The 143,015-nt window shown below is 38.9% G+C and overlaps 12 protein-coding genes, 1 non-coding gene and 2 pseudogenes across 17 annotated transcripts; 5 read left to right on the plus strand and 10 right to left on the minus strand.

Annotated features, from left to right (window-relative positions):
• The first annotated feature begins 8,839 nt into the window (after window positions 1-8,839).
• On the plus strand, window positions 8,840-9,400 carry LOC131299899 (late embryogenesis abundant protein At1g64065-like). Its single transcript, XM_058325473.1, has one exon. It carries the CDS (start codon window positions 8,840-8,842, stop codon window positions 9,398-9,400), a length of 561 nt encoding a protein of 186 aa, XP_058181456.1.
• Window positions 9,401-11,734: 2,334 nt separating this feature from the next.
• On the plus strand, window positions 11,735-12,298 carry LOC131299900 (late embryogenesis abundant protein At1g64065-like). Its single transcript, XM_058325474.1, has one exon. The coding sequence runs from the start codon at window positions 11,735-11,737 to the stop codon at window positions 12,296-12,298; it is 564 nt and encodes a 187-aa protein (XP_058181457.1).
• A 5,045-nt stretch (window positions 12,299-17,343) lies between these two features.
• On the minus strand, window positions 17,344-56,877 carry LOC131301704 (uncharacterized). 4 transcript variants are annotated; one of them, XM_058328089.1, is made up of 17 exons: window positions 56,733-56,877; window positions 56,324-56,563; window positions 54,836-54,957; window positions 54,562-54,650; window positions 54,441-54,476; window positions 54,121-54,214; window positions 53,301-53,343; window positions 53,106-53,206; window positions 52,776-52,840; window positions 52,143-52,639; window positions 51,958-52,045; window positions 51,704-51,844; window positions 50,358-50,926; window positions 49,861-49,996; window positions 49,706-49,774; window positions 49,453-49,584; window positions 48,629-49,249 (listed from the first exon to the last, which is right to left on the minus strand). In XM_058328089.1, the coding sequence occupies exons 2-17, from the start codon at window positions 56,518-56,520 to the stop codon at window positions 49,136-49,138; spliced, it is 2,493 nt and encodes an 830-aa protein (XP_058184072.1). In that variant the 5' UTR covers window positions 56,521-56,563; window positions 56,733-56,877; the 3' UTR covers window positions 48,629-49,135. The 4 variants fall into 4 exon arrangements, with proteins under 4 accessions (XP_058184074.1, XP_058184072.1, XP_058184071.1 ...); XM_058328088.1 differs by having other exon boundaries at window positions 56,324-56,537; window positions 56,733-56,872; XM_058328091.1 differs by lacking the exons at window positions 48,629-49,249; window positions 49,453-49,584 and adding an exon at window positions 17,344-18,230 and having other exon boundaries at window positions 56,324-56,537; window positions 56,733-56,874.
• LOC131301708 (uncharacterized) lies at window positions 17,371-18,230 on the plus strand. The gene has a single exon (XM_058328095.1). It carries the CDS (start codon window positions 17,371-17,373, stop codon window positions 17,992-17,994), a length of 624 nt encoding a protein of 207 aa, XP_058184078.1. The 3' UTR covers window positions 17,995-18,230.
• On the minus strand, window positions 21,181-22,658 carry LOC131301706 (membrane-associated kinase regulator 5-like). Its single transcript, XM_058328094.1, has 2 exons — window positions 21,770-22,658; window positions 21,181-21,661 (listed from the first exon to the last, which is right to left on the minus strand). The coding sequence occupies exons 1-2, from the start codon at window positions 22,509-22,511 to the stop codon at window positions 21,543-21,545; spliced, it is 861 nt and encodes a 286-aa protein (XP_058184077.1). The 5' UTR covers window positions 22,512-22,658; the 3' UTR covers window positions 21,181-21,542.
• Window positions 28,195-28,301, minus strand: LOC131302210 (small nucleolar RNA R71). Its single transcript, XR_009191672.1, has one exon. It is a non-coding gene; the product is annotated as a small nucleolar RNA R71 (small nucleolar RNA).
• Window positions 35,966-40,126, minus strand: LOC131301558 (cytochrome c-type biogenesis CcmH-like mitochondrial protein; annotated as a pseudogene).
• LOC131301705 (reticulon-like protein B5) lies at window positions 40,865-47,899 on the plus strand. Of its 2 annotated transcripts, none has more exons than XM_058328093.1 (7): window positions 40,865-40,966; window positions 44,146-44,648; window positions 46,460-46,640; window positions 46,820-46,961; window positions 47,199-47,268; window positions 47,378-47,538; window positions 47,617-47,899. In XM_058328093.1, the coding sequence occupies exons 2-7, from the start codon at window positions 44,156-44,158 to the stop codon at window positions 47,623-47,625; spliced, it is 1,056 nt and encodes a 351-aa protein (XP_058184076.1). In that variant the 5' UTR covers window positions 40,865-40,966; window positions 44,146-44,155; the 3' UTR covers window positions 47,626-47,899. The 2 variants fall into 2 exon arrangements, with proteins under 2 accessions (XP_058184076.1, XP_058184075.1); XM_058328092.1 differs by having other exon boundaries at window positions 47,378-47,496; window positions 47,575-47,899.
• Window positions 56,878-72,012: 15,135 nt separating the features above from the next.
• Window positions 72,013-73,245, minus strand: LOC131301542 (probable membrane-associated kinase regulator 6). Its single transcript, XM_058327900.1, has 2 exons — window positions 72,440-73,245; window positions 72,013-72,348 (listed from the first exon to the last, which is right to left on the minus strand). The coding sequence occupies exons 1-2, from the start codon at window positions 73,038-73,040 to the stop codon at window positions 72,341-72,343; spliced, it is 609 nt and encodes a 202-aa protein (XP_058183883.1). The 5' UTR covers window positions 73,041-73,245; the 3' UTR covers window positions 72,013-72,340.
• Window positions 73,246-80,184: 6,939 nt separating this feature from the next.
• Window positions 80,185-87,644, plus strand: LOC131300998 (plastidial pyruvate kinase 2-like). Its single transcript, XM_058327088.1, has 12 exons — window positions 80,185-80,672; window positions 81,993-82,274; window positions 82,659-82,824; window positions 83,535-83,669; window positions 83,818-83,928; window positions 84,039-84,127; window positions 84,498-84,560; window positions 84,661-84,836; window positions 85,240-85,342; window positions 86,288-86,436; window positions 86,662-86,770; window positions 87,112-87,644. The coding sequence occupies exons 1-12, from the start codon at window positions 80,439-80,441 to the stop codon at window positions 87,217-87,219; spliced, it is 1,725 nt and encodes a 574-aa protein (XP_058183071.1). The 5' UTR covers window positions 80,185-80,438; the 3' UTR covers window positions 87,220-87,644.
• Window positions 87,645-87,701: 57 nt separating this feature from the next.
• On the minus strand, window positions 87,702-89,728 carry LOC131301000 (hevamine-A-like). Its single transcript, XM_058327089.1, has 2 exons — window positions 89,276-89,728; window positions 87,702-88,448 (listed from the first exon to the last, which is right to left on the minus strand). Exons 1-2 carry the CDS (start codon window positions 89,563-89,565, stop codon window positions 87,821-87,823), a joined length of 918 nt encoding a protein of 305 aa, XP_058183072.1. The 5' UTR covers window positions 89,566-89,728; the 3' UTR covers window positions 87,702-87,820.
• Window positions 89,729-96,462: 6,734 nt separating this feature from the next.
• LOC131301409 (hevamine-A-like) lies at window positions 96,463-97,862 on the minus strand. The gene is made up of 2 exons (XM_058327705.1): window positions 97,556-97,862; window positions 96,463-97,288 (listed from the first exon to the last, which is right to left on the minus strand). The coding sequence occupies exons 1-2, from the start codon at window positions 97,831-97,833 to the stop codon at window positions 96,625-96,627; spliced, it is 942 nt and encodes a 313-aa protein (XP_058183688.1). The 5' UTR covers window positions 97,834-97,862; the 3' UTR covers window positions 96,463-96,624.
• An 8,966-nt stretch (window positions 97,863-106,828) lies between these two features.
• LOC131301302 (hevamine-A-like) lies at window positions 106,829-108,170 on the minus strand. The gene is made up of 2 exons (XM_058327502.1): window positions 107,794-108,170; window positions 106,829-107,573 (listed from the first exon to the last, which is right to left on the minus strand). The coding sequence occupies exons 1-2, from the start codon at window positions 108,165-108,167 to the stop codon at window positions 106,925-106,927; spliced, it is 1,023 nt and encodes a 340-aa protein (XP_058183485.1). The 5' UTR covers window positions 108,168-108,170; the 3' UTR covers window positions 106,829-106,924.
• Window positions 108,171-109,900: 1,730 nt separating this feature from the next.
• On the minus strand, window positions 109,901-111,863 carry LOC131301390 (hevamine-A-like; annotated as a pseudogene).
• Window positions 111,864-114,846: 2,983 nt separating this feature from the next.
• Window positions 114,847-137,767, minus strand: LOC131299901 (uncharacterized). The gene is made up of 29 exons (XM_058325475.1): window positions 137,563-137,767; window positions 134,258-136,336; window positions 133,726-134,046; window positions 133,553-133,639; window positions 131,463-132,050; window positions 131,215-131,379; window positions 130,127-130,421; window positions 128,479-128,693; window positions 128,046-128,351; window positions 127,879-127,942; window positions 127,393-127,632; window positions 126,709-126,815; window positions 126,516-126,575; window positions 126,314-126,381; window positions 124,807-124,916; window positions 124,609-124,689; window positions 123,939-124,011; window positions 123,793-123,843; window positions 121,134-123,207; window positions 120,595-120,915; window positions 120,417-120,503; window positions 119,313-119,900; window positions 119,066-119,230; window positions 118,363-118,657; window positions 117,621-117,835; window positions 117,188-117,493; window positions 117,033-117,096; window positions 116,497-116,736; window positions 114,847-115,430 (listed from the first exon to the last, which is right to left on the minus strand). Exons 2-29 carry the CDS (start codon window positions 136,298-136,300, stop codon window positions 115,315-115,317), a joined length of 9,345 nt encoding a protein of 3,114 aa, XP_058181458.1. The 5' UTR covers window positions 136,301-136,336; window positions 137,563-137,767; the 3' UTR covers window positions 114,847-115,314.
• Window positions 137,768-143,015: the final 5,248 nt, after the last annotated feature.

A 143,015-nucleotide genomic window follows, 5' to 3' on the forward strand; every position in this document is an offset into this window, starting at 1 on the left:
GAACACGTAGCCGGGGGCGATTCCCGCCCCATTAGCATTTTTTATCCGACATAAGGGATTATTCCGTTAGGTCCTTTTGATCCGAAGTCAGCCGGTAATAGACCTACTTACCTTGCTTGTAGACCAGCTGTAGTGCTAACCCTTGTTCTATTGTTTGGTGGTTGCTACCAAGACGATTTTTTTATGCCCATCAAAGGACAGAGGAGGGAGAGAAAGAGAGAAAAGGAATATCAATGATAAAGAATTCCAGTATGTAAGGTATATGAGTCATCTCATAAAAGGCAATGTAATAAAGTATCAATATTGGGTTATTTACACAAAGCAATGAAAAAAATTGCAGAAAATCAAATAATTACACAATATTTGCCTTATGTAACACGTTGGGATTATTTAGGTACTATGTTTTCAAAAGCCATAAACCAGACGGTATCAGACTCTATACATAGTGTTACCCGGGGGTAGCGACTGTTTAGTCCTTAGGCATTTCATTTCTAGATTTGACATCAAGAAATGCATTAAAATTTATATATTTTGAACATACAATTTGAATTTTCTTTAATATTGTCTGCACTGAATCATTTGTACGCAGTCAAAGTATGAAAATTCACTTAAATTTATGAATAAGTAATATCGCTCAACAAAATGAAATAAATCAATCCCAATAAAGAAATATCTTATTATTTTAAGGTTTTGCAAAGAAAAAATTTCTAAATATTTCTCGTCGCTGAATCAAAATCCTGGATCCACCCTTGGCTTTGAGATAGACAAATAAACTTTCAAAATAAATTATGTAGTATATTCTAATAATGTAGTTATTGATGTCTGGTTGACGTGATATTTTTAGGAAAACAAAAATATAGCTGTTGACACTTAATTTACTTACTGGTGTAGGGCTATCGATCATGAATTCGTAAACAAATAAACCATAATTTCCTTAAATAATTCATGAAATACATAAATCAACCATGATCTCGTGCATCTTCCGCCACCATCCTCCAACACCAATCCAGTCGGTAGTCAGACTCATCCTCCTCCGCCGCTGCTGCTGGCGGCTACCTCATGTACACCCCCCTGGATTCGTTAGTTTGAAGAAAAACCAATAGAGAAAGTCATGAAGCAAGTTTGAAAACTAAAACTGATAAAAGAAAGGAACAAGCATATATATGAGCCGAAACCCCCAGAGCTTACCTGCGAAGCATATATAAGAAGTGAGAGGCAAAATCAAACTGCCTAGTACTATTCATACTCAAGAGAAAGAGACCTCTCAGATCGATCGCACATATTCACAGTCAGAAACTCGAGATCTCTCTCCTTTTCACGCTGTTCAGATGTCGATTTATCTCCTCCATTTGGTCATATTGATCACGATCGAGACAAATGAAAATTTTGCATTGATATTTTTTTTCAATTTTCTATGTGTTGAAAGGGCACAATGCGAGTAGAGAAAAGGATAGTGATAATACCAAAATTCCAGTACATAAAAGTCCTGTACGCTACACACGGTACCAGCCTTTTGTGCACTAGAGTTTTGGCACCAACGAAAATAGAAGGAAAGATTCAAACGCTGTAAGAGAAATTGGAATGTGAACTCGTGATGGATAGTGGGAAGTTATTTTTCTCTTTTTAGATTGAAATCAGGAACAGGAAAATAGGAGAAAACAAAGTGAGTTGAGCCGCAGAGGATTGCCACATAGGTAGAGAAACCAAAATTTTGAGGAGGTGTTAAACTATCTCGTTTGGACAGGATTTTTGCATCGTACTAGGAGATCAAGAGTTAAAATCTTCTTACATGTGCGTATAAGTGTTATTCCCTTAGAGGAACTTTACATTTATTTATTTCGTGTGACATTACCTTGTGGACTCTCACCATTGACCATTAATGTTGATGTATTGTCCCGGGTTTGCACCTAATCTATTCTATCGATCGGGAAAAAAAAAATTATCGAGACTTTGGAGGCTTTATAGAGCTATTACATTTGTTTATGGTATAGAGAGGCTTGCGGCGAAGCTCCAAAAGATTGGAGTTTCAGATACCAAACCCATTTCTTCTGTACGGAAAATTTCTTTACTTCTAGAGGCAACTCTAGTGGAATCAGAATGTGTCATAATCCTTTCGGCATTCACCTTGGTCCCGTACTAATGTGTAGGACTAGTTGACCAGACTAGGACGAAGGTCACATGGACAAATTTGAAAATGCTTAAGAGTTGCAGAAGAAACCTAACTGAGTAAGAAGGCAATTCACTTTGGGAAAAGCTATATTGATTAGCATTACATGCTATGATGCACCGACACGGATACGGACACGGACACGGACACCGAAACCGACACCGGGACACGGAAATTCTAAAAAAATGGGGACACGGACACGGCGGGGGACACGCCACGTGTATATTTATTTATTTATTTATATATATAAATAAATAAATAATTATAGTTTAGCACCCAGAAATTTAAAAAAAATAAAATTTGGCCCCAAATTTTTTTTTTAAAAAATTACAGTTTGACCCCCAAAATTTTCAAAAATTACAGTTTGGCCCCCAAAATTTAAAAAAATTACAGTTTGACCCCTGCCGTGTCCCCATCGGTGTCCCCGCCGTGTCCCCAGCGGTGTCCCGCCGTGTCCCCCTCAAAATTTAATATTAAAATATGGGACACGCCACGTGGCGTGTCCCGTACGTATCTCCGAGGTGTCCCGCGGTGTCCCCGTGTCCCCGTGTCCTGACACTGCGATACTTCGACCTTTAGAGGTGTCGGTGCTTCATAGATTACATGGTATCTGGATAAGGGCGAAGCTCCGAATACATAGGGACCATCGGAGAGGCATTCCAGCCAAACGCCAACCGGATGCCTCGATGGTATTTTAGTCTCGTAGGAGCACTCCCCGAATCCTCCCCAACAGGATTTTGGGAAAACTTCTTTTCTTATGTGCAACTCCAACAATTTATTTTTCTTGAGTCAGAACTAATTTCAACTTTTGGCTAAGTTTCTCAAATGGTGTCGCAACTATTTTTCAAAAATTATCTTTCCTACACAATCACAACTATTGAATCATCTCAAGTAATCGCATTCCTAGGCTGATCTTCAAAGAATCAAAGCCTTTGAATTGATCACAATATTTGGTTTGTCTTGGAAAGCTTCATGATAACATGGTCTCTTCTCATCGCTCTCGCATTTTCCCACAAATGTAATTTGGGATATTGTCTAGGATAAAATTCTGATTTGGTAGTTGAAATTAGAGAGACAAACGGCCACAGTTATTTTCTCAGCCGAATTTGGCCACGGAAAAAAGTTGCCTGTTGAACAACTTGCCCACGAAAAAAGGTTGACTGCTAAAACAACTTGCCTAAGGGTTTTGAGGATTAAAAAAAAAAAAAAAACTTGCTTAGGGGTTTTAAGAGCATCCCCAATGGGGATGTATTTTAGAAGGGGATGGATAGTTATTTTAGATGTAAAAAGTGGTTAAAAGTTAGTTGGATGTAAAATAGAACACATCCCTCTCCAATGGTGAGATGTAAAAAAGGGATGGATAATTAACTAACTTTCCCTTCTTGTTAATTTTCCCCAACTTTCTTAACCCTAATTCAAGTACTACTTCCGTTGAAAAATAATTTCGGTATCCGGTAATTGAGGACTTAAAAAAAATTATTTCGAAAAAAAAAAACTTCCGTCCCAATGTTTTTTTATCTTTATTGGAGTTGAACGATTTTCCTCTCGCACTACGACTTCCCTCTACCATAATTGATATACTATTTTTTTTGAGTGTGTTTGCAGAGAAGGGAGAAATTTTTTGTAGCGTAAAATCATGTAAAAAAACACCCATTTATAAGCAGGGAAAAAAAAAAGCCGTTGTTGATTAATTTGATCCGTTGATCAAAAGGGCTGTTGGCCAATGGTCGGATAAAGACCTATTGCCAACCCAAAATCCCAACTTTACTCTTTCTCTCTCTCAGTTTTACAGATCACTCTGTCTCTCTCTCTAGTTCTACGAACAGAACCAGCCCTCTCTCTCTCTCTCTCTCTCCGAACCAGTCCCCCCCCTCTCTTTCTCTCTACGAATCGAAGGTAACTCTAGACATCTGAAAATCTTGGAAGGGGCTGGAACCGAAGGGAAATCTGTTGGAAATCTTGAGAATCAATTGGGTGATGTCATCAAGAATCAGGGTCGGAGATGGTGAGCTTCCGACATGTTCTTGCAGATTCCGGTGGTTCTTGCAATTTCCGACGACTTTCCAGCGAAACCAGGTAACCTCCGGCTGTCCAAAATTCTGGTAGAATCAGTTGGTGATGATCTGTCAATTTATAGCTGCAGCCAAAAGGGGATGCAAATATACATCTCCCTTTCCATTTGTGTTATTTTCCATCTTCGAAATTGCTATTTTATATCCCCATTGGAGCAATTTTTTTTACATCTGAATTGTATTATAACTATAGCACCTGATTTTACATCCCCATTGGGGATGCTCTAAGACCCAAAACGACAGGGCCTAACTCACTCCCCCCATATTCCTTCCCCTTCTATACTTGCTTGTAGTATTTCATAATTTTACTGGACTTCCTCAGAAGCCCAAGCCCACCCTGTTTTATCATATATGATTCTTATTGGGCCTTTGAAGCCCACCCCATATATGATTCTTACTTGACACTGTTGGCAGTGAGAGATGGTAATGTTTTGGCCATGGTATATGCCGTATTTTTTGCCCACCATATGCGGAAGGAATATGACTGATTATTTTTTAGTAACGTACAATCTGAAATTAGTTGAGAATGTTAAGAGTCCCCTTGCTTATGAATGTGTTTTGTCATTTCTCCAAGATGAGTTTCTAGGTCTACAAATTTTTTCGAAGTTTGATCGTTTGGGCAATTCAAATGAAGAATCACCCTAATGCTATGGTTGAATCTTGGTTTTGTAAATGAAAAAGAAAACCATAAACTATTTGGCTTATACCAGAGATGACCACATGGTGAAACAAGCCATGTTTTTATTTTTTATTTTTTTTGCCAAAGTTTAGGATAGATTTTATTAATCTCAGGGAAATAAAATCAAATACATCAAGAAGGGCTCTCATCCTCACATGATGGATGAAAAAAGCCAAGGGGGGGATAGAATTCCCACGAACGAATCCCACTCCCTCTCACAGCATCTTTGGCCACAACATACGCCGCCGAATTGCCAATCCTTCGAATAAAACTCACTCTTGTATCTTCAAACTCTTGCCTTAGCCAGGTCACATCCGCAATTAGAACCCCAACTGCTGTGTTGACATCTTGCTGCTTTTGAATCATGCCAATCACCAATTGGGAATCTCCTTCAATATGCACCTTCTGCAACCCAAGTTCTTTCGCAAAGACCAAACTTTCTCGTGCCGCCATCGACTCCAACACTACTGGGCTCATCAAAAAACCGAAGTGAAAAGCTCTAGCCGCTCTAAAATGACCACGCGAGTCTCTGATCACAATGCCTAGCCCGCTTGACTTCCGGTGATTGCCCAGTCCCCCATCGAATGGCCAAGGGATGGGAAATTGTTGTTGATGTTGAGTTAGCTCTGAGGGGCCGTTTGATAAGGCTCTTATATATTGGGATTGGATAACCAATCCTATAGGATTATAAAGCCTTTGTTTGTTAACCAAAAATAGTTCGGACTACTAGTCCGATCCGATGGGATGAATAATCCGAGTAATAAGGGGTATTGCTAATACCCCGTGGGACTTAGGATTAATAGTCCTATCACAACTCTTTCACATTACCAATCTCTTCTCATTATCAATTTCTTCTATCAATCCAATCTCATCACATACTCATTATCAATCCATTTTCATTAACAATCTCTTTTCATTACCAATCTCAATCCTAATCTTATCTCCTCTCCTTACGAATCACATCCATCTATCACTATTATCAAACGGGCAGTTTAACTCTCTCTCTCTCTCTCTCTCTCTCTCTCTCTCTCTCTCTCTCCCCGCTTCATTTGTAGCAGCTGTCTGCCATGCTCCAATAAGCATCACTTTTGTGATCTTGTGTGTAAATCACACCCGTGGCTTTGTAGTGGATTTTGTCTCCAGACCACGTGCCTAATGCCTTTAATGGATGTACATAAATTGCTACAGACTTGTGCTCTTCGTAAAGATAAGTTTCGGTGCTCATTGAATTCTTTGTGGGTATTTGCTCCTTATGAATTCTTTGTGGTATTTGCTTCTACTTTCTACTTTAGGAATTGCTGATCCATCTTTTCATTTTTTGGACATCTTATTCTTTTTCGAAAAGTCATTACGTATGAAACTTTTAGCTTTTCTAAGCCCTCTTGGTAACGGTTACAACGTATTTGAAAGTGAGAATGAAACATGCAGTGTGGGAATTTTGTCTCTTAATATGAATTTAAATGCCATAATTTCATATCTCCTAAAAAGTAGGAACTCTAAGAAGGAACTAAAATGATGAGATAAGAGAGTGGTTGTTTCTGTTGAATCCCACATTTACATAATTACCAGATCAATTGATTTCGCGGACTAAGATAACGAGACAAGAGAGTGGTTGTCTCTGTTGAATCTCACATCTACATAATCACCAGAATTGATTTTGCAATTTTGTCTGAATCAAAAGAATGATATTGTTTCTCGAATGTAAAATTACAGTCTAATTCTTCAATCCCTTCTCTTGCACATTGAAATCTGATCATGTGACAATAGGTAAAGAATAACCACGGGACCTGGCTCAAAAGCCATTTGTTGGACTTCTTAATTAAACTGGAGAGTTTTTTAGCCACGGTTAGGAAATCCTTCAGTGCTAGCTAGTTGCCTCACGAAACACAATCGAATCTGATTTCTCTGACACCATACGTTCCAGAGGTGGTGGCAAGCACTGGGTTTGCTGGGTACACCGGACACCGACCCAAAATCCGATTTTTTCACGGATTACAAACCGCAACCGTCCAATCTACTGGGTTGAAGCCGTCCAAACCCCTTCGGGTCGGGTCGGGTCGGGTGGGCCCGCAGACCCGCGGGTTATTTGCTCACCTCTAGTTCACATGCATGTAGGTAGGTCTGTAAATGAACCTAGCAGCTCGCAAACTCGGCTCGGCTCGTTTACTAAGCGAGTCAAACACGAGCTCAAGTTTAAGCTCCTCATTCGACAAAAGCTCTGCTCGTTAAGAGAGACTTGACTCGATTAAAGAGATTCGTTTAATAAATGATTAAACTCGATTCGTTAAAGCTTGAGCTCAACTCAAACTTAAATTTTCGACTCATTTAGTAAACAAGCCGAACTCGAGACAAAACTTGACTCGGCTGGTTTGCAGCCCTATGTGCAAGGTTCGCATTGACATATACTACTTAAAATACAACAAGTACACTAAAATAATAGATCAAACTAAAGTTGGGTCGTTAATCATATCCTTTTCTATATTCAGGGTGCAGTAAGAATTTTGACTTGGTGTGGTCACAATTTTAACTAAAAAAGTTAAATAAACTTAAATATTTTGTTAATAGGATACGAATTTTGACTTATAACCCAAAGGGGATTTTTTATTTTTTATTTTTTTCCGAAGAAAACGATGCCTATGCATTGGAATCATATTTAAACATGGTTTTTGGTCAATTTATACACACGAGTACTATTAAAAATGTCATTAAAGAATTAAAGTTTTGCAATTTTGAGGGTAAAGATAGTGAAGTTTTTCCAATCAGAGGAGTTTGGGACAATTCCATATTTTTTATAGGATGCTTGGACAATATTAAATTTTGTGTAAGCCAATAAATAGGACTCCCTCGTCTAATTAGTCTAATGGAGTATCAACAATCTCATAACAATTCATTAAATTGAAAGATCGCCCTCCTCTTGACTTTTTAATTTTTATTATTGTTATTTTGAATAAATTAAGTAATTACTATCAAAGAATGACTTATTTTCCTTGATTGATGGAGTACTATCTTTTTCCAGATCTTCGTAAAACATATTTGACTATTCCAATTCGTTTTGAGGTTAAGAATAAAATAAGACAAAAAAAACGAATCAGAAAAGCAACAAAAATCTGATACAAAACTAGCAGAAGTTAAAAAAAAAAAAAAAAAAACAAAAGCAAAAGATTTTAGTCCCAACTAGCCTTTAGATTATTCATTTTTCGTGGTATAAAAACAATTAAAAAAAATGCATGTCACAGTACATACAATTCTACATGGCGGGCGAGGTTTTTTTTTTTTTAGTTGATGATTCCAGTGTTCGTGTCTGCTTACGTGCATCTTGACTAATACTAAAAAACAAATCACACAGCCCACTTGCATGCCCAATTAAAATCAGAGCGAAGTTCTGTATGGAATAGTCCAAAGAAATTGATATCACCCGAAAGATTTCGATCCGTAGACTTAGGAAAAAGCAAACTCCCGAATCTGAGGCCTCGAATCCCTTCAAGTTCATGGCGGGCGAGGTTACTTTGGGGATAATTCACGTTTGAGGATGTGGACAAATAGAAGCTTCTAATCCATCCAATTGTATTGGAAAAAATATATAAAGAAAGAAAATATCCTCCGCCCACTAGGGGCATCGATCGAGCCACCTTGTACACGACTGTTGAAAACCAAAAAACGTCGTCACGCGTTGGAAAGGAAACATCCGACGTCGGAAAAGTCATCTCCTTCCCCTTCCTAGTCCCCGTCCACCATCCAACTTTTCAAACTTGGCGTCCTAATATCGTTTTCAACGTTTAACCCCTTCATCTTATCTCCTTATAAATTAACATCATTTCCCATCCTAAAAATCATCACCACCACCAGAATCAAATATCTCTCTCTCTCTCTCTCTCTCTCTCTCTCTCTCTCTCTCAAATTCATAACAATTCGCCCGTCAGTATGTATGACAAGGAGCTTCGCCGCCAAAAGCACAAGAAATGGTTGTTGTACGCTGTGGCCTTCATCATTTTTCAATCCGCAATCATAGCCCTCTTCACCCTCACAATCATGAAAGTCCGGAATCCCAAGTTCCGGGTCAGGTCCGCTTCCTTCGACACCATTGAAATTCCAACGGCGAACACTTCCTTCAACTTCAATTCCAACGTCCAGCTTGGGATCAAGAACACCAATTTCGGACCCTACAAATATGACAACAGCACAATTACCTTTTACTACGGCGATACGGAGGTTGGAAGTGCTACTATCTCCAAATCGAAAGCCCAATTCCGAAGGACCAAGAAGTTTAACGTTGCAGTGAGCCTTGCTTCGACCAATCTAGCAGCGAATTCGCAACTGGCGACTGATATAGGCTCTGGGATCGTGCCGCTGAGCAGCCAATCGAAACTGACCGGAAAGGTTGAACTGATGCTTATTTTCAAGAAGAAGAAGTCCGTCAACATGAATTGCACTATGGAAATAAATATCAGCGCACGATCACTCCAGAATATCGTGTGCAAGTAGCCCTGTTTCGTATTATGTGTTTGGATTTCGATTGTTGAAAACGTGTGCTCTGTTTTTCTCCCTGTGGTAGATTGGAGATTACTTCTTGTCTTTGTTTGATAGTTGCTGTTATGATATATAGGAGGAGTATTCTTTTTATTTATTGGATACTTTAGATTTTTAACTCTTTTTGAATATCAGTCATTTATCAGATTTTTCTGTTTTTTCATGTGTGTGTACGTGCGCCTGTCTGAAAATGCAGAGTTAAATAAATAATTCCATTACCATGGATCGATCCAGTGAGCAAAATCACCGTCTATATGGTGGAATGTTTTCCTGAAAAAAACACTGATGTTTTGACGCTAATTAAGTCATATAATTCGTGTGTTGTTGCCCGAGGGTGAAAGCGTCATTGTAATACATCCCGGATTACTAAGATCCGCGAGGATTGAGAACGTAAGCGTGAACGCATAATATTTTGAAGGCTTATGTGACCAAGGTTTGACGAATACAATTGACCAATTCAGATTTTGTGGATTTTGTTTAGTACTACGTCATCAACAGTCCATTTGGTTGTTATTTTTACATCTGAATTGGCCGACTTATGAGAAACTTATTTAAATTATTATACCTGCAAAGTTGACAATTTAATCAAAATTGCCAAAACTTCTAACGTAATCAAAACATTGAGGACCATCTTGTTATGCATCGCGAAAACTTTTTTGCCGATTAAGAAAAAAATATACGTCTACCAAATAGGTTCTCTCACTACTTCCCTTTTTTTTTTTTGGCTCGTGTTTCTATTTTGTGTTGTCTTAAAATGTAAAAATAACCACCAAAACAGGGCAAAACTTTTGATTTTACCCTTCAAAATTTGAATTCATAATAAATACCTGAAGTTTTATGGCGGGGTAATTGTGAAGATATGAACTTTTAACTTTGACTCCTTGAAAAATTGAATTTCTTATAACAAGCAAACAAACTTGGAAAGGGGGTGTATTGTATTGCGTCATTTTTAGTTTTGAACTCTAATTGTGGACACATTTAATTGAGTGGCATCAAAAGATGGATAGGATCGAATTTCTCCTAAAAGCAAAAAGTTCGGCGAATCGATTGATGAAATACTAGAACCATTTTCAGAATTCGTAAAACTCCTACAGATGCTGAAAAACTTCTTACAAATATCGAATTGAGTTAATTTTTAACAAGAACCTATAGAAAAATATTTTAAAAATAAATTGTTGTTTGAATTTTTTTTTTTTTTTACTTGAAACAGACCCCGCAAAATCATCAAACATGGTGTGTGATGTGAAAGACTAGCCAAACAAGTAATAAAGACATGAGATGGTGTCCTTCATTTTGTACTTGAAACGGTGATGGATAGGCGCATCTGGTTGCTGCTGTCCCTTACAAGGGCCAACAGCCCCTGCGTCCCCTCTTGTCCGGTAGTAAACTACGGAGTACTGGAAAATGCATTAAAAGAGCGGTCTTGCTATTGTCAGCTCATTGGATTGACAATGAGCACACTAAAAAATAAGGAAAACACGTATTTTGTGAGCCTTTTACACCCTTTAATACACATTCACTTACTTACTATTGTCAGCCCATTAGGCTGATTTTAGAATTTTTCTTAAAAGAAAGGTTTTAATGTTTGAATCAGATATTTTACTTAAATTTTCTAAGTCAAAACAGGTGCCTACAAAAAATATTAGAAAATACACAAAAAAAAAATAATAATTCAACTTGAAAATAGCCCTGAGATAATTATTTTTCGGTGATACAGTAACACAAGTCACAATTCATTACTAAAAAATGTAGAGAATAACTTATTCATGGAAGAGTCGTAAATAAGTTTTTCGGAGCTCAATTTTTGGGCGATCCGGATTAAAAACAAACTATAACCGGTTAGAGGTATTTATTATCGGTCAAAATTTTAAAATCATATCTCAACTATTAATTGTCGAGAGGGACAAATGAGATGGCACGCTTCTGTGAATAACTTATTCATGGCTCCTCCGTGAATACCCGAACACTAGGGGAGTGACCTCGACCACGAAATTACAATTGTTAAAAACCCCGTCACGCGTTGGGAAACGTCCGACGACGCTATAACGACGGAAAAGTCCTCCTACCCCTTTCTATATTCCCCGTCCAAGATCAAACTTGGCATTCTATTTTTTGCAACATTTAAGCCAACCTTCATCTTATCCTATCCTTATAAATAACATCATTTACCATCCTAAAATCACCACCACCACCACCTCCTCCTCCTCTTCCTTCCCATAGTCAAGAATCGAATCTCTGTCCACTCTCTATATCTCTTTGTCCTACATTCATAACAATTCGCTCGTCAAGATGCATGACAAGGAGCTTCGTCGTGAAAAGCGCAAGAAATGGTTGTTGTACAGTTTGGCCTTTATCATTTTTCAATCCGCAATCATAGCCCTCTTCACCCTCACAGTAATGAAGGTCCGGAGTCCCAAGTTCCTGGTCAGGTCCGCCACGTTTGACACCTTCGATATCCAATCGACAACGAACCCTTTGTTCAGTTTGAGGACCAACATTGTACTTGCTATCAAGAACGCCAATTTCGGACCCTACAAGTACGACAACAGCACCGTTTACTTCTACTACGGCAACACAGAGGTTGGAAGTGCTATTATCCCCAAATCGAAAGCCCAATTCCGCAGAACCAAGAAGTTTACTGTTGGACTGGACCTTGCTTCAACCAATCTAGCCGGGAATTCGCAATTGGCGACTGATATAAGCTCTGGGATCGTGCCTTTGAGCAGCCGATCGACATTGACCGGGAAGGTGGAATTGATGCTCATTTTCAAAAAGAAGAAGTCCGTTAACATGAATTGCACTATGGAAATAAATACAAACACACAAATGCTCCAGAATGTCGTGTGCAAGTGATATAGCCATGTTTCTTTTTTCTTGGTTCGACGGTGAGAGATGTCCAAGCTAGTTTATACGCACCTCGACTATAACCCTGTTTCTTATTATTTGTTTGGATCGATATTGATTGTTGAAGACGTGATCTTTTTTCCTTTTGTAAAGTGGAGATTACTTCTTGTCTTGTTTGATACTACCCTGTTACTGTTATGATTTACTAGTATTCTTTTTGTTTACTTCTATTAGATACTTTAATTCGAAAATCAGTTTTTTCTTTTTTTGTATGCGCGTCTGAAAATGAAATTAGGCCTAGTTTCCAAAAAAGAAACTTATCCTTTTGTTTTGTCTTTATTCATATTTTTTTGGCATTTGCTAGATTTGTGTCAAGCTTTTGTGGATTATTGGTTCGTTTCGATAAAGAGAATCGAAAATGCGAACAATTATGATTTTTACCAAAAAAATTTAGAAGTATTCAAGAGAAAGTACAATTGGTTGACTTAATGCCTAACATGCTATGTGCATGCAAATTAACCGAAGGAATTGGCTTGGTGATTAAATTCTAGAACTTAGGAGGTTGTTCTCTCCCAAGTCTTTTTCTTTGAAACCTTCCGATTGCTAGGGGTGTAATCTGTTCAGGTTCGGTCGGTTCTGGGCAAAACTTTCAAAGATTGATTCAATTCGGGGTAAATACTTTCAGGACCGACCCCGATCGTAGTTAAGAAGGGACCGGTATCGGATGGGGTTTGTCTGGTCGGGGAATTCAGTCTGCCCGAAATGGGCCTAGTTGGGCCAAATTTAGAAACTTGATTATGGGTCGCCAAACCCACCAATTTAAGAATTTTGCGGTTCTTCCAAGCCGGCCCCGTTTTGTCTTTCTGTTCCCGTCCAGCCCCACCTAATGTCAAACCCTATCCATGTAAGCCCTGTTCTAAGTAAGGTACCCAAAATACCCCCAATTTCCTCGCCTCTCCCATGAACACAATGCGCCGGAACGCTTCCAAGCATGACGATCTTCCACTCGAACAGATTAACGGAGGCGGGAGTCCTGATTTGAGACGCGAGGCTCGCCGGCAACTTCCAATCGACACCGTGGCTCCACCAAGCCGGCGATCGAGGATGCGCTTCGAACAAGCTGTCGGCAAGGATGCGCTTGTTCCTTTTTCTGGTGAACTCTACTCTGGTGACGAGTTTCGGTACAAGCGAGACCAAGTCGGAGCGGCGGTGGTTCGTGGATGCCTTGAACTCCATTCAGATCCAGCCTCTGGATGATTCTTCTTCGCCGCCGCTAGTGGATGCGGGGACGAATCTGGACTTCCTGTTCGGTTCGGATAAAAAACACGCGTCGTCCGTCATCGCACATCGTTCAATGGTACAGAGCCACGCCAGAAAAGTAAGAAATTTAAAACAAAATTACTTTCCTACAATTGACTTAAAGAATGGAGTAAATTGTGCAGATGGTTGGTTTTTTTTTTTTTCCTGCGTATCTTAGACAAAGATGAATCTTAGACAAAGATGAAGAGGTGAGAGCTTAGCCAAGTTCTATTGACCTCTGAAAGCAAAGAGAATTTAGGAGTGAATTTTGTGTGTGAATTCTTAATTTGGGGATGTGAAAAGTGTGGATGGACTTCGATCATATCCTGTTCTTTGAGCACACTCATAAAATCGCCGAAGCCGAATATGAGAAGAACCCCCTCGATGCCGAGGTTCGTTTGTAGTTCTAAATATTTTTTCTGATGATCTGCGGGAATCTGACAAGGTGGAGAGCCGTACAAGTGTGGGGATCAAGCGGTGGAAGTACAATTTTCGCATGGGAGTGAATTTTTTTTTTTTCAAAGCTTTCAATTCTTAGGGATGTGAATTTTTCATTTCGGTCTGAATTTTGTATTTTTCAAACGTGTGAATCCTTCAATTAGGTGTGAATTCTGGAGGGCGTGAATTCTATATTATGCGTGAATTCTACAAATATGTGTGAATTTTGTAAAGATCGCATCCTCTTTCAATAATATATGGGTATGTATTTGTGTATGGAAAGGGAGAGAGATATTTGGGAATTTTTTTTATTTGAGATGGTGTGAATTATGTCTTTTTGAATTGTGAATTCTTAATTTGGAGATGTGAGTTTTGTAGACGGGGTGTGAATTGTGTAATTAGGTGGGTGTGAATTGTACAGATGAGTTGCGAATTCTGCATTTAGGGGTGAATTCCGGAAAATGAGTGTGAATTCTTGAAAGCGATGTGAATTCTGGGGGTATGAATAGTACAGGTGGGGCGTGAATTCTACAAAAAAAATATGGGGGTGTAAATTCTGCAAAGGTGTGAATTTTACAAAGTGGTGTGAATTCTGAGAGGTGAGAATTTTTGGAGGTGTGAATTCTGGGAGGTGTGAATTCTTGGGGTGTGAATTCTCGAGGGTGTGAATTCTTGGGGGTGTGAATTCTAAGAGGTGAATTCTTGGGGTATGAAAAGTGATAGGGACAAAATAGTAAAAGTATCTTTAAAAAGGGTCTAGATGGGATAGCACTTTAAAAAATGATTTGCATGGAACCCATGTAAAATTTGGGACCGGCCAGGAATTTCTTGAAGAATTTTTGACCCACATTCGGACATTCCACTTGTTTTTTCAAAAACTAACCCAACATTGTGAACAACAAATTTTTAAAAGAACCATTGCCAGGAAGGTGAAAAAAAACCCAATAGCAGGTGCAAGCCTGCAACAAGTTTTTGCCCAACATAAACCGGATTTGGAGATGTTGTAGTGCGCTGTGTGTAGTGCAGCATTACAGTCGTCTAAAAGTCTTTTCAACGGTTCAGATTAAAAATAAACTATTCCTCTTCCCTGAAAGAGTTTGTTTTTAATCTGAACCGTTAGTTGATGAGATCAATGACTGTCGGTCCCCCTACAAGCGCCCTACACGGGGGTGCACTACAGCACCATAAACCAATACATGTACATCACCAGATTGGTCCTAGGGTGAAAATTTTAAGAAAAAAAGGTGTAAGACCCCTCGGTTTATTCGTTTTTTAATGTCGGTTTGGTCCGGCTAAATTTTCAAGCACCTGAGACTGAACCGAAAAATTTTATTTTTTCATCTTTCAGGACCGAAACCAACCGGGGTCCAGTGCAGACTGACAAAAAACTGAAAATTCCGGTAGGTTTTTCCGATTGGTTCGGGTTTGTCAATTATATTTTCGCTTGTACCAACTGCTATTAAACTCTTATGGGGCCATGTCTTGCCTAACCCGGTGACAAATACAAGCCGGTCCCACGATTCTAAACGAGAGAGATGCCCGTCCGTTGCCGATTGTATCACCAAGTTTATATAGGGTTTTGCTTGATCCGGCATTTGATTGGGGCCCTTGCTAATTGGAGTTGGGGATCCTTTAGCGTAGAGATGCAGTACTGGTCCCTTAAAATTAATCAAAGTGCAAGAGTCTAAGTAAGTTAGTCAGGACACTTGAGTTATAAAAAAAAGAAAAAGAAAAGATGTGCATTTAAATTTAGCAAAAGGACTGAAAAGGTCAAGCGTCATTGACAAGTCATAGTAACGGAATCAATTCTAGTTTCTACAGCATTGGTCAAGTCATCCGTTTTACCGGTAGTTTAATTTGCTTAAACCATTCATACTTGGTTTAAATTAAACAAACAAAAACTAATATCACAGTGTGGCAGTTGCAACAACTTTTCACTCCTCTCTTCTTTTTTTTCCTCTATTGGTACCTTCGTAATAAATTTTTGATTGAACAATTAAGATCACTCGTGCGGAATCCAGAGTGGGCTCCCATAACCGTCGATACCTCCGGTCGGTTTCTAACTTTCTATATTATTTTCGCAACACAAAAGGTCTATAATGTGTGGATGCATTTTTACGAAATACTGTCTCTGGATGAAAATTTTGGCCCCACACTGCACTGCACCCCGGCAAGAAATATTGGGAGCACCCGGTAGGTAATATTCATGATTGAATCTCGAACTGCAAGCAATTTCCATGTGGGCGAGGTCTATATATTTGGTTGAGGGAAAAGAAAAGGAAATGATAGATATAATCCATATTTGACCACTCAAAGTCATCTTTTCAAATAGAAGCATCTAATACTGTTCAAAAATAATTCATACAGATATCTAACTACTTGGACCACCAAAACCAACTTGGGCATACCTAGGGTGGGTATTGTTTACCCCGTCACACAAGTCCTGTTGTGCACCTAAAAAGAATTCATCACAAATCCATGCATGTGATCGAAATCGTACAACTCGCAGGACTAGACGAGAAGATCGATCATTCTTCGTTTAAAATCAAATTAATCAGACATTGTTAACAATATGATCAAGGTTATACGTATCTCCATAAAATGGAAAACAAATTTCAATTTGAGATTAGTACGTCCATAATTTTAATATTATGCGATTATATTGTTCTCGATGTTTGATCACCTTAAATGTTTGCATAGACATGATTTTCTTGGAAAGCTATACAAGATGAACGACTTCAATTATAATAGCATGCCCAAGTCTGTCCATTTTAGGGAGAAACCAGGGCCTGGCGTAGAAGATACGTACCCGGCCACAACCCCAATGAATTGACAAAATTGGCATGATAAAACAATAAGTGATTGACCACGATGTCGCATGTTCGAATCTTACGGAGGCCAACTATCTCAAATATTGAAGTCATAGGGGTTATGCTCGTTCATTAACTTAGAGCCCTAAAATTAATTGAAGTGCGAACAATCTGATCCGGACATCATGTTGTTAAAATAAAATATCCAGCCAGACCCAAGTCCCCAGTAGCGAACGTCACAAAAGTCAAGAAATGAACCCGGGTCGTCACGCGTTCGGAACCATCTGATGACGGAAAAGTCCTCCTCCTTCATAAATTCCAGTCCTTGTCCAATCAAAACTTTCAAACTAGGCGTTCCAATTTTCTGGATGTTGGAGCCTCCAATTCCCACATTATAAATATATCTCAATTCCACACCCTCAATTCACCACCACCACCAGTACCAATACTTTCTTCAATCCCTAGCTCCCAAGTAAAGAACCAAACACACATCTCTCTCTCTCTCTCTCTCTCTCTCTCTCTAAATTTGGCAAGATGGCAACTAAGGACCAGCAGGCCTACCACCCACCAACAACCAACGGCTACAACCGGAGCGACGAAGAAGCCACGGCCACACAAGCCAAAGAACTCCGCCGCCAAAAGTACAAGAAGTGGATCATCTACGGTATAGCCTTCATCATTTTTCAGTCAGCAGTCATAGCTCTTTTCTCCATGACAGTTATGAAGGTCCGAAATCCCAAATTCCGGGTCAGATCCTCCAGCACCTTTGAAATTCCGACGGCGGACGCTTCCTTTAACTTGAATGGCAACGTTACGTTTGGGATCAAGAACACCAATTTCGGACCCTACAAATATGACAACAGCACAACTGTTACCTTTTACTACGGTGATAGTGAGGTTGGGAGAGCTGCGATTCCAAAATCAAAAGCCCAATTCCGTAGAACCAAGAAGTTCACCGTTGCAGTGGCTGGAAATTCAAACACAAAGGTGGCAAGTGATCATATTAGTTCTGGGATGGTGCCTCTGACAAGCCAAGCGAAGTTGACCGGAAAGGTGGAGCTGATGCTGATTTTCAAGAAGAAGAAGGCTGTGAACATGAATTGCACTATGGATCTTAACACCACCACAAAAATGCTCGAGAACATCAAGTGCAAATGATCGATCCTTGTATGCTTAATTCTGTTTTATATCATGTGTTTGGAATTTAGTTTTCCAGAGAGAGATATTATGTGTATTTTTATTTTTTTTTGGGAGGGGGGTGGGGAGTGGTTTCAGATGGTGGCCGGCAGTATATGTTTGTACTGTAGAACTTCGTATGCCTATTCTTTGTTATGAATTGCTTGTTTGGTTTGCTTCTGTTAGTTAAGAGTGATCCAAACCAGTTGCTTCTTTTTTCGTTTTGATGTTCGATCTACTTGTTTTAATTTGTTTGATGTAAAATACATACCAGTTAATTCAATTTGGATTTCAGTTTCCCTCCACTGATAACTTGAGATGTTGGATTGGTTTTTGGGTTGGATGGACAATTTCTTGGCATCATATTAGGGATTTCCCCTTTTGTCCAATCAAACATAACGAAATAATTGATTTTCTGACTCTCTTTTTTGTCCTTAATTATTCATGTAAATTACAAACATTACTCTTTTATTTGTGAAAATTTGACAAATAGATAACGTATTAATGTGTCAATAAAACAATGGTGCAATATATATGTAAGTTAAAATGTCATGAATTAAAACCCAGGGTTGGCCTAATAGTCAGAGTTTGGGATTTAGGGATTTGGTCCCTCGTGAGATTTTAAGTTCGAAACTTCTCATGTGCTACCAATTCTTTTAAGTCTAGCCCATATAGAGCTTTGCTATGACTTTAAATAAAACTCTCGCAAGTGAATGGTAGGATATATTGATCTTTAGAATTAGTCGAAGTGCTTGTAAGTTGATCAGGACACCTATGTAATAAAAAAAAATGTCATGAATTAGGGACCTAAAGGTTGCCCCAAGGCTTACGGCGTAGAATTAAGGTGGGGTCACTTTGTGTGGAAATGTCATGAATAACGGGAGGTTAAAGTAGTACTATCATGTGACCAGTCAAAGCCTTAATGTTTTCGGCCACCCAATTTGGAAAGAAGAATTGACTGGAGCTAGTGGTAAAGGCGGCTTCCTTGGAAGAAGCCAGGCCTTGTATTTTACTCCTATTTCCGAAAATGTTGAATTACATAAAAGGGTTCCATAAAAGGGAATATGAAAGAGAATTGAACGGTTCAGATTCACAATATCAATTCTCATGTTATGGGTGATGACGTACGTGATGTGCTTGTTATCAACGTAAATACTCCTAATTTGTTGGAGTTCAGCTCTTCTACTCCTTCTAACTAATTGTATCACGATTAACGAAAATCGAACAAATGTTTAGAAACGGAAGTCGAATCTACGAATTTGGGTAAGTGAAGTTGGGGCCCCGTGGGATTAGATTGTCTTGGAGTATCATTCACAAGAATGTATACCAATAACAGTAACAACATCCTAGGATCATATGATCTAGCGGCCTTTTTAAAATGTTTTTTTGGTCAAATAAGGCCGGGGGATGAGAGAACACTTTGATTTGCAAAAATTTGTTCAGTTCCACTTCAGTTACTATATTGAAGCATGCAATTCCTTCCCTAAACTAAAATGACACAAATCTTTAACAAACACTTTTACTCATAGAACACAAAAATGGGTCTATTTTAATTTTATCATCACCATTTCTTGGCACGGAGGTCAAATTTTCCTTCCACAATCGTCATAACCGGGACCATCTTTATTTCCTCCAAGAAGCCCATGGCCTGAACTAAATGGCTCCTCCTATGTAGTGTGTAAAAGAACTTTATTAATTGGTGTATTTTTCCGGCCCGTCCATTGTCGGCACATAGTAATATTTTTTAGACACAAATAGCCGCGTGTTTGTAAGACCTAATGAATAGGGCACAATAGCTTACCCAAAAAAAAATTTGTTACAAATATCCGTTGTTTTTGTTTATCAGATCATCAAGCATATATCCAATGGTGTGAAAAATATAACCGATGGTCAATGTTTTATATAGTCATTTTGTAGATAAGAGTGCGGCTCCATGTCTGCGATGGGAGGCAAAGGCGTCCCAAATGCACTTGCTTTAGCACCTCTCGTCTTGGCTATGGTGATGATGATACCCGATTTGCCGCCTGTGCAAATATTGGCTCCTCCTCATTCAAGACTCGTCAAGCAGGTCCCTATTTGCCCTGAAAGGTTCCTTGTTTTCTTGTGAAAAGTTCAAACCTCTCTCTTTCAAGTTGTAACGAGCCTTGTTTTTTGGTGAAGAAAGAGAACCCTGTCTCAAGCTTACTTGTAAATTTTGAGTAGGTCCTAAATACTTGAGAGGCTGGACGAGAATTGATTTCCATAGATCTAATTAATAAGCAAGGGAGGAGAATTAGTAAAAAGAAATTGATTTCCGCGCTCCACTTTTGTAGGTTGTCACTCTACTTTGTATTTAAAAGTGTAGCGCCTGTATACAAAAATGAAGCGCCAAAATTAGAACCCTTGGTAAAATTGTTCAGTATTCCGGAAAAATGGTCCCAAAAATTTCCCCACACAAAAATGTATTTATATCTGAAATCGGGCTTAAATGTATGGACATACAACAAGGTGCACAAACACTTCACTATTGTAGAGTAACTATTCAATAGTTCGGAAGTACCACCACGTGGTTCTTCAGATCACTCCAAAACCAGACATTCATTTAGAGTCCCTGCGCTTAGTCGTGGATCCCACGAAAATGTATGATAATGGAGTGGTCTGGAGTACAGTATGGCAGTGCTCACTGCTCCAGGACTATTAAATAATTTCACCTTGGAATATACCCAAAGCCAGCCCCGGGGCTTATAGTTATTACAATGGTGCTATGCCGAGCGGGTACCACGTGATGCCCGCTTGCGCATCCGAGTCGTTCATTACATGTTTGAACGGCTCAGATTTGAAAAGAGAAAGTGTTGGAGCGAGAGGAGAGAGAGAGTGTCAATCCGAGCCGTCCGAAAAATATATCGGACGGCCTGAATGCGCCGAACGGATACCACGTATGATATACCCGCTCGCTCGGCACTGAAAAATAACTCCCTAATCACACTCCTATGGCACGGGAGTGTTTTTTAAAGTGTGCCACTAGTATTATTGGATGGTTGGAGTTTCTATTGCCCACATCTTTATGAAGTTTCCATTAATATTCATATTCTTTGTGATTAGGAACAGTAAATTTCCAGTTAAACAGCAGAATTCCATGATGATCCCAATTTCCAAATAAACAGAACGCAGATAGTCCTTATACTGCACTTCTCAAACGCCTTTCTCGATTTTCAATATCATTGGTCGCTTTATAGAAAACCACCATTGATGATGAAACATGTTAACTATAACAGTATTCACTGAGACTGAGACCAAAACCACCACAACCAACTCTCTCTCTCTCTCTCTCTCTCTCTCTCTCTCTCTCTCTCTCTCTCTTTCTCTCTCTCTCTCTCCTATTCTTTCTTTCTTTCTTCCACAAAACAAACCCAAATACAACACTTCGCAAACGTTAATTACTTCACAATTCTCAAAAAACAAAGTAGTAAAACAGAATCAGTAATTCTAGACCTACATTTTCCCGCTTTTTCTTTTTCCTTTCTGTTTTCGTAATAAGGAGAAACAGAGCGTCATATGCTGGTTCTTGTCTTCAGCTCCTCCGTGGAATTTCTGCTAGGAATAAGTACTGAGGCCTTTTCTGAGGGATAGGGACCGGGACCGCTAGCAGATCGCGACAGCACAGAAAACTCTGAAACAACAACAAATTTTACAAGAAAAAAAGATTTAGTCAATCTTAATCTAGACCACTAATTTCGAACTCAAAACTAAGTAATATGAATTGAAATTGAGCAAGTACCTGCGGAGGAGTTATACGACCTCTTGCAGTGGAGAATGGCGCTCTGGATACCATCATGCTGCAGCAGCAGCGAATCGTCCCTCCTCGCCGGCACCGATCTTACCCTCGACGCCGCCGCCGAATGGCTCTTAACCAAATGCTCCCGCGCCACACGAATCCTCTGTTTCTCCACCACTTGCTTCCTCGGAGAAGAAAACGGAGTCGTTTTCTTCGAAACCTCGTTTGCCGATTTCACCGTCTGAGCGTGCGCCTTTTTCGAAGCCCTGGAGTAGAAAGGATTGATCAGCTTCAGGTACTTCTGGATCACGACCTTCGGAAAACGCCTCGTCGCGTTTTCCGATCTCTGTTTCTGGAATTTTCCTGCCGGACTGTTTCCTATGTCGAGCAATGAGAAAATCGGAACGTCTTTGGAGGCCTCTGTTTTCTTTTCCGATTCTTCTGCATTCTTCAACAGCACGTGAAGCCGAAGCCGAGGCTTGGGCAGGGCTTTTCGTGCCGAAACCTTGTCGTTTGGGTTGAAATCCTTTTGTTTCTTTTTTAGGGGCACTGTGAAGTCCAAGTCGAAGAAGGAATCTTCGTCGTCGGTTTCGACGGAGTGATGGTCTTTGTCGTTGGTTGTGGTGGTGGTGGTGGTGGTTGTTTCGGATGGACTTGATGTGGCATCGCTGTCTGAATCTCCGCAGGCGGCGGTGTTCTTGTCGGAGGGGATGTGCCAGAACTGAAGTAAGCGTAAAGGTTCCATGGCTGGGTTTATGGAAGAGAGTTGTTTGAGGCTTTTGTAGGGATCGATGAGGAGAGGATTCTGGTTAACTAGAGAGACAAGAAAGAGTGGAAATCTGGGAAGGAAGAGGGTCAACCGTGAGGGTTTTAAATAGAGCTCTTCTGATATAGGAACCAAGCCGCTGCAGGCTCAGCTCGACTCGTTAAGTAATTGAGCCAAATTTAAGCTCGACTCGTTAAGTAATTGAGCCAAATTTAACCTCAAATTTTGAGTTCGTTTAGTAAAATAGTTGAGCTTAAACACTCCATAGCTCAGCTCGGCTCGGCTGCAACTTCAAGTTTTGAGCTCGTTTAGTAAAATAACTAAGTTTAAACACTTCATAGCTCAGCTCGGCTTGTCTACAAAAAAAAAAAACTCGACTCATTATAGATGCTTGTTTAGTAAATGAATAAGGCTCCGCTAGCTTACGGTGGAGCTCCAATCTTTGGCTCGTTTTTTACCCGAACACAATAAAGCTTGGCTTGGCTTGTTTGTGTGAAGATATGAAGCTTAATTATTTTTAGTTTACTATAATCACAAGTTTTAATCACAATTAAGAGGATTAAAGGGCAGGTCTTTTTCTCTCTCACGCACACACGCAGAAAGAATGACCGGGTCTTTCTACAGTTCACGTGTATAGTGTTGTGGAGAGCAGCGTAGACGATAAGAATAAGCATAAATTATATTAAAACCCCCTAAACTATCACCCTTTTACTGAAGATCTCCCAAATTATCCTTCCAATACAACTAAGTACTCTTTTTAGTGTTTACATTAATTTCCCAGCAGCGAAAATACTAACAGACAATGGCAACTTGACAAGAACAAAAACATTCCACGAATCATGTTTGGAAGCACAATATAGGTATCCCCTCCTCCTCTATCAACCTTCGTTTCTATAAAATTTATCATATCTTCATGATATCTAAGTTGTCTTCAAGAATATAATTTAACAGTCGAATCTTGTTTGTAGCCTATCGATAGCATACATTTTTTATTCAGACTTATTGAAATTTGAATATGCGTTGGATACAGGAAAATTAGAAAAATACTACTGGCCACTTTATTTTACAATTTACGAAATATCATGCACAATAAGAAACTCAAGAGCTCAGTTCTTACAACTATGCATTTGTGAGATGGGGACTGTTTTTTGGAACATTACAGTAACAGGGGGCTATTGCCAAAAAAAAGTTCCAAAAAGAGAAGAGAAGAAAAAGAAAAAGGGCAAAGAGCCAAAAGGAAAAGGAAAGACTTTGATTTTTGTTTTTTTTTCGAAAGTAGAAAAGACTTTTGTTTAGGATTTTTCAGTTTGCTTTTGCCTTAGTCTTTTATTGAAAATCGAAACAAATGACTAAAATGCAGCATTGGGTTCTCTTTACAAAGGTATGACTTTGGTCTAAATGGGTCACGCATGTTAGTCTTTCCAGACCCTAACCCTTCAAAAGGGGCACTGCGACTCACAACTTTAAAGGGTTTGACTTCCAAAGTTGGATCTGACCTTAGAACTCAACCCCTCCAATGGCTCCTCACAGTCACTCCTCCTCATCGCCTTTGAAAAAAGCTAAGAAAAGAATAAGGAAAATGGGGAAAAAAGTGCAATGGAAAGGAAATAGATAGGGCAAACAAATGCAAAGAATAATCTTCTACTCGGGTGCAAAGGCATTGAACTCTTTACTTTTGCAGAAATCCTATTGGTACCGACGGTACCATAGGGAAAATGCACCTCCGGCCACCGGATGACCGATCCGAGCCGTCCAAAAATTTTAAAAAATAAAACCGAGTGGGCCTTGCGCGAGAATGAATGGCATCCGATGTGTGTAGGGTACTTGATCCGAGCACCCATTTTTTGTGTATATACACGAAAAATGGGTGCTCGGATCAAGTACCTTACACACCTCGGATGCCATTCATTCTCACGTAGGCCCACTCTGTTTTATTTTTTAAAATTTTTGGACGGCTCGGATCGGTCGTCCGGTGGCCGGAGACAGGCGTCCGGTGGCCGTCGGTGCATTTTCCCTACGGTACCGTCGGTACCAATAGCAGCACTCTTCCTTTTGTGTGAACGATAAGGTCAATGCAATTAATTAGACTCTTGGTTAATTATAACAAACACTTTGTACTTATTTATTAGAAGAATTCTTCAACTAGGGCAAAATGACCGCTCATCTCCATTAGTAAATGGAAGGGAGATGGAAGCATTAGAGAACTGCAAACGAGTTAAGTTGAGTCGTAAATTTTTAAAAATTCATTTATACGTTTAAGAAGGTATACATATATATAATGTGGTCAAGCTTTACGTGTTGATCATTTGAGGGTGACTTGTATAGCTTGTTCCCTTTGTTTTTTGTTATTGAAATTTGGTTTAAAGTTTAATAGGCTTTAGAGAACTCGTTCAGACGTCACATTTTTAATCATTTGAATTATTCACACACGAATATTCAAAAGCCGAACAGACCTAGCTTGGGTTACTTATGCGCGTTTAAGTACGCTAGATATGAATAAATAAGGTGCATATAATCATCCTTATTTCTTGAGAGAAAAAAGAACAAGAGGGAAGTTATAGGAGTACCTTCACCAAATTCACACTTCCACTACTTTTTCTTTTCTTACAAGGGTAGGTCTGACTAATTACTTAACTCTCTCCTTTCATATGTACCCATGACATACCCCTGAAGATAACAATCTCGATAGATAGTAAAAAGTGGAAAAAAAAAATTTACTTATTTTACCGCTCTTTAACTTAGAACCTGGAGATGTCTCTAATAGAAGTCTCAAATTCTTATTACATAAACCCCTACCCAAAAATTGAAGAATTGGAGATGGTGCTGTGCAATGGTGTGCACAACACCATACTGCGCACCTTTGAGCCATCGGATTATGCATCCGACAGCTCGGATCTCATCTGGCAATTAACGGCTCTTAATTGTTAGTTGCCCTTTCTGTTTTGGAATACCCTATCGTAGCATGGGAGGCAGATCTTGGGGCTTGGGCCGCTTGGCTAAGGCAAGACTTGAACGCTAGACCTTCTAATGAGGAATAAAAGTTGTGACCAACAAAATTCAGCTAACAAGAATTATGCAAATCTGCCTCTTAAGATCTCATCTCTGCCGCAGCCATTTTGATAGTGTGTGGTGTGGTGCATGGACGTGATGCATAGAATACAAATGAAAGAATGTTGGAAAAGACAAGAAAGATTTACAGGAGGACATGTGGGGTATATTGTATGTGAGAACTGAGAAGTGTTCATATTAGGGAAAAATTATTCGATGCCTTTGGACACCGTCACGTGGTGTTCCAGAGCCCTTTACCACCGTACATTTACATGGTCCCACAACTAAGTTCGTGGGGGTGACAAGTTGTAAGTACGTGGGGCATTGACGCATTGGTTTGCATTTGCGTGATTGGAGCCCATTGATAAGCCCTCTATAATGTAAATAATAGGGCTTATCTCTCTCATTTTTTGTCACACACACGTGCTTAACTTACTTTATTAAGATGATATTGCGCGGAGTTGGTGTTTCTGGCCCTTGCAGGTTTAAGGTGGAAATAAGGCGTGTTTTGATGCCATGGATCAATTCCAAGGGTATCCGTACACCCGAGGCCACTTGGCACTCCATCGCCGAGTCCCAAGAATGATGAACAGTAGCTTTGGAGGGTGTGCGGGACAACGGAAGCCCAAAGGGCATGGAAAGGCTAAAGAACCAAAGGAGACAGAAATCTGTCCAGCCGCTACCCGTAGCCCAAAAATGGTACTACCCGTAGCCAGTGATCAGAAGCTGTGTCAAATTGCAAAACGAGACTACTACCCGTAGCCCAAAAATGGTACTACCCGTAGCACCTGGGATTTTCTGCCGATTTTTGTACCCGACCAAGCAACAACTTAGGGGTATTTAGGACTTTTGTAACTCTTTTTTTAAGGGGCTATAAATACTTTCAAGCCTGATTTCAGTAGGGTATCTTTACTTTGGCACTCTCTCTCTCTCTCTACCTCCATTAATGGAGCTCCCATCTCTCTCTTCATTTATGCTTTGAGGAGGATTTTTGAGTACGATCCGTCTACTTCCAAAGCTTTTAGTCTTCATTAAAGGTGTAAGGAATCTCATTCTCTTCGAGGATCTTGTCTTTATTTCGAATTTAATCAATGTTTAGTTTTCTCCTTACCATTACCCGTGCTCATTTCATGTCTTCTTACGATATGTGTGAGTAGTGTAGTAAGGTTAGGTTGTGGGATGGTTAGCATCCCGTAACCAAGGGTGTTGCTTGTTCTTCTCATGTAATTTTCGTTTTTATAGCTTAAGCATATGCTAGGGTCAATTTTAAGTATCAAAACTTTGAGGTGTTAATCTCTTTGATCAAATGTAGGCAAGGGTTAAACTTCTTGCCACATTTGATACTTGGAGCTATGTCCCTCCTTGTGTTTGTCTAAATGCACCAAAAGAACCCTAGACATGTTTAACACTTTGGTTAAAAAGAGAAGAATCAAGTTTATCCTTGCGTTATGGGTGTTAATTATTCCTAAACCTAGCCTTTAGGTTAATCTCCAGTTAAAAATCCGTAGTTAGGTTAAGTAGCAAGTTAACTAAATCGTTCAGTTGGCCGTCTCAACGCCGAAGTTTGGTTGGCGGTCCTAACGCTAAATCTCTACGCGAGCTAATCTCTGAAAATAAGTTATGGATGCGCTCCCTGTGGATTCGACCCCGGACTTCCGGGTATTATGCTTTCAACCGACCTAACCCTACGCTTGGGGTATTCTTATTGCAACACACATTAAGGTCGCAAGCATTTTTGGCGCCGTTGCCGGGGAGCGCTTTCTTTTATAGCTTATCTTTGGAGGTTCGCCAACCCATTGTAAGTATCTCGTTAATTTTTACTTTGTGTGATTTGTAATTAATCTAGTGGATACCTCTAACTTGAGCCTCTCAAACGTGAGGTGTAACGAAGCTAGAGTAAGTACAAATCACCTTTTCTTTTATTGCTTTTCTTATTGAGGCGGCGGCATAGCCCCTCGAAGCTATTGTTAGGAGGTGGCGGCATAGCCCCTCTTGTCTGTTTACTTTAATCTTGTTGTCCATTGTTTCTCGAGAAAGGGTTTTCAAGTGTATGCGTGGTGGTCATCGTGGAGCCTTTCGGAGCCCAACTTCTAAAAGGCTTCATAGATCTTTTTCTCCTCCTCGACCCAAAACTCCTCGTCGGGTTCGAGCTAGGACACCGCCACCCCAAAGAATTCCTTTTTCTGTAAGAACCCCTCCTCGAGAAAGAATGGCCGGAAACGGTGAAGGCGAAATGCCACCGGTTGTGCCCGAAAGGACCATGAGTGACTATATGAATCCGGCCCGTTCTACTCCGCGGCCCACTATAGTCCTTCCGGCCACAACCGACGCGAATAACTTCACAGTTAAAATGCATCACATTAACATGATGCCATCTTTTTATGGCAAAGACAAAGAATGCCCGTACACTCATATGCGGGCATTCGAGGAATTGGTTTCCACAATAGTGTCCACGCCCGCTCAGCTTGAGTCCGCAAAACTAAAACTCTTCCCATTTTCTGTGAAAGACAAAGCCAAGATTTGGTTGAATAACATGAGGCCCCAATCCTTGGCAAATTGGGCGGATTTATCAAAGGCTTTCTACATGAAATTTTTTCCCCCGCATCTCACAAAGGAACTCATGAATCAAATTCAAACTTTCAAACAAAGAGAGGGGGAATCTTTTTATCAATATTGGGAGAGGTACAAGGATTTGCTTAACTCCATCCCACATCATGGCTTACCGGTTTTTCAAAGAGTCGAGTTTTTGTTAAAGGGATGCTTTCCAAGCACCCGACTTCTTATGGATAGCATGTGTGTGGGTGGAGTCATGGCTAAAACCCCTGATGCGGCGTGGGACTATTTTGAGGAATTAGCTGAAAAAACTCAAAACTGGGATTGCTCGGACCCCTCTGAAAAGAATGTGTTTAATCCGGTTCCGAGCAATTCCGGTAAATTTCAATTGAATGAGCAAAATGAGTTAGCCCACAAGGTCGCCCAGCTTTCCCGCCAAATTGAAACTTTACAACTCAACAAAGTTGCTGGGGTGGCCTCTGTGGCCAAGGCGGAAGACATTTGTGTTTTATGTGAAGTTGCAGGTCATGCTACGGGGGATTGTCAAATGCTCCCTGCCGTTAAGGATATTCTCCAAGGAACTGGCCCATCGGAGGTCAACGCCGTTAATCAACGGTTTGACCCTTATTCTCAGACTTTCAATCCGGGTTGGAAGATGCATCCTAATTTCCGGTGGAGCGATTCTCAACCTCCCGGACCGCCACAAGTTCCACCGTCTCAACAAAACCAAGCTTTCCGGCCTTCTCAATCTCAAGGAGCGCCGAGGTTTTCTCAACATCAACAACCACCGGGATTTGCACCTCCGGGACCTCCTCATGGGCAAAATCAATTCCAACCTCAAAAGCGATCTTTGGAGGATATTATGTCATCTTTTATGCAAAGTCAAACGTCCCTCAACGAGCAAACCACTCAAACGCTTGGGGAAATCAAAAATCAAATGGCAAAGTTGACTAATACGGTGGGGGTTCTTCAACAAGAAAAGGGGAAGCTTCCGACTCAACCCCAAGCAAATCCCAACGGAACTCATTTTCTGGGGAGCTCTTCGGTGCCTAGTCCCGAGCAAGCCAAGTCCATTATAACACTGCGGAGTGGCAAGGAAGTTGATACGGCCGTTGTCCCCAAGCCTAGCAAGCCACGGGTTACACCTATTGTATCGCAAGCACCGGATGTTTTTATTGACTCACCAACCTCGGAGCCTTCTCCCGTTGGTGAGCAACCGGCAAAATCTCAAGAGGAAGAACCCAAAGGCCCCGCCTCTCAATTTCCAGCTCCTTTTCCCCAAAGATTGAAGGCACCGGCCCGTGCCAATACCAATGCCGAGATTTATGAGCTTTTCAAGCAAGTGAGAATCAATATTTCGTTGGTGGATGCCGTCAAGCAAATTCCCACGTATGCCAAGTTTCTCAAAGACTTATGCACTCAAAAGCGTAAGTTGAATGTTCAAAAGAAGGTTTTCTTGACGGAACAAGTGAGCTCTATTATTCAAACCAACGTGGTTCCCAAGTATAAAGATCCGGGTTGTCCAACCATCTCCATCACCATTGGCGACAAGAAGATTGAAAAAGCCCTCCTCGATTTGGGGGCTAGTGTGAACTTGCTTCCGTATTCTATTTATGAACAACTTGGATTGGGGGAGATGAGGCCAACATCGGTGACCCTTCAATTGGCTGATAGAAGCATTCGTGTTCCACGCGGGATGGTGGAGGATGTACTCGTGCAAGTAGATAACTTTATCTATCCTGTGGATTTTATCGTGTTGGATACATGCCCTGTGCCCTCCTCGCAAGTGTCAACGTCGACTCCGGTCATTCTTGGGCGTCCATTCCTGGCCACTTCCAATGCTGTTATCCATTGCCGAAGCGGTTTGCTAAACCTCACTTTCGGCAACATGAGGATGGAGGTGAATGTGTTTAATATCGGAAGCCAAATGGGGGATGACGAGTGTGTTCATGAAGTCAATCTTATTGATTCTTTGGTCCAAGAGCATATGGACACTTTCTTGTGTAAGGATCCGTTGGAGGTGTGCCTTACCGCCGAAGAAAAAAATTTTCTTGACTCATTGGAGGTGGAGTATTTGTGTTCTTTGCTTGACATTGAAGATGTTTGTGGGACGGACGTTTGGTCTCCGAAATTTGAAGAGTTGCCTCCTCTCGAGAGCAAGACCCTTCCCTCGAGTATTCAATCACCAAAACTCGAGTTGAAGGTCCTCCCGGAAACATTGAAATATGCCTTTTTAGGTGAAAATGAAACTTACCCGGTGGTGATCTCCTCCTCTCTCGTCGGCTCGCAAGAATCCCAACTCCTTGAAATTCTAAAGCGGCATACCAAAGCCATTGGTTGGTCTATCGCGGATATTAAGGGGATCGATGCTTCAATTTGTTCCCACCACATTGCCCTCGAGGACGACGTCAAACCTTCTCGCCAACCCCAACGCCGGTTGAATCCCATAATGAAAGATGTGGTGAAGGCGGAGGTCTTGAAACTCTTGGATGTGGGAATTATTTATCCTATTGCCGACAGTAAGTGGGTTAGCCCCATTCAAGTAGTTCCCAAGAAATCCGGTGTCACGGTGGTACCCAACGCCAACAATGAATTGGTCCCTACTCGAGTCACTACCGGATGGCGTGTGTGTATCGATTATCGGAAGCTTAACGCTAGCACTCGGAAGGACCATTTCCCTCTACCTTTCATTGATCAAATTTTGGAGCGAGTGGCGGGACATGCTTATTATTGCTTTCTAGACGGATATTCGGGGTACAACCAAATAGAAGTCGCCTTACCCGATCAAGAGAAAACGACGTTCACTTGTCCTTTTGGGACCTTCGCTTATCGACGCATGCCATTCGGCTTGTGTAATGCGCCCGGAACCTTCTCACGGTGTATGATGGGCATATTTAGCGATATGATTGAGAAGATCGTCGAGGTATTTATGGATGATTTCTCGGTGTTCGGTGACTCATTTGAATCTTGCTTGGAAAATTTGGAGAAGGTGTTGGCAAGGTGTGAGGCGAAAAATTTGGTGCTCAATTGGGAAAAATGCCATTTCATGGTGACTCATGGTATCGTGTTGGGTCATATTGTATCGTCGAACGGTATCGAAGTCGACAAGGCCAAGATTGATCTTATTGCCACCCTCCCGACCCCTAAATGTGTCAAGGACATCCGCTCTTTCCTCGGGCATGCCGGTTTCTATCGCCGTTTTATCAAAGATTTTAGTGCAATATCTCGGCCATTGTGCCATCTTCTCTCAAAGGATACCCCGTTTGAATGGACTCCGGCGTGTGAGGAAGCATTCAATAAGTTGAAATCAAGTCTCACTTCTCCTCCCATTGTACAAACACCGGATTGGAATTTGCCATTTGAACTCATGTGCGACGCTAGTGATTATGCGGTTGGGGCGGTTCTCGGGCAAAGAAAGGACAAAAATCCTTATGTTATCTATTATGCGAGCAAGACTCTAAACGAAGCTCAAATGAACTATTCCACCACCGAGAAAGAGTTGCTTGCCGTCGTCTTTGCCTTAGACAAATTCCGGTCATATTTGGTGGGATCTCCCATTACTGTTTACACCGATCATGCCGCTTTGAAATACCTCTTCACGAAGCAAGATGCGAAAGCTCGATTAATCCGATGGATCTTATTGCTCCAAGAATTCAACATCACGATCAAGGATAAGAAGGGAGTGGAGAATGTGGTGGTGGATCACTTATCCCGTCTTGAGTTTGAGGATTCTTCCTCGAGGATTCCAATTGTCGACTCATTTCCGGATGAACAACTTTTTGCCGTTTCAAGTTGCCCGTGGTACGCTGACATCGTCAACTATCTTGTCACCGGGCGACTTCCGGACCATTGGACCCCACAAGACCGGAGGCTTTTTCTTAGTGAGGTGAAAAGATTCTTCTTTGATGATCCTTATCTTTTCAAATATTGTTCGGACCAAATTATCCGGCGGTGTGTGCCCGATGACGATCAACGGGGGATTCTCTCATTTTGCCATACCGAGGCATGTGGTGGCCATTTCTCTCATAAAAAGACCACCGCCAAAATTCTCCAATGTGGATTCTATTGGCCAAATCTTCACAAGGATGCTTATGCATTTTGCCGGGCTTGTGAGCAATGCCAAAAACTAGGTGCGGTGACTCGGAGGAACATGATGCCCCTCACCAATATCCTAGTCGTGGAAGTGTTTGATTGTTGGGGAATTGACTTTATGGGCCCATTTCCAAATTCTTACGGGTTCCTTTATATTCTCTTAGCGGTGGACTACGTGTCCAAATGGGTTGAAGCCGTGGCTACACGCACCAACGATCATGCAGTGGTGCTTGATTTTCTCAAGGAGCATATTTTGTCAAGGTTCGGAACGCCCCGGGCCATTATAAGCGATCAAGGGTCACACTTCTGCAATCGGCCTTTTACGGTCCTCATGAAGAAGTATGGCATTACCCACAAGGTATCCACCGCCTATCATCCACAAACCAATGGCCAAGCCGAGCTCGCCAATCGTGAGGTAAAACACATTTTGGAAAAAACCGTTAATCCGAACCGGAAGGATTGGTCACTTCGTCTGACCGATGCCTTGTGGGCATACCGAACCGCGTACAAGACCGTGCTAGGCGCTTCGCCCTATCGGCTTGTCTACGGTAAGGCGTGTCACCTCCCGGTTGAGTTGGAACATAAGGCATATTGGGCGATAAAATCTTTAAACTTTCGGTTGCCCGACGCCGGCGTTCATCGTAAACTCCAACTCAACGAACTCGAGGAAATCCGGCGGGATGCTTATGATAATACCAACATTTATAAATCAAAAGTCAAAGAATTTCATGATAAGAATATCCAAAGAAAGAATTTTGATGTTGGGCAAAAAGTGTTATTGTACAATTCTAAACTCCATGTTTTTCCCGGAAAATTGCGATCTCGTTGGGAGGGGCCCTATGTTGTGCACAAAGTTTTTCCACACGGTGCCATTGAAGTTGTGAATCCCGCCAATGGTCATATTTTTAAAGTGAATGGTCAACGTTTAAAACCGTTTTTGGAAAATTTTGCGGTGGAGGACACGGTGGAGGAGTTAGTTGATCCGGTTTATCCGGATGATCCGTTGGTTTGAAAGGTTCTAAAAATAAAAATATTTTCACGGGGAGCTTTTGCGTACTTCTGGACTTAATTGTTTGGAAGGCCCGGCCTCTTCGGGGGTACCCATCATTGACTTGGGTTATAGCTTCGCACGCCGCTATTCAAACAAGGTTCGTGTACCCAACTCCGGTTAGTAAGGGCAAATTTTTTGTGGTCCGGTATAACCACCCGTGCTTCGCTTAAGATGTTGTCTAACTTGCTTTACGACACCTTAAGTGAAACATGGGGAGAAAAGTAGTACCCGTTTAATCACGTGACGATTCAGTGGATTTAAATACTTGTTCATAATAATTTCTGGGCCGGGCTATCACGAGCCGGCGGTACTAATGTCGTTTGTCTCCTATTAGGTAGTTGGTTCTTAAGTCTTTTGCAGGGTAACACGCTACCGCACCAGCCTTGGTAGTTTGGGTCTAAAAACCGGGGTGAGTGAGGCATTCAGGAGCCCTAAGCATGGGTGCGACTATGTGTCGCGGTTGTTAGCCCAAGAAAGCTCCGGCGATGGCTCTGTGCGACTAGCTATGGTTCCGATGGCGGGGCCGAAAGAGTGGGCCTTGGAAGCGGTTCCGATGACGAACGGTGGCATTGACCAAAAATCCTCCAACTTGGTCGAGGTATCGGGTGGTTGACATTCCACCCCGTCGGTACATTTTTGTTCTCCCTTCCCTTATTTTCCGTCTCTTTGCATCGAGGGCGCTGCATATTTCAAGTTGGGGGGGATAGATTATTTATGGTTTGCGTTTTCGATTTTGCATAGAAAATTTTAAAATTTTTTGTGCAATTTTCCCTTGTAATTAGTGATTTCAAGTGCTAGATACTTAGATTATGCTCAATTTTCCTAATAATGGCAAGAGTCGAGCACCCTGTCGAATTTGATTATGTGTTGAATCCATGTGCATGCATATATATGAACTTTGTTGAACAAATTGAGCTCCAAGGTGTGTCAAGTAGTATGCATCGCTTAGAGTTGAAGTTCGTTTTGAAGCATCCCATGCTTGTTTGTCTCTTTCCGCACTTGCGTAAATAATTTCCGTTTGTTCATACTTGAGTAGTTTAGATATCTTTTATGCATCATATTGGAGTTGATTGGCGTATGTAGGAAATGATACAAGGCAATTTTTGCATGATAAAACCTCAAAAGAGTCCCCTTGTCCTTAATTTTGAACCAAAGTCCGAGTCTCCGTTTATTGCTCAAGCTTAGGGAACCGGATGTTTGGAGGGTTGTGTGAAATTGTGTGTCAATGATCTAAGGTGCTTTGGGATGGTGTGAACCAGATAGAAGTGGTTGGGATGCAAAAGAACGAAGAATTGATATGTGATTCCCTATCTCCCCTCACACACTTCAAAAGTTAAAGCCCCAAATTTTCATCTCCCTCTTCAAAGCTCTTGGAATTAGCCCCTCAATCTCTCTCACTACAAATCTCACCTCAAATGACCCTATTCCTCAAAGAAAAATCAAAGAAGTGCTATGAAAGAGCAAAAATCGAATTTGAAAGAGGGTTGAATACTATCATGAGAGGATTGGTTAGACATCCAGACTAGCATATATTCCGGATGTGAAGGAGTCCGATGAGAAGGGAGAGCTCGAGGCTCAATAACGTGAGGAGCCGGATGAGAATTATGACTAGGTGTGGTGGAGTCGGTGGTAGTAATTCTAGTAGGACATAACTAGTAGTTTTTCTTCATTTCATTTTCGTAACCTTGTTTGGTGATTGGCTAATACATGTGGCCGTGGTTTGGGTAGTTTAGGGGATGGTAGTGGCCAAGGGTAGTTGAAACCAAGCAGAAATTTATGGCCGCTACCCTTTTTGTTTCCCTTTTCTTGGCACCAAGGTCATTATAAGCTATTAAAGTCCTTAATTGATCATAATGTACGCTCGTCTAACTCTTTTTGATGCGTGATCGATATCTAATGCTAATTTAGTATGAAATTTCTATTAATTCAGTTAGTTTGTGAATAATTCCTTAGCTCTCTTTGTCGGCGCTCTTTTGATTAGCTTGCATAGCTTCTTCTTTTTGTCTCTTGCTATTGCAAATTCTTGCTAGCGCTTATCATGGGATGTTGTTCTAGTTTTTTTTACTTGGTGAAATTTCATATCTAAGTTTCCCCTTTTGAGTCTTGGAATGGAAATTCAAGGCGGACGTGTGTTGCTTGGCCGTTGGCATAATTTGTTCACCTTAGTTCATTGTATGCATGTGCGTGTTTAGCTTGTAATTGAGTTCGAAGGGGTGTTTGTTTGGACTCATGCCAAGTATCGTTGAGCATAATTGTTGTATCTTGTTTCAGGGGAACATTGCATAGCATTAGTTACTTACTTTTTTGGGTAAGTTTGCTAGGGACTAGCAAAATCCAAGTTGGGGGGTGTGATAAGCCCTCTATAATGTAAATAATAGGGCTTATCTCTCTCATTTTTTGTCACACACACGTGCTTAACTTACTTTATTAAGATGATATTGCGCGGAGTTGGTGTTTCTGGCCCTTGCAGGTTTAAGGTGGAAATAAGGCGTGTTTTGATGCCATGGATCAATTCCAAGGGTATCCGTACACCCGAGGCCACTTGGCACTCCATCGCCGAGTCCCAAGAATGATGAACAGTAGCTTTGGAGGGTGTGCGGGACAACGGAAGCCCAAAGGGCATGGAAAGGCTAAAGAACCAAAGGAGACAGAAATCTGTCCAGCCGCTACCCGTAGCCCAAAAATGGTACTACCCGTAGCCAGTGATCAGAAGCTGTGTCAAATTGCAAAACGAGACTACTACCCGTAGCCCAAAAATGGTACTACCCGTAGCACCTGGGATTTTCTGCCGATTTTTGTACCCGACCAAGCAACAACTTAGGGGTATTTAGGACTTTTGTAACTCTTTTTTTAAGGGGCTATAAATACTTTCAAGCCTGATTTCAGTAGGGTATCTTTACTTTGGCACTCTCTCTCTCTCTCTACCTCCATTAATGGAGCTCCCATCTCTCTCTTCATTTATGCTTTGAGGAGGATTTTTGAGTACGATCCGTCTACTTCCAAAGCTTTTAGTCTTCATTAAAGGTGTAAGGAATCTCATTCTCTTCGAGGATCTTGTCTTTATTTCGAATTTAATCAATGTTTAGTTTTCTCCTTACCATTACCCGTGCTCATTTCATGTCTTCTTACGATATGTGTGAGTAGTGTAGTAAGGTTAGGTTGTGGGATGGTTAGCATCCCGTAACCAAGGGTGTTGCTTGTTCTTCTCATGTAATTTTCGTTTTTATAGCTTAAGCATATGCTAGGGTCAATTTTAAGTATCAAAACTTTGAGGTGTTAATCTCTTTGATCAAATGTAGGCAAGGGTTAAACTTCTTGCCACATTTGATACTTGGAGCTATGTCCCTCCTTGTGTTTGTCTAAATGCACCAAAAGAACCCTAGACATGTTTAACACTTTGGTTAAAAAGAGAAGAATCAAGTTTATCCTTGCGTTATGGGTGTTAATTATTCCTAAACCTAGCCTTTAGGTTAATCTCCAGTTAAAAATCCGTAGTTAGGTTAAGTAGCAAGTTAACTAAATCGTTCAGTTGGCCGTCTCAACGCCGAAGTTTGGTTGGCGGTCCTAACGCTAAATCTCTACGCGAGCTAATCTCTGAAAATAAGTTATGGATGCGCTCCCTGTGGATTCGACCCCGGACTTCCGGGTATTATGCTTTCAACCGACCTAACCCTACGCTTGGGGTATTCTTATTGCAACACACATTAAGGTCGCAAGCACCCATTCTGTTAAGGTTCTTACTTTTTAAATACTTATTTCCTGCTTTACGAAACAAGTCATTCTCTCAAAATATATCAATTTTAATTCAAAAAATAAGTACTTATTTAAAAAATAGGTGGGAACACACCCTGAATAACCTGCAATACCAGTCACATACATTGAACAATCAAGCTCTGAAATTGCCGAAAATATTCTTAACCACAGTATACTTGAATACTGTTAAATACAAATTTATAACACATTCTGTTAAATACAAATTTATAACACATTCTAGTTTCATTCTGTTAAATACAAATTTTTTTGCTAATTTCTCGCGGGGACCCTTAAAATTACGTTCTGCACACATTGAACGGTTCGGATTTTCAAAATTTGATCGGGAAATGAAAGTCTCTCATTTTAACAAAATGAGGGATCCCTCACTTGAAAATTTCTCTACATATATATATATATATATATATATATATATATATATATATATATATATAAAATATAGACGTGTCCACCAACATGTCGTGTCCCCCATGTTTTGGAAAATTTCCGTGTTGGGGTGTTAGTGTCGTGTTATATCCCATGTCCGTGCTACATAGCATGGAACTCATCAACAAGCTGATTCTCCCTTAGATTTTCTCATTGGCAATCACGTAAGAGCGCTAAAAAACTATTGAAATATTATTGACCAAGCCACTTCCGCCACCAAGAGAATAAAGGATTTGTTTCTCGACTAGGAGTAAGGAGGTCGAGCATGGTTTGTTTCTCTTTCGGAGTTAGTGGAACTGTTGGGAAAAATATGCGGAATTTCCCACAAGTAAATCACGAAGGAAATAGAATAAATGCAGCAAAACATAATCCAAGTGCGTAAACCAAAAACCAAACGAACACAAGGAATTTTTACGTGATTCCCTCAAAGTGTGAGGTACGTCCACGGGACCGGAGTCCGATTCCACTATCAAAGGTTCTTACAAATGAGTTTACAAGAGATTCAAAAATCTCACAAACAACACCCTAAGGTGTATCCAACAAATACAATAACCAAGAGGAAAAGACCTCACCAAATTAGATGAACAAAACCCCTCTAATGTAGCTGATCGGAGAGCCCAAAATCAGAGAATAATTCTGCCCCCAAAGCTGACGAAGAACCTGCCGAAATCAGGAGAACACAAGGGGCTGCACTTGCTTTCCTTCCTTCACCGAAACACACTCTCACACACAGTGCACTATCTCTTTTCTTTTTCCAGAGAGCAACAACAAAACCCACCGCCTTTTCTTTTCCAGAAAACCAAAAGATAAGGCTTCCAAGAGAAGCTAAGTAAAACACATGTGCAAGTCATGTGCTTCAAAGTGTAGAATGTTCCACCAAAAATTAGCCCACACAAATTAATACTCTTTTGGGCCAAACAAATTATTATTGGGCTAACAAAAATATTGGGCTTCCACTAAAGGAGGGAACCCAACAGGAACACCTCTAACTAGGTTCAAGGCCATGATGTGCACATTAGTATTTTGCCTATGCTTGTTGTAAGCCGGCCATATTCCTCCAGCAGTACCTGCAACTAGAAGCTGATCCAAAAACCATATGATGAAAATCAGAACTTTTTCTTGTGAGGGGGTGGTTATAAAGATTAAGGTGGTCCTCTAAGAAAAAAAATGACAGGGGATAGCCACAAAGCTGCAGTCTGCAAATCAAACTTTGGAGCATAAAGAACGGTCTCCCCAAAATCGTCCTCAAGCTTTTTGTAGATATCTTTATCAGATTTCCCAGCTCGAATTTCATCACGAATTAACTGGAGTACAACAAAACATCATCAGAATATGCAGATAGAGTTGATGAGTGGTATACAATTCGAGACAACTAAGAGAAAATTGTCCATGATTTGGCAAGTACCAGGAGCCTTATATTATCATGCTGGCAACTTAGGCTTTCTGAGGGAAACAAATGCACGACCCTCAGGGCTCAGTGGAAATGGTTGAGGCCAAAAAAGGATGAATTTCATTTCGAAATACATCAGCATGCAATGTAGCACATCAATAGAAAAGTATGTACAAGAAATTTGCTTCCAGCTATAATTCATGGTTCTTTGATGATTCAGTAGTTAAGCAAACAGGTGACTCCAGCAAATGAGGTATGCTAATTCTTTATATCATCATAGCTTGATTTTCCAACAGATCATCCTTCCAATCGATCTAACACTAAGCCACTAGTCAAAAAGACTGCATATAAATGTGACAAAAACATACCGTTTGTGAATAGCTTGACGAAAGTACGACATATAATTGGAAGTTAATCAAACAAAAGGCGACATGAAAGGCGAGAACCTGTCAATGTACTTAATCCTGACTCCTGAGTGTTCATAAAGCTTTTTACACATCACAGCCCAATTAAGTCAGGAACCAAGCAATTAAACACCTGCCAACCTACAAATTGCCGACAAATGATCCAAGATTTTTCCGTAGCTAACTACTAGTTTTGGTCATATCCATTGACCACCACCAGATACCACACGGTTCGGTCTTATATGCAACAACAAAAATAATAGATTCCCCTATCCTATCATGCGCTTGTGCGTACATATTCCCGGCTATATGCAATGACAAAGAATAATACTCCATAGCAAAAAGAATTACCTTCCTGAGGAGAATGGCAACATCAGCTTGTGAATCTTCAATGGACTGACTGCCACACTCAGTGCACCGGACATTGTGACTGATGTTTCTGGCCCTGGCGTCTTACCACCTGCGCATTCCTTACTGCATCCTCTGCACCCTCCATCCCACAATGATTCTCTAACTTAAGCTGCGACAGAAATTAAACAAAACACCCAAAAGCCGTGTCAATCGACACAACGTAAGAGTAACTCCCAGTTCAAGAATTTACAACTTTGGTTTTCAGTTGGGCATTTCATCGAACAGTCACCATTCCTAATTACCATCCCATCAATCTCACGCCACCCAGCTGATTACCCATGAACCCAAGTTGGGTCTATTCTCAATAGCTTCAATTTTTCTCTAAATTTTACTGTACTATTGGCCACTACTTAATCACAACTCTAATTCCGAAATTTAAACTTGGGTAAAACGTAGAGAAATTAGAAGCCCATGCGTATAAGCTCACGAAAGTAATCGGGATATAGAATTACCGATTACCTGAGACTGAGAGAGAAACAGAAATGCTTCAATGGCGGCGGGTGACGGAAAGAGGTTTTTTATATGCCAGAAAAGAAGACAAAACTCGCTTTTGTAAAGCGCGAATTTGTGTTATGTTAACTTCGCACCGTCAAAATGCGAAGTATAGTGAATGCGAGTTCATCATGCATAAAGAACTAGATATCTCAAAATACAGATTGATCTTTGTATTATGTTTTAGATCGAAAGCGTCCATATTTTAGATCTTGTTGAGAACATAAACTTTAATTAAAAATCATACTAATCCAATACGAATCAGTATCTCATCGAGGCTTTTACGTGTATTATTATAGGTTTGGATACATTGAAACAGATCCCAAACCTTGCGAGTTGAACTAAGGGTAAACCTCACTAGCACCCCTAGATTCAACTCATATCGTATTACATACCCCTTTAATCTCAAATCATATGTTATTGGGGACACCCTCGGTGAAATATTTTCGCCAAAGATCTCTCTGAGTGGTAGGGCCTTTTGAGTTTGACAACAAATAGAGGTGATGTTGAAGTCCTATCTATCTACAGAGCACACAATAAGAACACGAAACCATAAAGAAACCGAAGCATATTCCCCCTGGCTGTTCTGTTTTCAGTATTCTACCAAACACCCAAGGGATATTCTCTAAAATGTCCTGTTTTTGTTCCATGTTGGTCGAGAAGACCCATCTCTGGTTCTTGAAAAATGAAAAAGGCAAAGCTCACAATCGGTTTCGAAGAGGCTGGAAATTTCTATCTCGGGCAGGGCATTAATCCCGTCACTGATATTGTTCCAATGGAGAATTCAATCACAGCAGTAAGTCTTCCTTTAACTCCTCTCCAATCTTAATCCTCTCTCAACAGCTAGCGATTGATTAATTATATATCTCACATCAACAGACCCATCGACAGCATGCCATGCTTGCTAGAAGCTTTCCGTGACTCGTTTTGTCTTTCGATTTGGATTTATCGTTCTTAAAGCTGTTCTTAAATTTCCTGATGAATTTTGGGTTTCAGTAGTTCTCAGGATCAATTTTATATGCATGATTCACTTAGACAGTGCATGTGTGTCGTCGGGTAGAAGTAGAACTTTCTTTCTAGCCCCAAACAAATTAATTAAGGAACCCTTTGGCCATGTTCGTTTTGTGTTTTGAGAAAAGTTTGGGTCTAGAGACCCAAAACGAACATGGTTTTTGTGATTATGTAATTTTAGAAAACTATTTCTAAGGTAGAGAAGAGGTCATTTGACACAGAGAAATTTGACACGCGGCACATTTGTAGTTCTTATGAACTATATATACGATACGAAAAACCCAGATGAATGTATGAATAGAAAGTACCTTAGGGGCATCAAATAATGTATCATGTATGCAAATTTTGATTTCAGAATAATAAATTTCTTGCATGTTTTCTCATGCTATAATAACGTGGGGTACTTTCATAATGTATTAATGTGGAAGGTATTTCAGGTTTTCTAAAAGTTATTGATAAGGATATTAAAGGATCCGTTCAGGATTCGGGGCAGCTGCTCATAGCACCGTGCTGCACGGCTCGGATGCCGTCCGTTGGACAATCTAACGGTTCAAATTTTATCTCTGCAATAAACAGCTCAGATGCAACATGGATGAAGATGAGATTTGAACTGTTGAATTACCGAAAGGACGACATCTAAGCCGCGCAGCACGGTGCTGTGCAACAACTGCACAGCACCAACCCCCAATCCTTTACTATTTTATTTTACATTTATAAATCAGAAGTGCAATATGATCTGAAAGATAATTTTCAATGCATCCTAATCATGTTTAGTTCTAGATGTTTATTATTCTTCATTTTAAAAAATAAAACAATTGTTCACTCTTTAGGGCCCGTTTGTTAGGGGTATAAAGAAAGAGTTGTGCTATAAGTACCGACCGGCCGGGAGGGATTTCGTACCGATCGGCTGAGCCGGGCAGTCTCCGGCCAACTGACGGCCGATCCGAGTCGTCCAAAAATTCTATAAAAAAAAAAACCAAAGGGCCTTACGCGAGAATCAACGGCATCCGAGGTGTGTAGAGTGCTTGATCCGAGCACCCCTTTTTTGTGTATATACAAGTAATTACATATATACACGAAAAAAGGGTGCTCAGATCAAGCACCCTACACATCTCGGATGCCGTTGATTCCCGCGCCGGACCCCTTAGTTTGTTTTTTTAGAATTTTTGGACGGCTCGAATCGACCTTCCGGTGGCCGGAGAGGGCTCGGCGTAGCCAGTCGGTACGAAATCCCTCCCCGGCCGTCGGTACCTATATCATTTCTGATAAAGAAAGGAGGGGTTGGGATAAGGGAGGGGGCGTTTCGTAGCGGAGAAAAAGAGGGGGAAAGACCAAATTGTCCCTCAAACTTTGGGCAAGCAAGTAGTAATATTTTACATCATTCACTCTTATCCACCCAAATAATTATAGGAGTGGGTGAAGAAACAGAGTGGGAGAAGGAATCCCATGTTTGGTAGTGAGAGAAGGAAGGGAGAGAAGGGAGGGAGGGAAACTTATCGTTTTTGAAGGGTCTTAGCAAACACCATCCCCACCTTAGGAGGAGCTAATTTGGATGGAAAAAAGACCAAATTACACGTCAATTTTTTTCCCGAATTCTCAATGATCAATTCAAGTAATTTTCCCCATTATCCACCCATATCATATCAACTACCACTCAATCTAAGAGCATCCGCAATGGTAATAATCAAAACCAATAACTAAAATGTGCAACGTCAGTATTTCATTATTCATTTAATCTATAATTAAACTTGACAATCTCTAACTCTACATTGGTTATTTTTGCATCCCTAACAAAAAAAATCCCACAATACACATTTGTTCAATCGCAAACGAGTTTTAATCACACATCCGATCACACCAAATTTTTCGTCTCGATGAGACGATTCCAATGTGAGGTGTTTTTGAGTTATTGAGTTTTGGTTATTGGTAAAAGTTGTTAAATTTAGTTATAGAATGAGTAGAATTTGATTATTTGTTAAAAGACTTATAACTTTACTTATTACAATGTGAAGTATTTTTTGAGCATTATTGTTAAATTTGCTTATCCACACTCATTTGCTTATTACAATGGAGATGGGGATGCTCTAACTACTATAAGCTAATCCCTCTCTTTAACTAATCTCTCATATACCAGATCCACCTGTTAGGTTGTTATCCCTCTCTTTTCTTATCTAACCAAAACTTTATATTCCGCCAAACGAGCAGTTACAATATGGACCCCCCTGCGTCAGTTAGACTGGCATCCACATTGGGAGTTTGGGTTTGGGTATGTGTAATAACGGGTTCACTGAGCCTCTCCCTAGTCAACAATTGCTTGGATGAGTTGGTAAGTGAAATTACCCCATTGACCTTCATAAAAAAAAGAATATGGACCCCGTTAAATAAACTTTCATCAGCTTTAGCTTGTTTATAATGCAAGTCCATGGGCCAATGAGGCCCACGACTCTCCACATGCCGGATCCAGTTACTTCCTCGCGACGCGATGCCTACAACTGGGCGTTCTGTTAAACGGGCCTGTTTACCCGTAGTTCGATAGGAGTGGGGCGCACATAATAATTTCCCCAGTGGAGAACGCCGTCTGCCTTTCCTTCCAAAAGTAGCCCATTGCCGTCCGATCTGTCATCTCAATTAACGCCTCGAACGAAGCAACGTTAGAGAGAGAGAGAGCGCAATAAAACTATAGGTACCACCCGCATGCACACTATGCTGTGTGGGATTTATTTCAGAGTTTACGTATATAATTAGAGTCGCTTAATTAATTTAAAATGTATTTAGGAATCTTTGTAAAATATTATCGTAGTTGGATATCGGTAAGAACTTATCAATTATTTGCTCAATTTTTTAACATTAAATTGAGCAAAAAATCGATCAAATTTTTTACTGATATTCAATTGATCTTATTTTTTATAATAATTTTTAAGCAAATACTATAAATAAATTTTGCGGCTTCGAATATTTGTATAGAACCGACGGGATGGATTCCACACAACGCAATAACACGATGTGCAAACGGTATACCCATAAAAGGATGAGAGAGAGAGTGTTCCTTTGTCTTTTTCGCGGACATTACTCTCCATTGGTTCCCGCAAATTATCCCGAAGCACGCGGCTCGGAACTCGAACCTGAGGCTCGTACTCGCTCCCCTTTAATCGCCCTGTCACTCTCTCGTCACACTTTTGCTTTGGCACTCCAAATTCGAAGAAAAAAGAAGATAACCGGCGGCAGCGATTTTCAATCGGATCGGGAATTCTCGTCGCGGATTTCGATGGCTGACCACACTGGTGAGCAGCAGAAAGAATCAACGGAGGCTTCGTTGATGGATAAGATCACCGAGAAGTTTCACGACCACGATTCTTCGTCGTCTTCTGATGATGATTCCCACCACGAGAAATCTTCGTCGACGACCAAGATCTATCGTCTCTTTGGCAGGGAGAAGCCCGTGCACAAAGTGTTGGGCGGTGGAAAACGTACGGAAATCTCTCTCTCTCTCTCTCTCTCTCTCTCTCTCTCTCTCTCTCTCTCTCTGTCTGTGTGTTAATGACGTAATCTAAATGTATTTTATTTCTTTATAATGGTTAGGGTTGGAGGGTCATTTGATATGCGTTTCATAGTTCGTATTGAATCGTAGATTTGAATAACAGAATAACTGTTTGGATGATTTTGCATGTTATGGAGTGAGATATTTGTAGGATTCAATTTATTGACCTAGCTAAGCTAATTGTCTATGCTCTGTTTGGAACTTGTGGAAAGAGAGGGAAAGAAGAGTGAAAACAATTTAGTGACCGCGTGACCCGATTCTAAATACGTATGTATAAACAAATCTCTTTCGAGATCATTTTGCGTTTAAACAGTTTACTGACAGCGTGACCCAATTCTAAAACCGTATCTATAGAACTCTATTTCGAAATCATTTTACTTTTAAAGAATTTACTGACAGCGTGACCCGATTCTGATTACCTCTGTATAAAAACTCTTTTTCGAAATCATTTTTCTTTTAAAGCATTTATTGACAGCATGACTCTATTTTGAAATCATTTTCTTTTAAAGCATTTATGGACAGCATGACCGGATTCTATGTCCGTATGTATAAAACTTTAATTCCAAATCATTTTGTTTTCAAGGAATTTACAGGCAACATCATTCGTTTCTAAATACGTATGCATCATCCATGCTCTATGCTGTGCAACGGTAAGTTCTGTGACATGATACGGTAATTTATGACCTTGCCTAAGACTTGATTACCTGAAGGCCATCATATGTTTTCCCCCAGTAAACACAGCCAAATCCTCCTTCACCATGCGTGTTATCCTCATTGAAACCATTGGTAGCTGAACTCAACTCCTTGTACGCGAAAATCCTCCATGGACTGTTGCCTCCTGAATTGACATTCTACAACCAAAACCATCCAGACAAAACCCAAACATATTTCCACTTGCCCATTCATTTTTGTAGCAACGTGGGAAGGACAATAATTTTAGGTTCACCTAGCTGTCATGGACCTTTTCTGATGGGTACTAATGGATACTAAAATCCACGTTGAGCTATTAGAACCATTTAGATAAGTTGGGTTGGTCATCGTGTGATACCATGATGCAGAAGTTTATCTCCATCATATTAGGTTGGGGTGTGTGTGTCTGAAGAGAATGAAAGATGGAGATCTTTAGTCGAAGGAGTTGTTACAACAAATAGATTTTGCTCTTAATAGTTGATATCTTCACCTATTGGTTCTTGTAGAGTGTAGAGCTAGGATTTATATTGCTTGGAGTTCTTTAATTAGAACTTGGATATGTTCATACATACCTTGTTTGAAATTTTTTTCTTATTAGCAGTAGGAAACAACACAGCAACAATAGTTGTGAAAACTCTTGTCATAAAAGTACATAAATGATGTGGTAGGAAAACCTTCTTTTTTCATCTATAAGTTACATATGTTTAGTGCTGACGGAAAAAAAGGGGAGATCATAAATTTAGTTTTCAATGACAACTTGCTGTTCTGTTGAGAAGTCATGAACAATTTTAGACTTATTTAATTCTCAACTGAAATGTTGGTGCCTGTTTTTTTTTGTTTTCCATCTGGATCTAATATTAACTAATGTACTGTGGAAGAAACTGTTAGCTTCACCATTTTTCTTTCTTCCCCTTATTTCGAACAGCCAACTGGATGTAAATTCTACTTTGTGAAATTTGTTCCCTTTTCCTATCCAGTTACTGGATTAAAATGCTGTGTGTTTGTGGTTGTGCCTTTTGGTTTCTATATCTAATGGTCTTTCTTTGGCAGCTGCTGATGTGTTCCTGTGGAGGGACAAGAAAATTTCTGGTGGCGTGCTTGGTGTTGCCACGGCAGTATGGGTGCTTTTTGAATTGGTTGAATATCACTTGCTAACTCTTGTATGTCACGTGCTGATCTTTGCTTTGGCAATCCTTTTCCTGTGGTCCAATGCATCCACCTTTATCAAGAAGTGAGCTATTTTACTTACACCCCCCCTCCCCCCACACACCAAAAAAAAATAAAAGAAAAAAAAGAAAAGAGAAGAAGTAAGCTATTTCATATTGTCCATCTCTATATTTCCAAATTTTCCACTTGTCTGTTTTGAGTTTTGGATGCCTCTTGACTTCATTGGTGTATATACATACTTAGGTCTCCTCCTCAAATTCCAGAAGTTGAAATACCTGACGATATTGTCCTGGGAATAGCTTCTACTTTGACGACTGAAATCAACCGTGCTCTTTCTGTACTCCGAGACATTACATCTGGGAGGGATTTGAAGAAATTCCTTGCTGTATGTTGTCATTCTCCTTTGTAGATTTTGATGTAACTTTTTGGCAAGCCAACACTCACGCACCTAGGAACAAAATAAAAAGATAAAAAAAAAACCTACACAAGATATGGTTTATAGATCCCAGCCAATTGAACTTGTTTTACTAATAGATTAATTTAATCGTGGTGTGGAATTGTAAGGCTATATTGGCCTGTTGTGGAAGATGAAATCTTTGTGTTTTTTTTTTTCAATTCTCAGGTTATCGCTGGATTGTGGGTTCTTTCATGTGTGGGGAGTTGGTGTAACTTCTTGACCTTGTTCTATATATGTAAGGAATCTATTCAGTTCCAAATTCACAAGTTTTTATCTGCTTGATATTTACTTAAGAAGTTCATCTTTGCATCTGCTTAGCAATATTTTCCCTCCCTTCATGACAGCTTTTGTATTGCTGCACACTGTGCCCGTTCTTTATGAGAAATATGAGGACCACATTGACCCAATTGCTGAGAAAGCATCAGCAGAGTTCAAGAAGCAGTATTCAGTCTTCGATACCAAGGTTCTAAGTAAGATTCCAAGAGGTCCATTGAAAGACAAGAAGGTGGCTTAGAAGCAGTATGCAGTGTTCGATGCCAAGGTTCTAAGTAAGATTCCAAGAGGTCCATTGAAAGATAAGAAGGTGGCTTAAGGACACACGTAGGTGGTGTTGTTTGATTTATATTGGCATGTGGCTACTTGTGCTTTTGTTTGTTTTGGAAGATTTTGTTGCCTATTTTCAGTTAGAAGTTAGAACCCATGTTTCTTGGTTCTGCTTATGATATGGTTGGCTTAATAGTTAAATTCACTTTTGTATTTTGTAATGAAGTTTGAAGCTGTAGATGCTTATTGTTTTCACCGTACGTGCATGAACGGGATTTGTTTAATGAGCAAAGAAACATGATGACGTATTTATGTTTGTAGAATTGGCCATGTTCAATATCTTTTAAGTTGAAGAGGGTGATATACAAGTTTTCGTTGTGTACTGGTTATTATGAACAGAGGTGGTCGCGTATTTTTTGATTTTTTCATTGTAGTTGTGATCAGAGCAAGTACTTGATAATCTTCGATTGAGATTATTTTTGGTGTGGATAAACTTCACATCGAGCCCTACAGGATGGATGAAATGAATCCTCTATATCTGTCCTGGGTAAGACCTGCCTGTGCAGTCTGGACAAATGCCGTGAAGCTGTGTCCAATTGCATATAGGACTAGGCATATTCTGTCATGAACTATCACATGGAGGATCAATTCAGGAAATGCCAGTAGACAATCGTTGTTTTGTATATTGTGGTGTTGTTCACTTTCCATAAGTAATATGCCTTTCAGAACTGAGTTAGCCGGGTTTGGAGTTAGTATCAGGGATGATAATATTACTTCTCAAATAGCATGGTAATTTGGTTTGGTCTGACTTGTAATCACATGAATTAGCAACCGGTTTCAAAAATTGGCATAATTTTTTCTGCCGTATTTGCTGTAGTAACGGGATAATGTGAAATTGACCATTTTTTCTTATGCTTTCCAACGTGTGTGAAGATTGCTTAATTCCTCTCGTCTGTTTTTATCCTTCAATCATATCACAGTATTCCTACGGATTCAACTTATTCATGTCTTACCGGACCGAAAGAGAGAACTAAAAGAACACATGTAGAGTATGAAGAACTCTGCCGAATTGCAGAAATTGAGACCACTATTTACATTACAATCAATCCTTAAACAAGACCCAATGTACAACAGTACAACAATATGCCTATTGAATGAAGTTTGTGTCCATGAACTACACAATTCTGAACAAGTACCATACAAGTTTCTACCTGTTTCTGAAGCCCATTTGTGTTTCCAATATCCCAACCACCACAAACACTACATATACTCACCGCAGACACAGGGACTGACATGAGTATCCTAGAATTGCTTATCCCCCCGTCTTAAGGCCTCATATATACGTGCCAAAAAAATCATTCACGACCTATGTACCACACGATGATTCAAGCTTTTCCCAGTCCCTCATGATTTTTGATCGTGATGTGAGGACTTGGCAATCTAGCTCTTTGATGCAGTGCATTTGGTTTCAAATAGAAGCCTTCCGGACCCCAAAACTTCATCACACGGTTTCCCAAAGAATTGTGCTGTAGAGCTGTACAATGACGGGAGTCTGAAATCTAAAGGAAGTAAGTTAACTGCTGCTTCTTCCTTGAACCACCTTCTCCATACAAATCATTCCACTGCTTCAGCTCACCCATTATAGATCCTTCTGCAGCAAAACTTGCAGCAACCTGCAGTTAAAGAAAATGCATTGTTGAGCTTTCAGTCAGCGTGCTTGCAATATCTTTTGGGCTGCCAAATGCCCACTATAAATCCCATATAAGTGAATGAAAAAACTAAATTCATCCTCTAATTTTTGTCATCAAAATATTAATCCTTAATTTGGGGGGGAAACTAAGAAACAAAAACAAAAGGTTCAGTCAGGTGAGGTTACCTGATTCTTAGCCTGCCTCATGTCTTCCATATTTAAGGGCCTCAGAGAAATTGCTCTTTCCTCTTTACTTTCTTCTTTTGCATCTGAAGCATCCTCCTTGCTCTGCCCTTCTTCATCCTTTTTCTTCTTTTTCTGCATAGAGAGTTAGTTTAAAGGATAAATTCTGAGTGTATATCATCAGACAAAATGGAAAGCAAGTACAGGAAAAAGAAGATTCTGAAAGGGGACAAGATCTTGGAATAGAAGAGAATACCAGATCCTTTAGTCTCTCCTGTTGTATTAGCTCCCTAACAGGTCGATATGCTGCTGTGATGCACAAATTCTGCTTTGAATAAGGTAATACAAACTTTCAGACACGATATTTGCTGGAGAAATCCAAACCCATAATGCCATTTCAAAGGTACAAACCTTTAGATCACTTCCACTAAATCCTTCTGTCATGCTTGCAAGCTCCTTAAAGTCTAGATTTTCAACTTTTTCCTTCCCCAAAAGAGTTTTCAAGATCATTTCCCTGCTCTCCACAGATGGCAGACCTACCATAATTCTGTCCACCAGAAAACACAAAGCTCAGTAAAATGTGTATCATGCTGTGATTGATCTTGAAAGCTGCCTATCTTTTTGACGACCTAAAACACCTAGTGGAGTCAATTCTTGTCAGAAAGATGACTTTAACACTTCCTAAATTAATTTAGAACCACATACTACTATTGAGTATTGACCTAGAAACTGACTACTAGCTTCCCCAATGGCAATTAAAGCCAGAGTAACCTGTTAAAAGGCGATAAAGGATATGAACAAACCCATATAGCTGTAAACACCCAAAGTAAAGCTGTGATTTTATGGTCAAAGAAATGCACTAAATAACATGAATGATGCTAATTATGATGGAAAATGCACATACATACCTGCGCTCAAATCGCCGAATAATCGCTTCATCAAGGTCAAACGGCCTATTGGTCGCAGCAAGAACAAGAATGCGCTCACCCGGTTTTGTTAATAGCCCATCCCAATGTGACATGAACTCATTCTTAATCTTCCGCATAGCCTCGTGCTCCCCGACTCTTGTCCGCTGCCCTAACATGCTATCAACCTCATCTACAAAAATAATAGTGGGAGAAACTTTTGCCGCAAGAGTGAATAATGCTCGGACATTCTTTTCATCTTCTCCAAACCATTTTGACGTGATGGTTGACATTGAGACGTTGATGAAGCTTGCTCCTGCTTCATTTGCAATGGCCTTTGCCAACATTGTTTTCCCAGTGCCAGGTGGACCGAAAAGTAGTATGCCTCTACAGGGCTTAAGAAGGCCACCTTTGAAGAGGTCTGGTCGTCGAAGAGGGAGCATGACCAGCTCCTGAAGTGATTCTTTGATCTCGTCCATGGCACCAATATCAGCGAATGTTACTCCGATCTCGTTTGAAGGAATTACCTCTGGCCTTATGCGTTTTTCGAATTCATTGTCGGGAGGGACTTCCTGTTGGAAAGTCACAATGCTAAGATTTTGGAAGAACAAAATGGAACTCAAGAATTGGTACTTGAAGGAAGATTTCCAACCTGAATTTCACACTCAAGAATTTAATGGAACACACTAATATAACAATAAAGCTATAGGGACCGACGGTCCCCATACTGAAATCGCACCAATGGCCGCGCTGGGCCATCTCCGGCCACTAGACGGCCGATTTGAGCCGTCCTAAAATTCTAAAAAAAAAAAAAAACGAGGGGGCCAACGCGGGAATCAACGGCATCTGTATATACATATATACACGAAAAATAGGGTGCTTGACACACATCGGATGCCGTTGATTACCGTGTTGGCCCCCTCGTTTATTTTTTTAGAATTTTTGGACGGCTCAGATCGGCCGTCCAGTGGCCGGAGATGGCCCGGCACGGCCGTCGGTGCAATTTCGGTATGGGGACCGTCGGTCCCTATAGCACTACTGCTAATATAATAGCATGCTAGATATCAGATATATAGATTCAAACTATGAATCATGCCACCACAAGTTGGTTATATGTACAAAATAAATCCTTGGAACTTCATTGTACTAAGAAAGATCAATATAGCTAACAGAGTAAAACTTGCAGAAAATGGACTAGAAGAGCATGATATCGTAATCATCAAACTTATTGTTGCAATAATCCTAATAAATCAGCATGTTCAACATGCTAAGAATGTCTCTGTGGTCATTCTTATTTCACTTTGTCTCCATAGCCCATAGCAATTGAATATTCTCAAAGTTAGGCTTACCGGCGCTTTAGATGGAGTTTGACTCTCCCCGTCTTTCTTTGCAGAAGGAACTGGTTTCTCTGTCTCACTTTTGTTTTCAGATGTTAGGGTCTCTGACTTTGCATCAGACTTTGATCCAACTATCTCTTCCCCCTCAGCATTCTAAAGAATTAATTTTTAGTCAAACGCCGCACAGTTCAGCACTATTAAAAATGATTTCTCCTATTCCAACTCTCAGATTGTTAGAAAGAAGAATGTTGAGATAGAGAACAAACCTTGGAAGATTCACCGTTTGTCTCTAGTTTGAGTGTTTCTTTCCCACACATCTTTCCATCCTGGAAGATACTCAATCCATGGGACAAACTGTTCGATAACACAATAAAACTCCATTAAATTTGTTTAAACAAACAAATTAAGAGAGGAACTAAAATGTCATATCTATGGGAAACTTGGCACTTACCTCTCAGACGATATAACAAGCTTCCCATTTCGGTAATCTGGATCCTTGTTATTCATCAAATGGTAAGATATTGCCGAAACTACAATCTCTTCTATGTAATTACTGAGAACCATAGTGTCCGCATGGCAGATTGAACCTAGATCATCACATTCAAGATCATTTGCCGAAAGTACCTCGGCAATGTGATTTTTATTATCCCGAAACTGCATCGACTTCATATCCTCTTCCAGTTGGGCTTTCCAGCTAACAAGATGAGTCTCATCTTCAGGCGGCTTTATCTCAATGTTATAGGGAAATAAAAGACCAAGTCTTTCGTCCACTTCCCCACAGTCATTTTCTGGGTCCAACATCCGGGAGCCAAGAATTAAAATTGATCCAGATAGTTTCTTTAACATCCTTTCAAACAATTGGTATAGCCTCTGGGATTGGAGAAGAAGACTCTCCACATCCCTTATGTACAGAATGATGGAACTGGTTTCGGAGACGGCAACCAAAACCTGCAAGAATCCTGCCTTTCATTACCTCTAGCTAAAGTATGAGTGCAAGTCATATTGCCCAAGTAAGTGAAAGTTAAGAAACCATCAAAAGAAGACCACATAAAACAAAGAAGCAACTCGTTCAGGTTTGCAATACCTTGAAAAGCGACTGTAAGAAGAGTTTCTCATCAAAAGACCAGCTGGTCATGCGCTTGAGAGGAGCTAAAAAACCAAACAATCCAAGATCAGTTAAGATAGTAAAGTCCAATAATTTACAGTAGATGATGCTCAAAGATGAGAAATAAAATGACCAAACCATCTAAGATAACATGGAATGGGAAAATTTCCCAGTACTTGACTGAAATCCACAATCATTTATCAAGCGGAATGCACAGAACTGTATGAATCTTACAAATCTCTTGACTTTTAGCCTGACATGAATCATATTTTCAGATCAATTACCAAAACATATAGTTTGCAATGTAACCTGTATTACAAGAAGAGCACTGAGAACTGATGCTGCTCATGTCAGAAGCCGTAGATGCATGTCTACGATGTGTTGGAGGGTCATCAGCATCTTCTATAGCCCTGCAAGGTAAGATATATAAATCACATTAACGCAAGTAAAGGAAACCGTTCAAATCTTTTTGTTCTTCCCAGCTGTAACAACTATCCACCATACCTTGATCTTACATCCAAGCCACTACCTCGTCTGCTTAATTTTCCTGTAGAAATTTTTTTAAACACCACCAAGGGTAAAAAAATGTAAGCAAAATACCCTCAACAAAAACGAAATATAAGTGGACTCAAGTTTTGTGAGAACTGCATAACACCTTGTTCAATTACAACAACATGTAAAGGTGTTACAAAAGAACCAATAAAATCCCCATCAAAACCATTCACATCAATAAAGACGACCAGAAAGAAGCTTGTTAAAAAGGTGTAAGATCTCCTGTTGTGTAACATATCTACTATACCATGTCAAGTTCTTTAATGCCAAAGGGGCAGTTCTTTCTTCTTGCTTTGCTTATGGACATTTTTCAAAGTTTAACATTGGAGAGGAGTTCTGAACTATTTTCTTTCTCTGCAAAAAATTCTCTCTTGTATGGCTTTTCCGTTGATATACTAATATTATTAGGCATTTGACTCATTCTTTTCTTTCTTTGCAAAAATTACGAGAAGGGGGAATTTAATAAATCACCTAAAACTTATAGAATCAAATGGAAAGATAGTAATCATCCGTTTTTATATCTCCAGACCAAATCACTGTAAAGAGTGAGACATAATCCCGAGGAAAATAAATTAACTACAGAGAAGATAGATTAACATACTGCAAGTACGGAACATGGAAATAATGTCCTTGCTTCCAATAAGAATAATCACAAAACTTAACCAAAAAAATTAAATCACAAAGCAACCAACAGACATCATAAAGTTGCAATCAATTTCATGAACGTCATTCCAAAGGCAAGTAAAGAAAATGGACGTTATTCATGACAAACCTCTGGCACCGTCCCTTGGAGGAAGGATTGAGATGGAGCTAAGCAAACTGGACATTCGCCCCAAGGTAACCTCTGAGATGGACCTCTTGAAAGCCTAATCAAATAGTGCAGAAGTCAGGAGAAAAGGAACTTGTTTCACGCTCGTAGAAGCAAGTTACCACATAAAAATCAATTTCACAGTCCAGACTTAAATAAGCTGCAGACATTGGTAAACAATCCTATCTGCAACCAGCTGGCCCCATTCACAAATTAAGATTACAAGACCTCATTAATCGAGGACCATTTTGAATCTAGGAAACAAGGATGATGTTAAGACTTACGGGATCTTTTTTGGCACTCCCATACTTGCTCTGCATCTGAGGAAAATCGAGGACGAGAAAGTCAGTGATGATGAATGACAAAGTATTAAACTTAATGATGATTGGGCAACTATATGGTTACCTTTTGAGAAAAGTCGTTAACATCTAGCAATAACAACTTCGCTTTAAAGTGATGTGCAAGAGCTTTCGCAAGCACTTGCTGGTAAAGTTCTTCAAGATATACAAAGAAAAATAAGAAAGCACATTAGGCCACAGAAATGAGTTATGTTAGACTTCCAAAACTAGTATATGAGCCTGGGCGGCCTCTCCACTCATGCCAATTGGTTTTGGTTTTGAGTTGGATACTTTAATAAGTAAAATGATGTAATGTATCAATGAAAGAACATACAACTTACCAGCAGGCCCTGAGAGCAATATTGCCCTACTTGCCGGTGAAAGATTTCTGGTGTATTTGGAAACGTCGAGGTGCTTCAAATGAACATATGCAGCACTGGTCAATAACACCCGTGTTCGCTCACTGTCATTAACATCAAAGAACGAGAAAATTCAGAGCAATTATGAAATGGCACAAAGGGAATATCCTTTCTTTGATCACTATATGTTGGATAAGAACTCATAATTTCTGCTAGCCGAGATACGTGTAAAAATCTGCAAGCTCTGCGACGTATAATACAAATCTAGAAGACAAAAGAGACCAAAAACATTTTTCACTCATAAAAAATAATAATGAACTCTCCATCATATCACCTTCCTAATGAGGCATAGGAGTATATCCACATATTTCAGAAGCAGGAAAACACAAAATTACTCTTCTGATTCAAATACCATAATCAGAAAACTAAAGCAAAATATTTGAAGGGAGAAATGGATGCATACGACCATAAAGGTAAGCATATCCCTATGTCTCAGGACAATGTGAAGGTGATGGTCACCACCACGGGAAACAACCCGGCACTTGTAATGCAATTGTCAAAACAAATTGTCGGCAAAATTCAGTCATAATTCCTCATAGAATATCACATATCATTCTCCTCAAGGTGACTAACATCTGTGTTCACATGTTTTTGCACAAAGTCATCACTGAATCAAGATTAAGTATCTAATGATCGTATGTCACACTGAAAACAAATGAATTCCACTAAAAATTAGACAAATTCGATACTGAGCCTAGAGCATATAGCTATTTTTTAATGACTCAGATGTCCAGATCAGCTTACAGACCTCGATAAATCCTGGAATCTAATCCTACTGGCCATTAGCTAGGTCCAACATGAGCAAATCTGAATGGCGGCCCTAAAGGAGTTGATAGCACAGGGTTTCGAATATGAGACCTTTTTAGAATGCCCTCAAATTCTCTGTACCGAGAAATTTGTGTACCCGTGTATTTTGGGTTGTTAGATTGTCTGAGAATTTTTTTATGCTTTAAAAATTTTGTGATCCAAAGGCTAAAAATGCACCGGTACAAAGGAATTTCGATTTTCGATACAGGGGATATGAAATCTTTTCAGAAACGGAACTTGCGAACCTTTATTCTCTTCTTTCTGACATGTCGGTTAATTTTGAACGGAGTTCTTCAGAGAATGTGAAAACATCTCTCCAAAGTTTTCTAAAAAATTGGAGTCTTTTCCAAAAAAAAAAAAACTCAAAATTGGGTCTTGCTAACCATCAACCGGCGAATAACGCCGTTGCATATAAGGTCAAACAAATTAAAATTTCAATACTTACCTCACCCCTGTCAACACACTTTCATGGATATGATTTTTAACAACACATTTTCTTTCACCGATATCAGAACACTTTCTCGGACACCAACACACATTACGCATTATCCAGCGCCCTAAGGGTTGTGTTTATCATTTTCAAAAAAAAATTGGAGAGTTTACCTGAGGTAAGGGAACTCATCAAACGTGACCTTGCTTTCTTTCCCGTCCACGACGAGTCTCGAAATCTCGGCCTCAATCTGCTCAGCCGTAACGCCCTCCGCGGAGGAGGAGCTATTATACCCCGCCCATTTGCTCAGCCCTACCCCAACCCCGACCCCCACGCTCAATGCCGACAGCAGAATGTGTTTCTGTTCCATCTCTCTCCCCTGTGTTCCTGTTCCAGAAATTCCCCCAATTTCTCTACAAAAATATAATCACCATAACCAACCATTCATGTATACAATGAGCAATCAAAAAACATTCCGGCAAATATGAAATTGCGTAGAGTATTATATATAATCAACTAAGAAGAAGTTATTCACACGAAACATTCATTTTTTTTTAATTGAATACAAGGACTGAATCGTACGGAAAATGGAGGGGAATATATCTGTGGATTTTTTTTCCGACACGAGAAATGCGTATCTCCGAATAAGACGCTGGTCGATTCTTCTTTGACAGGCGAACTCTCTCGCTCTCTCTTTCTCTCTCTCTCTCTCTCTCTCTCTACATAGAGCCCTGTATATAGGCGTGTGTGTTGTATATATATAATGGTGGGAGACGCACAAGTGGGAGGAAATTACACTGTTGGCTTTTTTACCTTACCGCCCACTTCCAAAATTTCCTTCTTTTTACCCTTTTTAGATGTTTTTTTACTGTGGGCCTCTTTCTTTTCTACCTTGCCTTTTTGGCCCTCTCAGTCGGTTTAACGGTAAAAGTTGGTTCCTAGGCTTCAACTAGGTTCTACAAGGCTGAGGTCTGACCCATTTTGCCGTTATGTGTTTTTATTACGGCTAAACATACTACTAACATCATACATACATACTTCATTCGTTTCAAATTAATAGTCCGATTTGATCTCCAATAAAACTTTTAAAATGTTAATATCTTTCGATTTACAATGTTTTTAAAAATTTTGTATAATAAAATTAATTGAGATTTATCATATGAGATCCATATTGCACATAAAATTTATTATAGATCGAAAGATATTAACAATCTAAAAAATGCATTGGAGACCGAAATGGACTATTAATTTGGAACGGAGGGAGTACGTAGTAGGATTTTATTTTCAGTCCCAATGTAGGTGCAGTAAAATCTCATTACGTATGTGTTTTTCGGATTGAAAATCCCGTAGTGCAAGGCGCCCTATAGAGCGCATACGGGCCATCGATCTCGATAATAAATTATTGAGATATGATTTTTAATTATGACCGATTTATCGGTCGTAATTGATTTTTAATCTGGACAATTGATTGATAAGATCGACGGCTTTGTACTGCCTAACATGTGCACTACACAAGGGTGTACTAAAGCAACCCAGATCCGTGTGTTTCCCCTCTGTTTTTGTTTATTACGTAGCTGTTGTTCTCCTAAGTTTCTATTGATGTTATTTCCATCCCTTGAAGTGTCTATGAAGCCATAAAGTTTTGGTGAATGTTCCATCCTTTTTTTTCTTCTTCTTTCTTCTTTTTGCCTAAGGAAAGGTTCCACCTTTCTCTTTCTTACTTTCTACTTGGTAAATAGTAGTTGTCGTGTTTTCGTGCATTTTAATTGGAGGAGGTATCTTTATACAAGTTAGGCTCCGTTCCGAAAATCTTCTTAAAAAAAAGTATTTATTTTAAAACTTCGTAAAGAAAAATAAGAATGGTCATTCCACAAAATCCAAATAAAAAGTTTATTTCACATTTTCAAACTCAAAAATAATGTAAATGAAAAAAAAATTCAATTTTTTTTGCACCGTATTAAAGATCTCAATGAGATCTATCAAACAAGATCCATATTAATAAGAAAATTATTTGCGTAAGCATATGATTTTTGAACTTGAAATTGCCTTCTTAAAAAATAAGAAGTTGTGCTATGAGTAATGGGCGCCGAGGAGGGAAATTGTACAGATGGACGCGCCAGGCAGTCTCCGGCCACTGGACGGCCGATTCGAGCCGTCCAAAAATTCTAAAAAAAAAAACCGAGGGGGCCTTCGCTGGAATCAATGGCATCCAAGGTGTGTAGGGTGCTTGATCCGAGTACCCCATTTTCGTGTGAAATCATATACACGAAAAAGGAGTGCTCGGATCAAGCATCCTAAACACCTCGGATGCCGTTGATTCCCGTGTGGGCCCCTCAGCTTTTTTTTTTAGAATTTTGGACGGCTCGGATCGGTCACCCGCTGGCCGGAGACGGCCCGGCGCGGCCGTCGGTACAATTTCTCTCCCCGGCGCCCATTGGTACCTATATAAATTCTAAAAAAATTAGTACCTTCTTCTTATTTTTATGGAACAAGCATTATTATTGAACAAAAAATAAGTTCTTACTCACGTTCTGGAACGAGCTCTAAGTGCCCAAAGGCTGGTCAATTTTCATCCAATTAGTTTTTGTGTGGCCAATGAAGGATCAAAGCGGACGGAAAGAAGGCTGGCTTGTTGAGTTAGGATTTCCATCATGTGATCATGTGTGTTTAGTATGATGACCATATTATTATTACCAAGGCTAGACCTACGTTTTGTCTTTATACAAATAATGAAATTTTGATGCCAATATCAAACCACACAGTGGACATAGGGAAATTGATCACTTTTATTAGCTATTTTATTACCAAATTCACATTTGGCGCTGAATACTCTTGTTGTTGTGGTACTGCTCAAAATCAGTCGAGTTAAAACCATTAAATTCATATAATTGAGTTGGTTGGTTGATCAATATCAAGAAGTCACTCTCAAGCACTATGATAGGTGGCCTTCAAAAGGAAACTAATTAAAATCTCCAACATCAATAATTAACTCAATCTGAGTGAGAGAATAATAATTCTTCCGAATTCAATTTGTATTCCAAGTAACGCTCCATTTGTTTTCGGGCGGAAAACATTTTCTAGAAAAATATTTTATAAATAATTTAACCTGTTTTTCGGTATTTGGTTGTACTTGAAAATGTTTTTCAGAAGACAGATTCTATTGTTTGGTTTTCCGGAAAAACTAATCATTTTCTTCTCTCTCTTTTTTTTATTTATTTCCTCCAAAATTTCAAGAATAAAAACAGTCTAAAGAAAAGAGTGAAGGGAAAAAGGATAAAGCCAAGAGTAAGTTGGGTGGAGGAATGTTTCACACACAGGGTGATTGCAACTATGATCATTATGTGAGATATATGAGCAGTTAAGGGTTCATTTGTTTCAGTATGCTAGTCTATTCTCTAAGAAATAAGATGACTCGCTAACAATACGTTCACGATTTTGTCGTGCCTTTGACACTTTCTCTTTTAATAGACTGTGCAAATTATCGTTGATCGATCTTCCTTCTATGTGTACATAGTTCGATAAATTTCTCTGGTCGAAGCTAGCTCTAACACCAGATAACCACCAAGTGCATAATATCGATCTCCCGAGGACCATAACGCCATAATTGTTACTCGTGTAAAACACAAGGGAGGGCAAATAGAAGAGACGTGTTTTATTTTACTTTAATACTACTAAAATAGAAAGAGCCGTAATTTGTCACTGGAGTACTTACTTTTCTTCTTAACTGAGTATTTAATCACTCGCCGTCATTTAGCTTTGCATCGGACGGCCAAAAGGTCTTACGCACGTGTTCTCAACTTACTTTTCTTTTCTTTTTTTAATCTTTTTACTCTTTACACGCCAACCACCCTCCCCCCACTGTACGATGTAAAGATAGGCGGCTCAACATAAATAAAGACCCAAACGCATTTGTAATGGCATAATTAAATTTGAATAATTAAAATTTGGCACCTTATTTTTTTGTTATTCATTTAACTGATTGTTAGTTTTAATAATGTGAAGTCACACGATGATCCATAATCAAAAACACCTTTTTTATAGAGAGATAAAGAGAGTTGGGAATAAATGTGAGTGAGTAGGTCCATTGATAGTGATGAGAGGAGAGAGAAAGAGAGAGTGTGTGGTCTCGATTAAATTTGGTTATCCAAAGAGAAAAGGTTGTTAGTTTTGGCTATCCAAAGTCCAATATCTTGGTTATTGGCCGTAGAGAGTTGCTAAAGTTTGGTTATGCGCGTCATTGTGAGTCATATTTCAGACTAATATTGTTAACTTTAAAAATCTTTTAGTTTTGGTTTGCCATCGTGGACAGACACCCTAAGGAATACATTGTGATTTATTAATATGATATGACAGTTATAAAGCATGGCAACTGTAATTGTGTTTGTGTGCAAAACAACAGTACCATCTTTTTTCCATTTAAATAAAAACAAGAAGGGACAATTAGTAAGATGGAAAAGCAGGCAAAAGGGTCGGCATGATTTTGGGCATCAATAACTTAGGGAGAGAGAAAATTAAAGCTTCCTTCCGTTCATGTACAAGTACAGCTCTAGAAAATGCATGGCAGAAAACTCCTCTATATGATGAAAGCAAGGGAGAAAGTAGCCGATCATAAAGTCTAGCTAGTACTGTTGAAGCTTTTTGACTGAAACACTTCTTTTTCGATCAGTTCTTCTTTTTTGGTTTGATGGGTGAGTGGGGGTCTATGCATTGTCCACATGTTGGAATTTGATGAGGTGATCTTGTTGGGTCCAAGTACTATACAAAGGCAATATCAACAAAATAAAATAAAATAAAATAAAAACTAGTAAAAGTTGTGGCTTTAAACTAAGGCTTTTGAGAGGGTGACACTGTTCGATCGATCGCCCGAAAAGTAAAAGGAAGAGTTGGTGTCAAGTTACCCCATACCATAGAAATACCAAACCTTTCATGAGACATCCATGTGACTTTCGCACGCCACTCCCAGGGTTCGAATGGTACCGATAATGTTCTTTAACTTGACTTGGTATTATTTAGAGATGATTTTTTGTGAGAGATTTTAATTAAAACTCACGGAGTTGGCAGTACAAATAACCTAAGTTAGAAGATCTTATGCACCGTTTGCCTTTGACCGGACCAGAGAATGGATTAGTCAAAAGTGCGTGTAACCTAACCCGAACGAATCGGATCGTCAAACTAAAAAAAAATAGAAACATAAAGAAAATGCTATTGCTGGAACTTAGCAGAACTACCAAAGCATTTCTTTCAATAACTTTTAAGTAGTGTCCAAGTAAGCAATCCACTATTCACTAGATGGGGTCCGACTAAAATCTGGTCAAGACTTCTGAAAGGCGGAACTGGTTCCATAAAAATTGATAGCGCTTTAAAAGTTTTGACACTCTAAATCGCACTACGTGCCTTAAAAAGCAAGGAGTAACTTGAGTGTTGGTTTGCGCCAAATGCTAATGGAATGAAAGGGGATGACCGAGATACCACACAAGTGGTACCTCGTTAGCGATTCCAGCCGTCCAAATATGTTTTGAATGGTTCGGATTTTAAAAGGAAAAAAAAGATGAAAGAGAGTGATCGGGTAAGAGGAGAGAATGAGAATGAATCTGAACCGTTCAAAACTCGTTTGGACGGCTGGAATCCCCGATGGCGGCACCCAAAAATTCCTCCTGGGAATCTACGCATCTTTCCTCGTCCTTGTGGCCTGTGGGGACTTTTCCAGCTCAGCATCACATGCTCTGTTTTTTTCTTAATGCTTCCGCAGCATTATGACTTGTTGGTTACACGCAATGCCCACCATGTTTCTCGTGACTTTTATTACTCCTACTAATTAATACCGGCCACATTTTAAAGTCTCTTTTTTTGGCCCCCAACAAAGCTCTTATTAACTGAAAATGCAAAATCATAATCTAATGCACACAGGGAGAACTCTAGGAATAGGATGGTCCTCATCGAGACAGACATTCCTGCTTTTTTCATTTTTCTACAATTCTTGTACGTAAGATGAATTAGATTTACTTGTCACTTCTCTTTCAATGCGCTTGATAGTGTTTATAGAATCACTTTTTTCAGCCGTTCTTTGGGCCGTAAGCACATGCGAAGCGAATGTCGACATAATTTAAGGATCTATCCAAAGTGAGTTTGGTCAGCATAACGAGTTAGGTTTCCACAATATTAATCTCTGTTGTTAAATTCTCAATATGTGGATCAACCCTAGCTTGTTATTAGACAAGCCGAAAGGTAAATCATTGAATTGCAATCACACGTCAGCTCTTGCGTTTTACACAACTGGTGTTTGTCCTAATTGAGGCAGCAGACATGGCATTCCGTATGCCCACCATATTCACACCAAAAAGCATATGCATGAAGATTAAGTGAATTGCACTTCTTTTTCTTTTTCTTTTTTTTAAGAAGAACATCGCTGTTATTGATATGAAAGAAGATTCAAGGATCGAAATACAGAGATACAATACATTGATTGAAGAACACAGAGAGGTATGCACCCGACTCAACCTAATAACACCATAAACAATTCCGAAAAAACAACTAAAGCACTATACAACGACATAAGCGATTGTCTACACAACGGTGAATGTTCGAAAACCGTTAAGGACAAGTTGTTATTTCTGGTCATTACTATCCCACAACAAACCATCGAGGACACATCCACCAAAAAGGCCAATCGCAATGATCACCCCACCAAAAGAATCCATCCGATTCGGTCCAAGAAGCTACTATCCAGAAGCACAAGGGCCGACAAACTCATGGCATAAGAATCAGATCGGATCCCTCACTGCCACAAGCACAAATGTCATTTTAGTGCGAGTCCTCACTGTCACGACAGACCCCGGACGATGGAATGCCAAGCTGGTGGCCCTTCGATCCCCTCGAGGCATGACGAACACACCCACACGACTACGATGAGGATATCACTCTGCATACCGAACCCGCAGTTGAAAACTAATGAAACTTATTTACCCACTGCCACTACCCTGGATTTGGAGAAACAAGACCGAGACGAGATCACCGGATTGGGATAAACCAACCGGGAGAAAACTCCGCAAAGGGAGGAGAAAAACTAACAGTAAACTAACTAAAACACCCATTTATTACCATCCGACCGGAGACCAGAGAAGCCCGTGTTAGGGGTGCAGATAACCTTCAGCAGTGGTTTAACCCGAGGGTGTGGGGCGGAGCCTCCACGGCACAATTTCAAGGACTTGGAGTGTAATTTCTACATAGGACCCAACCTATTTTACACTGCAGATTGTATGTAATTAAATTAACGTATTTTTGGAGAAAAAACAGAGAGGCGAGAAAAAAAGTGGGTCTCATAGAGAGGCGAGAGAAAACATGGGTCTCAAAGAGATTGCGAGAAGGCTTGTACTGTTGATTCGATTTCATAGTGGACTGGTGTGGCTCCCGTGGTTTTTCCTCGCGTTAAGATTTTCCACATATATCTTGTGTTCTTTCTTTTCTTGTTCGTTACGCACTATTTCTGTTTTCTTGTAATTTCTGTGATTCTAGTTTTCAAGATCCGTAAGGCATTATGAGTTAAACAAGGAATTCAATTCCTAACAGCCCGGCTATCTACGAACCGCCACAGACCAAACTCTAAGTAAGTTGAGGAAGACCCACGTCGCCTGAGCAGAAAACTACGTCGCTGGAAAGGGCAGAGAACGACAGATCCGAGACCTACGGTGCCGGGAGAAGGAGAAAACATGGGGTGTGGAGGAGGAGGGGTGAGGCGGCAGCCCCCTCCCTCATACCCTAAAACTGTAGAAAGAGAAAAAGTAGCGTCTTGTCAACAGTATAGGTCATCATGACCATTTTCCACGTTGTATAAGCATATGGTGCTTGTCCCTGTTGAGGCAGAATCAGTATCAAAACTTTCTTTTTATAGGTTCTTTTTGACTTCATACTCAAAGTCACTACGCTTGAAATTAAGAAGGATTTAAACCTAATTGAGTCACTTTCTTTGGTTCTCATTTGCTCCCAAATCTGCATCATGTTTCCACGCATAAACAGAGTAAAATTAGGTTCATGTTCCACGGGAGCAAGATTGGTCCTCAATTTTTTTGAGCCCAAAGCAAACTTTAAAGACGTGCGCCAAAGTTCCGTTGTGCGCTGCACGCGACCGCCAAAGTTCCGTTGTGCGCTGCACGCGACCGCACCCCAAAACTTTACAAAACCCTCAAGAGTAAAACCGAAATACATATTTGGATTTTGTTCCCCCCCCCCCCCCCGGGTTGATGAAGGCAATTTCAAGTGTGAATGAGGAACAAGAAAGTTGGTGTACTACCAACTTTTCCAGCTAACCAAAGGGAAAGAAGAAAGGGAAAAGTTTGGTAAAGCATGTAAATTTCCCTTTCAGAGTCTGACTGACGCAATGAATTCTTTCCATTTGCAGGGACTATGAACCTTTGGAGTTTTGACATAAATTAACCAGGTTAAAGAGGGTGTTTCACTTTCTTTTTTAAAGTTTTTTTTTGAAAAAGAAAGTTTTTCAAGCTCAAAAATCATATGTTTACGTAAATAATTTTTCTACTGATATGGATCTTGTTTGATAGATCTCATCGAGATCTTTTAAATGGTGTTAAAAAATTAAAAAAATTAGTTTTTATTTTCATTATATTTGAGCTTAAAAAACCTTCTTTTTCTAAAATTTCTTTTTACTGCGCATCTCGGAACACGACTTAAGCCAATAGAATTTTAGGACCTTCTGACTGCTTATTCCATCTAATTCCGTGACTTCACTAGATTCTATCCGTAGACACTCCAATCTGGATCTCCCAATTGGTTTACTTTATTTTTGGTACGATTTTTGTTTCTCCAATGATGAAACAGATCAAAAACAACCCGGTAATGTCAAGTGGTTGAGCTTCGAGTGATACCCCTTTTTAACCCTAACCAAGCCTAACCAGAACCTTACTGGCGCGTGCAGGTTTCCATTCCGCGCGCGTTATTTTGTTTACCATCTGTCAGTCACCAGCTTTGACTGACACGCGTAGATCCACGACCCGCGCGCCCTGGTTAAAGTTATAGCCGACCTTATACTTTCAATTTCTAGAAGGTTTCCATTTATGGAGGGTTTCCATTAATGAAAATGGAGGGTGTTCGCCCTATAAATACCTCTCTCACTCTTTCTTCAAAATGGTTAGAAAAAAAGGGTTACAAGCATACAACCATCCAATACACAACCATCTTTCAAACCCAATCCTCAAGCTCAAGTTCAATCACTCTTTCAAACTCAAAACAAAGGTATAAACACATTTCTTTTTCCTGTTCTCATCCCTAAGGGGGGCTGGCAGGGCCAAAGCTGGTAATCAATACCAGTCATGACTTTAAGGCTAGCAGGTTACAAAAACCGTGTGAGCAGGGGACCTGCGCGCGTCGGTCGCTTGCTCGTGCGCGGATCTGTGCGGGGACATGGACCTTGTTCTTTTATGTTGTTTTCTTCATAAATCATTATCTGTGAGTATGTAAAACCAGTTTACTGCTTTCCTAAGTTAAAATAGCTAGCTAGCCTTTCAATACCTACTTCTGTTCTGTTGGAACACCAACTGGAGTTTATCTGGACATGTTCCAAAACCCCATTCATGTGAGGACAAGTACTGAAAATGGCCTGGATGGGCGCGTGCAAGTTAGCGATCCGCGCACGCAAGTGTGCTTGATCCGTTGGCTTTTCAGTGCGTTGCTTTTGCATGGGTGACTTGGTCTTAAGCTATTGTTTTGTCCCCACATCTTAAGCTATTGTTTGTCCCCAAACTGTTTATGGGGTGTTTTGTTCATTTTTTAGGCTTTTCAGCCTTTAAACTGTGTAGTGTAATTACTATAAACTACTTGATTTGGTCATGTGATTGCACTGGTTCTTCCATAGCCTAGAAGGGGGTAAAAACAGAGGCTGCGAGCAAAGCAAACTCACGCGCGCCAGTGTGGGATGCACGCGCAGGTTTGAATCACATGCAGTGATCCTCGTGAACTGGATCAATGCATGCAGATTCTTTCTTGTGCATGTCAATTCAAAATAGTTGGATTTGCTCTTCTGGACAGAACTTGGTTTTACCCTATTTACTGCTTTCGCATCCATGCTATCTATCACATCCTGCAGACGTGTTCTAGCTTTAATCCCCATTAAACTATTCCTCGCCCCTATATGGCTAAAAATTGATTAATGAGAGAGAATCGCAAACGTTTTTCAAATGTTCGAGTAGAAACCGATCTCCAAATTAGGTGAGAGGGGTGCCTTAAAACTCTTCCCCTATTGTAACTTGTCTCCCGAACCTCAGATATTAAGGTAATGATGGACCAGTCTATAAACCTTTTCAAATCTAACAAACATGACAAACGTTTCAAGTTCGGTTCCTTGGGTGTCGAACCTTCAAACCCAAGTGACAACCCTAAATCGAGCGTTTCGCCGCGTTTTCCAAAAAGGGGTGCACCTGCTTATCACGATCGATTTTCGGGACGAGTGCCCACACTATCATTTCATGGAATCTCGTAGCCACCACTTAATTCAGCTTATAATCAAGTTGAAAATGTATTTTACACGTTTATATTGTTGGAAAATTTCTAGATTTTATGAATGATAATTAGGACGTTCGGAGGGTCTCCCAAGACAACCGAAAGAGCTCCCGTTGGTTCGTTGAATCTGGACAAAGCTCTTCAAATTTTCAGCAATTTTGGCTGAATAATACCCAATGAATAGAGGTTAATGGTGGCATTTGTTCCTGCTATTCATTCTGGCAGTTTTGTATATTGATTCACCCCTAATCAAGGCTGTGAAATCAATACCTCGAATTCAATTCCAGGCTGTTACAAAAGGCGAGGTCGATTTTTCATTCTGCATCAAAAAATTCACCTACTCTGAGAACTCTGAAATTCGTTCTTTGTGTGAGAGAGAGACATGCAGTAGTTAGTTCGCCAAGGCGGTCGACGGTGGTATTCCGACGGCTTGTGGTTTAGCTGAGCCAACCCTGGGAGGAAGACGTCGACAGATCCTACAACACCCTCAGTAGGCGGTGAATCTTTCTCAAGGAGACTGTGGTATCACACAAGACTCGGTTCATCTTCTGTAAATCCATTTGTATTTCTGTTCTATGTAACTTGTTTCGTTTATATTTATTCTATATTTGCAATGTTATTAGTGAAATCGTTATTTGGAATTACGTTTTCGCCGAATTTTTCCAACATATATTGGCTTCTAAGTATATTTTTCAGGCTTCGAGTCAAGAAAGATAAACTCGTGAGCTCAATTGTCGGTCTAGGTCAAACCCGACAATGTAGGAGTTAAAGTTAATCCGCGCATTTATAACACTATAGACACAAGTACACATACAAAAGTTAGTTGAAACTAATCCTAAAAAGCAATGATAACAAAAGCGAAGACCTTTAAATAATGGTTATACGTATAGACCTTTCATGCATAACGATTTGGGATCGTATATTTTTCAAGTCTTGTAGCTTATCTAAAGGCACGTACGTTAGAGTTACGTTTCAGACAAAATCAATAATACATCTATAAAAGCTAGTTCTTCGTCAATTCACTTTCCTCATCAATAATTATGCAGTAAGTAATATTAAAGTTACTCTTTCTAATAAGTCATTTTGTGAAGCTTTTTTATAGGGAAGTCCTCAGCTCATAAGCAGACGAGGGTATCCTTCCAGTTTGGGTCCCGCTGGTGATATCCTCGTGGGATTTTGCCCGACATGCTTAATCGCATCTCTGTTGATAGTGGAGTTGCTCGTTACGTGAGAGAGATTTTGTGAAAGCAAATTAAAGAAAATTAATTAAGAAGAGAGATGGAGGTGGTCAGGTCCCATTCAAGTAGGTCAAAAGTGAAGCAACAAGTATCCTGAACTACTATTGAACTTTACTTTATGGAAGAAAAAAAAACAGTAATCTAAAAGCTAATTTCACCATCAACTCCTAAAAGTTGTAAAGGGACATTAAGACGTGGAATTTTACTAATAATGTCTGCATTCTTCACCACTAAGATATGTCTAGTTGAAGATGTCCAATCGAGTTAGCTTACGCGTACCACCTGTAGTTTTTTCTTAGAACCAATACACCGTTGGCTAACGGCAGATGAGGCTTGATTAAAGTTGGACTGGCCCTCAAGACTTGATCATAAAACCAAAGAGATTTCCAACATCATTAGAAGGAACAAATCTCTAAGTTTCAGGACTTGACTATCAGACCATTTGTTAGGGATTCACCACTGAGATATTTTAGAATTTTTACAAGAAATTAAATAAAGCCTGAATATGATATTGACTATCAACTAGCTAGTAATGAAGGCTGAAGAGGGGCCGGCTTCATATGGAACACTAATATATTAATGGGTTAAAGAATATTACCAATGGCAAACTCTTTTTTCATCTCAAAAAAAAAATGTTAGGTGTAAAATGGAAGTAGTAGATTATATTTTCCTTTCTTTTCCTCCACTTGACGTGTTAAGTTGTCCGTTGGAATCTATGTTTGTTCTAGTTTTAAATGATCTAGAGATTAGTCAGTATGTGTAAACTGGTCCAACGTACATGCCAAGCCATCAAAAAAATGGTCTGAAAGCTATTCTGGCCATGACAAATACTCAAATTATAGCACAACTTGGAGACGCACAAAAGCAAATCAATTGTCTGGACCAGCTTATTTCTCTTGGGATTATTACTTATTGGCCATCAAAATGTGTACAGTGGCATGAATTGGTGGCTTGGACTCACAGTTCCAGGTGAAATTGACGTAGGGCTTGGAGAATATATACTAGGACACTGAAGGCGATAATTTGTGCCCAATGGGCTGAAAAGTTACTCCTATAATGTAGGGTTGTAATTTGTAAACGAGCCGAATTGAACCCAATAATACTAGAATGTTCATATTTGTTTGTTAAGTTTTTACCGAACTCGAGCCAAACTTAATGAAAATTTGATGAGCCGAGCTTGCTTAGGTTTGATTCGAACTCGACACGAGCCATAGCAAGCCAATAATATCATATATATGCTCTTATACAGATCTAGAACTATAAATAAAATTTTTAATATGTACACAAATACATTCATACATACATAAAATGATAAAAACATCTATAAAAACAAGTTTTTAGCAATTGTAAACGTTTATACTAGTACAAGTTCTAGAATTTTCATCATATACATATACCGGAGTATAAAATTCTCATGATATACATATACTCCAGGTTTGCGAGCCAAATATTCGAGCTGAATACTGCAAGGTTCATATTCTGCTCATTTGTGAAACAAACTTAAAATTGAGGGTCAGGTTTAATTCATTTAGTAGATGAATCGAACTCGAACGAGCTTTTGCCGAATCGAGCTTCGAACAATTCACGAACGACTTAGTTCATCTATAGCCTTGCAATATTACGTAGGACTGGCGGATCATGGCCCACCTGAAATTTGGGCCATACTAAACTAGATGTGGCAATCCCAACCCATATTCGACCCAACCTGTTTCAACCCGCCTACTATTGACCTGTATTCGACCCACGATCCGTTTCAACCTGCTTAAACCCGCCTATTTGCCACCTCTATACTAAACCCATCTCGTACCCGTATCTAGTAGAAGTGATGCCATGTTTGGGACCTCACTTGATCTTTGCTTGTAGATGCATGGGAATGTGAAACAGTGTCAAAACTATCTGGACTGGATTGCATATTCTGCATACAGCATGCAGATCCCACACATCAAAGTGAATCTCAACCATTGATTGCTGTTTTCGGGGTACTTTCGGGGTAAATTTTATTTGTACGTAGCATTCCCTTTCTGCATATTCTGCATTGTTGTAAATAGGTTAATTCCTAATTAACATTCGGATCTGTGCCACAATGTCGCTGATTTTATTGGGCCTTAGGTGATGGACTAACTGATCCGACGTTTAATCCATCACTTATACACGACCTTTGGAATGACTTCCATTGACAAATGTGTTACGGGTGAGAGGCGGAGGAGTGAGAAGCATAATATTTAACTAGTGATTGATTCAATTTTCTTTATTAAGTTTGACATTGATCGTAACGTGCATACGAGGGAATCATAAACTGAAACGAAGGCAATGGGGTGACACCTCTTTTTGGCAGACAGTGACTAGCGAACCGAGCAACAGTAGCATGTTCCCAAGTCATGGCCCCTATTGATAAAAAGCAGCAATATAAAAACAAAGTTATGTTTTATTCTGATAAGAGTGCATTTAGTTTCTTCTCTCTATGTTTTATTCTGATGAAAAAGAAGTGCAAAATGTAACAAAGACAACAGAAAAGAAGTCGATAAAAACTTTCCATGCTATCTCGGATTCGAAACTTTTCAAGTGCTATCAAGTATCAAATGCTTTGGGGTCATCCATACAGAGTTTTGCTCTGACTTTAAATGAGACTCCTATTAGTGGACGATGGGATTAATTCTCCGGGATTAATTAAAATACACGTAAAATGGCCCGGACACCTAATTATAAATAAAAAAGAAGTAGATGGAAACAGGAAACCAATTGTTATCAACCTTTTTGAATTTTCTCCCAACACTTTCTTGTCTTGTCTCCTCTCTCCTACATGTTCACATGTGACCTCAACTTGGCACTTCCTCGACCATTGTGGGTATGATGGATACGTGCATGTACTTGTGTTAACTTTATAATAGTTGGATTAAAGCATATATTGAATTGGCACGGCTTTTGGCGAACAAAAATGAGAAATTTCTTAAAGCATAGAGAAATTGGTACGTGGGAATTAAAATTCATTCTGGCTATTTTCAAATAGAAAGCATTTATGGGTGTACGTATCTACAACAATATATGGGGTGCGATTAGGATGGATCTTTTAGGATTAATCACGAAAACTACAGCACCCATTGGCATTCTTAACGTACTTTGACGTACTGAACCAAGATTTTGGACATGTTTTGACATGCAGCACCCATAGGGCCATCACGGCCAACACTGATCGTTTTCCAGCACCATTATTAACATTAATAATGGCAATCTTTGAAATAATTTCGTATGGAACAAGTCATAGCAGCCCAAGGAGGTTGCCGGCCATCAACTTGCGCAATTGCAGCAAAATCTTGTTGTCGCCATCTGATAATTTTTAGCAACATCTACAAGGTCTTGTATGGCCAGAAAACTAAGCAAAATGAAAAGGGGCAAAACTGCAAGGATAAGGATATTCCCATGACGTGATTGATCACGTGAAACCCTCGTGGTGGACCCAGCAATCACCAATTTACTTTAACCTTTATTAATCATACCATGAGCCCAATCTTATAGTAGCATGTTCAGCAACACATAGCCATTTTAACTAATCAACAGTGAGAATTTTACTTTAGCTAGACAACATTCCTGTCAAAACTCCACCGAACTCTCTATCTTACCCATTACTTCTTAAAATGCGTATTTTTTTATTCTTGGCCTTGAGAGAGATGATAAAAAACTGGTTCGCTTGTGAACAATGTTTCGGTAGAAGAAGCAAAGCATTGTAGCTTGAAGAACTCTACCGAAGGGTTAAAAGAGGTTGATTAGCTAAAATACCTAAACCTCAATAGCTATTTGCTGCACATGCTCATACTGTGATCCTTGATCACCATTGTTAACAGGTTGCTATAAGTGAAAAATGTTGTGTCACAGAGCTGTTACTGAGTCGGGAGTGCCATTCCTTGCACTTGGCAAGGGTTCAAATTCCACAAGTCCCATCCTCTTTCCCGAGATTAGTAGTAGAATAGAATTCGTTTTGTAAAAGAAGTTCGAAGAAACTGCTTATCATATCTGCTACAAGCATATCTTCTGAGACTCTAAACCACCGCAATTAACCAGATTACAATTCTCATGTTCCTATATTAAGCTTAAGATTCTATCTGCTTGGATATATAACAGACGGGAATGAAGTAATTTTCATTTCACTGCACGAAAATTTTACAAAATGGGAGATTCCAAACAGTTTCAAAAAAATATATGGAAAAGAGAAATATTTCTCCTTAAAACAATAGCCGTCTTCTCCCTCTTCCCAGATGCAAGAAATTCAGTGTCTTGCCATGTATACAGCTTCCATTTCCCATGAAAGGCAACCATTCATTATTATCTAGAGGAAGAGAAGCAAGAACAAAGAACAATACCGCCTAATTACCATCTTGAGACTTCTCATTTCTTCTCTTTGCATAATTTGGACCTCTTTTCCTTCGTTTCTCCTCACAATAGCCTCATTTATTGACCTGAAAATATCAAAGATTTTAATACACTGTCACAACATGACAAGTCCCACATGTATTGATGATAGAAGAAACACGGAGGAATTTGGCATACCAATTGATCTTTTGCAGTGGAGGACTGCTTCATATATTGAGCTATCAGAATCACAAGATCGGCGCCAATTACCAACAGAGTAAGCCACAGTTGTATCAACAGCTTCATTTCTGGAGCAAGATCTTCGGCCCCGTAATTTCTCACACACTGGCCTAATAAAATCCAAGTATTTCTGAAATATTTGCTTTGACGAACTACGACACCTACTCAATGATAAACAACGAATTTTGCTAGCTGATTGCATAGTTTTCTGGGCATGTGAAGAAATTGGTGTGGTCGGAGTAGAATATGATGCATTACATGCTTCCATTTTCAACGGGTTGACAAAAAAGGGCACGAGGAAGCCATTGGAGATGAGCTCATCGGCATGAACGAGAGATACAGGAGACTTTGATATAGGAAAATCAAAGTTCAAGTCTTGAGAACGTGTGAAAAATCGCTTTGAGGCTGGTGATTGTAAGTCCATCTCGATGAAGTAAGCTTCATCGGATGCATCGAGGGAGAATCTATGCGAGTCGTCAAGGGTTTCAAAAGAAGGCTTTAGGTTTACTAACCAACTGTATGAGAAACTTTCAATGGAGAGAGGTTGGGAAGTCTCCATGGGAGGGTATGGAAAGAATGATAAGGTGGGAACGATTATGTGTTGTTCAAGTTATGCAAGGTTGGTTTAGCAGAGTTCTACCTATGGGACACATATGTCTAGCTTACACGTATATATAGACCTTGCCATCCAATCCATAACAATGGCATTTGTGGTTGTCTTGACTAAAGACAACTATAAAGGAGGAAAGAAACAAAATTGTGAGCCCCACCTGTTAAGTAGCCAATTGTCCCAAAAGCTTAAGCTATTAGGAAATGGGCTTAACAATGTATATCAAGCTATTCAACATCCTCCGTCATGCGCAACCCTGTCTCCGTCTTGCATGTGGAGATGCAAAATTTCAAAGATAGAGCGAAACAAAAATGAACTCAACAATGTATATCAAGCTATTCAGCTCCACTATCCATAGGGCCTGTCTCTTAGATCGGATATGAGTAATGGAATTGACTATATATCCAAGGTACCACAAAACTGGTATTTAAGTTAAAATTTTAATAGCAGAATTAAATGTACATTGGATATGTAATTTAACAAAATGAGATATATAAAAAAAAACCATGTGCATAGTCCCATCACAGTTAGTCTGATGGGATTATATATCCAATGTGATAATATATCTCCTCACGATTAGTCCCATCAAACAAACGGGCCTAAAATGTACTAATGCTTCTTTAGTTAACACTTGACCAGGGCCACCTGTTCTCATATCCTATGAGCTTCAAAAGAAGGTGGTGCCCCATTATAACAGAGAAGAAACAATTACAAGCTTAGGGAGTACGGGAAACAAGTTCATGCACAATTGGAAGTGGAAGAGACTAATCAGAAAATTTGGACTACAGAGACTTCATCAAGATCTATTGAACCCTTCAGCCTTCAACATTATGAAGCTTAAATTCTAAAGACTGTTTCACAGAGCTCAACCAAGATGGTAGAATACTTTATCATAACGCAGGTTAGCGTGCCAGTATTGCCCTAGTATGTTCTGTAATGATTTCAAGAGGGGAGATAAACCATTTATCATAATGCAGTTTAGTGTGCCAGTATTGCCCTACTTATGTTCTGTAATGATTTCAAGAGGGGAGATAAATCATTGGATATATATATCCATATATAATGTGTTCAATAGATCTTGATGAAGTCTCTGGAGTCCTAAGTTCGAGGAGAGAAAAATATCAAGAAGTTCTGTAGGTAAGGAAATCTCAGGCTTTCACATCCACTAACGGTCTGAGTGGTGGTGATCAGTTCGGCTCTTTTCAGGTTAAAACTGAGTTTTATTTGTAAACAAAACAAATATAGTAAAAAAATAAACCAAAGAGAAGCAGACAATGGTCCCAAGGATTGTCACCTTGTCGGGAAGAGATGGGGTCAGCAACTGATCTATGAACAAGAACCAGAAAGAGAGAAGGGGACTTCAAAACCAGTTGGGCCCCATGATATTATCCTCTAAGACAAAGGCACTTGCTAAAGTGTCCAAACCTATCAAACTCTGAAGAGAATGTCTTTCTTTTTAAGAATGCAAAGCTTAATAAAAGCAGAGAAACCCAATAATTAACTCATTATTCCAACAGAAAAAAAACGCAATTATCAAAACTTTTTTCCCACGGGGAAATGAATAGCTCTACTCTTTTCCTGTTTTTGTTACCAGCAGGTGAAATAGGATTTAAAGAGAGCAACCTATGTAGAGAACTCGTAGTAGTAGGTTACTCTTCCAAAGTTCAGAAGATTGACAATAGGATTTTGACTTGTCCCCTGTGTGCATCACCGTCAATTCCAAGGTTGAAAATGGAATTTTTGGAATCGAGAACATTGTGTATGCTAAAGTTTACAGATTCTCAATACTTCGTCAAGAAAATGGACCTCAAGAGGTTCACTACATCCATTTCCAGATAAACCGACTCTTTTTAGACTAAATCTTTTAATCGTCAGTGGTCTTATTAGTAGGTCATAATATTGAGATTGAACAAGAGGCAGCGGATAGACAGTAGATTCCGATAAACTTTACCTCCACATAAAATGCATACAAGTTTCAAGTTCCATGCTATGGTACATATTATTCTAAACAAATCGTGTATCCATAAAGGACACTCGGACATGCCTGACATGTTAATACGACACTTGTTTAGCAATTCAAGTTTATCATCACTATGCATAAAACTGCAATAGTCTGGATGAGATAATCTTTGAGAATTTCAACCAATAGATTTGAATATTATAGTGTGTCCAGGTCGTGTCTTGGGAATGCACATTAGAACAATCAATTATCCATCCTATAAACCAAACTCTAAGTGTACACAGCAGGATGGAAAATAACCGGTAAATAAGTATGAATATCTAACAAGGACACCATAACATAAGAGCTAGGAATGCAAAAGCTTTCCAGAGGCTATGCAAAAGCATGGATGCCAACAGGTTTCTCGACTGTTAAAAAACAGCACCCATTACCAGTTCACTGCCCACATGAAATCATTCAGCATCTAGGAATGTGTCAAGGCAAAAGCTACTGAACTCACAAGGATTGAACATCATACAGGGGCAAAAGCTACTGAACTCACAAGAATTGAACATCATACAGGCATGTATCTAGTCAAAGAAGGGAGAAGAAACACACCGAAGATGATCAGACACCACTGTAGGATATAGGGCTATAGAAAATTGATCTCATGTGGCATTCATTCCTCAACACTGGAGACCTACAAGAGAAGAGAGAAGAATGGATGATCAGCAAGAACATCTTCCATGTCTGTCAAAAAGGCTGTATAAAACTTGTCCTACGTATGTCAAGGATTCTTTTCTGAAACCTGCAGTTTGAGCCAAGAATGGAATTATTGAGGATCCTATAAAGCAGAAAGAGGCAATCCAAGCATTACCCACAATACATAGAGTTCACGTTTGCTATTCTTTGTATTCGATAGTATGCATTCATTTGTATATTAAACTCCAAGAAAACCATAATCGTTCACCATTTGCACCATTTCATCAATCATTGGTTGCTACTAACACATCCAGGTGTGGTCAATCAGCTAAGAAGCATGGACACGACGCGACACAGACATGGAGGCAAATCATTTCTCAAATCCACAAATTAGGACAAGAACACGGACATGTTAGGGACACGTAAAAATGTCAAATATACAACTTGTCCGACTAAAGTATTATAATAAAACTCAGACGAGTACTTACGCATGTAGGACTGGTAGACATGTCTGTACTTCTTAAAATGCCATTAGCCATCATTTGTTACAACCAAATACCAGAATCCTGGTGTCAAACCATTTAACCTCTCCCTCTCCAAGAAACTTTTTGGCAAATTTTTCAAAAAAATAACTGGTTTCACCTTAGTTGAATCTGCTTCAATAGTACCATTACATTGCCAATGCTTGACACCACCATTACAATGACCTCTTCTCTCACTAATCTAAAACCACACTATACACATCGGCTCCATAGTCCACCAGCACAGTAAACAATTTTACACACGATCCTTCCAATATGCTATGATACACCAAAAGATTAACTACCCTATTTTCTCCTATTCACCCTTGGTTGTACGATGTTAGATTTGAAAATTTGATTAATGGTGAGAAAAACTGTTCAAACTTGAAATCACAACTATATCATGCTTGATGAATGAAATTTGAGCTTAAAGCTAAGCATGCGGCAAAATTTTGTCTACAGTCATTGGCAACTTCAAAAGAAATCACATGTGTCAGCCATCCTTCAGACCAATAGCATTGTTTTGTATAATCCAACAAGTGAAATGTCATCCCAATTCATTGGAATCGGGAATCTTTCTTTGAGATATTCCACTTTCTGGACATTACGGATGTTAAAACCACCAGTATTCAACAAAATTAACACTATCAAAAAGTATGCATTGGTCATGACTGACTCATGAGAACATTAAATAATTCCCACCAATGGAATAAAACGCGCTGTCCAATATAAAAAAACAAAAAATACCCGTCGAAGACTAGAAACCCAATCCGCATTACCACTATCTAAATATTCGCATTCAGGGTTCACCAGTATTAAATAATAAAGTACTTCCATGCATAATTTTTTAAATCTCTTGACACCGAATTAAAGATCCCATTAGGGAATTTATGTTCCACATGAAATTCCTTTTTCGCTATCAAATACTCAAAAGCAACGTAATAAAGGAACGGAAAACAATAACAGGTGAACACAAGAATATACGTGGAAAACCCCTTAAAAAGGGTAAAAACCACAGGAGGAAATCGAACCACTAAAAGTAATCTTTGTGCAGTTACAAACGATCTTAATTAAACAATTGTGAATCCTCACCAAACTGACCAAAGATCGATTTGTCGAATCCACGTACACCGCACCAAGTGGCTGATTGCCGCACGCCTTGAATTCACAAGTCCTCCGATATACTTCCAGAATCCACCGGAAGAATGTTTCAAGTAGTTGGAACAATGGTTGAAAAGAACACTTGGAGTTTATGTAGAAAGGTTTATGATCACCGAATCATGTGTAACTCCAAGAGGTAAGAACCAGTCACCATTAGACATTACTCGGTATTGGAGACAAAGGTAAACAGCTCTGATATCTTCGGTAATCTTGAAAAGCCAACAAAACCGTATATAAATAGACTGCTGAAGAAAACGGAAGGTTGCTCGAGCACTGAATATAACTGTCTTTGACTCTTTGAGTTGCTCAAGCATTGTGACTGGAAAACACTTCCATATAACCACCCACGTGATTTCTTCGTTTCCTGCACGAAATCCTCTTGCAAAATGGATTCCTTCCATGCTACTTTCCTTTGACAACCTCTCTCTTTCAATTACAAAATACAATTGATAGCCTTTCCTAAAACAAATGCTCTAAAACAATAAGTTACAACATAATTAATGGGATACAACTCAAAAGAGATTTTGTCATGGGATTTGCCAAAATATGGACTTTACACTACATCCTCACTCCTCAAGCTCAAGAACTATATGCATCTACATTCTTGATCTTATACTTCCAAGAGGAAAGAGGTTAACTAATCCGTAAAGGCATATTCTCTTTATTGTCAATAGACGACCTAATTCTTATTCCAATTTCAGTTTACAGAGTTTAACAACTCCTCTGCTCCTACTCCTACCTCCAATTACATACCCAAGGGACAGAATGCAAAGGAGATTCACATGCCAACTTTACATCATGCTCTTGTGCGTACGGAGAGAGAGAGAGAGAGAGAGAGAGAGAGAGAGAGAGAGAGAGAGATTACACCTCTACATGCCATTGTGGCGACAATGTATGGGCTGAGATCCGGAGACGACGGTTAGCTCCGAGTGCGCCCGGGCGCAAGGTGTTCTCAATTGTCTCGGGCGCAATTAGTGTGCGTCCCGGGCGCATCCGGTGTTCTACACACATATGTAATGCGCCTCCCGAATAAAAAACTAAGACATAAAAATTATACTATAAGTACTCTTTTTCTTTCGATTAAGGCTTTTTTTTAAATTAAATTTTTTACACGGCCGGGTGTAAACATTTGTTTCCACCAAATCAATTATGTTGAGCCACGTCGCCATGTTTATTAATTGGGACCATTGTTTTGCAACATAGCGCAATGTAATTGATTTGGAGGAAACAAATATTTACACCGGCGATATAAAGAATTTATTCTCTTTTTTTACTAAGTTTTCTTTGATAAAGTTTTTAACTAGCATGTTAATAAAATACTAACATCACCCTCAAAATTACTACTACTGCCGCCCAAAGTTAACTAATGTCATAAAAAATTATTAACGCATGTTACTTTTTTCCATGTATAAACGTATATTGAATTTGTAATCGTACCTATAAATATATAGTTGAATTGACGGGACGACGGGTTGTGTTTCACTCTTCTTAAGTGGCCCAAAACATAAAGGAAATTAGTACGTGTAAAAGAATGACAGTTTTTAAGCTCAAATACATACTTTAATTTTAAATTGGTAGATAAATGCCGTACTCGTACAATAATGTGTGTAAGCAACATGAGTTTGGGGTGTCGCGAATCAGAAAATTCAAATCGATTGTATTGGTGAGATAGCAATTACCTCAACTTAACTTTTTCACCAGAATTGTTGCAGACTGAGCAAGCAAGTTTTATTCTCCATGAAATTTTAGCTTATTACTACATAAATATACACTAATTAATGGCGTTCATTACTACCACAAAACTAATACAGTACTACTTAGCATTTTAACAAGGTAAAGTTATAATAAGCCTACAACCAATAAGAGTGATCGAGTTGGTTGGTAGATTAAAGAGGGTTGGAACCACTTGGTGAATGATGCAAACTCCATAGGTTAAATCTAACAAGTGTGGATTGCAACTTCTTAATTCAACACCTTGAATTTTAAATTAAATAATAGAAGATTGAATTAAACACTTATAATTATTTAATTTTTTATTGGCTACAATTATGAAAAAATATTTTAAAATTAATGAATAACTCAGGCCATTAGGGTATCCACAATGTTAGAATCAAAAATTGATAATCAAAAGTTGTCACATTAAGTTTTGATTATTCATTTAAGTGATTGCTAAGGTTAGCAATGTAGATGTCTACAATAACATAATCAAAATTTGATAACCAAAACTTGTCATGTCATCTTTTCAAACTACAAAAAACTAAAAACTGTGAACAATAGAAAATAGTTTTTCTAAAAATAGTTTTGAAACTAATAAAAGCTAGTATTTACTTAGAAATAGAAAATAGTTTTTTAAACTATTTTTTTTGGAAAAAACTATTTTAAAAAACTATTTTCTAAAAAAAATTAGTTAAATATTTTTTTTTTTCGAAAATATTGTTCGGAAAGGAGAGAGAGGAAAAGGGAAGAGTTGAAGAGAGATAGAACATTTTTGTATAATACTTGATGTATTCGATTGAGAATACGTAAAATCTATTAAATTTGGTTATTATCAAAAGGGTTCTAGTTTTAGTTATCTAAAATCTAAAATTTAATTATTTTTAAAAAAATTATTAAATTTAATTATAATATTATGAACCATTATTTACACCAATTTTATTATCTATAAAAATATTTTACTTTTAATTATAGAATTGCGGATCCTCTTAATGTGACAGTTGGGGGGTAGTACCACAGTCTCAGTTTATGGGTCCAGCAAAAATCACGCATCAAATGGGCCCATCTGTCTCCATCCGCATGAACGACGTCGTCCCATCAAGAAAATCCGTTTTTTTCCCAACAGCTATAAACGAGGGCAAACGCATCAAATCGATCGTTTTCTGTTCGATACAAACGATGAAACGAAGCAGCCTCCTTCCCCTCCTTCCCTCTCCGCCAAACAGATCTCTCTCTCATTTTCAACGCCAAACACAACTCCTCACTTCATAGTCTCTCTCTCTCTCTCTCTCTCTCTCTAGACGTACATCAATGGCACAAGTAGTGGCCACTCGACCGATTCAAAGCTCCTTACTCTGCCCCACCTTCCAAAACCAATTCGACAAGAAGATCAAGCCTTACGGGTTTTCTTCCAATTTTTTGATAGCTCGCCGCAAGCAACGAAAGGGCCTCAGAGTGACTCGCATTAACGCACCGATCCTCGCCAAGAGATCCGCACGTACCGAGACTGAGGTCGTTCCTGTCTCCCCCGAAGATGTACCAAAGGTCGTATCTTTTATCACGACTTCGCATAAGTAGCATTGATTTTCTCATTTTTCTTGTTTCTATCGCCGTCAAATTGTTGTCACATTTTTTCTCTGCGTGTTGATTTTCATGGGTCTGTCTGGCATAGTATTTTGTAGTAACCAATTTGTTTCTGTTTCAATTTTAGCTGGGGTTTTTCCCCCCTCCCTTGTGCTTAAATGAAATTATTAAGCCCAATTGCTAAACTTTATTGTAATTACCAAAAAAATTGTGGTGGTAACGAGAATTCACCAAAAAATTTCTTCTTTTTTCTTTGGTTATTGCTTTGCAGCTTCTTTAGTTTTGCCTTCTGACTTTATAACCACTGGAAGTTGTGAGTGAAGAAAGAGGTATTGGTGGTTTGAGGACATCTAGCTGCACATTTTGGGTGCATCTTTTTTCTTCAAGGTTTAGTTTGTAAAACTTTGGCAAAATTTCTTACTTGTAGAAAACACCATCTTCTATGAGATGGTGTTTCCCCCTCTACATTTGGTTCCGGAAATAAAAAGAATCGAATATGGTAATGGAGGGGTGACCAAGTGGCTATGTTGGATGATGGTGTTCTTTAGTTAGCAAGAGAACAATACGAGAAGGTGTAACCATGGAATGTGGCTACCAAGTGTGGGTGGCAATGTGAGGGTGAAGCAGTGGTGGTCTTGTTTCAAATAATAGATGGGGTGGGTGGAGATGGAAGTTTCATGTTAGATGCTGTTGATCAGAACTGGTGTTGGTTGTACAGAGTATAATGTTTGTGGATCTTATAGTACATTACGCAATGAAGATGGTGCTGCAGGGTGGGTGGGTGCAGGAGAAAAAGTGAAGTAACGGGAGAGTACCACTGAGCTTGAATCTTCATTTCTCTCTTTTTTCTGCAATGGAAATTCCAATTGACATGAAATGGGAGTTGTCTAGTTGCAAATTACTTCGCTAAGTGTGTTTCCTCGAGAGTATTCTTGTAGCGCAGAATGATTTATATGTTATTACTTTTGCATTTGTTGCTTGGTGAGGAGGCTTTGTATGGTCGTTGCTGTATCCACTTGACCATGTGTGAAAGGCGAACCAATCAGGTGGAAATAATTCTGATTTCCGAATGGCAAGCATTTATTTTACTATGCCATAAATTGAATAGGAAGTTCACTTTGGTGGTGCTGAAAAAAATTGCTGGTAACGATGTTTATTCTATCTACTAACAATGGATTGTGCATCAAATTTTGTGTTTCAATTATATTTACAAATGTAGATAAGGAAAAATGCATCGCAAACTGCAATTTATTAACTTTTAACATGTTCGCTTTTCATCAGATGGAAGAGAAAATTCAGTACCTACGAGAGCAGCTTGGTGACAGTTCCATGAGTATGTGGGCTAAGCCTACAGTTAGACGCAAGACAAAGATTGTTTGCACAATTGGTCCTTCCACGAACACTAAGGAAATGATATGGAACCTTGCTGAGGCTGGGATGAATGTTGCTCGCCTGAATATGTCCCATGGAGACCATGCATCTCATCAAATTGTTATTGATTTGGTTAAAGAATATAATTCTCAAAACAAAGACAACGTCATTGCAATAATGCTTGACACTAAGGTTGGTTTTTCTTTCATTATTTTTAAGCTCTGGCACTAGTTGTAATTACACATGATGTTTGCAAAAGCTGAAATAAAAATTTATTACTGATAATACTAGTTCACTTCTGACTTCTGAGGTATAGTATCGAATTACTCGAACTATGTTCCCGTTGATTTTCTAGATTTAAGAATTTTCATAATTGTTCTGTCATAATAATATTGTCATGGCACTAGAAAGGAACCCAGATGTGAACAACTTTCTTTTTCCTAAAATTTACAATTAAGGTGAATTAAAACAAATACTGTTTTGCTTGAACAAGTTTTGTTGTCAGATATTCCCAATTTCCCAGTTTCTTATTTACATTTCCTCTTTCTTTGTTGGTATGATTTTTCTTGTTGGCAGGGCCCCGAGGTTCGGAGTGGCGACTTGCCTCAACCAATCATGTTAGCAAGTGGCCAGGAATTCACATTCACGATTAGGAGAGGAGTTGGCATGGCAGACACTGTCAGTGTGAACTATGATGATTTTGTCAATGATGTAGAAGTGGGTGACATGCTCCTTGTTGATGGTATGATGCTGCTAGGCTCTTCTTCCTTCTTCCTCTGATTCTGTCAAGTGTCCGCGCTAGTTTGGTCTGAGTTTTTAGTGTTAACCGAACTTAAGTCTATCATGAGAGTATGGCTTTCATGGGAACTTGCGAATCGCATGTATCAGATCCCTTCAAGTCCACTCATAGTCAAGTCACAGTTAGGGTATCCATGGTACTACAGAAACCACCAGAATGTAATAGACAGAGAGTAAGATTGTGATGGTAAAAGGTCATGCTAACTAGAGACTGAGATTTGCTTGTTCTGGATGTGAAGGTTAGACCATGTCTTGCAATTCCAGTAGCTTAGAAACCGTAATATTTACAATCTTTTTGATATGGTACATCCAATATGAAAAACATAGAGGTGATTCCATCCCAGTGATCCACAAAGTCATAGTGGAGAAAATCTCTGACCAATACCATCCTTATGATTTCAATTCTTGCCTCTTACTCTTGAGGTATTTATGAGGTGAGTAAGCAAAAAAATTTCACATTCTTGGTGTTCCGTCAAAGTTTCAAAATTCCTATCAGATGTTATCTTTTCTATTCTGAATTTTAGTCAAATTAAATTTTGAGTTTCCCAGAAGCACTTTCAAGGAGATTCTCTGAACATAGACAGCTTTTGTTACGCAGACAGAAAATTGTTGCCGTGTTTTGTTTGGACCATTCACTCTTGATATATGTTGTAGGGGGTATGATGTCATTAGTCGTTAAATCCAAGACAGAAGATTCAGTAAAATGTGAGGTTGTCGACGGAGGGGAGCTTAAATCTAGACGACATCTCAATGTTCGAGGAAAGAGTGCGACACTTCCATCCATCACTGGTTAGAACTCAATAATCATCTCTTTCATGATGCCTGAAGGCCTTATGTTCCCCACCTCTTTCCCCTCTTTCTTTTACTTTTCTCTGTTCTGTGGAGGTACCATTATTGTTTGGGAACGAGCATAACTGTTTGCATGGGTTTGCTGCAGAAAAGGACTGGGATGACATCAAGTTTGGAGTGGACAATAAAGTTGACTTCTATGCTGTTTCCTTCGTCAAAGATGCTGCAGTGATCCATGAATTGAAGAATTACCTACAAAGTAAAGAAATGATACATTTCATATAAATAGGACGTACACATCATCTTCTTCATAGGCTCTCTGGCTCACATTTTAACTTCTCTTTCTAATTTCTCCAACTGTTTTGGCAGGTTGTGGTGCTGATATACATGTCATTCCGAAAATTGAAAGTGCAGATTCCATTCCGAATTTGCATTCCATAATCATGGCGTCTGATGGGGTATGACATTTGCTGTCTTTTGACCTCTTTATTCCGTTTCACTTTTTTTTTTCCCAACAAAGGCAATGAATTGTTGCTTTGAAGATTGTCTTGGATGATGTTCTCTCCGTTTGTTTCTTCTTTGTAGTAGTAGTTTGTTACCGACTATGTTTGAACTAGTTTAACAATGGTACTGCTGGGAAATCATGGAATGAGATTGGAAAATACTGTACAAGGCAGGGGCAACCACCATTATATTGGTTGCATTTTATCTTCATACTTTTCTTGGTTGCATTTTGACCTCTCAGTTCTTTTGGTGCAAGTTCCCAACTACAGCTTCATTTGTGCTGCTTATCCATGGTAACAATACTAAATGTTTGTGGGATGTCAGGCAATGGTTGCAAGAGGAGATCTTGGCGCAGAGCTTCCAATTGAGGAGGTTCCATTGTTGCAGGTGTGTTTAACAATGGAAGATTTTTTAGGGGAATAGCATCAATTCCTTGGAGATAAATCTGAATAATTTTCTAAGAGAATTGGTTGCATAAAAAGTGCAGGAAGAGATAATCAGGATGTGTCGTAGCATGGGGAAAGCTGTTATTGTTGCAACAAATATGCTGGAAAGCATGATTGTCCATCCAACACCAACCCGAGCTGAGGTTTCAGACATTGCCATTGCAGTTCGAGAGGGTGCTGATGCAGTTATGCTCTCTGGAGAAACTGCTCATGGGAAGTAAGTCATGGCTCTGTTTGACTGCAGTTCTATAAAATCTATTTTTTGAATTCAGTTTTTGAAAAACTCAGAAAACTTATTTGCTTGATAGCTTTTTAAACCTATTTTTGAGATTTTTTTGGAAAAGAACTCATTTCTTGAGAAAACTGTGGAATTTTGTTTTCAATCTTAGCAAAAACCGTACTACTAAAAATGGATAAGATAGACAATTTGTTTTTGTTTTCAAAAATTGTTTACTGAAAAGTGCTATGTGAACTGATTCTGGAAAATGCAACAGACCAATGACAATGGGCGTAAGAAGTCATGCTAATTGGGAAGTTCAGGAGTCTAGAATAGCCACAATGAAACGTGTCTGTCAGAGTGTAGTAATGTAGTAAAAACTTGACTGATCTCTCCTGTTCAGGTTTCCATTGAAAGCTGTCAAAGTTATGCACACTGTAGCATTACGGACTGAAGAAACCTTGGTTGGAGGGGAAACACCTTCAAATCTTGGCCAGGCCTTCAAGGTATATATTAATATGTACTTTCAACTCCATGTTTATTAGGGGTGAGCAAAATAACCATGAAACCATGAATCCAGTCCAAACCAATCCAAACCGAACAGTTTGGTTTGGTTTTTCAATGATATGGTTAGGTTTCGGTTTAAAAAAAATAGAAACCGTGTTAAATGGTTTGGTTTATGGATTTACGTTAATGGTTTTGGTTCCAAACCGATCCGAACCGTGTGATATATATACATATATATATATATATATATAATTTGTTTAGATATACTTAATAAACTTAAATTCTTTATCTAATACTCTATTCCACCACCCTATTCTTTTCTTTCACTTCCAATATTAATTTCCTAAACTTCCTATTCCTACAATTTCATTACGCAAAACATACATGGTTTGGGCTTAGTAAAGTAATTTCCTACTTTTTTTCTGGGTAACTTATTTTCTAATGTATTCTATTCTTATTTAGTTGGTTGATGTTAGTGAGTGTTGATGATTTTAATATATTAATTTCAATATAACTTTTAGTTTAAGTTATCTATGCAATTTTAAGTACTTAAAATAGTTTATAGTAATGATATCTCAATTTTAAGCGAACCATGGTTTCAAACCGAAACCAAACCGCCTTTGAATGGTTTGGATTGGTTTGGTTTTATGAATTTTATGGGTTGGTTTGGTTCTCTAAATTCATAATCCGTAAGTAGTGGTTTGGTTATTGGATTACTATAAAACCAGACCAATCCAATCCATGCTCACCCCTAATGTTTATCTACACATGAATATGCATAAATAGAAATGTTCATACGGTAAGGGAAGGAGATTGAATACAGACTGGCTGATCCACTAACATTTCTATTTTGCTTTTCCTTTTCCTCCACCAAATCCTTCATCTAAACACTGCCTTAAGGCCACTAAGCTTTGTAATGAAGTGTTGATTCTTGTATCATGCAGAATCATATGAGCGAGATGTTTGCATTCCATGCAACAATGATGTCTAACACTCTTGGAACCTCAATTGTTGTCTTCACCAGAACTGGTTTCATGGCCATTCTACTGAGCCATTATCGGCCTTCAGGCACCATATTTGCATTCACAAACGAGTGAGTTTGATATAACAACTGCACTCTACTAGATTTCTTATTTTCATGTATTTGCTATTGTGTTATGCAGCTGGACTGGTGGGTAGGCATTTTTTTTAGGTTTGAAATTATTTTATGACAGTTCCAATACCGTATACTGAAGTTGGTTATGAAAGTAAGTTGACTTTAGAGCTAGTACAAATATTTTAATATTTGACTGATAACATTTGCATTGTGGATATGCAGGAAAACAGTGCAGCAAAGGCTGGCCTTATACCAAGGAGTCCGTCCAATTTACATGGAGTTCTCTGACGATGCAGAAGAAACCTTTGAAAATGCGGTGGATTTGTTGCAGGTAAGGTCTCACTTGCCCATTCAAGCTTAAACTTTTCTTCGGGGAAATACGTGAGATCTACCTTACATGGACTCATGTACGAGTGTCGGGTGTGGTGGTTTGTCTAATTGTCTGATTCATTTTAACTTCTATTGAATGGCTGAAAAAGCATGTCAACCGTGGATCCCATATCCTTATTTGTGCTTCAAGTGTCCAACATGGCTACAAGTTGCGTTTACATGTCACCGCATAGCACAGCTAGAATTTGATTCTTTTTTGTCAAGTTTGTTCTGCAAATATGTTCCGTACAGAAATGTCTAGTTCAGCATTTCTGATATGTAAACATGGGTTTCAATGAACAGAAGCAAGGGATGGTGAAGCAAGGGGAGCACGTAGCTCTTGTTCAGAGTGGAAGACAACCCATCTGGCGATTCCAATCGACCCACAACATCCAGGTCAGGAAAGTTTAGAGGACAGATTCGACACAGAAAGCCATCATAAAGAAAGGCCGTTTGGCGGGAAAATCTTGTGGATATCTGTTCCGGTCGGTTTGCAGGAGTTTTTTGTCTACCTTATATTGCCACCCATGAGCACCCTCTTTCAGTTTGCTTTTCCTTTATGTTGTTCTGTTTTTGTCAACTTGTTTTCGTGAAAGACTCTTGATCTAAACCAAACCCAAGTCAGATCTAGGAATGACCATATGTCAACTCCAGGCCGCGTTGCTTAGCTATCCTCAAATAGAAGAGAAGGGAGATCCGGCTAGAGATTCTGTCTAGGTCTTTTGGTTTAGTCAAAGTTGCTTCCTACGGCTACGTTGATCATAGACTTTTCTTGTAATAGCTTGATGTACTCTTTTGTTCAAGTTAATAATACTCTATTCTTTTTCTGGTGAAAATAATCATGTAGGAGTGTATCCTTTATTAGTCCAAAACTGGCGAAACAAATCAAGCACTAGTTCAAACCGATCAATGCACATTTTTATTTTTTTTGATCAAATCACTGCACACATTCCTCTTACATGAAGGGATTACAATTGGCAAAAACAAAATAATAAATATTTCACGTTTTTTATCAAACAACACTTCTCAGAATGGCGGTACTATATCCATCCTGATCATCCCAATATTTATCCCAAAGCATCACACCCCCATACTTTTTTGACTTCTTTACCACCGGAAGTATCTGACATGTCAGCACATTAGCCGGAATAAACCCACTTCCGGCTGCCTGTGGCGCGGCTGGCAACCCCACAAAAAACAGCTTAGCTTTTACCGACTTGGTCCACTTGGCCCACGACGTCAACAAATCAGTAGTGTTTGAATTAAGGTACTCACATGAAGGATTGTTATAAAACTGTACCCAAACATAGTCGAAAAGGCCTGTTTTAAGAGCATTCCCTAAGTGAGCATCGGGATACGGACACTGTGGGGCAGCCGATAAATACACCTTCTTTTCGAACTTGTTATACTTGTTTAGATAGCGGGCAAGATAATTCCAATTCGCGGAACTCTGCTCGATGTCGAAATCTATACCGTCTAATACAGCGGCACCCAAAGGGCGATTCGATGAGCATCCACCTAAAAAGTTGTTCCAGAGATAGCGGGAAACATTTTTCGCGTCGGCTTTGGAAGCAAGAGAGTAGGTTCCAACGCCGCCTCCGAGGGACAGCAACACTTTGATGCCCTTCTCTTGGCAGTGGCTGTTTTCAGGATGTAAACATCGATCAGTCTTTTCCAAACAAAAAAAAAAGCATTTTTTAATCCAAATAATTGACAAATTTGTAATGCAAGGATCATGGTTTATAGGGGAAAGGGATAAATAGAGCTGACTCTGAACATGATCCTTATGGAGTATCTAAAAAAAAATATCAAGTTATTTCAACACCGTCTCTGGAAGAGATTTATGATTTACGGTCTCTCTTAATACGTTTTTCAATTGTCAATAACCATAACAATTACTGGAGAGAATGACAATTTATTTGTATGTATAAGCCTCTAGAAACCTTTCCAGAGTAATACCGTAATACTGGGTTTGACTGATCATTTTTTGAAGAATTAAAAGAGTAGTGCTAGCTGCACCGACCAAAGTGTAGGGAAACCGTACCGACGGCCACCGGACGGCCGTCTCCGGCCACCGGACGGCCGATCCGAGCCGTCCAAAAATTTTAAAAAAAAAAACCGAGGGGCCCAACGCGGGAATCAACGGCATCCGAGGTGTGTAAGGTGCTTGATCCGAGCACCCTTTTTTCGTGTATATATGTATATTCGCGAATACATATATACACGAAAAAAGGGTGCTCGGATCAAGCACCTTACACACCTCGGATGCCGTTGATTCCCGCGTTGGGCCCCTCGGTTTTTTTTTTTAAAATTTTTGGACGGCTCGGATCGGCCGTCCGGTGGCCGGAGACGGCCGCGCGCGGCGGTCGGTACGGTTTCCCTACACTTTGGTCGGTACACATAGGATTTCTGTTAAAAACAATGGGAGTTTTGAAGCTTTTTATTTTAAGAACAAATTGAGCAGTACCAGATTTGGTCGCTGAAGATGGTGCAGCCATTGGTGGCAGGGTTGCAGTGGCCGGCCAGGTTGATCGAAGGGGTTGAGCCGTTGCCAAATACGTTGAGGAAAGCAATGTTGACATAGGCGAATCTTCCGGTGTCGCAGAGCGCGGTGAGGTTTCCTTCTCTGCCGTCTTGGCCCCAGTATACGGCTATGCCGCCGCGTTCCGCCGCGGTGGTTTTTAGTACTAGAGCGATGAAGATCAGGGACAGGAAGAGAAAGAGAGGAGGTGCGGCCGCTTGAGTTTTTGATGCCATGTTTTTCTCTCTTTTTCAATTTCAATGGGGACTGGACTGGAATTCCCCTGGTTTTATAGGGTGGGTTAAGGGGAATGATAAATTATTTGTTTGGTGCTGCCTTGAAGGAAAGAGAAACCTCTTTGTATAATTTTAATGCTCATGACTTCTCACGTCTGCGATCTCATTCTCAATCATCATATCTCCTTTTTTGTTGGGCATCTGTACTCTGTAGATTCTAGAAGAATTACAAAATCGGGATTAATTACAAAATCGGGATTAATGAAGACATATGGTTTTGTCATTTCATTTTTTGTTAACGTCATTTTCCTACAAATGTTTTTGGGAGGCTTAATTATCCATCCTCAAATTTCATCCAACTTAAGTATTCATCCTTCATTTTTTACACAGTTATGATTTCATCCCTGTTTTTTTTATACCAAAAGTGCCCCTAATATATATATACCAGAAAATGAGACCAAAACATAATCTTTCCCATCCAATCTCACAATTTCCGTTCAATTCCTAAAATTATGGATTCCAAAAATTCGGGTAAGATTATATATAAGTAAGTATCTCTCTCTCTCTCTCTCTCTCTCTCTCTCTCTCTCTCTCTCTCTCTCTCTCTCTCTCTCTCTCTCCATTTGTCTTCCATAAACAGCCGCCGCCATTCACACGTCCTGCGGTGGGCGGCAATCCACTCGTCGTCTGACGTCTTCCGCTCTATCGCCGCCGTTTCCCTCCTCCCTCTCGCCGATCAATCATCCTCCGTCGTCATCAATGAAGCCGACAGAAATCTCCCTTCGGTACCGTTACTGTCGACCGATTCCCTCCTCGCTTTCGCCAATCAATCATCTTCTATCGTCAATGAAGTTTAACGGAGAAGTGGGCGTTATCGTTGTCGCCGGAGCAAATCTTCAAAATGTAGTGATTTGAAGTTTTTTTTTGTTCATATGGTTTGGGTATTCATGATTTATTAACCATGAATCGACGATTGAATATTCATGTTTTTTTTCTCGTCTTGTTCGTTGATTTTTTTTATTTATGGCTTGTTTGGGTATTCTTACCATGATTATTAATGAAGGTTTCCATGACTAGGGCTGTCCACGGGTCGGATTTGGTCGGATTTGGGTCGGGTTGGACCTGATCGACTTTTTCGGATTACCAAAATGTCCACCCGAGCCCGACCGAAACTCTCGTCGAGCTCCAACCGAAATGCACTCGGATTGAATTTGTCGGGTTCGGTCGGGTTTGGAACTGGCTGCAAACAAACAGATCGAAGGAGAGAGAGATCAGATCAGATTTGAACAGAAATCGTTCACTGATTACATACGAACCAGAAATTGTTCACTGATTACATAATACAGCTTGTCAATGGTTTCTTTTGATTCCTTGAAAACAAGATCACGAACCAAAGATTTTCTATGGCTTCCTTGACAGATAATGCTTTCAACTCTGAAACCTTAGCATTCCTACAGAGGGAGGGAGAGTGAGAGAGATGAACGGGATCGATCGAGAGAAAGAGAGAGGAGAGATGTACCACGGTGGCCGGTGGGTCGATCGGCAGAAGGAGGAGTGGCGGTGGACTAGTGGTGGTGGCCGGTGGGAATTTGGGAGCTGTGGGAGAGGGAGAAAACGAGGAGCGGAAGGGAGGAGACAGGAGGAGTAACAGAGTAATACTGTAATAGATCTAGGGCTTTTTTTTCCTTTTATACACGATTTCTCGGTCGGGTCGGGTCACCCGAGGAATTATATGGTGCACCCGACACCCGACCGACATGTCATGAAATCTGACTAAACAAGCCCGAACCCGACCCGACAGAGTAATCAGATCCGTCCGTTGCATGTATTTTCCGGTCGGGTGGGTCGGTTTGGTGGACAGCCCTATCCATGACGATACACAAATTGAATGGTTTTTTGTTTATTTGAACCATTTACCATGAAATATTTGTTTGAATCATGGGATATTAATCGTGTCCACGTAGTAATCGTCATGGTAATTTAACCATGTAATGTCATGGTAATTTAACCATGTAACGGTTTTGAATATGTCATGTTATTTTTTTTTTTTTTACAGTAATTTAGCCATGTTCCATTTAATAAGATCAATAAAAAATATGACTTTCTGTTATCTGGTTGGCCAACTCGAAGAATGAAGAAAAAATGTAAATATGTGGTCAACTTATCATGTTATATTCCTAAAAATAAGTAATCAATCATATTGAAATTTACCAAATCCTATTGAATTAGGAAAATAATCCAATCCAATCCCACTAACTTAGGAAAGCAATATAACATTGAATTAGGAAAATAATCCAATCCAATCCCACTAAATTGGAAAAACAATCAAATCCAATCCCACTAAATTAGGAAAGCAATATAACATAATATATGTATATCATAGTGAAAAGGGTAAGAAAGATTATTCATACACTCAAAGGATGAAAACATAAATATGAAAAAAGGGCGGGATGAATTTTTACATAACGTGGATAAAGAGGATGAATATTTAAATATTCCAATATTTTTTTGCAACAAAAAAAATACTTACAGGAGAGTGGCGTTAACAGAAAAAGAAGTGGCAAAATCATTTCCCTTAATGAATGTCAAAGAAAATTAGCTAGTGTACGGTTAATCTTCATGAATATGTATGCATGGAATATTATAGAAAGTAAAAGTATTTCAATCTTGATATTTAAATTGATACTCCGTATTTCTCCGTAAAAAACTGTGTTCTTTTCGGATCGCATTTTTAATTTCCCCCCCCACTAATTAGAGAATTAATTCAAATCTCTGTAAGTTAGTACCGTAAAGTTTTAAAAGAAAGAGTTATGCATCGAACTATCGAAGTACTTCTCAGAAACAAAAATAGAATACCACTTGACAAAATGAAATTTCACGATAGAAATAGAATACTAATTATGATTTGTATTCATTAATAAGGTAGTATCATTTTTGCGAGCTTCGATTATTAATCGTAGGTTAAAAAACAATTTTTATGAAAGATTTACCCCAATTATGAGAATATAAGTTTTTTTTTCTTCTTCTTTTTATGCATGGAAAGAACATATAAACTACCCAATTTGTACTTATATTACCTATGTAAGATTGTTTTGCAAATTAAATTTTAGCTCAAAATACGACCTTATTTGTTGACAATCTTGTGCCTTTGGCAAGGTCAATGACAACTTCCAGCTCGTCCACATGCATGTGGTTGGGTTGTCGAATTTGTATGTGTGTGTGTGTGTGTATATATATATATATATATATATATATATATATATATATGATGAAAAAGTCAGACCCATAAAAACTAGGAATAATTTTGTCAACTAGATCTCAAGTGTCAGCTAACTCCAAGATTTCGTCAAGCGGGCATGAAGAAAAAAATAAGTGATTGTCCTCCATTAAATCGCATGGTCGAATTCCACTAATTCAAAACATTTCAAACCTTTCGGCTAGTAGAGGGTTTGTCCGGTCGTTAACTTCAGAATGTTGAAATTAGTTGAGATGAATGCAAGTTAGCCCGAACATCCAAGTTATAAAAAAACTCCCGAGCATCATCGATCCCAATTATGAATCGCTAGTATATATAATGATCAATAAAGGACCGCGAATGTGCTTATTGTTGAAATGTTACCACTACACATTATTCAACTCCCGATTATTGTGAAGTTACTACTCCCTCCGTTCCTAAATGTTTGGCACTTTTGGGAGTTCTCACTTTTAAGGAAGAAATATTATTGTATTGTGCAAAAATCAAGTGTCCCATCTTACCCTTTTAGTGTACTTTGAATAGTACTTAAAAATTTGAATTTGAAATTTTGTGCCCAAAAGAAAAGGGTGACATGGGAAGTTTACTATATTTTGCTTTTGACTTTTCAAAATGGACAAATTATATGGGACAATAAAAAACATGAAAGTGCCAAACATTTAGGGACGGATGGAGTATTATTATGGGTTTGACTTTTTTTACGGAGACAAAAACCTTGGTGTGCACATGAGAAATGTGTGTTTGTGGTGTAGGTGCAAAGGGGTATTTGCAATAGAATAGCTTGAGTAAGTTACCAACTTTATGAAAAAACAAGCAAGTGGACATGTGAAGGTCAACGTGCATTCCCCTACGAGATTATATGTTCAAATTTTATAGACGTCAGAAATTTCAAACCTTGGAGCTATTGAGCATTTATCTAGTCATTAACTTTAAAACTGTAGAATTAGTAGAGATGAGCATCATAATGCAGACATCCATTTTAAAAACAACCACCAAGTGTTGCAACTTCGAACTTCGAATGACAAATTGCAACATATCTCCACCAAAAAAGTAAGAGTTAAGATTATCAAATAGTAACGTTATCTTAGGTTATGTCTGCAACAGTTTTGGTCCAAAATCAGTTACGAAATTAGGTTCATATAGAGCTAGTTGGCTTTAGTCACCATGCATGGGTACACCAGGGGGCGGCGCCATTTTGATTAGAGCTGGGCAACAGACACGAGACACGATAACACGACACGAACCGAACACGAAGTTAGCGGGTTAGGGTTGAACATTTCTGACACGAAACACGAAAATGACACGACTCGAGAACACGAATTCTAAATGGGTCGGGTTCGGGTTGAACACGCGAGACACGAAATTGACACGACCAACACGGTTACGAATCTGTATCACCCATTTTCACGAACATATATACATAATATATGGTATATCTGCAATTCTATATAGAGTTAGGCAACAGACACGATAACACGACACGAACCGGACATGAAGTTAACGGGTTAGGGTTGAGCATTTCTGACACGAAACACGAAAATGACACGACTCGAGAAACACGAATTCTAAATGGGTTGGGTTAGGGTTGGGTGATTTGTGATACGAACACGACTGACACGACACGAACACGACCCGACACGACCTGTTACCCAGGTCTAATTTTGATAACGCAGGGAATATTTGGGTTGACCCAACCCTAATTACTTAAAAAATTGTGGAGATTTGCCTACCCTCAGTACAATCCAATCCTGCCACATTCTGTTCCGAAAATCTAACGGAAATCCTAAGGACATCGACAAGGTGGGAACCGACCCTTGCAAGGAATTTTTCTATCAATCATCTTTCCAAGGAATTTTTCTACCTTGCAACGGCGTCCCATTCTACTCAAAGGTTGGACTCTAAACTGATTCTCGAACCTCGAACCAATAGAGCTAGTATCGGAGGTGTGTTTAGAGATTCTTATGGGCGTTGGTTACTTGGCTTCAATCAATACGTTGGTGCCATTACTAGTATGGTAGCAGAACTCAAAGCTATTCGTATGAGCCTCCAAATAGCTTGGACTCAAGGGTACTTTCATACACTTGATTTGGAGTCCAACTCACAAATCAATACTTTGCTGCTTTATGCTTTACATTGTATTTCACCGTGGCTCATCCCTCTTATCTTTGATTGCAAGATGCTCCTGGCTTGTAAATGGGATGTTCAAATCAAGCACATTCTCAGGGAAGCAAACTTTGTTACTGATGGTTTGGCAAAAAAACCATTGGCGTGTGACGGAACGTTGCATATGTTCCCTTTTGTACACCCATGCTTTCTTTTGATGTTCGTGGGATGGCTACCCCACATTGTGTAGCCCACCATCTTGTAGTATAAATAAATAAACATATATGCTCCTTGAGATTTTAAAAAAGGTGGGAATCAACCCTGCACAGACCATCGCAGGGGGCTCACTTCAGATCTTGTACGGATAATCGGAGCCGTTCAATAATTTTAAAATAACTTTTCAAGTGTCCTCTTGCAGCATATCAGCTCAATCAAATACGTGTAAGTGCTTAATCCAATCTTTGATTTTATTAGTAGTTATTTCTAGTTTGTGCAGAATATCTAGATATAGTGTTTTGTTTGGATTGGGAGATGCTGCCAAGCAGAGGTGCTTGGCAGCGGTGCCGAGCGCATCTCGGCCGTCCAAAAGTGTTTTGGATGGCCCGGATGTAAAGGTACCGAACGGATTTAAAAAAAAAGAAAAAGAAAAGGAAAAAGATGTTTCGATTCGGGCCGTTGATTCCGAGATGAACGGCCGGATTGGCCGCTCGGCACCCGCTCGGCAGGGGTGCCGCTCGGCAGGGTTGTTTAGGGTCGGAGTACTATTTAGGCATTTACTCGGGCGCTTGTACCAGTAAACGAGAAGGTGAAAAGGTTTAAGCGAACCCACTAGGTTAAAGAAATGTATTAATTCTTTTATTTTTATGTATAAATTATTTTTCCTTTACTATTGTCGACACTGGGTCATCGGTGCATAACCAAAGTAAATGAAAACTCAGATAAAATTGAGAATTAACAGATATTATAGCTCCACAAAAATAAAATAAAATAAATCAGGTCCAATAAATTTATGCGCAAAATAATACGTTTCTATTTTGTATATAGTGTAGTATTACTGAAATCTTCTTTACGATTTTGTTACTGTTGAACTGAAATTTTTAAGGCGCCCCTAAATTTACTTTCCTTGCAAATGTACTCTTTTCGCTGGGGTGTGCAGCCCAACAAATGGAGTAGACACCCAGTGAAAGAACCATTAAATGTTCATTCCTCGTTTAAAAGTCGTCGAACAAAATTGTTTTCTCCTTGAGATAGACTTTTTCACAACGGCTCCATGAACAGGGTGTTTACGGAGTGGCGCAAATCTCAGCTGTCCATTTGCACAATTAATGAGTAATGACTGAAATTCGTTTTCAATTATAATCGGTCACAATTAACTTTTCCCCGGTAAAGTTTCATTAAAATCTGGACTGTCTAAAACACTTTTAGACAGTAGTGATTCACTTCCGTAAATTTTCTTTACGGAAACTTTTGTAAAAAAAGTTTTTTTCTTTCTCCTCTTCGCAGCTAGCCCAATAAATAAAGCATGTCCACGCAGATTCATGAAAACAATAAGAACATAGTCTACAGTTTTATTAGACCAAAACTGGGCGAAACAAATCAAGCAGTAGTTCAGAGTTCAAACCAGTGCACACATTATTGATTCTTCTCTTACAACAAACTGGCAAAACCAAAAACACAATAAATACTTCACGTTTTTTTTATTATCAAACAACACTACTCAAAATGGCGGTACTATACCCCTCATCCTCATCAAAAAATGAATTCCAAAGCGTCACACCCCCATACTTTCTCGACTTCTTTACCACCGGGAGTACCTGATTCGTCAACACGTCGACGGGAATAAATCCGCCCGGAATAACTTCGGTATCAGGCGGGCGCGGCACTACCACCAATCCCAAGAAAAACTTTCGAGCTTTTACTGACTTGGTCCACAGGGCCCATGAATTCAACAAATTACTAGTATTATTTCCACCAAGGTACATACATGAAAAATTAAGATCAAGAGTGGTATAATACAGTACCCAAACAAAGTCAAAAAGGCCTGTTTTAAGAGCCTTCCCTAAGGAAGAATCGGGGTACCCACACCCTGGGGCAGCCGATAAGTACACCTTCTTCTTTCCGCACTTGCTAAAACCATGTAGATAGCGGGCAAGATCATCCCAATACAGATCGAAACTTTGCTTGATGTAGAAATCTATACCGTCCAAAACAGCAGCACCGAAAGGGCGATTCGGTGAGAATCCACCTAAGTAGTTGTTCCATAGATACAGGGAAACATTTTTTGCGTCGGCTTTGGAAGAAAGAGAGTAGTCTCCAACGTTGCCGCCGATGGAGAGCATCACTTTGATACCCTTCCTTTGGCAGTGCCTGGTTAATTTAGGGATATAAACATGATCAGTATTTTCCGAAACGATTTATAAACATTTTCTAATCTAAATAGTTGACAAATTTATAAGAAGGTGCAAATAGATCGAACAAGTTATAGGGATAGAAGAAAAAATGAATAATACACCCTCTTAGAAAATACTAATAATACTACTGGGTTTTTAAAGAGAAGTGAAGAGCTAGCTATGACTATTAGTCCTTTTCAATAGCTGAAAACTTAAAGCTGCCTTATTAACAAACAATTAATACCGGATTTGGTTGGTAATGATGGTGCAACCATTGGTGGTGGTGTTGCATTGGTTGGGCTGGGCGAGTGAAGGGGTTTGGCCGTTGCCAAATATGTCGAGGAATGCAATGTTGACATAGGCGAATCTTCCGGTGGCGCAGACTGCGGTGAGGTCTTCTACGCCGATAACGTATACGCCTATGCCGCCGCGGCGGGCCTCGGTGGTTTTCAGGAGAGTTGGGAAGAGGAGGAGGGACAGCAATAATAGAAAGACAGTTCTGGCTTGAGTTTTTTTTGCCATGATAGTTTTTTTTAATCTTTGAATGGTTGATGTTTCAATGGGGACTGAAGTTCCTCTGGTTTTATAGGAGGGGTTAAGGGAATGATATATATTAATACTAATTGTTTGGTGCTGCCTCTTGTAATTTTTTAAATGCTCATAATGACAACTCACGTCTGTGCTTATCTCAAATGAACTTTTTTTTTTCTGTTGACTATTTGTAGAAGAATTTTCACAGGGGGCTGTTTGCAACCCACAATCTTCTTCATACAACCCATTTAAAATTAAAAAGTTTTGCAGAGAAATATACCCAAATGTGTAAAGACAAAAAAAAGTGAATAAACCAAATATTTTTGTCTTTATTCAAAAAAATTGGGTTTCGATAATAATGTTGTACTTCTTGGATTTCTATCGTCGAGACGAACCAATAATCCACAATAACTAATAAATGCGAAAAAATTAAATAAAAAAACTATTCAAATGGATTATTTTGCCAAAAAAAACATCCATGACCAAGGGTTTTTACTTTTAGTTTGACATGTGAATGGTGGGTTTCATGCATATCCAAAATGGCATAATTAAAACTAAAAAATTTCTAAAATTAGTAATATTAGTCTAAAATATAGGGTCACGATGGTATAACTAATTGGCCATGAGTAAAGAGGATGCCGAAGCTCACAAATTCTGACTCTAATGCATGTGCCAAAAATGAATAAGCACCTTGAAAAGTCATCAAACTTTAAGAAAATAAAGTTGTCCTGGCTACAATATTAAATTTCTCTTATTTGTGGGCGGCATGATGTAAATCAGCCGGGTTTTAACCCTGTTCAGACTTCATTGGTAAACAAAGTTATTCACGGAGGAGCCGTGAATAAATTATTCACGGAACCGTTCAATCGCAGCCGTTTGTTTCAGCAATCAATGGTCAAGATATGTTTTTCAATTTTGACCGGTAAACATATCTTTTATTGATCAAAATTGATTTTCAAACCAGATAATTCAAAACACTCTTGAACACTCGCAATCGACTTCCGTAAAAATTTATTTACGGAACTCTCCGTAAATAAATTTTTTTATTTGAAAAATACATGGTTGACTTACAAAAAAAATAAAACCACAGTCCCATGCATTTCATTCTTGTGAAAATGGGATATGAACCTTCCAAATACGATTGTGGAGCATTAATTAAGAGCGTACATCCCACATCAAGAACTTAAAGATAGAAAACATACAGAACACTTCACTACATAGAAATACATTCCACATTCCACTGCAATTTTCTTATATTTATCCATGAGGAAAACTTATTTACGGAGCGCCAGAAATAAGCGCGCAATCTCGGCAGTCTAAAAGTATTTTTGGACGATTCGGATTAAAGTTAATCTTATAGTCAAAGATTAAAAACACATCTCAACAATTGATTGCCGAAACGGACAGCTGAAATCGCTTAGCTCCATAAAGAGCCGCTTTGCAGCAGCTCCGTAAAATAAGTTTCTCTCTTTATCCATTAGTTTACTTGTTCTTGATATCAACGTACATTAATTTTACCTTTACCTGTTAAAACTATTGAATATTAAGTAAATGACTGTCTTGATTGAGGATTTTTCACTCTGCTTGTTAGTGATATCTGACATCCACAATCGTAACACGACTGGAATTTTAAATTAAAAAAACACAGTCCCATTGTTTGTGCCTTAACTGCATATTGTTTCGTTGTTCATTGTGATCATTATGTTATAGATCCTTTACTTACCTCTCCCTGCGCGGGCCAGGGATTGCACGTGCATGAGAATCTTAGAGCTTATCCCAATTTGGTTAATTATAAACTCAAAAACTAATATGTGAGTTTTTGCATCCTCTCTACTCATGGCCAAATTGAACGCTTGGAATAATTTTGTCAACTCTCAAGTGTCAGCTAACTCCGAGGTTTGTCTAAGTGGACATGAAGAAAAAAAATTAGTGATTGTCCTTCATTAGGTCGCATAGCCGAATTCTATAGATTCAAAACATTCCAAACTGTTAGGCCAGTGGAGAGTTTGCCCGATCGTTATCTTCCAAGCTGAAATTAGTTAAAATGAATGCAAGTTGACTCTCGAGCATCTCCGGTTATAAAAAAAACTCTCAAGTGTCATCCCAATTATGAACCAATAAAGGACCACGCGCGAATCATGTGCTTATTGTGGGGATGTTACCACCACACATTATATTCAACTCCCATTTATTGCGAATTCATCTTACTATTATGGGTTTGACCTAATCGAAAGGTTACGGGTTTGACTTGCCCCGTTCCGGAACGATAAATAAGTACTTATTTTTTAAGAAGGCAATTTCAAGCTTAAAAATCACGTGCTTACGCAAATAATTTTTCTATCACTATGGATCTTATTTGATAGATCTCATTGAGATCTTTAATACGGTGCAAAAAAATTTGAAAAATTATTTTTCATTTACATTATTTTTGAGTTTGAAAATGTGAAATAAGTACTTATTTTTTAAGAAGGTGTTCTGGAACGAGGCCTTAATCAAAAGGTTCGGACCCTTTCAATGCGCTTTCCCACACTTTTTTTTAAGGAGAGAGACAAAAACTATGGTTTGCACATGATAAATTAATGTTGTGTTTGTGGTGTAGTTACTTACGAATGGGTACTTGCGATACAATAGCTTGAGTGATGGATACATTTTTGCAATTATTAGTCACCAACTTTGTGAAAAAAAAAAACAAGTTAGTGGACATGTGAAGGTCAAAGTGCTTTCCTCGATCTATGAGATTGCATGTATCCATCTCACAGACGTCAAAAATTTCAAACCTCGAACCATTTTCAGGACTCAAGAATTAGAAGAAGTGCGCGCAATGATCCGAACATCCATTTATTGAAAAAAAACAACCAAGTGTTGCAGGTTCGAATGACATGCAAATTGCAACATCTACACAAAAAGTAGTGAGAGTTAAGATTATCAAATGCTCCCTCCATCCAAATTTAATAGTCTTTTTTGGGAGTTCGTGTCATTTTTCAATCGATTATATCTTGTAATTTATAATGTTTTATGTAATTTTGAAAACATTGTATTATAGAATTAATTGAGAACTATCAAATAAGATCTATATTGGATATAAAATCCGAACGGGGAAAGTGGTATTTGAGTAACGTTATCTTAGGTTATGTCTGCCACAGTTTTGGTCCAAAAATCAGTTACGATTACTTACGAAATTAGGTTAAGTCATATACAGAGCTAGTCACCATGGATACACCAGGGGGCGGCGCCATCTTGATATAGTCCTGTATAATGGAGGGAATAACAGGGTTGACCCAACCCTAATTAAAAAATTGTGGAGTTTTGCCTACCCTCGGTACAATCCAATCCTACCTCATTCTGTACCAAAAATACAAATAAAAATCTTAACGGAAATCCCAAAGGACACCGACAGGGTGGGAATCAACCCTACACAGACCGTCGCGCGGGACTTACTCTGGGTTCCACACAGATAATTCGAATTGTTCAATAATTTTGAAATAAAAATTTTTGAGTGTTCCAGCGAAATATCAGCTTAATTTAATACGTAAAGGTAGTCGATCGAATTTTCCATTTCGCGCGGACACTCAAAAAAATATTTTAAATTTGTTGAATGCTCAAATTATCCGTATCGGACCCGAAGTGGACCTCACGCGATGGCCTGTGTAGGATCGGTTTCCATCTTGTGGACCCGCTTATGGCCCTTATTTGGTAGAGGTTGGTTGCTGGAGCTTGGCCATTTTTATGTGGGTGGCAGTTTGGTTGTGGCCCATGGGTAGAGTGTCTCCTATGAATAAGGGGATGTGGTTATTCCCGGTCACGGGTTTTTTCCCTTCTTAATTTCAAAGGCAGAGATTGTTTGATAATTTAAATTTAATACTTAAAATTGAATAAATTAAGTAAAAAGGATTCAATAGGTTTGATAATCACATTTTATATTACTTAATAAATTAAGTGCTACTTAAAATATAAGCTAAAAAGTTTTTTAAAAAAAAAAGTGGCTTTGAACTACTTAATTGTAGCTGAATTTTTGTATATTTGTATTCCACAACCATACCAACACCACTACCACAACCACTCCCACCACCACCACCACTCCTACAACCAATCCACCACCACCACCACTACCTCTTCACCACCACCACCACCACCACATCGTCGCCACCACTACCATGTCGCCGCCGCCGCCACATCAACGCCACCAGTGCACAACCACCACTCCACTGCCACCACCACCTACTCCACCACTACACCACCACTACCACGCCACCATCACCACCTCCACGCCACCATTGCACAACCACCACTCCACCATCATCACTCACTGCCACCATTACACTACCTTTACTCCACTGCCACCCTCAAACACAGGAGCGGACCCATGTTGGGGCACGTGGGGTCACGTGCCCCCACGTCTTCTTCTTTTTTTTAAATTAAAAAAGTTTTGATATAAATATATAAAAGTTTCCTAGTCTTGTGCCGAACATTGGCGCCGTGGTGTAGTGGTTGTACATGCTGTGAAAATGTCTAGGTGCCTGGGCTTCATTCCCAGCAACCCCCATTTTTTGGTTTGTTTTTTATTTTAGTTCTACCTCTTTTCTTTATATTTGCATTTTTGTTCTACCTCTTTTCTTTATTTCTCCATTTTTGTCCTATCTCTTTGTGTTTTCCTCCCAATCCAAAATACACTACAACACGAAAGGCCTATTGCGAGGAAATATGGTGAGGAAATTCAATTTCGTCGCTAAAAGTACACAATCTGCGAGGAAATCCAATTTCGTCGCTAAAAAGTTACATTTAGCGAGGAAATTTCATTTCCTCGCCAAAAAGTTACATTTAGCGAGGAAATAATAATTTCCTCGCAAAAAGGTTACATTTGGCGAGGAAAACAGAATGTAACTTTTTTGCGAGAAAATATTTTTCCTCGCCAAATGTAACTTTTTGATAAGAAAATATTTCGTCACCTTTTTTAGGATTCATTTTTTTTTATATATAAGTTATTATTAATTATATTCCTATGTATTTTGTAATATCACGACGGTATATGACATAATAAACTATACCATTATGAAATTTATTAAAATAAAAAGTGTTAAAAGGGAACAAATAGTTTTTATCACCAATCGCATTGAATTGGTGAAGAAACCTCGTATTTGTCACTTTTCTTATTCTAATTAGCAATGAAAGATATCTTGAAGTGTAGGTATCGATGATTTTTTTCATAATAGTGAAAAACTCAACAGAAGATAAAGTTAAAAATATCTTAAGTTACTGATGTACGTTGTATTTAAAATATCTCAAAGTTGGATCATCACAATTCTATTTTCAGAACATCTACATAAAAATGCACTATTTCACAAAAAATACACTATTTCATATGTGTTGTGCATTCATGCTGTAATTTTTTTTCCCCTGTAAATAGTTTGTTGATTTTTATTTAAACCAACTTAGGTGATTGTAATGACATTCCTTTATAACCAGATAAATATGTTAAGTATTAATTTCAAATGCAATTTTGTAAGTATCATAGATACTTTTATTTATACATATACATATTGTGTGTGTGTGTGTGTGTGTGTGTGTGAGAGAGAGAGAGAGAGAGAGAGAGAGAGAGAGAGAGAGAGAGAGAGAGATGTTTTAAAATTTTAAAAAATTTATTAAAGATTAAAAAATTAAAAAAGTATTGTCTTTAGTGCTTTTAGGATGATCTTATATGAATATTTATAAATTTTGTTCATATTATTATAGCGATGATGAAAAAAATTACAAGTCTATAATACCCTTTGTATTTGGCAAAAAAGAAGGTCAAACTCACTTTTAAAATTAGAAAATGAGGGTGATGCTTCTTGTTATTCATAATCTGATATTAAAATATTAGTACTAAGTACAAAAAAAAATTTACCCTGAAAATAACAATTAGTGGTTGAGATTCACTTTGATATATAGGGTCCCACACATCAAACTGAATCTCAACCACTAGTTGTTTTTTTCGGGGTACTCTGAGGTAAATTTTCTTTGTCCCTAACTTTTCGTTAAAATATATCTCAAGCTTATGACGACAAAATTAATCTCATTCCATAAAAGTTAGGATTATCCCATAAAAAAATGAGAATAATAACACATATTATTAGTTCTTCAAAAGTTGTCAGATAAAATTGTTGTGCTAGCAAAAAATTAACTTGTTCAAATAAAGTTCAGACACTATAAAACTACAAAAAGTAGAAAGGCCAAAATTAATGTTGAAAAAATTAATTTGGAGTGGTGAAAGAGATAATATATAAATAAAGTTTCACCAATTTCACAGAATGTACAGTGTAGCGTGGTTGGTAGTTGCTTCGCGTCTTATGGGAGAGGTCCAAGGTTCGAGTACCAGCAGCTGCAAAAAGCGCGGAAAGAACTTCTGTTTTGGGATTCTTTTTGTTTAGCGAGGAAAAAATTTCCTCGCCTATTGATAAATTCGTAGCCTATTTGACGACAAATGGTATTTGCGAGGAAAATATTTAGTGAGGAATTTAAGCATTTAGCGAGGAAGAAATTCCTCGCAACACGTCAAATTAGGCGAGGAATTTATTTTCCTCGCTAATACTTTTTGCGACAAGGTTTTAGCGAGGAAAACTGGTGACAAAAGTTTTCCTCGCTAATACATTTTGCGAGGAAATCAGGTGCTTTTGTGAGGAAACTAAATCCTCGCTATAGCCCTTTCGTGTTGTAGTGATATTACGAAAATAAAATTTCTAAATTACTATATTCTTTAGTTTTTCTCTTGACTTTGACATTAATCTTACAATTGCCACCATGACAGTTGAAGAGTATTCAGCCATGAAGATTGTCAAAAATCGATTGCGGAATAGAATGAGTGATCAATATTCAATGATTGAGTGATAATTTAGTACTCCATTCGTCCCATAATGTTTGTCCGGTCCACAAAACGAGGATGTAAAAATTATACAATTTTTGCAAGAAAAATTCAAATTTCTTTCAACAATTCACTAGATATCAATGGGTTCTTTTAATTTACGGGAAAAAAAATGAATTTTTTATTCAAAGAAATGCATTATTTTGGAGTTTTCGTTTTGCGAACCGAACAAATATTTTGGAACGGAGGGAGTAGTATATATACAGAGAAATATTTTTTAAGATTGTGAATAATAGGTGGCCCTAGTATATAGAATTTCTAGGTCCGCCACTGCTCCAACACCACCACCACACTCATTCCATCCCCACCCTCGCCACTCCACCACCCTCACCACCACCACAATCACCACTCTACCATTACCATAAGTACATTGTAACTATTAGTAAATTAAGAGAAAATCGAAACTAAAATTAATTCATTATTTTTTAATCCAGTGCTTGATATATTTATCAAACAGCTTTTCAACTTAAAAAATTTAGCATTTAGCTTTTAATACTTAATTTTTCAGCTTTCAGTTTTATCAAACAGCCTCTTACATTCAAGGCTAGAGTGAGATACAACAAGGCTATTTCTGTCCGTCGCCCTTCTCACGGAGATTTATGTGGACGTTACCGCTCATATAGCTAAGTCAAATGGCCCCATGATTCGCGAGAAACGGAGGTGGAATCCTAAAGCAGTTGGTTTTGTCTCTCATATGGAAAGCAGAAAAGTTATGTGCACAGCAGCTTATACACAGCAGCTGTGCACAGATGCCATAAATTCTGTAGTGATTTTGGGTGTTTTGTTAACGCCTCTAACGATATCGAACGAAACTCATTTTTTACAGAGACCTTAAACGACATATTTAGAACAAAATGAGCGGCTCCGATCATCTTTGTGCGACCCGAGCCAGGAGAAAATGGCATCTGTGCACAGCTGCTGTGTATAAGCTGCTGTGCACATAGCACTGCTCTATGGAAAGGTAACTGTTTGCGGCCGTTGTGATGAGGAGTAGGAGTTGGCTTATGGTGGCCAAGGCAATCCCCATTTTCAAAATCTCACTACTCAATTAGTATTTTTTTTTCAAATTCTACTCCTAAAACTTTACATATATGGTTGGAGTAGTTGTTTTTAGAATACCTAGATATAGTGTTTTGTTTAGGGTATGAGCATTTTTTAGTATCAGCAAAAAAAATTTATTAATCACCGAATTTTAGGATAGGAGTATTATTATTTAGCCATATAGAGTCCTCAACCTTAAAATTTTATTGTTTGATCATGTTGGGACCCTCTCGTATATAAAATCGGACACGCGGCGATATTTCACATGCATGGGGCATGAAGCAATCCTAGGGCGTTGCGGCTTTACCAGTTAAAGCTTTGCTTATAAATAGAGGAACAAAAGGAGGAAAAGGGGTTCCAACACCAAATCAAATTCCAGCACTTTCTTTTACCAATTAATTTACTCGAGGGCGGTTGTAGTGATTAACTAGGAGGCGAGAAGGGAACGTCCCACTAGGTTAAAGAAATGTAGGAGTATTAATTCCTTCTTTTTTTATTTATAAATCTATTTTTCTTTACTATTGTCGGTATTGAGTCATTGGTGCATAGCCAAAAAAGTAAATGAAAAATCAAATAAAATTGTGAATAATTAGATATTATAGCTCGATAAAACAAAATAAATCAGGTTCAATAATTTATTAGCTAAATAATACGTTTATATTTGATATATAGTGTTGTACTACTGAAATCCTTTTTACGATTTTGTTGCCATTGAACTGAAATCTTAGAGGCGCCCCTGAATTTACTTTCCTTGCAAATGTAAATGTACTCTTTTCGTTGGCCAGCCTTCAAATGTACTCTTTCGTTGGGGTGTGCAGCCCAACAAATGGAGTAGACACCAGTGTTAAAGAACCATTCAATAGTACTGTTCATTCCCTACTCAAAATTCGTCGGACAAAATTGTTTTCTCCTCTTCACATCCCAATAATTACAGGAAAAAAATGCTTGTATTTGTCACTTGTCGGGAACCACTCACTTTGGATCAAAGGTAGATGTCAAAGAACATATATACTACGTTTTTATTAGTCCAAAACTGGGCGAAAGAAATGAAACAATAGTTCAGAGTTCAAACCAATGAACACATTCTTGTTACATGAAGAGACTACAAATTGGCAAAACCAAAAACAAAGACTCCACGATTTTTCATCGCACACTGCTTAGAATGCCGGTACTATACCCATCCTCCTCATCGTAAAACAAATTCCAAAGCATCACACCCCCATACTTTCTCGACTTCTTTACCACCGGTAGTACCTGACTCGTTAACACGTCGACTGGAATAAACCCGCTCGGAATAACATCGGTGTCGGGCGGCCGTGGCAGTGCCACCAATCCCACGAAAAACATCCGAGCTTTTACCGACTTGGTCCACACGGCCCACGAATTCAACAAATCAGTAGTAGTATTTCCACCAACGTACTCACATGCATTGTCATAATACTGTATCCAAACAAAGTCAAAAAAGCCTGTTTTAAGAGCATTCCCTAAGAGAAAATCGGGGTACACACACCGTGGGGCAGCCGATAAGTACACCTTCTTCTTTCCGCGCTTGCTATAACTATGTAGATAGCGGGCAAGATCATCCCAATACAGTGGGGAACCTTGCTCAATGTAGAAATCTATACCGTCCAATACAGCAGCACCGAAAGGGCGATTCGATGACCATCCGCCTAAGTAGTTGTTCCAGAGATACAGGGAAACATTTTTTGCGTCGGCTTTGGAAGCGAGAGTGTAGTCTCCAACGAGGCCGCCAATGGAGAGCATCACTTTGATGCGCTTCCTTTGGCAGTACCTGTACGTTTTAGGGATATAAACATTAATTGATCAGTCTTTTCCAAAACGAAAAATAAACATTTTCTAATCCAGATGGAAGAAATTATGAATAATACACTACTCTTGGAAAATAATACTACTGGGTTTGATTCGTTTGAATCATTTTAAAGAGAAGTGAAGAGCTATGACTGTTCATTTTCAATAACTGAAAACTTAAAGCTGTTATTAACAAACAATACCTGATTTGCCCGCTAAAGATGGTGCAGCCATTGGTGGCGGGGTTGCAGTGTTGTGTAGCCAGGCCGAGTTGAGGGGTTTGGCCGTTGCCAAATACGTCGAGGAATGCAATGTTGACATAGGTGAATCTTCCGGTGGCGCAGAGTGCGGTGAGGTTTCCTTCGTTGCCGTTAAAGTTGCCGTCTTGGCCCCAGTATACAGCTATGCCACCGCGACGGGTGCGGTGGGTGCGGTGGGCGTGGTGGGTGCGGCGGGCATGGTGGGTATGGCGGGCGTGGCGGCCGCGGCGCGCCTCGGTGGTTTCCAGGAGAGTTAGGAAGAGGAGGAGGGACAGCAATAATAGAACGAGAGCTCTGGCTTGAGTTTTTTTAGCCATGATTTTTTTTTTAATCTTTGAATGAGTGATGTTTCAATGGGGACTGAAGTTCCTCTGGTTTTATAGGGGGGGTTAAGGGATTAAAGGAATGATATAGTAATTGTTTAATCCTCATGACATCTCACGTCTGTGCTCATCTCAATGAATTTTTTTTTTGGTTGGGATTAAAGGAATGATATAGTAATTGTTTATTTTCGGATTAAATTATTTACCAAAAATTTCTCTAATTTAAAGAATTACTTCAAATCTCTTTAATTTAGTGTCAAAAAGTGAGAAAAAGTATCCATTGAAGTACTTTTTTGAAACATAGAAATGACAATTTCTTCTGTGGGGCCATGCTAATCTTTTCTTTCATCGGAATTATAGTGAGGCATTTGCCATGTGGTGATTAATTACGTACCTTTTTTTCATCAACCATTCTAAACCTTCGGGTCGGTTATTAAAGAGTTTGCTCGATCGTTAACTTTAAGACTCCTAATTTAATCAAGAGCATAAATTGGACCGGACATCCGTTTATTAAAAACAAAACTCACAATTGTCTACCCAATTATGAAGTCGCCAGCATATATAATGACCAATAAGAGTCTGCGAATGTGGTTAATTACTGTGTGGGATGTTGCCAGTCAACTCTCCCGTGTGTTCTGAACTAATCGTTCTTAAGTAGTATTATGGGTTTGACTTAAATCAAACGGTCGGATTCTTTTTTTTTTTTTCCAGGTTAAACGTTCGGATTCTTCTCCAGATAAAAAGAAAGAAAATACCGTTCGGATCCTTTCAATGCGCTTCCCACACATTTTTTGAGAGAAAAATTATGGTGTTCACCGGAGAAATGTTGTGTGTTTGTGGTGTAGTTTTTTTTTTTTTATATATATATTTTGTATGACCGGATGTCCGACAGTTTGCGAGCGCCTCAACTAATTATGGGGCCCTTAAAGTTAACGATCAGACAAACTTTCCAGACTTCCAGCGACCCCCAAAATTGAAATGTTTAGGCTTTGTGGGATTGGAACATGCAATATCATGAAGGACAATTAATTACTACAGTAATTTTTATTTTATTTTTTTCATACAAACTGGTAACTTGGCAGTTAAGTTAATGTTCGTTTGCGGTGTAGTTACGAATGGGTATTTGCGATATTAGTGGTTTGACTTTGAGTGATACATATTTTTCTATGTTTAATTTTCGAATGACAAATTGCAACATCTACACAGGAAGTAAGAATAAGATTATTTATCAACTAAATAGTAGAGACCTCTTGTTATTTATTTATCAGAGTAACGTTACTGTAGTCATCTTTTATATATGTCTGCAACAGTTTTGTTCGAAAAATTAGTTGTGAAGAAATTAGTCTAAGTCAGTAGATCGAGTTGGCTTAGGTACTTATTTTCCGTTTTACGAAACATGTTATTCTCTCACAATACATTACTTTCTTTTATCAATTTACTTATAAATAGAGGAACCAAAGAAAGAAAAGGGGTACCTTCCAACACAAAATTAAGTCCAACATTTTCTTTAATTATCAATTTAATCAGGGGCGGTTGTACCAGTAAACGATGAGGCGAGAAGGTTCAAGCGAAGCCACTGGGTTAATTCTTTACATAAATTGATTTTTCTTTACTATTGTCGGCACTAAGTCAAAGAAAACCATGTCCACGCACATTCGTGAAAACAATAAGAACATAGTCTACGGTAAGAACACATTGTACAGTTTTATTAGTCCAAAACTGGGCGAAACAAATCATAGTACAATAGTTCAGAGTTCAAACCAATGCACACATTCTTTCTTACAACATATTGGCAAAACCTAAAACAAAGACTTAATTGATGATTTTTCATTTAACACTGCTCAGAATGGCGGTACTATACTCGTTCTGCTCCTCATAAAACAAATTCCAAAGCATCACACCCCCATACTTTCTCGACTTCTTTACCACCGGGAGTACCTGACTCGTCAACACGTCGACCGAAATAAACCCGTCCGGAATAACTTCAGTAACGGGCGGCCGCGGCAGTGCCACCAATCCCAGAAAAAACTTCCCAGCTTTTACCGACTTGGTCCACAGGGCCCACGAGTTCAACAAATTAGTACTCCAGTATTATTTCCACCAAGGTACGCACATGAAGGATTAAGATTAACATTGCTATAATACAGTACCCAAACAAAGTCAAAAAGGCCTGTTTTAAGAGCCTGCCCTAACACAAAATCAGGGTACGCACACCCTGTGGCAGCCGATAAGTACACCTTCTTCTTTCCGAGCTTGCTAAAACCATGTAGATAGCGGGCAAGATCATCCCAATACAGTGGGGAACTTTGCTCGATGTAGAAATCTATACCGTCCAATACAGCGACATCGAAAGGGCGATCCGATGACCATCCACCTAAGTAGTTGTTCCAGAGATACAGGGAAATATTTTTTGCGTTGGCTTTGGAAGCGAGAGAGTAGTCTCCAACGATGCCACCGATGGAGAGCATCACTTTGATGCCCTTCCTTTGGCAGTACCTGTTTAGGGATGTACACATGATCAGTCTTTTCCGAAAAATAAACATTTTCTAATCTAAATAGTTGACGAATTTATAATGCGTGCATCTAATAATTCATGTGAAAATAACGAAAAGATCAATTTCAGTTACATAAGACCAAGTCATTAGATATATACATATAGCATCCAGTTCCCCTCAAACAAAAGTGGACAAAAATTTTGACACACAACTAATCGGAATTCTACGCAAATGATCAGAGCCGTTCAATTTGTTTAAAATATATTTTTAAAAGTTCCCGTAAAAAATTAACTCATTCCGATATCGGTAAATGCTTGATCGGTTCATTGCGTTTTATCTATTAAAATTTGATAGGAATCAACTGAATGAACCAATCAAGCACTTACCGATATCCTAATGAGTTGATTTTTCACGAGAATTTTGAAAAAATTTAAAATACATTTTAAACAAATTGAACGGTTCCGATCATATGTGTGATACTAAAAAATGGGTCCCTCAAAAAACTTGTGGCAAAATTCGTGTCAAATATAATTTTTTTTTTTAACAGCGACAAAGAAATTTTATTAACCTTTATACAAAGATTAATAGGACAAATATAGTTAGTGAGAACGGTGGAAGACACAAACAAACAAACAAACTCGTCATCTTAAACTCAGAAGTCATAATTAACTACTACTACTACATAAGAATGTGTAAATATATAGATCGAACAAGTTAATTATAGGCATAGAAGAAAAAACGAGTAATTAATACACTTCTCTTATCTTAATTAGAAAATAATACTACTGGGTTTGATTAATCATTTTAAAGAGAAGTGAAAAGCTATGACTATTAGTCCTTTTCAATAACTGAAAACTTAAAGCTGCCTTATTAACAAACAATTAATACCGGATTTGGTTGGTAATAATGGTGCAACCATTGGTGGTGGTGTTGCAGTGTTGGGTGGGCAGGCCGAGTGAAGGAGTTTGGCCGTTGCCAAATACGTCGAGGAATGCAATGTTGACATAGGCGAATCTTCCGGTGGCGCAGACTGCTGTGAGGTTTCCTACGCCGCTGCTAAAGTAGCTGTCTTGGCCAACGTATACGCCTATGCTGCCGCAGCGGGCCTCGGTGGTTTTCAGGAGAGTTGGGAAGAGGAGGAGGGACAGCAATAATAGAAAGAGAGTTCTAGCTTGAGTTTTTTTTGCCATGATATTTTTTTTTAATCTTTGAATGGTTGATGTTTCAATGGCGACTGAAGTTCCTCTGGTTTTATAGGAGGGGTTAAGGGACTGATATATATTGGAGTAGTACTAATTGTATGGTGCTGCCTCTTCTAATTTTTTAAATGCTCATAATGACGTCTCACGTCTGTGCTCATCTCAATGAATTTTTTTTTTTCTGTTGACTATTTGTCAAAGGCCGCTGTTTGCAATCCACAATCTTCTTCATACAAACTCATTTAAAAATTTAGCACAAACATAAGTGAATAAGTCAAATATTTTTGTTTTTATTTAAAAAAAATTGAATTTCGATAATAATGTTATACTTTTTCGATTCATCTTGTCGAGACGAACCAATAATCCACAAAAATTTGACGGAAAACTAACAGACGCGAAAAAATTGAATGAAGATAAAAAAATAATAATTCAAATGGATTATTTTGCCAAAAAAATCCATCTGTGACCGAGGGTCTTTACTTTTAATTTGACATGTGAACAGTAGTACATATCCACAATGGTATAGTCAAAACTAAAGATTTTTAAAGTTAGTCTAAAATATGGTTCACAGTGGTATAAACAAACTTAGCAACTCCTTAAACAATAACCAAATTTTGGCTTTTGAATAATCAAAAATAACAATATTTTCTCTTTGAATAACCAAATTTAATGGAACCACACCCCCTCTCTTTTTCCGTTTCTCTCCCTTTCTCTCATAATTCATCACTATTAATGGACCCACTCACTTACATTTATTCCCAACTCTTTTTATTAAATTTGAATTTTTGATTACGGACCATTGTGAACCTCCACATTATTAAGATTAACAATCTTTTAAATAGATAATCAAAAGCTGTTGGGAGTCTAATCCACCTAAAGTCTTCCCGTGTGCGCATAGGAGTTGTGAAATTAGATTATACAAAGTCAGTAGATCCAGTTGGATACGTACACCAGGTGCGGCTCCATTTGGATAATGTAGGGAATAATAGGGTTGACTTACCCCTAATTTAAAATTTGTGGAGTTTTGCCTACGTACCTTGTTTGACGCGATAGGCGGTGGGATTGGATTAATAATTAATAGGTGCTAAAAAGCACCTATTTAATCCACCTAATCTATGCTTTGTTGGCCGTTTACATTGTTACTTGATATATTTTAATGTTTTGTGGAGTTTGTAGACCTCAGAGACCGATGGGTGCGAAAACATGCAATTTGGATGGTCTTATGGAGTGTTGCCGCAAAGATGGGAATTGATCGTCTACAACCCGTGTGTGCACGTCTCAATTAAGCCTAGACATAAACCAGATTAATTGGCATTCGGGTAATGGCTAATTGTGCACGGTGAAATTGGGTCTTATGTACAAGGATTCATTCGTGGGCCCAAATATACTAAGGAATTGGAGAGGTTTAGTTAACATAGAATCATTTTTCCTTGAGGAAACTTTGGCGCGGCAATTCTTATAAACGTGGACAGAAGGGTTTACAGAGGGGGCTCTCGGCTGTGGCAGCTTTCAGCCGTGTTCGAGAAACAAGACAACGTGGACTCTGGCTTCGATGGCCGGCTAAACTCCATTCTCTAGGGGAAGATGAAGCCTCGTGCCAAGTAATTTTGTATATATATGGGTTTAAATTTTAATATTCGGATCGATTGTTTAACTAGAACTCGTTTTAGTTTTATAGAATGATTTTAATACTTTCAATCTGTTCCGTATCTATATTCGCAGTTTTCAAATACGGAGTTAAACAATGAAATTCTTTGATTGTAGTTGGAATTCTGAGATAGATTATGCTCGTAAGACGGATCGTGCCGTTAGATGACCATATCGTGCTACTGAGAGACGGTCCGTGCTATGGGATAATCTATGCCTTTTAACAACCCGATTATTTTCTTAATAATTATCATAAGGATTTGCAAGCCCTAGCGATAACCTCTTATGATTCGAATAAATAAACCTAGCTCATGTTAATTGTTGTTACGCGGTAAGGGTGGATTTTAAAACCTAGATCCTTCTCCCATCGTTTCTAAACTTTTTCAATTAATTGCTCTTTAGTTTAATTAGTTTCTTAAAACAATCAAATCAAATCAATCAAATTTTTTTTGTTTGAATTAATCTAGAAGTTAATCGAATTTAGCGTAACTTAGCCATATTGTTCATGTGGATCGACACTCGGTCTTGACCACTATTCTACGAAGTAGTAGTTAACTTCAAGTTTTATAAATATATTTTTGACACGAAACGACGCAGTCAATAATCCTATGGGCCCTTTAATATTGTGTATGGTGTTGTCAAAATGGATAGGACTAACAATTCCAGGGGATTAAGAATCCTCTCGCTACGCAGGATTGACCATCCCATGGGGACACGGTATTGGCAATTTCATACCATGGGACTAAGGGTAAAAAGACTACATTACCCATGAGTATAAGCGACACTCTTGATGAAGGCAACGTCAGTCTTTTTCGACAATCAAGTGTTAAGAGTCAGCTTAGACACATTTTTACTAACTCGAGCAAACTGCAAGTAGCCTCAAGGCAGGAACGGATTCAAGAATCTAGCCAAGTGTACTCTGTGATTTTTTTATTTTCCTTATCAATTATAATAAGATCATGTTAAATTAAGACATTCATTAACTAACTAAAAACTTTATGATAGCATACTTTTTGTAAAAAAGAAAATTCTAAAATCATCCTAATGGGCTGATAATAATAAGTGTGTAAATGTGTATTAAATGGTGTAAAAAATACACATAAATACGTGTTTTTTTGCCTTCTAGTGTGCTTATCGTCAGCCCAATAAACTGATAATAGCAAGACCGTTTATAAAAAGTACAAAAAATAAGCACACATTGTTAGACAAAAAATTTAGAGTATATCTTACATTGACATTGACAAGTCTTTAGAATGATGAGATGGTTTTATTGATGAATTTATTTTAAGATATTTCTCTAAGACAATTAATAATAAAGAGAATCAAAGAGAGATAAATTTCCAAATAGACAAACATTTTATAAAACAATAGTTATAAACGAACCAATCTTTTCCATTCGATCGGGAGCCTGAATGTTGAGAAAATTTTGGATGTCGAGCGGGCACCAAGCAGCGCATTCAGGGCGTCTATTTCGGTTTTGGATGGCTTGGATTTGGAGAGAGAAAGAGAAAAGAGAGTGGTGGGATGAAGGAAGAGAGAGTGTTTTAATCTGGGCCATCCAATACGCTTTTGGACGGCCGGGATGGACTGTTCGGGCACCACGTGGGCATGGCCACGTGGTACCCACCCGGCACCCAAAAATTTCTCATAACATCCATCCTATATATCTTGTACAACTTTTACCCCTCCATCCGGATTCAATTCAGAGGTTTCCAACTTGCCACCAACACAATTTCGGGATAGTTTTTACTGGACTATTTACGCCGTGAAAATCGGCAACATTTGGCGTTACAATATGCTTCAATGTGATTCTTGTGCAGACTGATAATGAGACCAGTATTCCTTGACGAGCTGCCCAAACAGGGAACCTTCTCTCTTCATTAGATTCATCGGCTCATCATACTCCACCAATTTTCCTGCAAAAAAAAGAACCAAAGCATTTGCTTCAGAACTTTGAAAAGGATCCAAAACATGCAAAGAGAGGTGAAAATTAAAAAGATTGCAAGACACGAATAAGCCGTAGACATTGAGACAATGCATGTTTTAGGCATTTTAATTTGCATGTTAATTATTGAAGTATTTATGCACAGATATAATCATGATTTACATTATATCCTTTTTCTTTACCCTTTAAGAAAAAAAAGTTTCCTATCAATACAAATGTTTTAGGAAACCTTTGCTGCAATGTGCAATAGATCGCGGCCAAGAGTAATTCTTCACGGCCAAGTGTAATTGTTAGTGGCCAGGGTAATTCTTTGCGGCCAAGTGTAATTGTTAGTGGCCAGGAGTAATTCTTTGCGGTGAGAAGTAATTCTTTGCGGCCATGAATAAATCTTCGTGGCTTAGAGTAATTCTTCGCGGCCATAAGTAATTTTTCGCGGCCAGAAGAATTCTTAAGTTAATAAACGTAAAACAAAACAAGATCATAAATACAGATCCAAGCTATTCTCATTTTATCCTTATCATGGTTATTTTTTCCAAACGTGCAAGAGTTTTAATTCTACAGGTAAGTAGACACATGTGACCCCAGCGCGCAACAACAAACATGCGTAGAGGCTGTTTCAGCACTCTTGTGGAAATGCGGGGTGAAAGCGTAGGTTAGGTGGCTCATGGCTGTGAAGGCAGACAGTGTTGTTTTGGGCACATGAACATCCGTCCCTGGCTTGTGCTGCCCCTATGGAAACACTCTTTTGGAAACCTAGTCGTAGTACTAGCAGGCCCAGGATGATGGCAGACTGGCAGTGAACTAATTGATGACTTGCCAGTCTTCATTTTTCACTTGAGGAAGCAGTCTTTGGACTTAAGGGATAAGTACATGAATAAGCTCAAAGAAGATGGAGGGGATGAAAATGATTCAGTGATTTTGGACTTGTTTCAGGAGGGAGTAAAAAAACAAGCAGAAGATGCTGACTTTTACGTGCATAACAGTTATTGTAAATTCGGGTTATGATAAGGTGAGGAATTCGAGAAACAAAAACTAACCATCACTGATGGCCAGAACCATTGTGCAATCCATCACGGTGGGTATCCTATGGGCCACTGTGATCACAGTGCAATCAGCGAATTCAGTCCTGATTGTTCTTTGAAGAATCAAGTCAGTTGCATTGTCGATTGATGCAGTTGCTTCGTCAAGCACCAATATCTTGCTTCTCCTCAAAAGGGCACGGCCCAAACAGAACAGTTGCCTCTGTCCCATGCTCCAGTTTGAACCATCTTCCACAACTGAAGTAACAAGAGAGCTCATAAATTACTAGATCACTAGAGAAGGTAAAATGGACCCCATGACTCTTATGCTCATAAATGTAGGGACAGAAAGGAAAAGGTAAGAAAGTGAGGAAGCCAATTTTATTTCCGTCTTCCCCTCATTTTTCCATTGACAGAAAGGAGAAGGTAAGAAAGTGATGAAGTGAGGAAGCCAATTTTATTTATGTCTTCCCCTCATTTTTCCGTTGCCTTTTCGTTTTCCTCCATAAGGCAATGATCCAAACTCAAACTACTTAGAAGAATAGCCTTCTTACCCAATGAGTTGAGGCCCAACTCTTTATCCTGAACAACTTCTCTAAGCTGACACTTTCCAAGAACCTGTTGAAAATTGAAAAATTATATACTAACACACACACACAAGCACACACACACACATTCATATTCACACAGGAAACGGTTCACAAATTACCTCCCATATTTCTTGGTCGGTATGTTGAGATAAAGGGTCCAAATTGTATCTCACAGTTCCATTAAAAAGAGTGGGATCTTGAGGTATGATTCCAAAACGAGACCTCAAATCATGAAGTCCAAGCCTTGATATGTCTATTCCATCTACTACAATATTCCCACCTGAAGGCTCCACCAGACGGAATAATGCAGATATCAGAGTAGTCTTTCCACTACCAGTTCTTCCAACAATACCAATTTTGTTCCCTCCTTCAAATGTGCAACTTATTCCACGAAGAACAAGTGGTGCATCCGCCCTATATCTGATCTGTTGAAACATCATATTTATTCAATTGCTGTGCTTACTTTTCTGTTAGTTTAAACAATAATGGACATGAACTTTACCTGTAAATCTTGAAAAAGCTACTTTGAATATCATTTTGTATGAAATTTACCTGCAAATCTTGAATCAACACTTTGCCCTCAGTAGGCCAATTGAATGGGGGTCGGTTCTCTTCTATAACTTCAGAAGCTTCACTTGGTATGTGCATGTATTGGTTCAGCCTTTCCACGGAAATAATCTGATTTGCAATTGTGCACTGGTTTCGAATGGAGTTGACAAGGGACACGTTCAATGATAGACCATACGACAAAGCCATTCCAATAAATCCTGCCACAACACGAGCAGTGAGAAGTCCCTTACTACAGAATGAAAGGTTGATTGTACTACTATCAATTTATTTCACATTCTTACTAGCTTACAAAAGCAGCACCACCGTTTTCTTTCTGTTCTATTATTCATCTCTTACCTTCACCATTTGTCTTATACTGCTTATTTGGTATTTGTAGCACAAACCAACCATGTGGCCACAAGCAGTCGTACCCCTCCCAGAAGAATGGTGTCCCTTATGGCTCTACTTGGGCTCTGGCGCACATGCACCTTTGGCGTCACAGGATAGAGACAGCCCTCGACACTCAAAACCCTGACTTGACCTCGATAGGACACCCATCAGTGTTGGGCCACAAACAGGGTCTAAGTACATTGCGCCTAGGGGTGGCAAATTGAACCCAAACCAACCCACTAATATAATATTAGAAGAGAAACAATACTAATTTCATCTTGAAATGTACTCTAATTTCTTTAGGACGTTCAAAAAATAACAGAATTACAGAAACAACAGTTAGAATCCCACCCACCAGAGCTGAAAGTTCCAGGAGGAAGCAAAACCATGCAGAGAGCTGATGAGGAGAGAACAACTGCACTCAGTACTCCAAGCCGCTGGATCAACCACTCATTTGCTGCAAAACTGTGAAAAAAGGGACTTGCATTTATATCAATGAGGTCAAGATTCTTTACGAAGAATCGGTCCTCCTCCTTAAATGCCCTAATCGTCACGGATCCTGCTATTGATTCAGCAAGATGATTTGCCACAAAAGACTTGGTCGTGCCATTAATCCTCATCAACTCCTTTGCAGACGCAAAGTAGTATCTCTGTTAAGAGAAAAAAAAATTCAGTTTCCGCCAAAATAAGTAGTTGATCCTCAGTATATAATATGTCATGTTTTACACAATGGTAAATTGGTAATCATATTCAATTTTTTTTCTACTTTTCCCTTGATCCAACAGGATTATCGTAACTTGTAATGTAATCATCTAACTTCTACACTTTAAAAAGATGAATTTTCTTGACCTACTTCAAATAGCAATGCAATGATGATCTATGCTTTCTCATTTTCTTACAGACTCACAAGGACTTCCTCGACTCAATCGCTTTCCAATTTTATTTTGAATCATATTTAATATCTACTACCAAACAGTCCATACATCTCCAATTCTATTCTACATTATGCATGTTGCTGACTTAAGAACAAATGTTTCCATATACCCGCTAAAAATTACCTGCAAGCAAATTGCCAGGAACATCATTGCAATGGAGACAAAGAGGACTTGCCAGGTAACAGTAGCTAATACTGCAAGATTAGCAAAAGCATTTGTGGTCGCTCCCACACTGGAGATAAAGCTAAATGCAATATCAATATCAACAATACTCATATCAACTGACACCTACATAAAAAGTGGGAAAGGTTAGTTTCACGAAAATTCTTAACACCAAAATATAACCGTAAACTGTATTTGAGGTACTTACTCGACTCAATATCCTTCCCAAAGGTGTAGAGTCATAAAATGACATGGGAGCGAGGAAGAGGGAGTTTAGGAGCTGTGAAAATAAAGATTTTGACGATTGCATACCCAAAGAAACTGTATTCAGAGATCGACCGAGCAAAAATAATGTTGACAAAAATCCAATCACCAAGTAAACAGTTATCAATCTCAATGTGCTAACGTGAGGATTATCAACATTAGCAGCCATCCAAGAGTTCTGTAGTATCTGACCGACAGCGAATGCAAGGTGACAGAGACTAGCCATGGAGAAATACAAGTAGCCTTTGTTCTGATTCAAGTACTGTATATAAGGCTTGATACCAGTGTCTCCTACTTCTCTCTCTTCTAGTTTGATCAGCTGATGACCTGCAGATGTTTTAGAATTCTTCTCTATATGAGCCTTCCTTATCTCTTTGACTGGAGTCTCACACTTCCGGGAAGGAGCTACGTCTGCAAGCCTTTCAGCGCCAGCTGTCTCTTTGTGTGCATTGACTAGGTCCTGAAATTCTTGACTGGAAGCCAGAAGCTGATGATAAGATGCAGCGTGTAGAATTTCTCCATCCGACATTAACTATCAAGAAAAATGAAAATGTTGTAACCGTTTGTCTAAAAGGGACTGTTAACAATGTTCTAATTGTAACCAACCTTGGCAAAAAAAGAAATCTATGTTGGTTGAAATGCAATATTAGGAGCTTTGGAGGCATTCATCAGAGTCATATAGAAGGTTTTGAGGTACTTCAAGAACAGGAAAGTTTTGAGTGTTCGGATCTACTATAAAACATTAGTAAATAGGTGTACTCGTATTTGATACGTTTTGAGCTGTAATTATGTCGAAAAACTTTCGTCATTTCACCAAAGAGGAGCAAGCAAATACACATCATCCAAAAGGCTATGAGGTATTGTCATAGTATTATCCACTGGTGAAATCCTTAATGTGTTACGAAAGGGATGCAATTCACCAACTGCAACATCCCATATTGTTATAGCATCCACCCAGCTCCACTCCATCACCTTATGTGACTGCGTCAAGGATGCAATAAAAATAACTTGTGAACCAGAGAAAGTGCCAAGAGGAAACCACACTCACCAAAATGGAATGGAATGCAGGAAGAAAATCCACTTGGTGAGTCACAAGTAAGACTGTCTTCGCTGAAAGTGCTCCCATAACATATTCCTGCCACAACCAAGTGAACTTGCACCATAAGCTAGTTGCCACCAAGAATAAACTGCAATAATGCACAATAGCACTAAAAACAAGTAGCTACATTGAATAGGCTCGAAGCAGTGTGCGCATCGACAGCACTGAATGGGTCATCCAAGAGATATATATCAGCATCCTGATACAGTGCCCGAGCAAGTTGGACCCGCTGCTTCTGACCACCACTAAGATTAACTCCTCTTTCCCCAATTTCAGTGAGATCTCCATAGGGAAGCAACTCAAGATCCTTCACCAAGGAACACTTCTCTAATGCTTCTTGGTATCTCTCACCATCCAAGGCAGACCCAAATAAGATATTATCACGTATACTACCTCTCTGGATCCATGCTGATTGAGACACATAGGCCATAGTCCCACGTACTTGAATCTGTTTAAAAATATCAAATAGAATCACTTGTCACTTTGGTCATCCATATCAAAATTCTCCCACTTTCTTGAAAGTAGGATCAAGATTATCCCAAAATATACTTCACACAACCATGAATTTGTAGTGCAGGATTAGAATAGCAAGCAACAAAATTGTTACAAAGTTAAGATATACTCATTAGGTTTTAATAAAAAGGAAGTAAGCAGCAAGTTACTTACAGTTCCCTGGGTAATTGGAACCTCACCAAGGATTGCAGCCAGAAGAGTTGATTTGCCCGAACCAACCTCTCCACATATAGCCAACTTTTCGCCAGGTCTAACTTCTAAATTAGTATTTCCAAGTGGGGGCTTCGATGGATTCACTTCCCATGAAAAATTAGCAGATTTAATAGAAATGGCATAGCTTTTTGTTTCTATGTTGCTGTTTTGCCAAATATTTGCTTTCTCTAGCTCAGGTGCCTCAAGAAACTTCACAATCCTAGAGAATGCAACTTTTGCCTGAATGGTCGCCGCTATTACATCCGGAAGGGATCTCACAGGCTCTCGAACAAGACGTAAAGTTGCTACAAAAGTGAAAACATTACTAGCATATAAAGGTACTCCGAGAAAGTAGCATGCCGCATAAGTGGCAGTTGAGACTAGTATGGGAGACGACCAAAAGAGAAAGTTATTGTATGATTTACATAACAGAGCTGCTGATAAATATTTATATTCGATACTCCTTAAGGTTTCAATGACATTCTTGAAATGACTTTGCCACCCGTATAGTTTCAACACCTTCATGTTCACAAGAGCCTCTTGATTAGCCTTCAGCCGTTCATCTTGGGCTGCCATGAGCTTAGACTGGAATTTACGCTGTAATTTAGCAAGAGGGGTGTTGCAAAGCACAGTCAGAATTATCACCACCATGGATGCAATTGTAGCAAGCCCTACTGCACGGTATAGGATAATCAAAGAAAAACACAGCTGGAGGCTAGTTGTCCAAGTTTGATGAAACCAAAAAGGGAACTCTCCTACCCGATAAGCATCCACAGTAACGTAGTTTGTTATCTCACCCGCTGAGCGCATCATCTTAGCAGTATTGGAAAGTTTTAACTGCTTCTTGTAAATGACTGCTGTTAATAACGACCTCACTTTTAAACCCACAAGTCTGCTACGAAAGTACCACTGCCTTTGTGCTGAGGACTCTATGCTCTTTGAAAAGAAAAGTGAGATGGCTAACACATGACCCTCAGATTTAAAATTTTCTTTTCCTTCAGCTACCTTAATAAACGCATTAAGAAGCAGTGGACCAGCAGATACAGTAACTATCGTCAGCAGCGCAAAGAATCCAGACACCAAAATCTCCTTCCAATGGCATAAAATTAGTGTCTTCAACACAGACGGTTGGGATGAGGGATTCAGTCGTTTTTGCTTATTGAATTGTTCTGTGAATTGCAAGTAACAAGCTTCAGCTCGATCTTCCTCGCGCAATTTGGGTATATCTTCATCCTCAAGAGTTTTCTCCTTGCCCTTTGTCATCAATGGATTCAACCACCAAAAGGACATTTTACTGAAAAAGTTAGCTTTTGAGAAAGGAGTAACAGTGACGATAGACTCAGTTTTACCGCTGCCATTGATCTCACCGTTCAGCGGGGCATATAAAATATCATCAATTTGTTCATAGGTGTAGCCCTTGTAAGTGCATAGCAACAATAAGCTAGCTCCAAGAAATGACAATACATCCAAAGCTACCTTAAAGGACACTTCGTGGATACTTACGGCCGAAAGGAGGGATAAACCACAAGCAATTCCAGCAAATAAGAAGGCAAGAATAGATAAAAGCTGCAATGAAGCTTTTGAAAAATGTTTTCCCCTTAGGCTTACGGTTAAGCCCACCAACAACCATGTTAACCCCTGAACCAAAACTAGTAACAACCAATGCAAAGGCAAAACAGTGTTGGTCAACCACAACATCTCCACCAGCATCCAAACACCAAAGGACAAGTATATCACTCCCAAAACACCATTGAAAACAGCGGATATAATCTGCAAGCACGTACTGCCATGAAAATGGGCTCGAATGTATCCAGATTTTGATGATTTCTTACGAGTGACATTGAATAAGAACATGACCATTATCAGTATATCAAAAGCAATAATCATCGCATGGTTCATGCAAGATGAAGGTTGTGTTACAAGCTTGAAGTCAGTGCTGCAACGGCTTTCCATACCAGCTGAGCAATCAGATTCCCCACAAAACATAGCCCATAGGCCCTCCATTTCTTTTCTTAACCTGCTCGCCCAGCAAAGTCTTCACTGCATACAAGAACTCATGCATAAGGCTAGCAATTTCATACACTGGATAAGCAGAGAGTCTAAATAGAGTAAAATACTACCTCCTAGCTAAATGCAAATGAGAGATGGTGAAATCAATCTCCTTCATGAGAAAAACTTATATGCTGCATTGATACCATGCCATCATGCACTTATTGCTTGCAAGCCAATAACAAGAACGGGAACCCGCCTTTTGAATGTAACTGAATAATCCCTGTCAGGCCACGAAAACTACCATGTCTGCATCGTGGGGTTCATATGCATGCAAATTTTTCCCTTGTTTACCATGTGAAAAAAAAAAAAGACTACCTAAAGAAGAAAAACTAGAACTGCCAAAATGAGAATTTTGAAGTAAAGCTCCAGAGAAGCTTTAGAGGTGGACTGGTGGAGTAATGTTTTACTCCAAAAGGATTACATACGGAGCCGACTCAAACTTATTAGGGGCCGGAAGCGAACCCCCAATATTGGGCCCCCTCCATAATTTACATAAGAACTTCCATCAATGCAGGGTTCTACTTATGTAAGTAGTTACTGAATCATAATTATGGTTAAGACAACATACCTTGAGGGACAAATAGGTAGGACCTTATTTTTTCTCTGCCCAAAACTGTTTCATTCCCTAAATTCCAGCAAAAGAGCCCAATCAATAACAGTCGAAAAAGCTCAAGTGCACATATATAGTTAAATACTACCCCATCGATATAGCACATTCCAGCACAAAATCCAATTAAGAAATATCTTATGAGTTTGTGGCTGGGTATCGTATTCTGTATGGGCCCATCTGTACACATACATGTGAGGAGAAAGGAATCATGCACAGCAAGTTCAAGATAAAATATTCTCAATTGATCAGGTATCCCAAATGGTGGACCATGATGTTGGGTCCATTTTGTTGGCTCTTCTCAATCAGGATCACTTAAATGATCGAAATCGTTAACTTTTAGAGCTCTTTTTAACAAATTCACTTTGGTCGAGTAGTAATGAAAATATCCTCAGAACATGTTTACATAAATGAATTTCAATCCACTAATGTGTCCCAAAATGGATTGATATCTGATCAACATAATTTTTGACATAGTTAAAATATAAACGAATTTGATCATTGTCTGAAAAGGCCTGCAAGAGCGTTCAACTGGAGAATCCAAAGGTAGTAAGGTACTGAAGATGATTCTGGGAAACACCATTGAAAAGAAAGAAAAGAGACAAATAACCAAAAAAAAAAAAAGGATTGGACAACGAAACCATAGTTTGAACCCCAAGAGGTTTGGCCAAGTGATTGTGGAAAAGTAATACTCCGTAAGTGCTTCTCCATGAGATTACATATTCCATTTCCATGAGGGCCAAACCTTGGGGCCACTGGGTTATGCCCGGTCATTACCTTTAGCACCCTGGAATTTGATCATTGTCCAAAAAAGGCATTCAAAAGCATTCAGCTGGACAATCCAAAGGTACTGAAGTTCTGGGAAACACCATGGAAAAGAAATAAAAGAAACAAAAAAAAAAAGAAGGCTTGGACAAGAAACCATAATTTGAGTAACTCTACTCAACCATACATAATTCAGAGAGCAATACTGACCAGACAGAACCACGAAACCGGAACTCTTCAGTTTTTGACAATCTGGAAATATTATCGTGTTTGACTGACAGTTCTTTGTATTGTGTTCAGACAGAATCAGATGGGTTTGGCTGAAGCAGAGAATGTTCATTGCATAGAGTGAGTAATCTCCTATATATATATATATATATATATATATATATATATATATATATATATATATATATATATATATATATATATGTTCGAGGTTGGAGGATGGGGACTGCATGTTGAAAGTCGTCATGGCTCACGTCTATCGGACTGTGTGTGAACTGTGAAGAACAAATGTGTTTGTCGTCTTGTCTATCAAAGGAATTATTTTTTGACTAAACTAATTTGTTTTAGTTTTGGTTAAAGAGTTGTTAGAGTTTGGTAAGAATCACCCAATATATTTTGATGAGATTAAATTCTTTACACCACCAGTGTAAATATTTATTTCCTCAAAATCAATTATATTGTGTCACGTCTCCATATTCTATTGATTGGAACCACTGTTTTGCAACGTGACGCAATGTAAAGAATTTAATCTCTATTTTGATTGGGGTATAGCCATTAGCCATTGGGTTGAGTTCCCACCATCGTATCGTGGTTGCTTATTTTTCTGTCTAGGGACGAGTCTTCTACTTGATATATTTTAATTAAGATTAATAATATCTTTTGTTAGCGTTATGGAAAAAATAAAAATCACCCAATATACACACTCAAATCAACATAAATTTTTTAAAGAAACTTCATTAATCACATAATTGTAAATTTTGAATAGCAAAACAAGCATTCAAAAAATTTTGAGTCTCCCTTAAGTTGGTTAAAAATTTGAGTAAAATTTAATCTCATATGAGTTTGAGTCAAGAACTGGAGCGAGTTCAAAGGACTTTTACTCAGAATTTAGTTCTAACCCGAGACCCCATTCCGCGCCAAGGTTCTTATTTTTAAGTAGTATTATTTTTCACTTTACGAGATAGATCATTTTTTAACAATACATCATCTTTAATTCAAAAAATAAGTACCTATTTGAAAAATAAGTGTACTTATTTTTGTTAGTGGATGAGCCAATTAAAAGGGTAAGGGTTGGAGATGGTATTTGTTAATAAATACGAACCTAATTTGGAAACGCAAAGAAAAAAAAAAAGAAGATGGAAAATAAGTTTCTTGTGTTATTTATATTTTCGTCTATAGAATTTGTTTAATCTGCTGGTAACAAAAAAGTTTACTTCATCCATTTTTCGCGTCCTATTGAATTGAATTGAAGTAAAATTTAACTCGAAATTTTAAAAACCAAGAAACGAAAATATAATTACGTAAGAGTAGGGTAAGGCCAACCAACATGCCTAATTATCGGGTCATTGTTCCACTTCTTTAAGTTTGAAACTATAGGAGTACATCATTTGGATTTGTTCTTTGGTTCTTTTACCAACTTCTGTACTGTTTTTTGGTTCTTTTTCTTTTCAATGAGAAGAGGGGGAAGGATTTCACTGGAAACTCAAACCTTGCAATCCATGGAAAATGGGAATAGTAGGGAAAATCAGAAATACTGGAAGGGCGCAGGCCAAAAGGCTAAACAAAAATGCACTCAAAAGCAATGAGGGATTAGACAAACATGATACATTAAACTGCTATTGCCTTCTGGTTCCCAATCTTTTCCATTTCCATGGGGAGCCTGAAGTGTGTTATTCTAGAACACTAGTTACATCCATCCTATCTTGTACAGCTTTTACCTCTCCTTTCCGATCCATTTCAGAATTACCCATCTGTGCTTCCCAATTTCACGATAGTTATTCACTAGCCTACTTACCCCTTTCGGGGTTCTAAGGCCCGTTGCTTGCCAGCCTTCCACGAAAAATGGCAACATTCGGCAAATTGGTATTACAATATGCTTCAATGTGATTCTGCTGACCGATAATGAGACCAGTATTCCTTAACAAGCTGCCCAAACAAAGAATCCTCTCTCTGCATTAGATTCATCGGCTCATCATACTCTACCAATTTTCCTGCAAAAAGAACCAAAGCATTTGCTTCTGAACTTTGAAAAGGGTCCAAAACAAAGAGTTGCAGGCTAGTAATAGGAACAAGAACCTAGGACACGGCACAAACACGACATGCCATTTTGACGATACATGTTTTATATACATTTTATTTGTTACTTATTTACATATTTTCTTTGTAGATAACAGAAAACATATAATCATGATTTACATTCAACCTCTATACCCAATCAAGGAAAAAAGTATCCCATCAATACCAATGTTATGGAGACAACTCATCTAGAAGAATGTTACTTAAGTTGATGAATGTGAAAACCAAGATCAATAGATACAGACCTAATCTCTATCAGCATTTTATCATTGTACCCTGTTACGTTTTTCAAACTTGTACTATTTCTAATCTCAGGGTTGTGATGGACACACATGTCCCCCAAGTATCAAAGAGTGGGCTTCTGAAAAAACACAAAATAGTAGGACATGTCTGGGGGACTGTCCGACACGAAACTTGATTTTCTTAGAAGTGTCCGTGGTTCTTAGAGTGCAGTTTATTATAAGGAGAGGAGTTGAAGTAACAAAAACTAACCATCACTAATGGCTAGAACCATTGTGCAATCCATCACGGTTGGGATCCTATGGGCCACTGTGATCACAGTGCAATCAGCAAATTCAGTCCTGATTGTTCTTTGAAGAATCAAGTCAGTTGCATTGTCAATTGATGCAGTTGCTTCGTCAAGAACCAATATCTTGCTTCTCCTCAAAAGGGCACGGCCCAAACAGAACAGTTGCCTCTGTCCCATGCTCCAGTTTGAACCATCATCCATAACTGAAATAGCAAGAGGGCTCACCGATTAGTAGATAAGTAGAGAAGGTAAAATGGACCCTGTGACTGTGTTTGCATCATAATTTGTGGAGGGAAAGGAAAAGGCAATGAAAAATGACGGGAAGACAAAGGAATAAAGTTGGCTTCTTCACTTCATCATGTTCTTATCTTTTTCTCTTATATTTTCCTTTCCCACCCTAAATCAATGATCCAAACACAACCTACATAGCAAAAGAATTGCCTTCTTACCCAATGAGTCGAGGCCCAGTTCTTTCTCCTGAACAACTTCACCAAGCTGACACTTTCCAAGAACCTTGTGAAGAAACGAATATATATCACGAAATTGTTCATTCCAAACTAATATGCTAATACAGAACACACACATGCAAGCGCAGCGAAGAGGATTCACATATTACCTCCCATATTTCTTTGTCAGTATGTTGAGATAAAGGATCCAAATTGTATCTCACAGTTCCGTTAAAAAGAGTGGGATCTTGAGGTATAATTCCAAAACGAGACCTCAAATCATGAAGTCCAAGAGTCGATATGTCTATTCCATCAACTACAATCTTCCCACCTGAAGGCTCCACTAGACGGAACAAAGCACCTATCAAAGTAGTCTTCCCACTTCCAGTTCTTCCAACAATACCAATTTTGTGCCCTCCGCCAAATGTGCAACTTATCCCACGCAGAACAAGTGGTGCATCTGGCCTATATCTGATCTGTTTTAACATCATATTTTGTTAGTTTCTATGCTAACCTTTATGTTAGTTTAAATGTTAATGGATATCTAATTCTACCAACAAATCTTGGAAAATTAATTTAAATATCACTATATACGAAATTTACCTGCAAGTCTTGAATCTCCACCTTGCCCTCAGAAGGCCAATTGAATGGAGGTCGGTTCTCTTCTATTACTTCAGGAGCTTCACTTGGTATGTGCATGTACTGGTTGAGCCTTTCTACTGAAATAATTTGATTTGCAAGTGTGCACTGGTTTTGAATGGAGAAGACAAGGGACATGTTCAATGAGAGACCGTAGGACAAAGCCATTCCAATAAATCCTGTAATAAAACGAGCTGTGAGAGATCCCCATATCACAGAATAAAAAGCGTGATTGTGTGCCTATCAATCTATTTGACTACTATTACTGGGTTACAAAAACAGCGCCACTGTTTCTTTCTTGTTGATTGTCCATCTCTTTCTTCACCATTGGTCTTGAACTACTTACTTTATAGTTTCAGGTACATTAGTCCGCGGCAGCAATCAGTTGGACCCTACCACAGATGACACGTAGATGGGACCATGAAACCATGCCTCCACCCCTTCTAGAAGAATATTGCCCCTTACAGCTCTACTTGGGCCTCTCAGCCACAGGCCTCCTTGGCAAGAGGACACCTCGAGACTGCAAGATTACACACTAAGGATACCTTGAGGGGACACTCATCATCATTGGGCTACAAGCCAGGTCTAAGTACATTGTGCATGACATTTGGAGGATGAGTGGGTTGGAAGCTAGAGCTAGCGAATTGATACGAGGCAACCCCCTCCTCGGGGAGAGTTCCCTGGCTTTGACCTTCCTTCAGATAGACAAAGACGACAAGAACCAACCATTGGACTCTGTCTCTGATACGGTTAGATCATGGCTGCCCCTGATCTGAGCCTTGTAGTGTGACCTCCATCGCGCCTTGGTGCAATGATGCCTACTAACGGCCACACCACAATCTCCACTGAATGTCAAAGACACGTACACAAACTACGACTTCCACCGGTTGTACCCTGCATGGACGCCCACAAGAAACGCCACATGACCTCACGAGAGTGGTCTTCCAATTAATTCATACACATCTATATAAAAGGTACTACACCCCCACACAGGACAAAGTGCCATTCTGGGTTATATTCTCCATTGCTCGGTCCCTCGCTCCAGGTTTCTCCAACAGTCAACATCTCCACAACACTTTCATGTGCTGCCCAGTGCCTACCCCCTCTTCCCCTCTGTGTATTGTGTACAATATTTCAGTTGAAAAACAAGGACTCATATGGCACCCCAAGGAAGACCTATTGCGCCCAGATGTGCAAGGTCCAGTTTCAAGTGTCAACCGTTAAATTGCTACTTGTATTAATTTTAGATTGTCTTCATCTTGAACATTCTGTTTAGAGAGACAAATAGGTTAGTTTCTATCATTTAAGAAAGCAATGTTTCATAACTTCTGCAGTTCTGCTTTTTAATTTGCAGATAAGGTTTACTTCACATGGTCTCGAGACTCAAAAGTCATTGACCAACAGACCTCCATACTCCATGACTTCGTTGGATTCTACTCTATATGTTTCTCTCTCCATTTCTACTTTTCTTTCTCTTATTTATTCGAACCTCTATGTCATGACTCGACATAACAGAAGACGGAAAACAATAATACTTTCATCTTGATATTCACAATAAATTCGTTTGGGATGTCCAAATAAAACCTGAAAGAACAATTAGAATAACACCCACCGGAGCTGAAAGTTCCAGGAGGAAGCAAAACCATGCAGAGTGCTGATGAGGAGAGAACACTTGCACTCAGTATTCCAAGCCGCTGGATCAACCACTCATTTGCTGCAAAAGTGTGGAAAAAGGGACTAGCATTTATATCAATTAGGTCAAGATTCTTTGCAAAGAATCGACCCTCCTCCTCAAATGCTCTAATCGTCATGCATCCTGCTATTGATTCAGCAAGATGATTTGCTACGAAAGACTTGGTTGTGCCATTTATCCGCATCAATTCTTTTGCAGAGGCAAAGTAGTATCTCTGTTAAAAAAAATCCAGTTTCCAACAGAATTAGTGGTTGATCACACATTAAAGTTTTTATCAAAGTATATTCAATTTGTTTTCTACTCTTTCCTTGATCCAACAGGATTAACATTGCAACCCCTGCTATGTAATACTCTATGACTTTGTAATCACTCAACTAAATACTTCAAATTTACATATAATATGATTGGCGAGAGAGAAATCATAGATAATTGGATGGGGACGAGATTTCATTGCTTAAAATAATGAGTCTTTTTCTTTCTAGTTTGTTTAGCTGAGAGTCTAGGGAGTTCAAACCAACGCTTGATCAATTCATTGATATGCTAGATATTTTTGGCATTTAGAGCAATGTATAGGTTAAGTTTTTTTTTTTTTGTCTCGTCACTTTTTCATACTGTTGGCATTTTGGCCTTTTGTTCTTATCTGTCTTTTGTACATGGGTGGCATTCCCTTGATGCCTTTTCAATGAACTTATAACTCATAATTAAAAAAAGAGTAAATTTTTTTTAACTTGTGAAATTCCTTGAACTGCTTATGGAATGATGATCTATGCTTTCTCACTTTCATATATACAAAAAAGAACTTCCCCAACTTGATAGTTTTCTAATTTTTATTTTGAATCATAAGAAACACTTATTGCTAAACAATGCCTAAATCACCAATTCGTCAATGTGTCTGTAGAAAGTTAACACGTTGATTCGTCAAATCCTGTAATATGTCATTGCATACTACAAATATCTCATGTTGCTGAGTTAAGAAAATAAATTTCCATAGACCTCTCAAGAATTACCTGTAAGCGAATTGCCAAAAACAACATTGGAATGGAGACAAAGAGGACTTGCCAGGTAACTACAGCTAACACTGTAAGATTAGCATAAGAATTTGTGGTAGCTCCAACACAGAAGATGAAGCTAAATGGAATATCAATATCCACAATACTCAAATCGGCTGACACCTACATATTGGAAAATAAAGGTAAAGAAAGAGGAAAGGTCATTCTCAAGTTCAACAGATATAAACTATGTTTGAGATACTTACCCGACTCAGTATCCTTCCCAAAGGGGTAGAGTCATAAAATGACATGGGCGCACGGAAAAGGGAGTTTAGGAGCTGTGAAAACAAAGATTTTGAGGATTGCATACCCAAAGAAACTGTGGACAGAGATCGAACAAGCAAAAATATTGTTGACGAAAATCCAATCACTAAGTAAACAATTATCAATCTCAATGTGCTAACATGAGGATTATCAACATTGGCAGCCATCCAAGAGTTCTGTAGTATCTGACCAATAACGAATGTAAGGTGACAGAGCCAAGCCACGGAGAAATAAACGTAGCCTTTGTTCTGATTCAAGTACTGTATGTAAGGCTTGATACCAGTGTCTCCTACTTCTCTCTCTTCCAGTTTAATCAACTGATCACCTCCAGATGCTTTAGGATTCTTTTCTATAAGGGTCTTCCTTATCTCTTTAACTGGGGTTTCCCGCTTCTGGGAAGGAGCTATCTCTGCAAGCTTTTCAGCCCCAGCTGTCTCTTTGTGTGCATTGACTAGGTCCTGAAATTCTTGACTTGAAGCAAGTAGCTGATGATAAGATGCAGCATGTAGAATTTCTCCATCCAACAACAACTATCAAGAAAAATGGAAAATGTTACATTAGTTAGGCTAAAAGTGATGAATGTTATCAATGTCATAATGGAACTCCCTTCGGAAGAAAAAGGAAACCTTCACTTGGAATGCATGTAAAATGACTTGAGTTCCCTAAATATGTGAATTGCGCTATCCATCCCTCGTTTCATGACGACCAGAATGATAAAAATAGTTAAACAATAAAAAGAATAGCTCCTCTTTTACAAAGACTTTGGAGCCTTGGAGGCATTCATCTGAGTCATATAAAAGGTTAGTCCTGGGATTCACTAAAAGGAGTAGTTGGTAGGTGAATGCTCGTTCAAGTAAAGGGAGGACAGAGAGAACTCCCTAGATCGTTCAACGGTCAATGGGCTTTGACTTCGTTGAGCTTCAAAGCATTCCCGCTCCCTTTGCAATCCAATCTCCTTTTTACCACTGGCCTAAGACTGAGCAGACAGGACTAAGCTGAGGGTCTTTCCTATTCTACTGGTATCGTGAGTAAATGGCCTCTTGCTTGGCATCATGTTCGAGCTTAAGCTTCACGCTTTCCATTGGTGGTATGTATGGTATTCCATCATCAGTCAAGCATCTGACATCAATCGCTTCCCTAATCTAGTGGATTGCTACCTTTAATAAGTCTTTCTTCTCCGTGATGAGCTTAAGTGCTAATGTGGTCCGAGGGAAAGGATTTCTTCTTGTCTGCTTAGCTTATTCTTTGATCTACCAAACCACATTTCCGGTCAATGCTGCAAGTGGTCGTAGATCAGCAGTAGGCTTTAGCTTTAACAATGAAGTGAAATGCTTTACTTTAAAATGTAAGGGCTTTCTTCCTTGTCCAGCACCATAGGTAGGCACTAGCGCACTAGACCGGTAACAGAACCAAAACTCTTCTTCTCGTCCAGCTGGATGACAGCCAGTCAAGACAGATTTGTCAATGGTTTTGTTGCTTTGGAAGTAGCAAAACATCTCCTAAGTACACTTAGGGAGACTATAGATAAGAAAATCAATCTCATGACAGTCAAATCACCAGGAATGGTTATGTTGCCGGGCATGGCAATAAATATGCAACAGTTGATATTAATACGGAATTATGCTACACTATGAGATTCTCCATATAAGTTCTTCCACAAATTTCATGTCAATGTTGATAAAAAGAAAGCAAACTATTGGAAAGGGAAGTGACATTCGGAGCTGTAACTAAGAAATAAGACAATGTTGAAGTGTCACCATTTCCCAGAAAAGATCAGCAAGCAAACAAACGTCATAAGGCAATGGTGTATTGTCATCATTGGATGATCCAATACCAATAGCATAACCCCTAATGTGTTACAAATTACATGCCATTCAACAACCACAACATCCCAGGTTGTTCTAATAAATCCCGAGTTGTTATAATTCAACACGCTCAACTCCGTCAACTTATGTGACAGCACCAAGAATTCGGTGAAAATAACTTACGAAACAAAGTGTAGAAGAAAGTGGCAAGGGGAAACTGCACGTACCAAAACAGAATGGAATGCAGGAAGGAAATCCACTTGGTGAGTCACAAGTAAGACCGTCTTCGTTGAAAGCGCTCCCATTACATATTCCTGCCACAACCAAGTGAGCTTGCACTAAAGCTGCCAATAAAAATAAAATGCAATAATGCACAATATGACTAAAAGAAAATAGTTACATTGAATAGGCTGGTTGCAGTGTGTGCATCCACGGCACTGAATGGATCATCCAAGAGATATATATCAGCATCCTGATACAGTGCACGAGCAAGTTGGATCCGCTGCTTCTGACCACCGCTGAGATTAACTCCTCTTTCCCCTATTTCTGTGAGATCTCCATGTGGTAGCAACTCAAGATCCTTCACCAAGGAACACTTCTCTAATGTTTCTTGGTATCTCTCACTATCCAAGGCGGACCCAAATAAAATATTATCTCGTATACTTCCAGTCTGGATCCATGCTGATTGAGAAACATAGGCAATAGTTCCATACACTCGAATCTGTTAATAAATATCAAATAGAACCGCTTTGGTCATTGATATCAAAATTCTCGTAACTTCTTCAAAGAGGGGATCAAGATTATCCCCAAACATATTACACAATCATATCAATTCATAGCACAGGATTAGAAAAACAAGTAATACAGTTGTTATGAAGTTAAGAAGTACTCATTAGCTATAAATAAAAGGAAGTAAGCAGCAAGCTACTTACAGTTCCCTGGGTATTTGGAACCTCTCCAAGGATTGCTGCCAGAAGAGTTGATTTGCCTGACCCAACCTCTCCGCATATAGCCAACTTTTCGCCAGGTCTAACATCTAAATGAATATTTCTAAGAGTGGGCTTCGCTGGATTCACTTCCCAAGAAAAATTAGCAGATTGGATGGAAATGGCATGGCTTTTTGTTTCTCTGTTGCTCTTTTGGCGGACATTTGCATTCTCTAGCTCAGGTGCCTCAAGAAACTTCACAATCCTGGAGAATGCAACTTTTGCTTGAATGGTCACCCCAATCACATCCGGAATACATCGCACGGGGTCCTGAACAAGACGTAAAGTTGCCACAAAGGTGAAAACATTACTAGCATACAAAGGAACTCCGAGAAAGTAGCATGCTGCAAAAGTGGCAGTTGAGACCAATACGGGAGATGTCCAAAAGAGAAAGCCATTGTATGATCTACGCAACTGAACTGCTAATAACCACTTATATTCCACATTCCTCAAGTTTTTAATGACGTTCTTGAAATGATTTTCCCACGCATATAGTTTCAACACCTTCATGTTCACAAGAGCCTCTTGACTAGCCTTTAGCCGCTCATCTTGAGCCACCATGAGCTTAGACTGGAATTTATGCTGTAATTTAGCAAGAGGAGCGTTGCAAAGCACTGTGAGAATTATCACAACCATGGAGGCAACTGTAGCCAGCCCTACTGCTCGGTATAGGATTATTAAGGCAAAACACAGCTGGAGGCTAGTTGTCCAAGTTTGATGAAACCAAAAAGGGAACTCTCCTATCCGATAAGCATCCACAGTAACATAGTTTGTTATCTCACCAACTGAGTGCACCATCTTAGCAGCATTTGATAGTTTTAATTGCTTCTTATAAATGGCTGCTGTTAACAAAGACCTCACTTTCAGACCCACAAGTCTACTACGGAAGTACCACTGTCTCTGTGCTAAGGACTCTAAGCTCTTTGAAAAGAAAAGGGAGATGGCTAAGACATAACCCTCATATTTAAAACTTTCTTTTCCTTCAGCTACCTCAATAAACGCATTAAGAAGCAGGGGACCAGCAGATACAGTAACTATCGTCAGCAGCGCAAAAAATCCAGACATCAAAATCTCATTCCAATGGCATAAAATTAGTGTCTTCAACACAGACGGTTGGGATGAGGGATTCTGTCGTTTTTGCTTATTGAATTGTTCTGTGAATAGCAAGTAACAAGCTTCGGCTCGATCTTCCTCGCGCAATTTGGGTATGTCTTCATCCTCAAGAGTTTTCTCCTTGCCCCTTGTCATCAATGGATTCAACCACCAAAAGGACATCTTACTGAAAAAGTTAGCTTTTGAGAAAGGAGTAACGGTGACAACAGACTCAAATTTACTGTTGCCATTGACCTCACCATTCAATGGGGCATACAAAATATCGTCAATTTCTTCATATTTGGAGCCCTTGTAAGTGCATAGCAACAATAAGCTTGCTCCAAGAAATGACAATACATCCAAAGCTACCTTAATGGACGCTTGTTGGATACTTATAGCAGAAGAAAGAGATAAACCACAAGAAATTCCAGCAAATAGGAAGGCAATAATTGATAAAAGCTGCGATGAAGCTTTTGGAAAATGATTTCCCCTTAGGCTTACGGTTAAGCCCACTGACAACCATGTTAACCCCTGAACTAAAAGTAGTAACAACCAATGCAAAGGTAAAGCTGTATTGGTCAGCCTTAACATCTCCACTACCACCCAAATAGCCAAGCACAAGTATATCACTCCCAAAACACCATTGAAAATGGCAGATATAATCTGCAGGCGCGTATGACCGCGAAATTGGGCTTGCATGTATCCAGATTTTGATGATTTCTTCCGAATGATATTGAATAAGAACATGACCATGATCAGCATATCAAAACCAATAATCATCACGTGGTTCATACAGGACGAAGGTTGTGTTACAAGCTTGAAGTCAGTGCTGCAAGGTCTTTCCATACCAGCTGAACAATCAGATTCCCCACAAAACATAGCCCATAGGCCCTCCATTTCTTCTGTTAACCCTCTTGCCCAGCAAAGTATTCACTGCATACAACAATTGATGTGTAAGGCTGGCAATTACATACCCTGGATAAGTAGAGAGTCTAACTAGAGTAAATGAGAGACAGTGAAATCAAACTCCTTTCCACGAAAAACTTAAAGGCAGTGCTGAATGGTCATCCCGCGCATCAATGATGAAGTTGGTATGATGGTATCACCACAGCATTCAATTTTTTCCCTTGTTTACACAATTAGAAAAAATGAACACAAAAGGAAAGAACGCAACCTCAATTGTCAAGATGAAAAATGTGAAGCAAAGCTCCATAGAAGCTTTAATGGTTGACTCATGGCAAAACCAAAATATTTATCTCCAAAAAGAATACACAATAACTAACATTTAATGCTTGGGTCTACTTATGGAAGTAGTGAGGTATGGTGAAGACTGAAGACCACATTCCTTAATGAGACAATCCTGTTTTTTTGGGTAAGTTAAATTTTATTTTGGAATACAGGTGCTAAAGGCATGCCCCAGAAAATCAAAAGTGCCAAACTACCCTATTATACTGCAGTCATAAAAGGAAACTCTAAGAGAGGAACAACAAAAAGGTACCAAGCACAGCTAAGACAATCATGTTTCTAATTAAAAAAAAACTGTTTCTATGAGCCTTTTGGGTGGAAAATATACGTTAAAAATTCCAACGAAGGAACCCAATTAAGAACAGTCAATACAAGTTGTTGTGCATGGACATCACATCCATACTCATAACATATCTTTAAAGGTGTGCCGATCAAAAAACATATTTTTAAAGGTGTATCAAAAGAAACCAAATCATGCACTGCAAGTTCAAAGCAAAGTATGCGTTTTCCGTCCGCTAAACTAAATGGACCACGTGGTAATGGTAATAATCAAGTTATTTTCCGCTAATACCATATGGGCTTGAGTCCATTGTCCATTCAGTTTAGCCGAGATACTTGTTCGTTTTGGGTCTCCAAAACTCCTGCTCAAAGTCCCTAGTAAATTTTATCTATCTATCTCTCCACTCGTTATCCCAAAACTTTTCTCAAAAATCAAACCAAACAGGAGATATGCAATGCTTTTGGGAAATACAATGGATAAGAAAAAAAAAGGAGACAGTCTTCTAAACTCCAAAGTTAACAACCCCAACAAACAAAAGATAAACAAAAACGAAGCAAAGAAGAAAGAAACGGTTTGGGCAAAAAATAACTTCGAGAAATGCAACCGTACATATCATTCAGAGGGCAAAACTGACCAGAAAGAAGCACGAAATCAGTAATCTCCGCGAAACCCAAAACGGTTTATCGAAGCGCATTCGAGTATCCGGACATCGAAGTGGGTTTGGTCGACAGAGTTTCAAAATGTTGAGGAGAGTTGTAGGTAGGCCGTGTTTTCAGAACGAGACGAGAAGAGAAGAGAAGCTGGTCGACGGAAGTGGGAAACATGATTAATGCAAATACTAATAATTGGTTGGCGGATATATATAAGGAGTGAATATGGGTACGGGGACTGGATGGAGGGCAGCCTACATGGAGATGGCTGTGAAACATCGTCATGGCTCACGTCTCTGGGCGATGGACATGTGTTGTCGTCTTTCTAATACTATAGTAGTAGGAGTAGTATTCTAGCATGTTTCTCGCCATCACAAATTTGCAGGGTTTTTTTTATTTGTTTTCGTTTTGTTTCTATTCACGTGAAAGTCAGGCTCCTCGAAATCCGGCTTAGAGTCAAGCTGGTTATTTTAAGAGCAATGTTAGGTATCCCGAAAAAATATATTTTGAAAGAGAATAAATTTTTTACACCGTCGGTATCAATATTTGTTTCTTCCAAATCAATTACATCTACATGTGTCAAAATAGTGGTCCCAATTAGTAAAACATAGCGACGTGGCGCAATGCAATTGATTTGGAGGAAACAAATGTTTACACCGGCGGTGTAAGAGAATTTATTCTCTTTTCTGAAATCACTCCGAATAAGTAATTTTTTTTCGCTAATAAAAGTCTATTAGTGATTATAAATACCTCTAAAAATCTATTCGGGATAATTTCGGGGCTTTTTTTAATTCTGTACCCAACGCTTTCGTTATTTTAAGAGCAAAAGATGAAGTCGTGGATTGAAGTACTCAGTAAAAAATAAGAATCGCACCAGAATAGGGCCTGAATTACCTGGTTAGTCGACTCGTTGAATTACCCAGATGACATTTTCTCGGCTCTCTCCAGATGACATCACCACCCCATGGCCCATAGTTACCATAGCATGATTGCCAAACTCCTCGGTGCATGCATTTAACTTTATATCACGTTCTGAACATTGCATTTATTCAAAGTCATTATGTGCGTTTTCCTTGTCCGTCATCCAATAATTAACGAAAGCTTCTTCACGGAGCTTTACGTAAAGAAAGTTTATGGAGCTCAATTTCAACTATTTAAAAGTGTATTGGATGGTTCGGATTGAAAATAATTTATTATCATTAATATATTAGTACCTATTAGCGGTAATAGATTTTTGTATAAATTATTTTTAATCGATTCGAACAGTTCAAAACACTTTTAAACGGTCGAGATTGAGCGCCTTCGTGAATAAGTATCTCTCATTAACAAATCGGATCCATAATTAACTATGGAACGTACGTGGTCGGTCTAGTGCACAAAACAAGACAATACAAGGCCGCCTGCCATTATTTGGGTGTGATGCGGGTTTGAATCATAATGGAATACAAGTTTATTGAGGCATCCAATCCATTTTATATTACACTTTATTCTCCAAGATTTATGTCGGGTACGTTTTAGCTTTCCGTTGTAACTTTTGGAATTAACCATTCGTCTCGACGAGAGAAATGAAAAGTATAAAAATATGGACCGAATTTAAATAATATTTGTATAAGACGACAAAAATATCCGTTGTCGTCTTTGGTGAATTTTATTTTTTGATCTTGGTCATAAATCTCTCTGCTAGTATAGAGTAGCGTAAGTTCTCAAAACATTTGACGAAAAATATAATAATAATAATAATAATAAACAAGGACTTACGTGCATGCGATCTCCTAGTTTAGTCGGGTGTTTAAATATTGTCATATGGGGCCAGGGGCTATTTAGTCATGCATTTAGCTAATACTATATCATGAGAGTGGTATGAGTACGTTAATCTCTCTCTCATCTGAATTATTCTACACTCATTCAATGTTCAAACTTCATTCCCCGGCTCATATATTGTGGAAGTCTGAAGCGAATTTTCTATATTGAACCCCTTACGTACATATTCATGAATTTCTTAAAATAATGATAAAAGTACAAAAATAACAAATAAAAATCAAACTAAAAGGATACAATTATGACAATATAAATGTAAAAAGATATGATTGCAAGAGTTTTTGAAGAAAATAAGAAACAATTGTGTTTTTATTTGGAAACATTTTAATATTAATATATAAGTTACATTACAGTGGGGTCTTAATTTTGGACCAAAATTCGGGGGCCGAAAGCGGTCGCTTCTCTCGCCTCCCCTATGAGCTGGCGCTGCTAATTATCTTACTCTAATCAAATACACTATGGTTGATATCTACTCACAATCTGATTCATAATCTCATGAACTGTAAATGTCCACTCTAATATCTCTATCTACAATTTCATATTGGCTTTAATTTGTCCAATGAATAATATGACAACCAAATGAGTACCAGGAGTATGTGTTAAAAGAGAAAATCTTGTTTATGGAGGTGCAGTAAATAAGTGTTTACAGCACTCAATCGTGACCATGCAAAAGTATTTTGAACGGTCAGAATGTTAATGAAACTTTTCCGGAGAAGAGTTAAACTTTTTCCCGGAAAAATTTCATTAAAATTCGGACCGTCCAAAATACTTTTGAATGCTGTGTTAGTTGGTGTTGTTTTACAGCACCTTCATAAATAAGACAATCTCGTGTTAAAAACATGTGTTAAGTTTGAATTTTGGTAAGGTTACTAGTTTACCCGTTAAGCACCTCCTGATTGTTAGTCGGATCAATCGGTTGGATAAACTATTTGCATTCTGAAAAGTGCAGTGCGACAATCAATCCCTATGTGCGATTGATTTTCGCACTCCACTTTGCAACATCGGAATTGCATTCTTTAATATCCCAGTGCAGCCACATAGTCTCTTTTTGGTTATGCTATCCTGGAATTTTTATTGTAAATTCTTTAAAATATGATATACCTCCCTCTGATACCATGTTAGATGTTCAACAAATAAGCTTAAGCTATTGGGTGGGGAAGTCTCAACATAATACTGTTCACCTATTTTATAGCCAATGTGAAATTGTATTTATTTTACCATTCGTTCAAAACTTTTTCTAGATGAAGTTTAGTATTTATTTTACCATTCGTTCAAAACTTTTTCTAAATGAAGTTTAGTAAAAGAATAGAGCTGTCTGCTTACATAACAAATGAGCATGTGGCGTGAATTTATTTATTTTTACCCTCGTTAAAAGAGGGTGAACATTACCCTCATTTCTATTGATTGAAATGATGTAGATCGCACATAACAAATGAGCATGTTTATCAAAAAGTATATTGCAAATGTGAGACCTATAACATTTCAACCAATAAGAGAGAGGGTAACGTTCACCCTCTTTTAAGAATGATGAACAAAATTATACTCGGTGTGACAGTACACTATTTTTTCACTAAATGGAACTCAGCTGAGTGAGGCGGATGAGAGTATGCTATGCGACAAGAAGTAGATGCTCTTTCATCATCAACTAGCAAAAGAATAAATGGGCAATTTGGACGTGAAAGCAAAGGACCGAACCTGAGGCTCAAGGGGCAAATAGAGATGAGCTAAATTCAAACTCCGAGTTCAAAATTTTGTAGACCAGACTACAAGAAAAAAATATATTACTTGTGAATCGTATAGTATTGGTATGGATGGCGTCTCTAACTAGATCGGGAAAGACGATAATTGAGGTGCGTAAGCTGGACTAGACAGAAGCCGTCCAATAATTGAAGCGGGGATTTGGTTAAATCAACAATTATTTTACTAGGTTTTTAGTTGGGTTGGTGGGAGCTTATCACGTCTCCTCGTGGGACGTGGATCTTATTCCATTATATTATTGTACTCTATTTAATTAGGTGGACTGGAGCTGGACAGTACACATGTTGGAAATTGATACCGCACAAACAACAAACACCACATGCACTAGCCAAATTGAACAAGGATTCTGCGGATCAAAAAAAAAAACAAGGATTCTCATTCTGGAGAAATTTTTGGATGCCGGGTGGGTATATCCTACCCGGTGTCCGCTCAGCACTCCTGAGCAGTCTGATGCACTTTTGGATCTTTCTTCTCACCTCTTCTTTCTTTTTTTCTCTCTAAATTTAAACCGTCCAAAATCGCATCGAACGACTCGAATGTGCCAAACAGGCAACACATAATACCCACCTGCATTGAAAAATAATTTTTCCTCATTCTGGGATGGTATATGAAAGTGAAAGGAAAATGAGGCCCCCACCGCCCACCATACACGACAACGGTGGTGATTGATCATGACACGACCAAAATCCGAGCATGCATGAAAGACGCAATTGGCCGGATTCCAAGTTTTTTCTGAAAAATTAAAAGTCAGCTTTGCCTAGTAGTAGTATACTAGTATCGGCTGATTCTGTTGTGGCCATACACTGAAGCCGTAAGAGAGAAAAATGGGGTAAGGACAGTATTGTCATTTCACTCAAGAATTGTGGAGACTTTCGACCAAAACGACGACGTTTTGGCCGAACATTTTTTTTTAAAAAGGGTAGGCTCCAGATCTGGAACCAGCCTTCTTTTTGAAAAAATAAAAAAAAAAAAGCCACTTTTTCTAAAAGTGGAACGACCCCTTTATACTTTCTCCTATTTCAAAAGCCTGTTGTAAGAAAGGGGTGTTTCGGTGCGACTGAGATCCCCCATCCAACTCCTGTCCGATCCGCATGTCTCATCCCTCTCGGTCGTTGATCTCGCTAATCAACAACTAAGATAGGCCAAGCATATTTTGTTCCAAAATGACGTCGTTTTGAGAAAAAAGTGCTCGGTCATCTCAGCCGTTGATTTGCGAGATCAACGGCCGAGAAGGGTGGGACAGGCGGATCGGACAGGGGATCCGAGTTCGTTTCGGTGGTAGTGAATAAGTTATGAGGGGAAAAAATGGTACTCCAGCAATCAAGTTGTTAGATGTTTTCGATAGTAAATAAGTTGTTAAGAAATGTCAAGTTATTTCTGATAGTAAATAAATTATAAATGGATTTGTAAGTGAAAAAATTATTGAGATCTTTCTCCGTCAGGTGAACGGCATGTTAAAAACGCATCCTTTTTTTTTCTCTTCAAATTGTTAAGGTCAGGTCACCAAAGAATCATGATTGGCATTATGCCCATTACAATAAAGAATAGTACTCCTCTACCCTCTTCTTTTGGACCACTAAAATTTGTGACTCTCAAAATTTTGGAATTTAAAAAAAAAGAAAAAGAGTTCGATCTGCATCTCAGTGACTAATTTCTCACCGATCAAGAGAACGGAGCGTCGCAACCCAACCCATGACAAAACAAGGGCCGGCCGAGGCAACAATTGGGCTATATATTCGACCTTTTTTTGTCTTTATTTTTGTAAAATTATAGTTTTTATATTTTTTTGGCACGTTCAGTTTTTTTGTGGGTGAAATTTTTTGTCAAAAATTCATAATGTTCTTATTTTTTAAGTACTTAT

The sequence above is a fragment of the Rhododendron vialii genome, chromosome 9a, assembly GCF_030253575.1.
Source record: "Rhododendron vialii isolate Sample 1 chromosome 9a, ASM3025357v1".
Lineage (NCBI taxonomy): Eukaryota > Viridiplantae > Streptophyta > Magnoliopsida > Ericales > Ericaceae > Rhododendron > Rhododendron vialii.

Coding starts and splice junctions, on each gene's coding strand:
- LOC131299901 (XM_058325475.1), bottom strand. CDS start 136,300: ATGGAGGGCCTATGGGCTATGTTTTGTGGGGAATCTGATTGTTCAGCT. Junction 126,816..127,392: donor GGTTCTAGCCATTAGTGATG/GTTAGTTTTTGT, acceptor TTCTTTTTGCAG/GAAAATTGGTAGAGTATGAT. Junction 126,576..126,708: donor ATTATCGGTCAGCAGAATCA/CATTGAAGCATA, acceptor TGGGAAGCACAG/ATGGGTAATTCTGAAATGGA.
- LOC131301000 (XM_058327089.1), bottom strand. CDS start 89,565: ATGGCATCAAAAACTCAAGCGGCCGCACCTCCTCTCTTTCTCTTCCTG. Junction 88,449..89,275: donor ATCTTCAGCGACCAAATCTG/GTACTGCTCAAT, acceptor TCCTGAAAACAG/CCACTGCCAAGAGAAGGGCA.
- LOC131301542 (XM_058327900.1), bottom strand. CDS start 73,040: ATGGAGACTTCCCAACCTCTCTCCATTGAAAGTTTCTCATACAGTTGG.
- LOC131299900 (XM_058325474.1), top strand. CDS start 11,735: ATGCATGACAAGGAGCTTCGTCGTGAAAAGCGCAAGAAATGGTTGTTG.
- LOC131301708 (XM_058328095.1), top strand. CDS start 17,371: ATGGCAACTAAGGACCAGCAGGCCTACCACCCACCAACAACCAACGGC.
- LOC131301409 (XM_058327705.1), bottom strand. CDS start 97,833: ATGGCAAAAAAAACTCAAGCCAGAACTGTCTTTCTATTATTGCTGTCC. Junction 97,289..97,555: donor ATCATTACCAACCAAATCCG/GTATTAATTGTT, acceptor TAAATTAACCAG/GCACTGCCAAAGGAAGGGTA.
- LOC131301706 (XM_058328094.1), bottom strand. CDS start 22,511: ATGGAACCTTTACGCTTACTTCAGTTCTGGCACATCCCCTCCGACAAG. Junction 21,662..21,769: donor GTCGTATAACTCCTCCGCAG/GTACTTGCTCAA, acceptor TTGTTGTTTCAG/AGTTTTCTGTGCTGTCGCGA.
- LOC131301704 (XM_058328089.1), bottom strand. CDS start 56,520: ATGGAACAGAAACACATTCTGCTGTCGGCATTGAGCGTGGGGGTCGGG. Junction 49,997..50,357: donor ATTCGGCGATTTGAGCGCAG/GTATGTATGTGC, acceptor TCTGGTGGACAG/AATTATGGTAGGTCTGCCAT. Junction 49,250..49,452: donor TGAGGCAGGCTAAGAATCAG/GTAACCTCACCT, acceptor CTTTAACTGCAG/GTTGCTGCAAGTTTTGCTGC.
- LOC131300998 (XM_058327088.1), top strand. CDS start 80,439: ATGGCACAAGTAGTGGCCACTCGACCGATTCAAAGCTCCTTACTCTGC. Junction 84,837..85,239: donor GGAGAAACTGCTCATGGGAA/GTAAGTCATGGC, acceptor TCTCCTGTTCAG/GTTTCCATTGAAAGCTGTCA. Junction 86,437..86,661: donor ATATTTGCATTCACAAACGA/GTGAGTTTGATA, acceptor GTGGATATGCAG/GAAAACAGTGCAGCAAAGGC.
- LOC131301705 (XM_058328093.1), top strand. CDS start 44,156: ATGGATTCCACACAACGCAATAACACGATGTGCAAACGGTATACCCAT. Junction 44,649..46,459: donor AGTGTTGGGCGGTGGAAAAC/GTACGGAAATCT, acceptor TTTCTTTGGCAG/CTGCTGATGTGTTCCTGTGG. Junction 46,962..47,198: donor ATTTGAAGAAATTCCTTGCT/GTATGTTGTCAT, acceptor TTCAATTCTCAG/GTTATCGCTGGATTGTGGGT.
- LOC131301302 (XM_058327502.1), bottom strand. CDS start 108,167: ATGGCTAAAAAAACTCAAGCCAGAGCTCTCGTTCTATTATTGCTGTCC. Junction 107,574..107,793: donor ATCTTTAGCGGGCAAATCAG/GTATTGTTTGTT, acceptor TAAAACGTACAG/GTACTGCCAAAGGAAGCGCA.
- LOC131299899 (XM_058325473.1), top strand. CDS start 8,840: ATGTATGACAAGGAGCTTCGCCGCCAAAAGCACAAGAAATGGTTGTTG.